We start from the raw sequence: 144,179 nt of genomic DNA, 5'->3' as shown, positions 1-144,179 counted from the left end.
CTCATTAGAAAGTACTGAAAATTATTTTTGTATGACTGTTGTCCGTCACTTCGATCACTTGGAGTCCAGTTTTGGGATTCTCCCAGATTTTTGACAGCTCAACGTTCTCATATCACCTACCTTTGATTCATAACAAAATTGTTTCACAAACTGAAAATATAGTTGAACAAAGTTTCGGTGAAGACGAAGAATATTTGTCGTTTTTCTTTCATCAGCAACAAATCTTTCATTTTGTTGCAATTTCGAACAATATTCCCATGTCTGCAGCTGATTTTTTGTGATCTTGTCAATATTATTTTCCAATATAAGAACTTCCATTGTCTGAATCCTATCAGATAAATCCTATCAGTTTAAAGCCCTTACATTCTAAAAGAAACATCATCTGTGAAGCCTGTTTTCAATTGTGCTAATATGGAATTTTTGATGCAATACCAAACACTGCAAATAGTTTCAAAAAATATTTGTCACAAAATTTTCAAAAAAGACACTATTTCGATCATGAAAAAGTCAACAATAAAATTTCACTAAACCAAAATTTCAAATTTCAGTACTGAACTTACAAACGAATGATACAATCGTGAAAATGATTTTGGAGCGAATGAAAAAGAAAAATAAATTCTCAAGGACATATTTTCCTCTACAAGAACATATTACTCCAACTAGGACTTCAAATCACATTTATGTCAAAGACAATTACATGCACACATACAGAAAGTATCTATCAAATATGCATATGAAAAATATGGAATTATATTTTTTATACGATTGTCGAGGGAGTATTTTAATATAACAAGGCTAGAAGGACACAGATTTGCAGGCATGCTGAAGTTTTCACAGCAAATACACCATCATCCCACCGATAAAAAAATTGAATCGAGGAGCTGTTTTTCAATAAAAGCAACATCAAATCAGCTCTGTTACGTCAGCGACGCAAAGTACAAAAATCGCATTTACAAAATTGGGTACCGAAGTTAAAAATTAGGTGCTCTGTAACTTACACTGCAACTTAATACTCAAAGTTGCGTTGCAAGCATTATGTGATGCTAGCAGCGTGATGATAATAATAATGAATGTTAAGGAAACACTATTAGGTGCTTATCAAGTGCTGAACGGTGAGGATCGTAAAATATTCCAATTGATAAACAAAAGCTTTCAATTTAGCTAAACAACAGATCTGAGAATCAGATCTCTCGAAAACGAGGACGAAAGCTCAGTCAGGTATAAACTAAGCGTGGCAATAAAGTGCTAATTAGGTGCTTGCAAGAAATTAACATGAAAACGACCGTAAATAAGCGGAAAAAATTCGGAATACCTGATTTGAGAAAAAAATTAACAATATTCAATAAAGTCTTTGAATGATCGTGAACTAATACAAAGACAATCAAAATGAAGTGCTAATTAAGTGCTCACTAGATATTTATATTAAACCTTGATTCCATAATGGCTATGAGTCTTAGGGAAGTTCCAAAAATTGTACAATTACATACAATGGCATCACCATTGCTCTTCAGAATAATAATATCATTCAATTCTCCACGACCTTCAAGAAGTCCAAATCAAGTAAATTCAACAAAATTAATAATAGTCTGGTTCACATGTACTCGATTCAGCTCTTTTTGGTGACATTTTTCAGCCCTGTCCAAAAATTACGACCAAGGTGTCATTCGATTCGTATTTTTGCCTAGAAAGTTTAAGGAAGGGTTCGAAAACGCGCCGATAAAAATTACAAAATTCATAAACAATTAAGTGAAAAAAAAATTGGGCTTTAGTTTTTTCTTAATGTCTCGGAAAATTTTCAAAATTTTGGAAATTTGAAAAAAGATTTGAAAAGATCAATGAATTTGCGTAAAAAAAGTCCCGACTCCCGAAACTGTATCTCGATTATTTATAATTTTTACAGAGCCTTGAAAATAGAGCCAAAAGCGGGTAGTCTGGCTTCCGCGCGACTTTCGTCACTGACATAAAAACAAAAAAAAATATTTAAACATATTAAATGTAAATATTGAGGAATGAAAAAATTTATGTAATGTTGGGATACATCAATAAACAATAATCCGCAGTCAAAAAATTTTTATCTCAATTTTAACGTTGATTATAAATTTGTTAATTAATAACTTTTTCTGAATTGAAAGTTAATATAAAAATCCCTATAATCAATTAACTAAAACCCTGGCATTTTTTTCCTTTGCTGAAGTTATCCTCAATAGGCAAAAAAATGGATCACCGTTGCCAAAATGAAAAAATTGTTATTTTTAATTTTTTTATTAACAATTGAAAATTATAATTTTATAAAAAATACATTACAATTTTTTTTCTATTTTTTATTGTATCAATGTCTCATGGCTAAAAACTAATTAATATATTTTTTTTAATTTTTCACAGCTATTGTTAATAAATTTATTATAAACAAATACATCGTTTATAATTATGATTATGAATCATCATTTTTAGAAAAAAAAATGGTTTCTTAAAAAAATTTCTTTGTTGCTAAAAAATGCGTTCGTTTTTTGCAACTAAATATTAAAATTAAGGAACCGTTTTTTTTAAATCATAAATTCTATTGTTCTTTAAGGTTTTGAAAAAACTAATTTTTTATTCTTTCTTTAATTGTTTATTTTAAAAAATTTTTGTTATAAATGAATATTTTTTTTTCAATACTTTGTTCTGTAATAAAAGTGACTATGTGTTTTTTTTTATTCATTCTATTTTCTATAAAACTTTTGATATTGTGATACCTTTTTACTTGTTTCTTTCATTCGCTCCTTCGCTTTTATAATTATAATAATTTTCAAACTATTGCAGTTATGCTTCAAGTCTTTTCTGTTCATTATGAATGTATTAACAATTTAACCCTTTTACTAAAGTTGTAGTCCTATTATTCATTTAATTATCGATCGTTATTTATTAAAAAAAGCTCTATTTTCAGGGCTCTGTAAAAATTATAAATAATAGAGATACAGTTTCGGGAGTCGGGTCTTTTCGAGATATTAAGAAAAAACTAAAGCCCCATTTTTTTTTCACTTAATTGTTTATAACTTTCGTAATTTTTATCAGCGCGTTTTCGGACCTTTCCTTAAACTTTCTAGGCAAAAATATGAATCGAATGACACCTTGTTCGTAATTTTTGGACAGGGCTGAAAAATGTTACAAAAAAAAGTACATGTGAACTAGAATAAGAATTTATTCAACTTACTGTTTCCGTAAAAACCAATTGACTGAATTCAATTAATGTGTAAAAAATCGTCCTAACAGTCATCAAATTATTCCGCAATTAATAGTGTATACTAAATAACTTCTCTTCACTAAATACAAATGTAATGTTGAGTAATAAAAATTGATAATTTGATTTAACATAAGAAGTGTGAGATATTATCTTAAACAGACTGAAGAGAAGATTTCGAATTTTTATTTTTTTACTATAATAATACTTAGAAAATATTTGTCCTCGCAGGTTTTCTGAGCTTCATAAATCTTCATCTGTCAAGTCGACAAAAAAGGATCACAGTTTCTTCAATGATAATTAAATTTCCGAGAAGAACAGAAGCTTCAAAATTTGATTCAAAATTATTTTCGTAGTTCTACTGAGAGAAAACCAGAAAAAATTATTTTCGTGTTATTTAGAAAGCAAATTATAAATTCAGTGACCTCCATAAAGCGTTGAGATATCGACCTGCATTTCTGAAAGAATTTTTGTAACATTCTAAAATTTTCTATAGGGCAAGCAAAATACTGCTTTTATTGGATCACTCTATTCAATATAGACGAACCAGTTGAAAGTCCTCTTGTAAAAATAATATGTTGTTGAAATAAGAAAGTTGTGACTTTCATTACAATTGTTTTTTGTGAAAATGAGGATCAGAACTTTATTTTATCTTTTTCTTGACATATAAATATCTAATGAGTACCTAATTAGCACTTTATTCTCATGCCCTTCAGTATTGATTAACGTACTGTAAGAACTCAGTCCATCAGTTATAGTGGTTTTCAGATCCATAAGCCCCATAGACATTATGAAATCTAGGTTTACTATAAATATCTAGTAAGCACCTAATTAGCACTTTATTCACTTGCCCTTATTTATTGAGAAACGTACTATAAAAACTCAGTATATCAGTCATGGTGGTTTTCAGGTCTATGAGCCCCAAAGGCATTATAGAATCTAGGTTTACTATTATTTATCTAGTGAGCACTCAATTAGCACCTCATTTTGATTATCTATGTATCAATTTACGAAAATTTGAAGACTTTGTTGAATAGTGTTCATTTTTTTCTCAAATCAGGTATCCCGAATTTTTTTTCCGCTTATTCACGGTCGTTTTCATCTTAATTTCTTGCAAGCACCTAATTAGCACTTTATTGCCACGCTCAGTTTATACCTGATTGAGCATTCGTCCTCGTTTTCGAGAAACCTGATTCTTAGATATGTTGTTTAGCGAAATTGGAAGCTTCTGTTTATCAATTAGGAAATTTTACGATCCTCACCGTTTAACACTTAATGAGCACCTAATAGTGTTTCCTTAATATTCATCATTCCATTATTTTTTTCATTTCGTTGCTAGCATTACATAATGCTAGCAACGCAACTTTGAGTATTGAGTTGCGGTGTAAGGTACAGAGCACCTAATTTTTGACTTCGGTACCTAAAAAGCACCTAAAAAACCCTAATTACCCTAATTTTGGCATTTTGTAAATGCGATTTCCCTACTTTGCATCGCTGGTGTAACAGAGCTCTTCAAATCATATGAAACAATTTCGATAAACAATTCCATTATTGAACTTATCTGCATATGAATATCATCCACAATTGAGATGTACGTACTGTATCAACTTTTTGAGTTGTTGAAAATAACAGTACATGGATATGAAATACAATCATCCAAGTAATGTTTTCTTTCAAAATACTATCAAGAAAATAATTTCTCATTGAAAATGTTTGTTATACTGAATTTTCCAATTAATATAATCATCAAATCGAAAACGATTTCATTTCAACGCAATTGAGATGAATAATATTTCATATAACATTTCACTTGACAGTGACGAAGTTTTTGAATAGGTTGTTACAATATTGCAACAAAGTGACTCTCCTTGATGAGAAAGATAGTAAAAATTTGTGATGTTCTACGAAACACAGAACACGAATCGTTTTTAAATAGATTTCACACAAATTTGGTGCAATTCTGTACGGCTCATGAGATGGAGAGCTTGTTTTACTTCAATTTTTCATTATCAAAAGATTCACGTTCATGAAAGCCAAACTCCTTCATTGAACTTTGTGCCACAAATGTTGAATTAATTTCTGGTCTGTTCAATAACTTGAAAACTAACATCTTGTGGTACTTCAACCATCAACAACCACCTATTTAATTATAAAACTTTTAGTGAAATAATGATGATGATAATGCCTTCCGTAGATTGGATCACCTATCGGGTGCGTCCCCGGGTGGCGGTAAGGGGAACATCCAGGGGACTGGGAGCTCTGCCCGAGAAGCCTAAGTGGCCTTACAGACGGGGTAGCCGGGCACCTGGTCAGTGGCAGAAGTAAGTAGGGCGAGGGAAAAACCAAACCTCCCCAAAAACCTTTGGGAAACATGCCTCCGTGGACCAGCCTACCCAAGCTAAGGTGTAAGGAATCGTGCCGACAGCTGAATGGCTGCAGGGTGATATGCGGTTACAAATGATCCCTTTGGGGAACCGGGCAAAACCTCATTGTAATCAGCCTTTCTCTAGTAATGCGGGACTCTGCCAGAGTGACCAACTTTTCCTCTGCTACTCGTGAGATCACACATGAATGAAACAAATACAAAAACAGACACAGAAAAAACAAAAACCAATTCCGAGGCTGGACAGAAATGCTCTCCTCAATCTACCGCTCAGAATGAAGCTGGACCTAGCAGATCACCTCGTGATATTATAATACAAAGGCCAAGGCGTGAGGGCATTTGCGGCGCCGAGGCAGGATTGGCAGCAACTATAAGTGCACCCTCATCCTTCCCCACTCTACCTGCAACAGCAAGAACACTTCCTGCGGCGAGCGCCAAGAGCTCCGCATTGAATAAAGGCAAGGAACCGGTTGTCCCTGCAGGAAAGTGCCCTTACTTGAGCACCTCCACGGAGGGAACCTCAAGAAGGTTGAAGAAGCCGTGCAACAACAGTAATGTCGCTGCACCTTCCAAAATCTCTACGAAGGCCGCCGTGAGACACTTCAAGGTTGCCAAAGAGAGTATGTGTTCGGCGAGTCTTGGTCTCAACCTGCCAATATAAGGGAGATGTCTCCTAGTGACCTGTCCACCTTCCTGGAAAAGAAAGAAGGGACGATGACCTAGGAGGACAACTCCTCGGGAGGATGTACAATGAGTCACATGTAGCCTAAGTGCTGTGGATCTACACTCACCCTCCCTACTCTACAGATATAGATAATAATGCATTTTTGTCTTAAAGGAACAAAAAAAGTTCGGTATTACCTACCAAAATATTTGGGAGATATGCCTTATACTGGAGAAAAGGAAATGAAAACAACTACTTTGTTAAAAATCTGCTGTCGTCATCAAATATGCTATCAATTTTATTCCTTTTTCAATCTTCTAGAAAAATCGATAAATAATCATATTGAACAATTACATTATAAAACAATCTTCGATATTCTCGCTATTCATCGAAAAGTAGAAGTTCTGTAGAAGTTTAACTTCTACAGTGTAACCCACTTGAAAGCGGAACATCTCTCTAAAATTTGCATCTTTTCTTCGATTTGGAAAAAAATCATTCAAGTGCACTCATATAAGTGCATTCATATAAGTGCACCCTCCTCCTCCTAAACTCCACCTCCAACAGCAAGGACACTTCCTTCGGCGGTTGCCAAGTGTGCAATGCGAACGAAATGAAGGATGGATTCCGAATTCTTTGAAATTATTTTGAAAAAAACATTAGAATTGCAATCTTGAGTATCATAATAACACGGAAGCTAATATTTTTGAGGAATGGTTTGAAATCACATTGATCTCAAATTTGGATGCGAATAGAGTAATAGTTCTTGACAACGCTTCCTATCATTCGCAACAGCTCATCTAAGTACCGAAAAAAATTCGAGGAAAGATGAAATACGAAGTTTTTCAATGGATAACAATTTGTATTTTGAAGATTACTATACCAAAAATCAAATTATTCGAAGTTTTACAGACGAAAACATTTGAAAAAGTGAATGCCCTTGATCGTATTGCTAAAAAGTATGGACGCATCATACTGAGACTTCTCCGTATTCTCGTGTTTTCAATCTCATCGACGTGATTTAGGGAAAATTGAAACAAAGCATAAGGCGTTGAAATGATTTTCCAAAATTTGATGAGAAGGTAATAGAGCTAACTAAAGAAGAAATATCTTATATTACCGAAGAAGACTGACAGAAAAGGTTTAATAAAGTAATTTCACTTGAGAAAACTATATGGTATAATTCAGAAGTATAATCAATTATCACCCTGTTATTTGAATCCCTACTTTCCCACTCACCTATTTCTTATATATATATATATAATATATATATATATATATATATATATATATATATATATATATATATATAATATATATATATATATATATATATATATATATATATATATATATATATATATATATATATATATATATATATATATATATATATATATAACGAAGGGAATGAATCGGGTATAGCAGTCAGAGGCAGAAAGATTGTATATATATATATATATATATATATATATATATATATATATATATATAGTTATTTTATTTTGAGTTATTTGGGATAGCAGCGAAGCGCAAGTGTACTCTTATAACATTATATTTCCAATATTTCGACAATGGTTATTGTCATCATCAGGGAGCTAAGATGATAGATTTTGAATTAATACAGAACTTAAGTTGACAAACGAATACTTACAATGTTAGTGAGATTGGTCGCAATTGAGTTGAGTTAAAATTAAAATATGAACGTTGTGATCATGATAAAAACACGTAACCACTGTCAAATTACAAGACATATGAATTAAGTGAAAGCTACAATATATATACGTTAAATGAGGAAAAATCATAAAAAAGTTTTTATTTGAGAATGAACGTTGTGATCTTAGGTTAGAAACACATCACTTGTCAATTTATTAAAATTTTGAAGAAGAAGTAGACTTGGCATTTGCCGCTGGTGCAATTAATCAAAGAGTTACAGTTGCCTCCAGAAGAAAGAGTTTTGTTGTACAATTTGTGTTAATAGGTTGATAAATGAATTTATCTATAATTTGTGTTAATAGGTTGATAAATGAATTTATCTATTAACACAAATTATACAACAAAACTCTTTCTTCTGGAGGCAATTGTAACTCTTTGATTAATTGCACCAGCGGCAAATGCCAAGTCTACTTCTTCTTCAAAATTTTAATAAATTGACAAGTGATGTGTTTCTAACCTAAGATCACCACGTTCATTCTCAAATAAAAACTTTTTTATGATTTTTCCTCATTTAACGTATATATATATATATATATATATATATATATATATATATATATATATATATATATATATATATATATATATATATATATATATATATATATTGTAGCTTTCACTAAATTCATATGTCTTGTAATTTTACAGTGGTTACATGTTTTTATCATGATTACAACGTTCAAATTTTGATTTTAACTCAACTCAATTGCGACCAATCTCACTAACATTGTAAGTATTCGTTTGTAAACTTAAGTTCTGTATTAATTCAAAATCTATCATCTTAGCTCCCTGATGATGACAATAATTGTTCGTAACTAGTCAGCAAAGACTACCTCTCTCTCTCTCTCTCTCTCTCTCTCTATATATATATATATATATATATATATATATATATATATATATATTTATATATATATATATATATATATATATATATATATATATATATATATATATATATACAGGGTCCTGCAACAGTGGCGCGGTGTTCCATATCTCTATATAGGAAGCAGATAGGAATCTAATTTTCTATAATATTACCTTATTGCTCGAGCTCGACAAAATAAAAATATTGGCGGTCACACAGGGTGTTCGATTTTTTCTGGGCGGATCCCAACTGTGTCTTTTTAAATGGCAACCTATATTTTTTATCGCTTTTTCGGTTTCTTCATAGAAAATAAAATAAACTTTATGTATATCTGCACTTCGAAAATATTGACGGTTTTCGAGATATCTAGCATGACAGGTTTTTTTTTCCAATATTCGTCACTCAGAATATTTGAAATTATAAAGTGGTGCCAAGTCCAGTTGAAATTTTTTTTTGGTCGAATATTCTACATTGGTAACTCTCTCAAACGATATATCTGAAATCGACCTGTGATATACAGGGTATGAAAAACCGCTTGCCAAATATTGTAAATGAAAATTTGCAAAATCTTCCTTATATTAAATGGAACACCCTGTATATTATTGATCCATAAGAAGCGCCAACGAAACCTCTACAAATTTCATTAAGTATTCCCTATGGCTAAGTTCAATAGTTTTTCTTAAATGAGCATTTCTTTCGAAAAATGGTCATTTTTTCAAAGCGAAATCCATTTGACGACTGATAAGAATATACAAAAAATACCCTTTCCTTAAAATATCGCCCATTCCTAAAATTACCTGTTGCTAGATAAACAAGTTGCGAATTACACCACAAAATGGACGTTCTTGAATAGTTACAATAATTTCAAAAATCTCGGAATTTGTGCCATATTCTTTCGGTCTAAAACAACCTTTCAGCGAATGAAATATTTATTGGAAATCAAGTAGTCTGGTAAATGACAGAACAAAATATTTGGCTGCAAATGAATATTGAAATTTTTAGTCAATCGTGAAGTTGAACTGTCGGTATAATTTCATCGGAATGTTGTTATCAAAAAGTGATTTGATTGATATGATTTTCATATTAGGTGAATCAGACAGGAATTGTTTATTGGCAAGTAGAATTTATTCTCAACGGTATCCAGATAGAAGGCATCCAGATGAAAGATCTTTCCGAAAGGTCTTGGGACGATTCGTTGAAACTGGATCTATTAATTATTCCAAACATGAGCGCATCAAGCCAGCTACTAATGAAGATAATGAATTGCAAGTTCTTCTTGCTGTTGAAGAAGATCCTAGTAGGAGTCAACGACAAATTGGGGAAATAGTGGATATAAGTGAGAGATCAGTGCAACGAGTATTGAAGAAACATCGCTTGCATCCATACCACGTTCAGTTACATCAAGAACTACTGTATGCTGATTTCGAGAAAAGAGTGAGATTTTGCAATTGGGCCATGAACAAAATTCGTCGAAACGAATATTTTTTCAATAATATTTTATGGTCGGATGAATCGACATTCCATAAAAATGGATTTGTAAATCGACATAATTACCATTATTATGCGACAGAAAATCCTCACTTATTGAGACAGGTGGATTATCAACATAGGTGGTCGATAAATGTCTGGGGAGGCATCATTGGAGAATATGTAATTGGTCCATACTTTTTTGAGGGACATATGAATGGTGCAATGTATCTCAATTTCTTACGAAATGATTTACCAGGTTTGTTAGATGATATTCCTCTTGACCTCCGCAATAGAATGTGGTTACAACATGATGGTGCACCTGCTCACTATTCGGCAGAAGTGAGAGATCATCTAAATGAAGTATTTCCCAATAAATGGATAGGACGGAATGAGCCTGTACGGTGGCCCGCTAGATCACCAGATTTGACGAAACTATATTTTTTCTTATGGGGATACATAAAAAATATGGTTTACGTTGAGCCACCAACTTCTCCCGAAAATATGCGACTTAGAATAACGAATGCTTTTCGCAGCATTACACCAGCTGTCTTGCGCAGGGTAGAACAGTCTTTCAAACATAGACTTCAGCTCTGCATTCAAGAAAATGGAAGACATGTTGAACATATTTTATAAAAGTTTCATTATCAACCTTAATTAAACTCTCCCTTTTGTAGATTTGTAATTTGCCAGTTGACAAATTTGAATATCTAGAACTCAAGCTCTGAATGAATATAATAACATGAAAAAAATAGTTATTTATAATGTTTCTTTCTTTTAACTTGTTTGGTTTGATATTGCACGATTTATGAGTGAAATTCTGCATCCAATGAAAAAATAATTTTCCATTTAGCAAAAAGTGATAGGTACATACATTTATTTCGTTAAAAAATATTTGTTTGGACACCTTCTAATGTACAAAATTGAAACAAGATATCTTTCGTATATTTTTATCAGTCGTCAAATGGATTTCGCTTTGAAAAAATGACCATTTTTCGAAAGAAATGCTCATTTAAGAAAAACTATTGAACTTAGCCATAGGGAATACTTAATGAAATTTGTAGAGGTTTCGTTGGCGCTTCTTATGGATCAATAATATACAGGGTGTTCCATTTAATATAAGGAAGATTTTGCAAATTTTCATTTACAATATTTGGCAAGCGGTTTTTCATACCCTGTATATCACAGGTCGATTTCAGATATATCGTTTGAGAGAGTTACCAATGTAGAATATTCGACCAAAAAAAAATTTCAACTGGACTTGGCACCACTTTATAATTTCAAATATTCTGAGTGACGAATATTGGGAAAAAAAACCTGTCATGCTAGATATCTCGAAAACCGTCAATATTTTCGAAGTGCAGATATACATAAAGTTTATTTTATTTTCTATGAAGAAACCGAAAAAGCGATAAAAAATATAGGTTGCCATTTAAAAAGACACAGTTGGGATCCGCCCAGAAAAAATCGAACACCCTGTGTGACCGCCAATATTTTTATTTTGTCGAGCTCGAGCAATAAGGTAATATTATAGAAAATTAGATTCCTATCTGCTTCCTATATAGAGATATGGAACACCGCGCCACTGTTGCAGGACCCTGTATATATATATATATATATATATATATATATATATATATATATATATATATATATATATTGTATATATATATATAAGCCAAAATTTTTATCAACTGTCATTATTTAATGTTTTTCTATCTGTTTTTGAACCGTTTTATATTTTATTCTCACGTTATTGTCCTGACGAAGGTGTGAAATATACCGAAAGCTTGACATATAACAAAGAGTTTTCTTTGTTATATTGTTGAAGGGAAGCTGCTAGAAGGTAGGTTGCACTATATCGTTTCCTTGAACTATACTTTCTGTGACAGCGCGTATGCCAAATTCATGAACAGTTAGTCAGTTATGTTCGCAACTTTGGCTGCTGGGGCGAAAGTTTTCGAAAAGAAAATGTGTATCCATGTAACAACGTATATGAAATGTTATTCTCCACGTAAACGTGGTTTACTACAAAAATTCATTCCGTGGGTCAAATTTTCAAAATCATTTTAATTTCGAGATATTCCATTGGAATTTTCTCATCATAAATTGTTTCATAGATTTCGAAAAGGTCTATTGAATTCGTTACGTTATGTGATTGCTCTTTTCACAACCAAACTTTTTATAGGCAATAATGTGAATTCATAAGAACCAAATGGATGCGAGACAGTAATAGTTATATCCACTGATAGATATAATTGAAAATATGAATTATCCAATCGGATGATGGGTATTTTATATAAGACACACTTGAATGGACACATACAAACAGTCAGAAACATATCTGGAAGTCGTGCTGTCGACTGTGATTGTCGCTCGGATTGCCACTTCCGTTCTTCATATAAACATCCAAAAAGAATATAACGAAAAAATAATTGAGGTCGATTCAGCAGGATTAGGTGCTTATTGACGTCCGGCAAAGAGCTGGTACTGGAAAATCAAAAAACTATTATGCAGGGGCTACTGAGGACGAGATTAAATTTGAGGGTATCCATACCTCATTTTTCAACAACAATGAACCCTGAAATGGAATTTGTTTGAATGTAGATGCATTTTTGATATATTGGATGAAACTATATGGGTTTCAAAGTTCATTGAGCTGCTTTACAATCTCCAATACAAAAGTCCACCTTATCATCAGTTAGGAAAGGTTATATTAGAAAATGCTATTAAAATTCTTGTCACTGACGATTTAAGAATTCAGATGATTTACTATTTAACTTTTTTCACACTTCAATACAATGTTCCAGTGCCAAATCAACGAAGAGCTTCTTCAGTACGAGTTGAGGCCAATTTTGGATTCATAAACAAATCACAACACAACAAAAAAATATTTTTTGAATGTTTCCTACACTAAATTAGTCAATTTCTACTAATTTTGGGGTGATAAAAACGAAAATAACAATGAAAAATTTTTATTAGCTCTGGTTTTTGAGATACACAGTACTTAATCTTAAAGAGTAGTTATACTATACGTGAAAAGTGAAAGTACATAAAACAATATTGTTATGTTTCTTTTAAAATATTTTAAGTACAAAATTAATAAATAAAAACATTATTCTTAGTGTTTTGACAAATAAAAGAAGTTTGTACCACCAAATTTCAATTAAGTCCATCCGATTCATTGTAAGATCGCTGTCGTTTAGCTTGTCTTTTATAAAACACTTCTGGAGCATCCCTAGACACAGACCAGCAGTAGTCTGCAAGCATTGCTTCATTCCAACGGCCCTGATATCTCTGTTCCATGTCTTGATGGAATCTTTCTCCATGTTCGTCACTCACAGCTCCACAGTTTTGTGGGAAGAAATTAAGATGAGAGTGAAGAAAATGAATTTTTAAGGACATGTTGCATCCAAGTTGGTGGTAAGCTTGAAGAAGCTCTTTAACCAATGCTGTGAAGTTATCATCTCTTTTGTTACCTAAAAACCCATGTACAACCCCGTTGAAGGCTTCCCAGGCTCTTTTTTCATTTCCTGTTAAAATCATGTCAAAAGCAGGATCATTTACGATTTCACGGATTTGAGGCCCAATAAAGATGCCTTCCTTGACTTTAGCATCACTCAACCTGGGAAACTTTGCTCTCAAGTACTTAAAAGCTCGTCCTTCCTAGTCCATGGCCTTCACAAAGTTTTTCATTAGTCCCAACTTAATATGTAATGGGGGAAGGAGAACATCCTTAGGATCTACAAGAGGCTCGTAAACTACATTTTTCTCATTAGGGTTTAGGTCTCGTGTAGGCCAGTTCATTTTTTTATAGTGAGATTTTCTATCCCGACTGTCCCACAGACACAAAAAACAACAGTACTTGGTGAACCCTAATTGCATTCCTAGGAGTATAGCAATGACTTTCAGATCACCACAGATGTGCCACTTATGTTGTTCATATTTGATTGATTGGAGAAGTGTTTTCATATTTATATACGTTTCCTTCATGTGAACTGCATGACCTATAGGAATAGAGGGTAGCTGATTTCCATTATGCAGAAGTACAGCTTTCAAGCTTAGTTTTGAAGAGTCTATAAACAGTCTCCATTCAGATGGAGTGTGATCCAAATTCAAGCAGTCCATCAAACCATTAACATCAGAACAAACTACGAGGTTTTCTTTTTTCTCAAAAAAAAGAAGCAAATCTTTTTGACGCTGTCTGTACTGAGATATTTTCACATCATGTTTTAGAAGATTCCACTGTTGTAGTCTTGACCCTAACAGCTCAGCTTTTCCTTAGACAAGCGAAGATCTCTTATAAGGTCACTCAACTCTGCTTGACTAATTCTGTGCGGATCACTAGACCTATCGCTTACCTCAAAATCAGGGTCATAGGATGTAGAAGGATGGGTTGCTCCTTCTAAACAGTCTTCATCACCTTCCTCTAAAATTTCATAGTTTTGGGTGGAGAAGGGACTGGCAAATTGTCTGAGTGTGGTACAGGCCGAAGAGCCGATGGGAGATTACGGTATTTAACCGTTCCTCTTTTCTTCATAGATAAACCTTGCTTAATGGGAGGAGTTAAGCAGAAATAACAGTCGTCTGTATGATTGGTAGGCTCACGCCAAATCATAGGTACTGCAAAAGCCATTGCCCGGTTTTTATTTTTCAGCCACTCTCGCAATATGACGGAACAAGAATTACAACATATATGAGGAGCCCATGATTTATCTTGGTCCCCAACTTTCACACCAAAATAATGTTCATAGGCTGTCTTAACGATAGGTGTCATTTTACGTTTCTGAGCCTTAAATGTTATTTCACCACATATATTGCAAAAGCTATCGACAGAATTCACACACTTTCGAGGCATTTCAGAACAGCACTTAAATTAATTTAAAAATCAACTTCACACGATAATTTCAATAGCAACCACGTGCGTACAATTGACAAACTCACATAGGTTATGTTTACTACTTAAGAACAGCTGATGAGAGGGGTGTTATGTAAACAAACATGTGTACCAACTGTTGGTGATGAAATATTTCATTTGTTGAAAACTCAATATACATATATATAATATAATGATACTATATCTTGAAAACAAGAGCTAATATATAATTTTTATGGTCACTTTCGGTTTTAACACGTGGAAATACATTAAAATCATCTAATTTCAACCCCGAAACAAAAACTTTGTTGTGTTGTATTGAAGGATGGAGTGGACTTTTGTATTGAAATTTCGAAATATGATCATTTCTTGATATGAACTTTCAAATGTGTATCAGATCCTGAAAATATATGGGAACAAATGAGTCTGAAAATCTTTGTAGTTCTTCACATGACATCTAAAACTGAGAAGGATACTTCCACGAGATGAAATGTGTATAATTTTATTCTGCCAAGTTTCAGAAATGCTGGCAATGTGAATTGATGAAAACTCTCTCGACTCTCTTCGGTAATGAGAGAGTAAGTGAAAATTCTTCATATACATGCTTCGAAAACATTTTATATGAAACATTGGTTCATGAAAATTGAATTTATATTTTTTTAAATGAAATACGAAACTTCAATTTGGTGCTACTTTTACCGAGTAATGAAACGGGAAAGTGAAACTTACTTTTCGTTTTTGGGAAGGCTTATGTTTTTATTTATTTATTCATTTACTCACAAGAAACTATAATGGTTTTTACATGGAGTTATTCATACAAAAAAATATTCATACATAAATATATGACTGCAAACGGAGCTATACTACTTGACAAGAAAGATAAACATTATATTGAGAATAAATTGATGGATGTAGCAGTTATTACGTGGAAATCATAATGAAGAAGAGAGAAATGAAACTTTCTATGTTTTTACCACTTTTATTTGTAACTAACGTTACTGCAGTTTCGTCCTATACAGACATTTTCAAACTTATACAATAAACTAACAATGGTTCATAACATAAGCCCTTATAAAGGTCTTTTCATGATGAGCGTTAATTAGCCGTTTCTGTCAAACTATTTAACGAATCAACCTGAAAATTTCACAGTATGCATAATTCAATATGACCTACACACCTAAAATAATTGAGACGAAACGGCGTTGTCGCTTCTACTATAAAGTAGCGGCTTCTATGATTTTTCAAATGGAACACCCCGTATATAATATCATATTATGATTCATTATCACTTTGTCAACAAATTCATATACTATTTCCCCATACCTATCTAATACCGTTTAGAAGATATAAATTAATTTCGATATTTTTTTTACCGAACATAAACTTTTATAAATGCTGATAATCTTGAACTCTCTTGCACTAAAACGATCAAATTTGAAATGGAGTGGATTGATACTATGAGGATCTTCACTCCGAGTCATATTTTCATTTTCCTCATACAGGGTCTTCAAAAAATGCAGATACTTTTATCTCATGAAAAAATGAGTGGAACTCAATTTTTTCAAATGGAACACCCTGTGTATTCCAACATTTTTGAGCTCTACATCCAATTTTAGATTCACTTTGTTCAGATAATACTATTTCTATTTTGAACCGTTTTCGAGATAAACTGTTTCAAACGAAAACTGACGTGGTTTTCATGCTCGTTTTTTTGAATTCATCACTTATTTTGGATATTCAACATTTTTTTATACTTAGTAATATTTCTTTATGATACAGTTTTTTAACTGTCTCAGATCAGTCAATTCGAAATTGGTATGTACCTACCTTAGAAAAAGTTACAATTTGTATACATTGAGGTATTGGTCTCTAACGTATAACACTACACAATAATATTTTTTAATAGTGTGCTTTGGAAAAATAAATAAACCAATTATTCAACGTCAGACTTTCGTTGGTGGTTTTGACTGATTGTGATAGCTACCAATTATAATAGAATAATGTCAAGATTAGGTTACAGTAATGAAGATTTCTTGAATTTATTAATAATTTATGGTGAGTGCAATAGAATTGCAAGTTAAACATGCCGAGTATTTCATGAAAGATATCCACAACTTCCAAAGCCGAATAATAATATGATAAATCGACTACTAAAAAACTGTAGGCTGAATGGAACCTTCCGTCCAAAAATCATTCGTAAGAAGACTAAAGTGGATGATGATGACAATGGTATAACAGTTTTGAAATACTTTCATGCATTTCCAAATGCTTCTCTGCACGAGGCTGAAAGGGAGATAGGTATACCCTACGGGACAATTTGTCGAATTCTTAATAAGCATAAATGGCATCCCTATAAGTTCTACTGTGTCCAACATTTGAAAGAGACTGATTCACCTCGTAAAGTGGAATTCTTTGAATGGTTCCTTGTCAAGACTCAAGAGGATGAACATTTCCTTGACAATATTATATGGACAGATGAGGCCAAGTTCACAAAAAATGGAGTCTTCAATAGACACAACAGTCATTATTGGGCGCCAGAAAATCCCCATGTTGTCCGCCAAAGGGGTTTTCAAGAAAGATGGCAATTCATTGCATTTTGTGCCATAAAGAATGAGTAAATTTTTTATATCGAGTTTCATGATGATAATTTGAATGCATCAAAATATGAAGATTTACTGAGGAATGGAATTCAAATGATTTCAAATAATAGACCAAGAAGAAAACGTGTATGGTACCAAATGGATGGCGCTCCACCCCATAATTCTCATTCAGTCAGCGAAGCTTTAACCCAAATCTCCGAAGACAGATGTATTGGTAATAATGGACCTTTTCGTTGGCCTCCTAGAACACCAGATGGCAATCCATTAGATTATTTCGTGTGCGGTTTCATTAAAAATATGGTTTACTCTACTCCAATAACAACAATGGAAGATATGAAATCAAGAGTTACAACTGCTTTCAATAGTTTGACTCCAGACTTGATCAGAAGCGCTACACATGACAATTTTTTGAAGAGATTACATGTTTGTTTGAGTAGAGGTGAAGATTTTGAACATATTCTGAAATACACTGACAATCAAATTAACTCATTAATTTATGGTTTTATTATTTTCAGTTCGTGTTTCAGCGTTGATGAAACTATTTTTTGAAGAGAAGTTCCATTCGATAGTTGAGGGGTATTTTAATAATTATCTTTTCATTGTATTAGCTGTGAATATTTGAGAAACATCAAACGAAATCTGTTTTACGAAAATGACTGATGAACAAGGAAACCATGTCAATTTCCGTTTGAAACAGTTTATCTCGAAAACGGTTCAAAGTAGAAATAGTATTATCTGAATAAAGTTAATCTAAAATTGGATGTAGAAATCAAAAATGTTGAAATAGACAAGGTGTTCCATTCGAAAAAATTGAGTTCCACTCCTTTGTTCATGAGATCAAAGTACCTGCATTTTTTGAAGACCCTGTATGAGGCAAATGAAAATATGACTAGGAGTGAAGATCCTCATAGTATCACTCCACTCCATTTCAAATTTGATCGTTTTAATGCAAGAGAGTTCAAGATTATCAGCATTTATAAAAGTTCATGTTTGGTAAAAAAATTTCGAAACTAATTTATATCTTCTAAACGGTGATAGATAGGTATAGGGAAATAGTATATGAATTTGTTGACAAAGTGATAATGAATCATAATATGATATTATATTTGGGGTGTTTCATTTGAAAAATCAAAGAAGCCGCACTTTATAGTAGAAACGACAACGCCGCTTCGTCTAAAATATTTTAGGCGTGTAGGTCATATTTTTCAGGTTGATCCGTTGAATAGTTTGCCAGAAACGGCTAATTAACGCTCATCATGAGAAGCCCTGTATACCACCTCTGTATGTACTAATTCAATCAAGCCAAGTACCTCTATTAGTACCTACAGGAATTATACAGGGTCCTGCAACAGTGGCGCAGTGTTTCATATCTCTATTTAGGAAACAGATAGAATCTAAATTTCTATAATATTACCTCATCACTCGAGCTCGACAAAATAAAAATATTGGTAGTCACACAGGGTGTTGAATTTTTTCTGGGCGGATACCAACTGTGTTTTTTTAAACGGCAACCTATATTATCTATCGTTTTTTCAGTTTCTACATAAAAAATAAAACACACTTTATGTATATCTTCACTTCGAAAATATTAACGGTTTTCGAGATATTTAGCATGACAGGTTTTTTTCCAATATTCGTCACTCAGAATATTTGAAATTATAACGTTGTGCCAAGTCCAATTGGATTTTTTTTTCTAGTCAGATATTCTACATTGGTAACTCTCTCAAACGATATATCTGAAATCTACGTGTGATATACAGGGTATGAAAAACCACTTGCCACATGTTGTAAATGATAATTTGCAGAATCTTCCTTATTTTGGATGGACCACCCTGTATATTATTGATTCATAAGGAGCGCCAACGAAACCTCTACAAATTTCATCGAGTATTCCCTATGCCTAGGTTCAATAGTTTTTAACGACTGAAGAATGTACGAAAGATATTTCGTTTCAATTTTGTACATGATAGTGTGTCCTATAGTTTTTCATATTTTTTTTTCTGAAAATGACAACTCTTTAAAGTATTCTCTAAATAGAACACCGTGCAATTTCTTCATTTGATGCCTAGTTTTTGTCCAACCCTTTCCTTAAAATATTGCCCTATGCCTAAAATTACCTGTTGCTAGATAAACAAGTTTTGAATCACACCGCAAAATGTACGTTTTTGAATAATTACAATAATTACAATAACCTCGAAATTTATGCCATATTTTTCCGGTCTAAAACAACCTCAGCGAATTAAATAAAATTAAACGATTTTTTGAAACCGAATGTATCAATTATTGTAAACATGAGCGCATCAAGCCAGCTACTAATGCAGATGATGAATTGCAAGTTCTTCTTGCTGTTGAAGAAGATCCTAGTAGGAGTCAACGACAAATTGGTGAAATAGTGGATATAAGTGAGAGATCAGTGCAACGAGTTTTGAAGAAACATCACTTTCATTCATCTCATACTACTGTATGCCGATTTTGAGAAAAGAGTGAGATTTTGCAATATTTTTTCAATAACATTTTATAGTCGGATGAATCGACATTCCATAAAAATGGATTTATGAATCGACATAATTACCATTTGTTTGAAGGTGATTGACAATGTTTCGTGATGAATTTCACTAGTTCGGACTTCCATTGTCTATTATATAAAATGATTTGAAATCCCTGAAACAAGTAAAAAAGAATAATTAAAAAAAGAATAGTTGAAAATAACAATTATATTAAGCAACAATAAACCTGAAATGAAATGATAGTAAAATAACCTACAAGTAAAAATATAATAATTGAATAAATAAAAATTAAAGGAATGCAAAAAGAAAATAATAAAAATAAAAAAGTGTAGAGATTCCAAGTCACGTTAGTTCACGACGTTTCGATTGTTGGTATCTACAATCGTCTTCGGGTGATGACTGGACTGATTCCTCTGAGAGATGACTATTATAGGTCGTTGAAATACTTTCACTTTCTCTACTTTCCATTTTCCGCTTCACTGATTCCGTGAGAGATGACCGATTTGGCGGGAGTTGGTCATTTCTCGTTTGATGATGGGTTTCCATATGTTTCGTATATCTACGCTGGCCTGGCTGAATACGTTGTTGGACAACATGTATGCGGCTTCCTTAAATTTTCTCCTGAACCAATGTTCCTCTCTGTGCAAGATCTCAGCTTGGGACCACTCGATGTTGTGTTGATGGGTCCAAACATGGTCTGCTATTCCTGATTTGCTGTGTGTGCTTCTTGTGCTCGGCAATGCGAATATTCAATGGCCTCTTAGTTTCACCAATATAGGATTTTCCGCACTCACAGGGTATCCGGTAAATGCAATTCTTGGAATCGCAGTCCGCGTTTGGGGGCCTGGTTTTCGTGAGGCTGCTACGGATAGTGTTACCGGATCTAAAACAGGTTCTAATGTTGTACTTGGAACCAATTCTTCTTATCCTCTCCGATAATCCTCTGATGTAGGGAAGTGAAAGCACTGGTTGTGACGGCTTCTCTTCCTTGCGAGGCTCCTGCTGTCTTTTGGCCAAAGTCTTTTCTACCATCGCTTTGGAGTATCCATTCCGCTGAAGATCACTTTTGATGTTCCTTCTCGAGACCTTCCTTTGTATTACAAAGCCCAAAAGCACGGTCTAATAGAGTCTTGATGATTCCTCTTTTTGTCGATTGATGGTGGTTGGATTCGTGGTTCAGATACTGTCCCGTATGAGTGGGTTTTCGGTATACAGATGTTTCCCACTTAGTGTCGGTCCTCTTCACCAAAACGTCTAAGAATGGCAATTCATTGTGGATTTCCTTCTCCATTGTGAAAGTGATGGAAGGTCTCACGCTGTTGATGTGTTTCAGAAAGGCGTCTAGTTCAGTATTCCCATGGTTCCATATTATGAAGGTGTCGTCAACATATCTCAACCAGACTCGAGGTTTCTTGTGGGCTTCTTCAATGGCCAGAGTTTCAAACCACTCCATATATATTCTTTTTTTAATTATTCTTTTTTACTTGTTTCAGGGATTTCAAATCATTTTATATAATAGACAATGGAAGTCCGAACTAGTGAAATAATTACCATTATTATTCAACAGAAAATCCCCACTCATTTAGACAGGTGGACTATCAATATAGGTGGTCGACAAATGTCTGAGGAGGCATCATTGGAAAATATGTAATTGGTCCATACTTTTTTCAGGAACATATGAATGGAACAATGTATGTGCACCTGCTCACTATTCGGCAGAAGTGAGAGATCATCTAAATGAAGTATTTCCCAATGAATGTATAGGACGGAATGGGCCTGTACGGTGGCCCGCTAGATCACCAGATTTAGCAAAACTGGATTTTTTCTTATGGGGATACATAAAAAATATAGTTTACGTCGAGCCACCGAGCCGCCAGCTTCTTCCGAACATATGTGAGTTAGAATAAAGAATGCTTTTGGCAGCGCAAATATCTAGAACTTAAGCCCTGAGTTCATGAATATACACCATAATATGAAAAAAAAATTGTAATATTCACAATGTTTTCTCATTCATTCTTGTTTGGTTTGATATTGCACGATTTATGGGAAAAATTCAGCATCCAATGAAAAAAATAATTTTCCATTTAGAAAAATGTGATAGGTACATACATTTATTTCGTAAAAAAATATTTGTTTGGACACGCTATAATGTACAAAATTCAAACAATATATCTTTCGTACATTCTTATCAGTCGTCAAATGGATTTCGCTTTGAAAAAAGTCTTTCATCGAGTTTATGGCATAGAAATAGGAAGAACGACCATTTTTCGAAAAAAATGCTTTTTTAAGAAAAACTATTGAACCTAGGCATAGGGGATACACGATGAAATTTGTAGAAGCTTCGTTGGCGATCCTTATGGATCAATAATATACAGGATGTTCCATTTAAAATAAGGAAGAATCTGCAAATTTTCATTTACAATATGTGGCAAGCGATTTTTCATACCCTGTATATCACAGGTCGACTTCAGATATATCGTTTGAAAGAGTTACTATGTACTGTAGAATATTCGACCAAAAAATAAATACAATTGGACTTGGCACAACTTTATAATTTCAAATATTCTGAGTGACGATAATTGGAAAAAAAACCTGTTATGCTAGATATCTCGAAAACCGTCAAAAACTCTAGTTTCTACCAAATTTTTTTGAGGATATGTAGGGCATTTTGAAAAATATGCCACAGTCATCGATAGTGTAATAATAATATAATAATAATAAATAGTTCATTCACAAATCTACAATATTGAATAGGTAACATATAATGATTGTCTAGTTTGCGGTTAAACTATCTGAAAACCGAAAGTACGCAGTACTTGTAGGTTTTTGAGTAATTACATGTCTATTGCTTGAATCCTACCCCTAAAAGGACCCAGTTCTTAATACATGAAGTGAAGAGATTAAACAGTTGGCAATGTAAGCATCAGAGAGTGAGTGAGTAATGCTAGGTCTTCAGCAAATATCTTTCATTGAATATAATGTTCCTAATGATGTGTGAATAACAAATATGCAGTATCTATATATAGGTAGATTATATTTATTTCCTGAGTACCTGGATGTGTATTGTTATAAAAGTTATAGTTTTACATATGCCAACACTGAATGGAGAACACACAAGGTTTGACTACGAGGATGATTTGTTCGGGAATTGATATTAATTTGATTGGCGCACGGAGCCATTTTATGACTTGAGTTTTAAATTTGTGAAATATTTGTATGTTTTTCGTTTCATATGGAAGAAGGTCGTGAACTTTCAGTGCAGTATAACAATGATTTCTAGAACCTATTGACTTTTTAATGGATTTCTTTATTGTTACTTTGGTTTTGTTTCTTGTCTCACAGCTACGTTCTCCATATCGAATATCGTTTTTATTTTCGAACTGGTGAATCAGTAGAGTTGGACAGTAAATTTGCCTAAGGTCTATCATGCCAGATTCCTAATATAGTTGTTCACTTGAGTAGGTTTTTGATTTATTAAATATAATTTTAACTAACCACTTCTGAAAAACTTCGAGGTTCTTCAGGTGAGTTCTATTGACACTTCCCCATCCTATTATACCGTAGCTAAGCTGTGATTGGATGAGTAAGTAATAAAGAATTTCAATTGAGGGTAAAAAATTGTTTGAGGAGTTTGAACTTCGGTAGTAGCATCCTTAGTTTGTTGAGGAATTGTACTTCACCCACCGTTTTTATGATGTCAGTGCAAACTTATTGAGAGTACTGTAAGTTTACTGCGTTTTCAATCTGAGAAAGCATACCTCTCAGTTCTTGACAAAACCTTCCTTCGCAAGTACGATGACAAAATATGTGGAATTTCGGAATCATTTATTCCCTGATACTGTAAATACTTTTCTTACAAGGCCGACAACACTATGAATTTTGTTCTCAACAGCCCCCGCTAGGTGAATGAAAAATGCAGGATATAGACGAAACAGATGATTGTCGTGAGTGTGGGAGAAGCAGGAGTGTGAAAATGTGAGTTGATTCATCATTATAAACGACGATCATACGTACGTACGTTCAGCTAAATGTAATATTCAAAGAGGGGCATTTCCTAACAGTGCTACTAGAAAACGTTCGGCCGTTGATCGGTTGGTGTGAAGAGGTTAGTCTTACCATGCCAGAGCCGAGCTGTTGGAGCAGCCCCGAGCCTTGAGAACCACCAAGAACTGCTGACGGACGACGTGATCTGATACTCTGCATGCTGCTGCTCAGAAGAAAAGGAACGCTGCTGCTCGTGTTTGGCATCGACCCTCCCTGCAAATAGCGGCAGAGCATTTAACTTTGGCAATTTCATGAGGAGAGAATCATTTTTCGTAGTTTCAACGACATATACTTCTAATTATGACAGCCAGAGCATGCGCCTATACTACGTGGATGTTTTTGGTTTTGAATTTGAACAAAACTGGTGAATGTAATAGAAATCTTCAACAAGAGTGATGCTCACCATTGAGATCTCGTTGGATATACATTGTGCAAAAGCCAAATGGAATAAATTCATTATTTCGGTTACGGTATACAGGGTGTTCCTTAAACACATGCTAATATTTAAGGAGGTAATTCTTAGACCCATTTTAAGAAAAAAACTACCTATGGACGTATGTCCTAAACGCCTTAACTTTTGTGATACAGGGTGGCGAAGTTTTCAAAAATAATCAGTTTTTTTAATAATAACTGAGATAATTTTGTAGACATCTTTGGCATATTTGGTACATATGTTCCATGCCTCAAAGCGCATTTTCTGATGTACAAATTTCCTAATTTTCTCTGCCAGTGGCGTACGTACGAGTTTTGAAATGTATATTTTTGGCGAAAAAAATACTACGCCACTGCTTTATCTTGAATTGAAAATTATTTTTGGAATCTCCATACATTTTTGAGCACATTTGATTTGCTGGGTTTTCTTTGTCCGACGCATGGTTTTCGCTCAAAACATTAAAAATCGCTTTACTCAAGAATAAATTCCTTAAAAATCTGATGCGATATCGTGCATCGACTGAAAGCAAACTAAGAGATCAGATTTGTTGCAAAATAATTGAGGATCTGAAAGGTATTTGTTTGTTGTCAGATGCACTGTTCTCAATTAAAATTACGTCATAACGCAGCACCGCTTATTAATTTTTGAAAACATAAATTTAGTTATCCTGGAATAAATGACGTGTAGCAGAATTTATTTACTGCACCTCTTGGAAATATGGAGTATGTGATTCCTCTTAAAGATTAAAAGCAGAAAAAACAGCGTACCCACCATAGCAATAAAAAACGAATTCTCTGTATGTACAAACGTCAGTAGCTAATATTGATGTTGGTTTGAAGTAAGGTGTTGGTGTTAAAAACTGTCACAGCGCGTTTAGATTGATTTTGAAGTGTTATTGAAGTTATTTCGGTAGTCCTCTGTTTTTCTGAATATCAGTAAATATGGTAAATTATACGAATGCGGAAATGGCGCAAATGCATTACGTATATGGCCTTGCCGATGGTAATGCAACAGAAGCCAGGCGCATTTATCAGGAAAGATATCCTAATCGTGCCTTACCAGATAGCCGAACCTTTTCAAATATTCATCCTTGACTTGGGGAAACTGGTAGTTTCAAGAAAGGGACTCCGGAAGGTAGATCTCGTGTAGTAAGAACTCCTGAAATTGAGGAAGCGGTGCTGCAAGAAATTGAGGAACATCCTGAGACGAGTACGATGAAGATCGCTAGAACTCTGGATATTTGTCATCAAATTGTTTGGCGTATTTTGGTTGATTTTTTGTTATACCCATACCATATTTCAAGAGTGCAGGCATTACTTCCCAGAGATTTTCCACAGCGTGTGAACTTCAGTCAGTGGTATCTACAAAGTATTGCACTGAATCCGCAGTTTGGGACACGAATTTTGTTCACAGACGAAGCAAATTTTTCTCGGAATGCTATTCAAAATTTCCATAACAATCATGTGTGGGCTGAAGAAAATCCCCATGCAATAACCGAAACCCATTTCCAACACCAATTTTCGGTTAATGTATGGGCAGGAATTATAGGTGATCATCTAATAGGCTCATTTTTTCTATCAGGACGCCTTGATGGTCGTTCTTATTTACACTTTCACGAAGAAGACTTACCTGGGTTATTGGAATATGTGCCACTTGCGTTAAGGAATCGAATATGGTACATGCACGATGGCGCCCCTGCTCATTTCAGTGTAATACAGTTTATTCTAATCGTTGGATAGGTCGCGGAGGACCTCAGCAGTGGCCAGCAAGATCCCCCGATCTCAACAGTTTAGATTTTTTTTATGGGGTCACCTTAAAACTCTTGTGTATAAAACTCCCGTTAAACTTAAGAAGATTTAAGAGCGCGAATAGTTGCCTCGTGTGAAACTATACGAAATACGCCGGGAATATTTTAACGGGTGCGTAATTCCATGCGTAGAAGGGCGGAAGTGCAGGTGACCACTTCCAACAATTTTTATAATAGTTTTGGTATTATTGCTAATCAACAAATTTGTGCCATTCGTTTAGACTTACAGTCACAAAATAAATTAAAACTCGTTTTTGTGAAAAATTTATTTTTTTGCAGATTATGTTTTCAAATATTATTAGGGAATTGGTAATGCGTTATGAAGCAATTTTCAGATTCTCATTCATTTCAGAATTGATCTAATTTCTTAATTTGCTTTCTGTCGATTTTTATTTTTTTGAGTGAAAATCATGCGTCGGACAAAGAAATACCAAGAGATCAAATTTTCTCAAAAATAAATGAGGATTTCAAAAATGATTTTATTTTGAAAAGAAAGCATTGGCGTAGTACTTTTTCTCCAAAAATATTCAATGCGAAACCCGTAGGGATGCCACTGTTTGAAAAAATACAAATTTGTGCACATCAGAAAATGCGCCTTGAGGCATGGAACATATGTACCAAATATGCCAAAGATGTCTACAAAATTATCTCAGTTATTATTAAAAACTTTTGAAAACTTTGCCACCCTGTATCTCAAAAGTTAAGGCGTTTAGGACATACATCCATAGGAAGTTTTTTTCTTAAAATGGGTCTAAGAATTACCTTCTCAAATATTAGCATGTGTTTAAGGAACACCCTGTATATTTCAACAAAATCCCGAAACACCTCAAACTTGAATTATAATTTGACATGCTTCAACGGAAAAATGCCACCCCTACCTCCTACCCCCGTCGAATGACAGGTATAACCCCTAATTTTTCAAATAGGAAGTATAGGCTTGTGTAACATCTTTATTCAAAAATGTTCCCGCTTACAACTATTAAGATAAAATAAATTAAAATAATGTGGTTATCAAATTTCGATAAAATACACAAACACTTATCACATGTTGATGTATTGATAAGAAGGAAGTGATCAAAAACCATAGCAATGTTCTTTTTAAATGGTATCTTCAAAAACACTGTGAATAGTTTCCATGGCAATGTTAGTTTGTAACGCCTCGTCAACTTGTTTTGTATGTTATATTAGTTGTCAGTATTTTAATTTAGGTTTAGAGTTCGTTAACTTCAACTCTGACGAATGGTTAGATTACCGGAAATGCATAAAATAATAGTTTTATAAATGTTTGGTTACGGAGAGAAAACCTGAACACAACAGGAAGGAGCTTGCCTAATTCATAAGGAATTTCATAATTTACCGCCCATATATCAAGAAATGATAAGAAAAATAGAGAAGCAGTTTCGCGAGCTTGGTCATATGAGGCAGATAAAAAAGCAGCCGCCTATGCAATGAGTAATGAACTCAAATTAGATGTGACGCTTGAGTTTTAGGAAAACCCATATACATCAAGTAGACAGGCATCCACTACATTCAATGTTAGCCATACATCGATAGTAAACATATTAAAAGAAAATAAAATGCATCCCTATAAAATGATACCTACTCAGGAGCTCATAAGAGACGATTGGCTAATAATACCATCCAATTAGGAAACGTTATGTTTTCTGATGAGTGTACTTTGTCTCTTAACTGTCTCTTAACTGCTAATCGGCAAAATTGCCGCTATTGTTCAACGGCAAATCCTCACTGGATGAGAGACGAACACACGCAATCAGTGTCACTGTTTTTCGAGTTTGGAAGCCGTGTATTTTTGGAATTTCTTCCTGACATTTCGCTGGCGCGAGTGGCTAGTTTCTTCAGAGGTTCAACCATCATGGCTTGCTGTCCGATGACAAAAATTTTCGCTTCGTAAAGGGTATTTGTGCCTTGTCATGTAATCAGTTGTATTTGTACCTGCATTTGTACCTGTACTTGTACTTGTACCTGTACTTGTACCTGTATTTGTACCTGTACTTGAACCTGAAACATTAACAATCTTGCCGCCTGTCGTCATTCCTAAATTCCTTAAAATGGGGTTCATCGCTTCTTCTTTCCTATTGAAATTCTTCGTGTGTTTATGGATCTCTATTGCCTTCCGTACCAGTCGGATATGGTATCCCTGGTTGGGGGCAATTAATTCTGTGTTTTCAAAAAAAATTATGTGGTCTCCTTCACTAAGTGCGTGTTCAGCTACAGCTGACTTGTGCGTTCGGCCTAGTTTGCAGTTCGTCTTATGCTCTTTCAGTCTCGTTCCCATGAATTGTTTGGTGGTTCCGATATATCCCACAAGTGGACAATATGCGATAGACCCCTGCTGCTGATAATGGGTATCTTTTGTCTTTAGCCAACCTGAGGCTTTGTTGTATCTTCTTCGTGGGTTTGAAGACTGTTTCGATGTCGTGTTCATCCAATAGTTTTCCAATTATGTTTGTGACCATAGGGATAAACGGTAGATATGTGCGTCCATCCATCTGATCCTTTTTGCTTTTTGAACCGTGGTCCTCTTCCGTTTCATGGCTTTTCTGATCTCGGAGGCACTGTATCCCTTCGATCTCAAGGTCCCTTCAAAGTATTTCAGTTCCCTCTCCAGATGTTCTGGTTCACATATTCTCCGAGCCCGTTCCGTTAGAGTGGAGATGACTCCTCTCTTTTGGCTAGGATGGTGGTTCGATAGTGCGTGCAGGTATATATCCGTGTGTGTGGGTTTCCGATACACTTTGTGGGTTAGTCTGGTACCACATCGTTCTGCTAGTACATCTAGGAATGCTATCCGTTGGTCCTGCTCAATCTCCATGGTGAATTTTATGCTTGGGTGTTGTGCGTTCAAGTGGTTCATGAAATGGTTCAGGATGTCTCTTCCATGTTTCCAGATGATGAAGGTGTCATCCATGTAACGTCGCCACAAGGTTGGCTTTTCTTTCGGCTTTTCCTTCGAACCGTTCCATGAAATAATTTGCTATCACTGGCTAAGTGGACTCCCCATCGCAACGCCATCTAGTTGCTCATAGAAGTTTCCCCTCCATTGAAAATGACTTCCTGTGAAACATACTCTAAAGAGTTCGACGACGTCATTCGGGAACACGTGGGCTAACCCCCTCAGAGAGTCTTTCAGTGGGACATTGGTAAACGAAGCTGACCAGAATGTCCGTCAGCTCCAGCGTTGAGCCCTTAATTTTACCAACTGAGTCTATCGAGTCTTTGACGTAGGAGTTGGTTTTTCCCACACGAGGTTATAGGAGCGAGGCCAGATGCTTTGCCAAGTGGTAGATTGGAGAGCCCGTGGTACTGACTATCGGTCTCAGTGGCATGTTAGTTTTGTTCCCTCAAAAGGTTAATGTTTGGGCAGGGATTGTAGGAAACCATATCATTGATTTCTTTTTCAGGGTAACTTGAATGGCATCAATTACCTGGCACTACTTCAAAATGATGACATTCTAAGTTCAGCAAATTTATACCCTGATTCAGGAAACCCCCAAGTTCCACTGAATATGATACGGTTTCAGCAGGATGGAGCACCACCACATTACCAAGTTAATATCCGGCAATACCTCGATACAACATTTCCCAATCGGTGGATAGGGAGGCGAGGATCGATTGAATGGCCAGCGCTATCACCTGATCTTTCATAATTTGATTTTTTTATGGGGATATGTGAAGAGCAATGTGTACAAAACAAAACCTTCAGATTTGAATGACTCAAAAGAACTAATAACCCTTGCGATTAGGTCGGTCACGCCTGCTATGTTGAATAATGTTAGAAGACAGTTTCATTTGAGATTAGAATGTTGCCCATGGAGAATGAGGAGACCTTTCAAACGATGTATCACAAACCTATACTTTCCATTTGAAAAATTGGGGGTTGTACCCTTCATTCGAAGGGGGTTGAAGGCAGTTGATTTCCATATCAGAATCAGTCCCCCTAGGAAGGGAAATTAACGTATTCTTTGTAATTTTCGACTACATGTTCGTTTCTGACTTGCAGGGGGGTCAAGTTTTCATTGAAACGCCCTGTATTTTTGATTGATAGAAAATCGTATTGAAATTTTCAGTAGCTGGGAATGATATTGACACCAACAAAATGATTCGACGTCTATCTATAGCAAAAAAATAAATTTCCGCTACTGACTCGTGAGTGTACGAAGTACCAGCCACACATTCATGGCAGGTTATCAGTAATATTTTGGTCTCGTATCACAGTCCACCTTACGTGAAAAAAAATTATTATTTTGATATAAGGAGACATCAAGGTATATTTTTCATATATGAATCTCACTGAATATTTCATGAATAACATGTATACAGTGTGTCCGCATTCGACATTTCCAAAACCAAAGGTCGTTTTACAAAAACCTGAAATACGTCGATTTTTAATTTTAATATTCTACATTTTACAACAAAATTTCATTATACAGGGTGATATATATTAATGTGATGACGTAATCGGTAATTTTTTCAAATGCAACACCCTGTATTTGGTGTAACTTTTAGATAATCCGTAACGAGCTGATTCCGAAAAGGTATGATATTTAGGGTCTAACGGACAGAATTTGAAAGAAGTGGGGTTGAAAAATAAATTTTATTAATATCTAATAAAAGTTTTTGGGAAAGAAAGTTTTTGGCTTTCTACTACTCCATCTTGATACAAAAAACAAGGATGAGAGAATCTTTCAAGGAAAGGAAGGAAGTAATCAATTTTAAAATAAGTAACTCTATACATGGATGTGTAGATCATGCAAAGAAGTAACTTTCAGACACAAACTGAAAGAAAGTCCTCCTGAATCAGCTACTTTCATATAAACATTGAATTACACTAAAGAAAAAAATTCTCTCGAAACAAATACTTCTATATGAACACTGAATTATACAGAAGATACTTTTCTCTACTCAGTTTGTATTTCAAACATTCGTTGTGGAATAAAAATCAGATATCATTCACATGAGTTCTACTTTAAATGAATGGTAATACATTGCACTTACATGGCACAATGTCACCCACTGGTATACAGCGATGTTTCGCCTTAAAACATTTGCCCCAAGGCTCTTCAGTACCAAATTGCATAACATAGAAAATATACACAAATCATTCATGAATTACTATTTTTCAATGTCACGGAATAAGCTTGATCTGCTTATGTCATCGATGTACATCCATGTACAGAGTTACTTATTTTCAAATTGATTACTTCCTTCCTTTCTTTGGAAGATTCCCTCATCCCTTTTTTCGTATCAAGATGGAGTAGTAGAAAGCCTAAAACTTTCTTTCCCAAAAATTAATCACTCCTGAAAATATAACCCCTTCAATTCTAATAAAAGTGGAAATTAATTAATTATTTTTTATTTTTTTATAATGATTAATTTACCAATAGAAAAGTAATACAGTAATGAATACATGACTTCATTTTAAATGTTTGAACTGTAGTCATTGCTGTATTTGACAGTAACTTGAACGTTGAATAAATTCTTGTTGAAGCTTGTTTCTGGTTTCTTGAGAAATATTGTTTATTTCTGTTTGTATTCTCTCTTTTAATTCTTGAATATTTACTGGTTTCCTTTCATGAACAACATTCTTCAGATGGCCCCGCATAAAGTAATCCAACAGATTCAAGTCTGGCGACCTCGCTGGCCATTCAATATTAGTCCAGTCATTATAGTAAGTTCACCTCGGAATTCGAGATACCCAGCTGTAAGTCTGTAAATACTTGTATATTGACATCCTAAAAGTTGTCTCAAAACCTACATATGGTAGGATGTAATCAACTATTAAATTTCAAGGTCAAAGGTCACAAAAATCGGTTTTTTGCGCTTTTTTTGGAAATATCTCATTTCCTATGGGTTTTTTGCTATTTGTATTTATTATCAATATTGTATAATACAACATTCTCTGCAAATTTTGTTTGAAAAAATGTTTTATACGGTGAACCGTTTTCGAGATAGAGGGCGGAGAGCCCGCGGTCACAGCATCACTTCAGGTCAACCGGTGCCTCCGGTCGAAAACACGCCATATATAGGTGATGAACTATCGATAAATCAATGATTATAAATATTTGTCAATTTTTATTAACTATTATATTATATTTTATCATTTTTTTCCTAACTTATCCACTTTTTATTCAGTATTAATTTATTTAACAAAACTTACCTGCCCATGTAATTGCAGAATTGTTAATGAAAATATAGGAATTATATTTGAATTTTAACCTAATTAATATTTATAACTTCTTACATGATGAAAAAAAAACAAATAAATTATGAATTAATCTTTTTATTAAAAAATATCGTTGAATACATTTATTTTTATTGAGAGTGAAGAAATGGAATAAAGGGTACAAAAACTACAATTTATAATTTTAATCATCTTCTTCCTCTTCATCGTCGTCTTCTGCTGCTGATAAATTTCAAACTGGTCTTCATTATAGTCTTCAACGACATTTGTCTCAAGTTCTTCCATGATTTCGGGGTCAAAGGTTCCATCTTCGTCGATGTCGCTCTGATATGGTAGAGCATTGAGACAAGCTTGCCCATTACATTGGCCACAAGCTGGAGAGCATTGCAAGCCCGCTTTCCTGCATCCGCATCGCGAACCACAACCACTTTTGCAGTTGCAGAAAATTGTATTTAGCAAATCTTCTGGAGCAGGTGGTAAAATTGTCATGATAGGCTCCAGAAAATCGTTTCGCATTGCCCAACCCCATACCTGGGGTTCCAAATCATGTCCTAACCAAGTTTGAACTTGATAATATACACGGTTGAAATGTTGATGAGCAGCTGCACTTGTTGGTGGAATATTTGAAAGCTGCACAGGTTCATTAAGTTTTGTAGACTTGACGTAATGCATATAACGAAAATGATCGAGACTTTTCACAGATTTCGGAGCATTATAGACTGCCAATAAGGTTTGAGTTCCACTCTCTAATAATCTCTGGGCCGAACAATTTTCTTCCTCAAATGCTGCAGCTAGTTCATCCAAATTTGTCAGTTTCTCAAAAACTTTCAAAAATGATTTTTTTCCCTTTTTAAAAAGCGCAGAAGTTGTGTCACAGCCACTTAATGCGTGCAGAAATAAATTATGTTTTTTAGAATGAGGATAATTATCCTCATTCTAGTATATCTCCGTTTTTACATTACCTTTCCCAACTTTTTTAAAGAAAATTTCTTGTTCGTAAGACAGTGTATGCCCAATTGAAATGACAAGTAAATCAATATCTTGTTCTATTATAACTGCAGTTTTTTAGACTTTGATTCTTCAATTGCAGTTTCAACAATAATAACATCCGCATCATCTCTGGTTTGTTTAGTAGTAATATTCGCAGCTTGTAATTTTTCAATTAACATATTAATGAACTTATCTTTGTTATTTCGATTTGATAAGAATTTTTCTTGAGTAACTGGTACAACCATTGTTTCATCGAAACAAACTTCATACGTTTTTGAAAGTGCAGCAGGTCTTCTCTGCTGCTCCATAGCTTTTACGTTCTTACTGTAGTCTGAATATCCGTCAAATACAACAATTATTTTGGAACTGTAATGTCTTTGTAAATAATTCATGTATTTATCAAAAATAATAGAAAAAGTATCTTCTCTGCTCCATACAACATGATGAAGAAGAAATCCGCCATCAATAATGAACGTCACATAATTTTAGTAAACGGTTATCAGTATTATTGAATAGATATAGATTTAATGCTTGAAGAAAATGATAAAATATAATATAATAGTTAATAAAAATTGACAAATATTTATAATCATTGATTTATCGATAGTTCATCAACTATATATGGCGCGTTTTCGACCGGAGGCACCGGTTGACCTGAAGTGATGCTGTGACCGCGTGCTCTCCGCACTCTATCTCGAAAACGGTTCACCGTATAAAAAATTTTTTTTCACAAAATTTGTAGAGAATTTTGTATTCTACAATATTGATAATATATACAAATAGCAAAAAACCCATAGGAAATGAGATATTTCAAAAAAAAGCGCAAAAAACCGATTTTTGTGAACTTTGACCTTGAAATTTAATAGTTGCTTACACCCTACCATATGTAAGTTCTGAGACAACTTTAAGGGTGTCAATATACAAGTATTTACAGACATACAGCTGGGTATCTCGAATTCCGAGATTCTTACCTAATTTAAGCTTAAATGACTGGATTATGTCCACGCCTACCAATCCATTGGTTCGTTAACATTTGGTCGAGATACCTTCGAACATCTGCAGCACAATGTGGAGGCGCACCATCCTGTTGAAACCATAAACTTTTATCAAAACTTCCAGGATTAATTAATTCTACTGGGAAATAAATCAATTAAAGTAGGTAAAAGATATCCCCTTGAAATTTAAAGGTTATTGGCCCGTCTAAAGTACCGTCGAAAAAGTAGGGTCCGATGATCCTGTTTCTTACAATGCCAGCCCATACATTTACCTTTTGCGGGTATTCTGTATGATGCTTACGCATCCAGTGGGGGGTTTCTTTGGCCCAGTACCTACAATTTTGACGATTGACCCCATCATTTAATGGGAAAGTGGCTTCATCAGAAAAAATTATATTTTTTACAAGGAGACGGTCTTGGTGACAGTTATCCATCATGGCTTCACAAAAGTCTATTCTTCTATCTTCATTATCATCCTCATTTAATTCCTGTAGAAGTTCGATTTTAAAGGGATGCCATTTTTTCAATTTTAATACTTTGTATAGAGTTATTTTACTGACATCAAAATCACGACTAACCTTACGAACAGAAGTGTGCACATCTTCTTCAAAAGCAAGTAGAACCTCTAGTTTTGTACCATCATTTACAGAAGGACGATCTGATTTGCGTGCATTTTCAACTGTACCAGTTTCTAGAAATTTCGTTTCGAACTTAGTTACTGGTGACTGCGTTATGCGTCTTTCTGGAAACTTTTCATCAAATAAGTTACACACTTCTATCTGAGTTCGCGATCTGTCTGCATAGCCATCATAAGTATTTGAATTCTTTGCTTCACATTTAAATTCATTACTACTTCAAATTAATTCGAGGCAGTACTACAGAAAATTCACGAATTAATACAACAACTACTGTCCTATTTAACAGTTAGTGGACGTTAATCGAAATAATGACATTTCACAATAACAAAAAAAACTAGCCGCCTAGTTTTTTGAAATTAATAAGAAATACTTGTTAGCACGGTTACTGTCAACTACAGCAAGGACTACAGTTCGAGCATTTGAAATAAAGTCATGTATTTATTAGAGTACTTTCCCATTGCTAAATTGATCATTAGAAAAAAATATTGAATAAATGATTGATTTCTACTTTTATTAGATATCAATAAAATTTATTTTCTAAGTACACATCTTCCAAATTCTGTCCGTTAGACCTCAAGTATCATACCTTTTCGGAATCAGCTAGTTACGGATTATCTAAAACTGACACCAACTACAGGGTGTTGCATTTCAATAAATTAACAATGACGTCATCACATTAATATGGATCAGAATATTGGACTAGAATATTGAAATTGAAAATTGACGTGCTTCAGGTTTTTGTGAAACGACCTTTGGTTTTGGAAATATCGAATTTATTCCATACTTTGCGGACACACTGTATAACTAGTATTAATTATTTGTTTCAATCATGTTGCAGAATTGACTGTTTCATTCGTGGTAAATGTCGCCACCATTTCGTTTCTCAGTCCATCACCTGAGTCTTGAAATACCTCAGTTGGGCTAAAATCACTACAGAATAACATTTCTACATTCAGATAAGCTAATGATGTATCAGTAGAAATACATATACTCACTATCATGCTCCGTGCAAGCTGAACAAAGACAGAGCACAAAATAAACTGCATGGCACATAATGATCTAAGCAAATGGTCGGACGATACAGATGGCGATGAAACCGATGGAACAAATATGATTAACGAAGTGATAACACTGTGAATGTGTGGATGATGTGAGTGGAAACGTCTAACAAGTACATAGCTCGGAAAAAATATGAAACATTTCAGAAGAGATTTGGAAATTCAATTGTTGAAATGAAAGATATCAGAGTAAAATAACATACGAATTCATGTATGTTGTGAAATGATGTAACGTGAAATATTCAACCTGATTATTTTCATTATCGTCTACTTCACGGTATCTTTTTCAAAGATAGCAAATTATTCCAAATCGCTTCGGAATTGTCATCATATTGGCACTGGTCAAAGTCCCTTGGGTGCTTGATCCCTCAGTCGACATATTTCAGTATTGGTCAATCAAATTTTATAGTCGATATAGTTTCTATCAATTCACTACTATTTGAGATCACAGATTTTTGTGAAACTATATCGATCTTTCAACGATTCATAACACTCTGAATTAAATTTTCCAGTATCGACAGTTTCTATACTTCACTGGAGATAGATGTTTTATGATTTTATTTAGCTGTACAACCATTATTTCCACCGTTAGAACTGAAGTATAGGTGGTCATATAACCTTTTGTCATAGGAAAGTTAAAAAAATCCTCAGAGGTGAAGCAAAACCTAAGTCAATATGGGTGAAAATTTGCTAACACCTGAAAACTATTGCTTCCGAAACAAACTAAACAGTTTGAAGGTTATACCGCTTAAAATTTTTTTCAAGGCTTGAGAGCAATTTTTCTGACAAAAAACGGTCTGACCATTGTGATACTAAACTTGCAGATTGAACAAAGAAAGACAACAAATTCTGAGTTGAAATTACTTATGTGGATTATTTTTCAGTTAGAAGTGATAATACTTATCAATCACAAGAAACAAGAATGTTCATAACAGGAAAGACATTTAGATGAAGAATGCAGCACATATAGATAAATAATTGAATCATGATAACGATTATGAACAAAAATGTAATTTGAGATCAGAATTCCAATTAGAGGAAAAAGGACATTTTTTCCGATTTATCCGTTTTACTTTTAATGTAGTATTCAAATTTGTTTGTATTTCATCAGTTCGGACTTCCATTGTCTAATTTAATATGAATTGATTTGAAATCCCTGGAAAAAAATTAAAAAGATCAACCAAAAATAACAATTTTATTAAACAAAAAAAAATGAAATCACAAAGAAATAACATACAAGCAACACCAAAGAAAATAAAAAATTGAAATGATAATAAAAGCTGAAAATTAAAAAATCACAACACAACAAAAAAATATTTTTTGAATGTTTTCTACACTAAATTAGTCAATTTCTCCTAATTTTGGGGTGATAAAAACGAAAATAACAATGAAAAATTTTTATTAGCTCTGGTTTTTGAGATACACAGTACTTAATCTTAAAGAGTAGTTATACTATACGTGAAAAGTGAAAGTACATAAAACAATATTGTTATGTTTCTTTTAGAATATTTTAAGTACAAAATTAATAAAAAAAAAAAACATTATTCTTAGTGTTTTGACAAATAAAAGAAGTTTGTACCACCAAATTTCAATTAAGTCCATCCGATTCATTGTAAGATCGCTGTCGTTTAGCTTGTCTTTTATGAAACACTTCTGGAGCATCCCTACACACAGACCAGCAGTAGTCTGCAAGCATTGCTTCATTCCAAAGGCCCTGATATCTCTGTTCCATTAAGGCAATGTCTTGATGGAATCTTTCTCCATGTTCGTCACTCACAGCTCCACAGTTTTGTGGGAAGAAATTAAGATGAGAGTGAAGAAAATGAATTTTTAAGGACATGTTGCATCCAAGTTGGTGGTAAGCTTGAAGAAGCTCTTTAACCAATGCTGTGAAGTTATCATCTCTTTTGTTACCTAAAAACCCATGTACAACCCCCTTAAAGGCTTCCCAGGCTCTTTTTTCATTTCCTGTTAAAATCATGTCAAAAGCAGGATCATTTACGATTTCACGGATTTGAGGCCCAATAAAGATGCCTTCCTTGACTTTAGCATCACTCAACCTGGGAAACTTTGCTCTCAAGTACTTGAAAGCTTGTCCTTCCTGGTCCATGGCCTTCAAAAAGTTTTTCATTAGTCCCAACTTAATATGTAATGGGGGAAGGAGAACATCCTTAGGATCTACAAGAGCCTCGTAAACTACATTTTTCTCATTAGAGTTTAGGTCTCGTGTAGGCCAGTTCATTTTTTTATAGTGAGATTTTCTATACCGACTGTCCCACAGACACAAAAAACAACAGTACTTGGTGAACCCTAATTGCATTCCTAGGAGTATAGCAATGACTTTCAGATCACCACAAATGTGCCACTTGTGTTGTTCATATTTGATTGATTGGAGAAGTGTTTTCATATTTATATACGTTTCCTTCATGTGAACTGCATGAACTATAGGAATAGAGGGTAGCTGATTTCCATTATGCAGAAGTACAGCTTTTAAGCTTAGTTTTGAAGAGTCTATAAACAGTCTCCATTCAGATGGAGTGTGATCCAAATTCAAGCAGTCCATCAAACCATTAACATCAGAACAAACTACGAGGTTTTCTTTTTTCTCAAAAAAAGGAAGCAAATCTTTTTGACGCTGTCTGTACTGAGATATTTTCACATCATGTTTTAGAAGATTCCACTGTTGTAGTCTTGACCCTAACAGCTCAGCCTTTTCCTTAGACAAGCGAAGATCTCTTATAAGGTCACTCAACTCTGCTTGACTAATTCTGTGTGGATCACTAGACCTATCGCTTACCTCAAAATCAGGGTCATAGGATGTAGAAGGATGGGTTGCTCCTTCTAAACAGTCTTCATCACCTTCCTCTGAAATTTCATAGTTTTGGGGTGGAGAAGGGACTGGCAAATTGTCTGAGTGTGGTACAGGCCGAAGAGCAGATGGGAGATTAGGGTATTTAACCGTTCCTCCTTTCTTCATAGATAAACCTTGCTTAATGGGAGGAGTTAAGCAGAAATAACAGTCGTCTGTATGATTGGTAGGCTCACGCCAAACCATAGGTACTGCAAAAGCCATTGCCCGGTTTTTGTTTTTCAGCCACTCTCGCAATATGACGGAACAAGAATTACAACATATATGAGGAGCCCATGATTTATCTTGGTCCCCAACTTTCACACCAAAATAATGTTCATAGGCTGTCTTAACGATAGGTGTCATTTTACGTTTCTGAGCCTTAAATGTTATTTCACCACATATATAGCAAAAGCTATCGACAGAATTCACACACTTTCGAGGCATTTCAGATCAGCACTTAAATTAATTTAAAAATCAACTTCACACGATAATTTCAATAGCAACCACGTGCGTACAATTGACAAACTCACATAGGTTATGTTTACTACTTAAGAACAGCTGATGAGAGGGGTGTTATGTAAACAAACATGTGTACCAACTGTTGATGATGAAATATTTCATTTGTTGAAAACTCAATATACATATATATAATATAATGATACTATATCTTGAAAACAAGAGCTAATATATAATTTTTATGGTCACTTTCGGTTTTAACACGTGGAAATACATTAAAATCATCTAATTTCAACCCCGAAACAAAAACTTTGTTGTGTTGTGATATCATTAACAGAAAATGAAAAATACAAATTAAAAGATTCCAAACCAAGTTGCGTCACGACGTTTCGATTGTTAGTATCCACAAGCGTCTTCGGGTGATAACTGGACGTATTCTTTCGAGATCCGACTATTTATAGGTCATTCGAGTGCTTTCAGCTATCCCCTATTTCTTCTCTCCGCTTCATAGGTTTTAGCGAGAGATGACCATTTGGCGGGAGTTGGTCGTTTTTTCGCTTGATTAGAAGTTTCTATATGTTACGTATGTCTACGCTAGCTTGACTAAATGCGTTGTTAGACAACATATAGGCGGCTTCCTTGAATTTTTTCCTAAACCAATGTTCCTCTCTGTGCAAGATCTCAGCTTGGGACCTCTCAATGTTGTGTTGATGTGTCCAAACATGGTCTGCTATTCCTGATTTGCTGGTTTCCCCTCGCTGTGTGTGTTTCTTGTGCTCGGCAATGCGAACATTCAATGGCCTCTTGGTTTCACCAATATAGAATCTTCCGCACTCACAGGGTATCCGGTAAATGCAATTCTGGCTGCTACGGGTAGTGTTCCCAGATCTGAAGCAGGACCTGATGTTATGCTTGGACCCAATCCTTCTCATCCTTTCCGATAATCCTCTGATGTAGGGAAGTACAAGCACTCGTTATGGCGGCCTCTCTTTCTTGTGGAGCTCTGAGTCGATTGATGGTGGTTGGATTTCTGGTTGATACTATCCTGTGTGAGTGGGTTTTCGATATACAGATATTTCCCATTTAGTGTCGGTCCTCATTGCCTTTCTTAGACGTATTGCTGAAGAGGACCGAAGACGATTGTGTATATTAACAATCGAAACGTCGTGACATAACTTGGTTTGGAATTTATTTGATTTTCACTTTTCATTTTCTATTAATAGTATTTTTTAATTTTCAGCTTTTATTAATATTTCAATTTTTGGTCAATCTTTTTGATTTCAAATCAATTTATATTATACTAGACAATGGAAATCCGAACTGATGGCATAGTATTCAAATTGTTTGTAGTTTTATTATTTTTTTGGGATATTTCGATATTATTTTATTGTGAAAAAGTTTTATGATATTTGAATATGAATTTTCAAAATGAGATATGGATTTATAGAAAAAAATTATAGGTGAATTATCACTGAAAATTAATTTATTGAAAATTTTTCTGAGATGTGACATTTTCAATTGATATATGTCTGAGAATATTACTGGAGTGTTTTGTTACCATCGCCAAACCGTTATTTTAACAACTCGACACGTGTTTCGGTCACCGAGTGATCTTCCTCTTGAAGATGACCACTAGAAGATCGAAACACGTGTCGAGGTGTTAAAATAACGGTTTGGCGATGAGAACAAAACACTCCAGTAATACTTCAAAGGTTCCAAACAGTGCATCACAAGTATGTGTCTAAGAAATCTGAGATTTTTTTGCTTGAGAAAAGGGTGTATTGATTTTTCTATTCTTTTTTTACAACAAGGTATTGAACTGATTTTCATTGATTTTTTTATGATAAGAATATAAGTTGATGAAGCTTCCTGAATTAGTAAGTTTGATATCAGTAATTGAAAAAATCTTGTATTAAGAAAAGGAAGGGTGTATTATATTATATTATATTATATTATATTATATTATATTATATTATATTATATTATATTATATTATATTATATTATATTATATTATATTATATTATATTATATTATATTATATTATATTATATTATATTATATTATATTATATTATATTATATTATATTATATTATATTATATTATATTATATTATATTATATTATATTATATTATATTATATTATATTATATTATATTATATTATATTATATTATATTATGTTATATTTTATTATATAATATAATATATTATATATTATATTATACATTCGACTTTCTGATTGTTTTGTTCCTCTGTTCGCGTTGGATTTTTTTCCTACTATAAACATGCTTGTTCTTTGGCGAAACAAATCATGATCATTATTTTTTTTATATTCCACATTGATTAGAAACTTGTTCAAAAAAGTATATTGTGGTAATCTCTTCATCATTTTATCAGTGAATTGATTATTTTCATCAGTTTTCCATGATTTGTGATGAGATATATCGAATTGTTACTCAATAAACATAAATAATTGGAAATACAATGTAGAACTTACATAGGAATTTGGCATAGACTGGCTTGAAGCCTGTCGGCTCACAGATCTGTAACCTATTGAACCCTATGCAAAGACAGTTTCATTTAGTTAGATATTTTCCTTTCCATAACATATACATTGATGAATTTCATTTTGGTTGAAAAGGATTCGATTTCCAATTGGAATCCAGTAGATTCGCTAACAAAATAAGCGAAAAATGGCAACTTCTTTGTGAACATTATATTTGCTAGAAAATCGAGGCACTACAACATTTTTCCTAGTTCCAACAAGAGTATAATAACTCAATTTTTTTTACATCGTGAATCTGAATGTTGAATATCAGTTGAAATAAGTAAATTTCTGATGAATAGTCACTAACATATCTTTGATTGAAAGCTAAGCTATTTCGGAACACTAAAGGGTTTCAGTAATTTGCAATCAGATTGACTTTAATGAGTTTCAGTGATCCCTTGGATCTTGTATCCCAGATTCAGAACAGAATATTTGTTTTTATTTACCAAGGATGATTAATATTATTGAAAATCGATTCCTTTTACTGAAAGCACAGTTCTAGTAGTAAATTTTGAAAGACCAAATACTGTATAAACGAACACTTTACGACATTTAGGGGACTTACATATGAAGATGGCACCGATAGACTCGAGCCTTCTCGGGATACTGAGCTGTACCCTATTGCACCCTGTGCGAACAATCGCACGTATTAAGTATATATTGTACAGTGTTTCATGTTATCGTATAATTTTGATTTACATATGAACAGAATGCTAACCAAAAGTTGACAACTCAATTTTTGTTCTCGCCATCAAAAACAGGAAGAAATATTCGAAATAAATCACAATGAAGTGTATCATTCTCAGATAACATCATGTGAGGCTAATTCTAGAACATGTTCGTCAGTCTGAATATCTGCAAAAATCCCCAGGTAATCTCGAAATATGAACGGTTAGTATTGATAGTATACAGGGTGTCAGTAAATATGTGAGAGAAACTTTGGGAAGTGATTCTGTCGAAAAAAAATTAAGATAGTTCACTTTGGATTTTCGATCGCAAATTCTTCTTTTTTTGAGATATGGAGTGTTGAAGTTTGTCTCAAAAACTGCGTTTGTAAATTATTGAAACACTCAAATTCTATATCAAATTCTCAATATATCTAGTGATAATTATGAGTTTGAGAACATTTGCTCGGACAATAAAGTGTACGTTGTCAATAACTTCGTCCCAACCAGTTGATATTCTGGAAGTTGATTTGCTTTGATAACAGACCTTGAATTTCCTCATGTCAATATTTTTTTTTCAACTTTAAAATTTTTCATTTGCGTATCAAAAAAGCCTCTACACTGTTGAAAATAATTGTGGAAAACATGGATATATACTGTAATTTTCACAATATTTATAGGGTAACTTCAATTTTACTCAATAAAAAACGTGATAATGGAATTCAAAGAATATCATATGTGAACCAAAGACTTGAGTAAAAATACGTTGTGAAATTAAATAAATCACATAAGATTTGATGTGAAGTTCAATTTACGTGATATTTTGTGTGAAATCCCCTTCAAGAAACGTGGTACATCAGTGACCTTCCATTTTCAGAACGCCGCGCTGACTTGAATCCCTTTGAAACGAAGTAAGTATCTTAATCAGTTGAAAACTTTGGTCAAAGCGTGCGTTGTAAAAAGTGTGGTGCTTGGGAATACAGGTAAACAAAGTTAAGTATCTATATAGTTATACAGATGTATTTAATGTCTGGTGTGTTCTTTCAAGTGCATATCGATTAGGAAATATGATTTACATCAATATTTTCACAGAAAATGTAATGGGGTAACATTTGTATGTTTTCATTCTAACTGTGGAATTTCGATTTGAGCAGTTACTCTCATCAGCATTGAGATGGAAATTTAAAATAATCTATGTATTTTTTTCAACTTCTGAGGGACTGTCAATTCACTATGTGCTATTTGAAAAGAAAAATATTGAAAACGGATATAAAAGCTTTCTAGAAGCTTCCAAAGTAATTTTCTCTTTGTTCTTCATTATGAAAGTACCCAAAGGCCTTAGAAACTTCATTGGATTTTCTTCAGAGAATGTTTTTGAAGATACATCCAGATATAGGATCGAAGTCAAAAAAAATGTCCTATATGAAAAAAAAGTATTCAACTTCATGAATAAATAAATGTCACAATAAGATGAGAATATGTTTTCATTAAATCTAATAAACGTTTCTATGCTACATAATACATATCTCATGTGTAACTTTATTCATTTCATTTTAGATCGTTTCTTCGTACTTCGAAATACAAAGAAGATTGTGAAAATTACGGTACTTGTATGGTAAAATCACATGACTCAATATGTAAATTCCCAAGGAGTTTTCACCAAATTCATTTGGTAATATGACGGTCACAGAAATTCTTGTGATATCACATTATTTTACGTTGGTTACAAAAAAGCCAACGTAATATTATGTGATTTCACAAGATTAATTTTTGCAGTGTAGATTTATTTTTCATGAATGAAGGAAACTATCGACAGAATATACCTTTCATTCAACTGATGAAATGCATTGAGCTCAAATATTGTGATGAGGTGTATTTGACAGTTATGCCATCCAAAAAAATGTTTCATTCATTCGTTAATCATCGCTTCGTCGTACTATTGGTAGTTCCAGTGATACTGAGAAAATAGTTTCTTAGACAAGTAAGAGAAAATGACCAAGAGTTCTTGAAAACAATTAGACTTTTCAAGATTTGTCTTCACGAAAAATTGAAGTTCTAGTTAAAATTCAGCAGTTTGTAATCTGTTCCTTAGACAAGCCTCTCAGAGTATCAACCTGATCGACATGGTAATTTTATCAACATATCTCAGTTTCAAATGAGCTAGTGTCATCGAAATGATAAACACAAAAACAATCATATAAAGTGAAACAAAACGAATTCAATATCTTGAAAATCGATATAACCACGAGCGCTGGGGTAATTCTGTAAAATGCGAATCTAGAAGAAAAGTAATAGTCATTTATTCATTTTTTGTGATTGAGATTACTATAGAACGGGCGTTCGTTTCATGAAATATTTACGAATAATATTATCAACATAGAGTTGGCGTAATGGATATATTTTTCATACTATTTTTCAGGCTTCAAAAAATTTAGATTGTGGACGAATACAGTCAACCATTTCGTTGGGGTTGATTTTCTCTATAAGTGAACTATCAGTTTATTGAAAATATTTATATGATGGAGTAAACTTACCTTTCGTAAAATGAAAGAATTGCAAATTTGTACTCTCGTTCTCGTGTATTGTCAATCAATCTCTATTTTCATATTATACTATAATTTATATGTTATCAAAAGGAGAAGATCAATTCCAATTATCACCGTATTGAGAATATTCAAAAATTCAGTGTATGTTTTTTCACATCTTTTTATTTGATTCACTAGAATGGATAGAGTTTTTTTAAACAAACACAAAAGGAAATGTATAAAATGTCTAAGAATACATGTCTCCCAGAATTTCAGTACTTTATTTTGAAAAAAATTCTGCAACAGAGTCACAGGTGAAGTAAATGTTACCATCAACATTTTTCTGAAAGGTTTAGATATTAGACAGTGAGTATGCGGCAAATCAATGTGATCGTTGTATGCAATGTTGAAAAAGTGTAGAATCACTTACAAGAGGCATTACACTTCGTACTGTAGAAAACAGTACACAATCAAAGGCATGAATACGACGACTAAGGTATTTCACAATAATCCCTCTAAGTGAGTGGAGAAATGTATTCATTTCCATGAAGAGGGGAGTTCTGAAGCACACATTTGTGTAAACCCAGAAATAACGCTGAAAATGAGGCGTTATAGTATATATGAGTTTGTTGATATTTCCCAATCTTTTTACTTTTTCTTTCAATTTTATGTGAAATACTGTGATTCTTGGTGAATATTTTGAATATTCCTAATAATTAAAAAGTTGAATCTGTAACGACATATCATTCACATAAGTATACTTGTGAATATGTATAAAACAATTTTTTTTCAGTGTTATATAATAAAGAAAAGTGGTTCAACTACTTGTTTTGCACCTTAGTTATGACTATAATCAGCGGAATACAGTCATATCTCACACTGAAAATGACAATTTTCCGATTTTCTCAAGACCTAACAACTCCTAAACTCTCCTGTTAGTTCCCTTTCATTCGAACCATTCAATAATGAACGAAGCATCAACATATTGAAGAAAAATACGAGATCTGTTCAGAAAATAGCAATTTTTCAATATTCTTTATGCTGGTTAATTCGTGTAGAACATATGTTCAATGTTACAGCTGCTCAGCCTGATTTGTTTGTTGGTGAGAAACATAAAAAAAGAAGTGAATTTCATTAGTTTTGACTTCCATTGTCTGATATTATATAAAATGATTTGATATCCCTGAATAACTGAACAGAAGGATTAAAAAAGGAATAGCTGAAAATAATAATTGATAAATTGATGTAACCGTACAATAAACTTGTATTGTATAAGTTTGAGAATGTCCATATAGGACGTTAGTAACGTTAGTTACGAATAAAAGTGGTAAGAAACATAAAAATTTTTATTTCTCTTTTCACAATTATATCGAGCAAAAAAACTTGAAATGATATAACAGTGAAATAAAATACAAGGTAAAGTAAAGAATTTGAACAAAAAATAAAAATGAGAAAAATTAAGAGATTCCAAGCGGAGTTACTTCACGACGTTTCGATTATTGGTATCCACAATCGTCTTCAGGTGGTGACTGCACTAATTCCTTCGAGATATGACTATTTATGGGTCATTCGAGTACTTTCACTTGTCTCCGCTTTCCTTTTTTCTTCACTGGTTTAGTGGGAGATGACCGTTTGGCGGCAGTTGGCCATTTTTCGCTTGATTATGGGTTCACATATGTTGCGAATCTCAACGCTAGCTTGGCTGTATACATTGTTGGACAACATACATGCGGCTTCTTTGAATTTCTTACTAAACTAATGTTCCTTCTTGTTTTCTTTGCTCCATATCCCAAGGTGGATGCAAATCAATCCCAATATTCTTTTTCTCTCCCCCAATTGCCAATAAAATATGATGAGTAATTCGTTGCATTACCTGCGGTTGATTTCTCTGTTATATAACCCTATTTTGTTCGTATGCCATTTGAATAGAGAGTATTTAGTACCTAAAAGGGACTACCAATGGGATCACCACTTTCACCAGTTATAGCTAACATGTTTATGGAGTGGTTTGAAACTCTGGACACTGAAGAAGCCCACAAGAAACCTCGACGCCTTCCGGAAACACATCTACAGCATGAGACCTTCCATCACTTTCACAATGGAGAAGGAAATCCACAACGAATTGCCATTCTCAGACGTTTTGGTGAAGAGGACACTGAGTTGGAAACATCTGTATACCGAAAACTAACTCACACGGGACAGTATCTGAACCATGAATCCAACCACCATCAATCAACTAGAAGAGGAATCATCAAGACTCTATTAGACCGTGCTTTCGGGCTCTGTAATACGAAGGAAGGTCTCGAGAAGAAACTAGACATCATCGAAAATTATCTTCAACGTAATGACTACTCCAAAGCGATGGTAGAAAAGACTTTGTCTAAAAGACAGCAGGGGCCTCGCAAGGAAGAGATGCCGTCACAACCAATGCTTGCACAGAGGATTATCGGAGAGAATAAGAAGAATTGTTTCCAAGTACAACATCAGAACCTGCTACAGCCGTGATAACACTATTCCTAGCAGCCTCACGAAAACCAGGCCACCAAACGCGGACTGCGATTCCAAGAATTGCATTTACCGAATACCCTTTGAGTGCGGAAAATCCTATATTTGTGAAACCATTGAATGTTCGCATTGCCGAGCACAAGAAACACACACAGCGAGGGGAAACCAGCAAATCAGTAATAGCAGACCATGTTTGGACCAATCAACACAACATCGAGTGGTCCCAAGCGGAGATCATACACAGAGAGGAACATTGGTTTAGGAGAAAATTCAAGGAAGCCGCATACATGCGTAGAGATACGCAACATATGGAAACCCATCATCAAGCGAAAAATGGCCAACTTCCGCCAAACGGTCATCTCCCACGGAACCAGTGAAGCGGAAAATGGAAAGCGGGAATAAGTAAAAGTACTCGAACGACCCATAAATAGTCATCTCTCGGAGGTATCAGTCCAGTCATCACCAGAAGACGATTGTAGATAGTAACCATCGAAACGACGTGAACTAATGTGGCTTGGAATCTCTTAACTGTTTATTTCTTCATTTTTTCTATTCATACTTATATTTTATTTCACTATTATTTCATCTCAGATTATTTTTGCTTGATATAATTGTTTTTTATTCAGCCATTCACTTTTTTGATTTCGTCGTTTTCAGTTGTTTCGGGGATTTCAAATCATTTTATATATTAGGCAATGGAAGTCCGAACCAGTGAAATTAATCATGAAACATTGTCAATCACCTTCAAACAAATGTCCTAAATATCGTTTCGAAAATATAAAATAATTTTGAACGAGAGTACAATTGAACGAAAAAGTGGTTAATTCAGTTATTAAAAAAAGACAGTCAGTAATTGCTATTCCTACAGTTGCACCACTGTGATCATACCAGGTGAGAATGAATGATGATTTTCAAAATAAATAACACCCAATTCTAACTAAGCTCGACCTACGAAGCGTTTCTCAAATAAATAACTATTACAACTTCTAATTTTGCTAATACAGATAAAATGAACGTTCCTAGCAGAAGATTTGAAATACTTTTTCCGAAACAAGTTTTTCTGTGAAATTTTATCATTCGTCTGACATTGATTTAAATCACTTCGTTTTTTACGACGATATCGTGTTTTGAACAGATAGGAACGTTCTTGTGACACTAAGAAGTTTGATGTTGTTTAATAGATATTATTGAATTCAGTTCTACAAGGTGATTGAACGTAGTAAATAATAAATACTTATGAGACAATTTGACTGGAAAGACTATAATCAAATCTATTCAACAACTACAAGTTAAAATAATTGTCAAGTAATATGAGCTTCTTCAATTTGATTCAACTACTGTATTTTTTTCATCAAAATGTAACTGAGCTCTACTCATCTTAATCAGTCTCAGGCGAATGAGTTAAACATATGCATATCCAAGTAGTACAACAAATAAAATGAGCTTGAATGAAAATCTTATTGAATTATTACTTTCCTGGCACACAAGCAAAATATTCTAATGAGATCATTGATAGGTGAAGGATTGAATGCTGAAGTTCATCTATGCAATAGTGTTCAAATATAAATGACTTGGAAAGTCATCTGAAAACAAGGAGTTGTGCACTTTTTAGACCTTCATCAAACTAGTCAAGCAATTCACTTCAACAGATATAGCTAAATGAGCCATATTATTTTTTATGAGGACGTTGTGATTGATGAAACATTAACATGAGCCTGACTGAATGAATCATGTTTCTCTGAACATTTTTGACTTTGCATTGAATGCAAATTCAAAAATATAGACACCGCTTCACATGATGAATTCATCCAGTTACGATCCTTCCGACTAAAAACACTAATTGAGTATGTAACCTCACTAATTTTGGGGCCAAACTCAAAGTAAAGCTCGATTTCGCAAGTTGAGAACATATTTTTCCATTAATCAACATCGCAACCCTACTGTAACCCTATAGTCTAAATAAATACGCTAAAAATTGCCTGCTTACAGTTGGTGGAGATAGATTCACCGTAGATCCTCTCCTTTCTTGTGGTCCTATGCTGGAATGCCTCCTGATTGGAAGACCGCCACCAGGAGTCCCACCTGGTGAAGATGCACAAGAAGGTGCTACACGTATCTTTGGCGTCATCAGGGTATTGTCCGACAGTCTTCTATTAGGAAATGAGTTCACTACCCTGAGGAAGTTGCTGTCAGGTGAAGATGGAGAACCACCAAACCACCAACTGCCTAACACACCTCCTAATAATCGAAATAATAGAATGAATTATTGATATTACTTTCTTGGACGATCATTGAATATTAGGTCAATATGGAAAACTATATTTGGAAAAAATATTTTCCGCACTGTTCCAACATAATAATAATAGTAATTTATTTCCTTAACCCGACAGGACTCGCACTGTTGGATAAAATCTAACATTTTCAGTTGCACTACAGACTTTTTTTTATCTCTCGTCAAATTGATTTCATATTTTAGGAATGCCTTCTGTAGAATTCCTTTACCAGTTCATGCTTGTTGGGGCGTGAGTGGGGGGTTGTGGTGGCTACAAAAAAATTAAAGTTAGTAATAATCTAACGCGCGAGCGATCAAGTCGGTGGCTTGTGTTAGGAAGAATCTAACGACGCGAGTGATTACATATGTGCTTTTCTCCAAATTGTTGGTAATTTTTCATTTCATCAAATTAGCAGGTACCTTTCTTAGTTTTTTTTTGCTTTTTCCTTTATTTATTTGAGCTTTTCTACAGATAAAAATGGATTCTAAATTTGAACAGCAGTTGTTAAAATGGTTTGAAGAAATTTCATATCATGAATGTGAAGGAGCTATTGATTCAGATTCTGACATTGAAGATGCCCCTTCTGAGCATAGTGTTCATGCAACTGACACTGAGCAATCTGACATTGAAGAGGCCTCTTCTGAGAATAGCGTTCATGCAACTAACATTGAGCAATCTGACGATGATGAAGAAACGGCATTATCCCCCAGAGATAAGCAAGTGATAATTTCACCTCAGTGGATAGGGAAAGATGGCACTACATGGCTAAACCATAAACCAGAGATTCCTCCCACAAAAATACGTGCACAAAACATCATATCTAAACTTCCCGGTGTGAAGGCTGCAGGAAAAAACGCTCAAGAACTTGTGGATTGTTGGAAACTATTTTTCCCCGATGGCCTTATTGCAGAAATTGTAATCCATACCAACAAAAAATTAGATAAAATACGATCATCTTATAAACGGCCAAAGGATTGTTAATCAACAGATTGTGAAGAAATATCTGCGTTTATTGGATTGTTGTACATGGCCGGCATAAAAAAGGCTCAGCACTTGAACACAGATGAGCTATGGTCCAAAGATGGAACAGCACCGGATTTCTTTGCCGCTGTAATGTCCAAAAGACGTTTTCATTTGTTGGTGCAAGCTGTAAGATTCGATAATATTGATACAAGTTATGAAAGATCAAAGACAGATAATCTGGCACCAATAAGATCAGTGTTTGACCAATTTGTTCAACGTTTTTCTTCCTATTACACGGTAGGGGAGAATGTCACCATTGACGAAATGCTAGAGGCTTTTAAGGGACGTTGCTGTTTCCGACAGCATATATATATATGCCAACAAGCCCGCAAAATATGGGATCAAAATATACGCCCTTGTCGACTCCAGGACTTTCTATGTCAATAACATGGAAATTTATGCTGGGAAACAACCAGTCGGTGCTTACCAAGTACCTAATGATGCTGCAAGTGTAGTCAAACGTCTCATCAAAACCATTGACAAATCGGGACGAAACGTTACAGCAGATAACTATTTCACATCTGTTCAACTTGCTAATGATCCGTATTATGCCCACAAGTTAACACTTGTGGGCACAATACGGAAAAACAAGAGACAAATTCCACCCCGGCTTATTGAAGTAAAAGATCGTCCTATACAGAGTAGTATGTTTGCTTTTGGAGTTTCTCCCAACCGTTGTATGCTAGCTTCATTTATTCCGAAGAAAAACAAAAATGTGCTAATGATTTCTACTCTACATTATGATGACTCAATTGACGCCAAATCCCCGGAAAATAAACCAGAAGTAATTACATTTTACAACCTGATGAAAGGGCGAGTTGACGTCGTTGACAGAATGAAAGCCGAATATTCTGTAACCCGAGTTAGCAATCGTTGGCCATTGACCCTATTCTGCAGCTTGTTGAATATTGCCACTATCAATTCACAAATTATTTACAAAAGTAACACTGGTGTCATATCAACACGAAGACAATTCATCAACTTATTATCAAAGCAACTTACACGACCTCTTCTTGTTCGGCGAGCTTCAATTACAACTTTACCATTCAATCTTCGCCAAAGAATTAAATCTATTGCAAATATAGAACCACATAATAACCCAAAACCTTCAACATCTCAACATTCTGAAAGTAAACCAAGATGTGGTTTCTGCGCAGTTAGGAAGAATAGATTTACCCAACATAAATGCCACCAATGCCAAACTCCAATCTGTAAAGAACACACCACCAGTACAACTTTCACCTTGTTATAAATGTGAAGATAATTGCAACGACAGTGACGATTGAAATCGAATAATTATACATTTTTCTTTGTTGTTTTTAGAATTTAGAATAAATCAACTAGAATCAATATTAAATAGTTTTTATCATGAAAAATCAGTGTTAGAAGATATCTATACGCGCGAGCTCGCGTTAGAAAAAATCTATAAGCGCGAGCTAGCGTGAGAAAGAATATATAGGCGCGAGTTCTCCCGGGTTAAGACAGTTACAAACCATATGGAAAAAGTCACTTGTTTCCATTTAAAATACAATAATACTTATACTAATAATGAAAAATTGATTTCACCGCAAATTGCCACGAGAAATATTCATCCAGTTTATAAAAACACTGTTCTGTCAAAAAGAATTTTAAATGATATTTGAATTATTGTTTTGTTATGCAGTTTCTCACATTTGAAGGAAGAGAATTGTATATTTTAGGAGCCATATGACTGGGAGATTGGTGAGTTATTTTGAATTTTCCGAATGGATTTTTTTTTTATTTAATCGCCATTTTGGTTATTACCGAACAGTATTTTACTAGCATATTTATAATTTGTTTTTGATATGAATAGCTTCTATGCCAGGATATGTTTAACAGTGAGTTGTTCATTGCAGGTTTCACATATCGGTTGGTTGGTGTTTTTGAAAAGATAATCATGGGTTAATCGTGTATGACCAAGACGTAGACGTTTGATGATTATTTGATCTCTACGTTTTTTCGGTAAATTTGTCCACGGTTTTATTGATGATTTCACTTCCCGAAGTTTCGAAATTGATTCACTCCACCGATTTTGCCATGCCGTTTCCACCTTCTTTTTAATGGCATACTGTAAGTCACTCAGTGCTACTTGATGAACTATTTCGGCGTTATTACTATTTATAGCCTCTTTTGCATTTCTATCAGCTTCTTCATTACCTATTATTCCTATATGTGATGGGATCCATATAAATTCAACAACTGTTTCTCTTTGTTGTGCTACATGAAGTTGTAGTTTCACATCAGCTACTAATGAATTAGGGGGATATAATTTTTGTATACTTTGCAGTGAGCTCAGCGAATCTGTCAGTGTATACCGTGCTAGTGGAAGGTAGTTTGAATTGGAGAAAGAAATGTGGTCCTACAACTGCTGCTCCTGTTCCCACAGTTGTTTTGGAGGCGTCGGTGTATATTTATGTAAAGCCTTGGTGATTCTCCAATATAGCTCGTAGGTTGTTTTTGAATAATGTAGAGTTAGTTTCATATTTTGGGAGATAACTAAGCTCTGTGAGGCATGTTGGTTCAGGTAAGGTCCATGGGGGGTCCATGGAATTGAAAAATAATTCTTTTGTCTTGTATTGAAACTATGATTTTGTTTGTTCCTCACATAAATTTCATCATTATTGTCGACTACTAGCTTACCCAACTCTGATATGGCTAGACACGGTGATGTTAATATTTTCAGTCCCTGGAATATATCTTTGCATGAATCAGTCTGTGAAAGCCCCGTCATTGATCTTAAAACTCGTTTTTGTGCGACGAAGATATCTTTTGCTAGGGTAGATAAACCCTAAAATATCACACCGTATCGGCTACTTTCAACTTGTGCGTAGTAGAGCTGTATCAATTGATTAATATTGAGTACATGCCGCAAATTTCTAAATTGAAAGGCGATCGAATTCAGTTTCGAGATTAGGTAATGGGAGGAAGCCTTCCAATTGAGATTTTCATCTATTTGTAATCCTAAGAAAATTGTTTCATCCGACTCGATTCGTTCGATTGGAATGACAACTCATTACATTTTTTTTGGATATGGTGAAACCTCAGTGCTTGCGTTTTCGAAGTATCCAAAAACAAGTAATTTGCTGAAAACCATTCATTCAAAGAAGTCAACACTCCATTGCATTTATCACGCAAGGAGGGATCCATTTTTTCAGATATAATTAACGACGTATCATCAGCGTACATTGTGAAGGATGCAGGTATAGAAAGTTCATCCAAATCATTATTATAGAAAAGGAACAGAATTGGCCCCAATCTGGACCCCTGAGGGACACCAAGGTCTGTTTCAGTTTGTTGTGAGAAATGAGTGTTGATGTCTACATATTGTGTACGTTTGGGTATAAATGATTTTATCCAATCTAGAAGACAGCCTCTAATACCATACTTATACAGCTTTTCCAGTAGTATGTCGTGATTGATACAGTCAAATGCCCTTCTTAGGTCACAAAAGAGTCCAACAGGACATTCTTCTGCCTCAATATATTCTATTATTTTTTGATGATAAGGAAACACCGCAGTCTTCGTAGATTTTTTGTTCAAATATCCATGCTGGTTTCTCGAAATTATATCACATTCATGACAAAATGACATTGATCTATCTAAAAAACAATACTCGAATACTTTAGAAAAAGTTAAAGGTACTGTGACTGGTCTGTAATTTTCAAGGCTCTGACGACAGTTTTTTTATACACAGGTGTTATTTTACTACATTTCAGCAATTCTGGAAAACCGCCAGAAGGAAATGAGATATTTACCATGAAAGTAAGTGGTACAATAAGTTCTGATAGGCACTTTTCCAATAGAATTGTGGGTACCTCATCCGATCCCGAAGAAAATTGATTTTTTAATTTTGATTTAAGTAACTGAAATAGTTCTAGCTCCTGATATGGCTTGAGAAAAAAAGAATTTGGAAGTGACGTAACGTTACGCAGGAAATAATTGAAGTCCTTGTCATAGGAGACTATATTGCTCAATATCTTTTTAGGCGCATCTGTATAGAATTTATTGAAAAGTTCAGCAACGTCTTTCGGATCGTCAGCAATGGTGTTACTATCGTTTATAGTTATGTCTGATTTAACAGCCTTCAATTTATTAGATAGCTCTGACACTAGTTGCCATGCAGATCTTGAAGAATTGTCTGAATTCTTTATTTTGTTTTGAAAATATTCCTTTTCTGTTTGAGTTATCAAATTATCGTGACTATTTTTTCTGAATTTATAAATGTTTTTCAGTTCGAGACAAAATTTTTGTAGTTTAAAAAGTTCTTTTGAATTTTGACTAGATTGTTTGTATTTCATGTGTGATCCATTTCTTTTTATTTTGATTTTTTCAACGAGTAGGTAATTTCGGAAAATTTTTCACGTATAGTCAGTGGGCATACTTGAAGACTGGCTATAAATCAAATCATCTAAAGGAACAATTCGTTCAGGCCAGTCTCAACACCCTACACAGTAGGTTAATGGACTGACACCTATCAGAAAACAACTACTCCCCTGGCTAATACCACGAAGGGCGTTGGATTATATCCGACAGGTGTCAGTGCAGGATTCTTCACAGAAGTTATTCCTGCATATGCTGTTGGCAATACAACTGCCGCAATAGATTTTCAATTATTGGAACACACTTGCAGACCGGTTTCGGGCTGTTTGGCCACTCGTCAGTGCAAGGTAGTGTATATCATCAACATAAAGTCGATGATTTCCGATAATTGAAAATCGAATTCCGTCAGAGTATCATTCCTCGAACTAAGCTGAACACTACAACAAACAACAGGTTTGTCGTCGCTCCATCTGCCTGTGAACGAGGTAACCAACTGCATATCCAAATTAAAAAATTACGAGGAATTGGGCAAATTTGGATATGCAGTTGGTTACCTCGTTCACAGGCAGATGGAGCGACGACAAACCTGTTGTTTGTTGTAGTCTTCAGCTTAGTTCGAGGAATGATACTCTGACGGAATTCGATTTTCAATTATCGGAAATCATCGACTTTATGTTGATGATATACACTACCTTGCACTGACGAGTGGCCAAACAGCCCGAAACCGGTCTGCAAGTGTGTTCCAATAATTGAAAATCTATTGCGGCAGTTGTATTGCCAACAGCATATGCAGGAATAACTTCTGTGAAGAATCCTGCACTGACACCTGTCGGATATAATCCAACGCCCTTCGTGGTATTAGCCAGGGGAGTAGTTGTTTTCTGATAGGTGTCAGTCCATTAACCTACTGTGTAGGGTGTTGAGACTGGCCTGAACGAATTGTTCCTTTAGATGATTCGGAAAATTTGTCTCAAAATAATACGAAAACGTTGACAAAAATGCCTGAAAAGCAAGATTAATATCAGTTTTATTCAAAACTTCAACCCAATTTTCATTCAGCTTCGAAGTAGCCTCAAATAAAAATTTCAACGGAGTAAGGTCTGGGGATCGAGCTGGCTGGGCAATTGATACATTGCCTATAAAAATGTCGAATGAGCTCAAACTCACCTGGGTCAATATACGGCTAGAAAATAACTCACCTGTGGAATTTTTTCTGGCCATGTCTTCGGCACTAGAGGTTTTTCTCTGTTCTATCCTTAAATTTGGTATATTGAAAGGAGGCACATGCATATTATCTGAACTGTATTGATGCCTCAGAGGTCGGTGACGATCCGGACTTGGCAGAGAAAGATTGTCCAGTTTGAGTTTGTTCCTTTGATTCCTATCAATTTGATCCAGCATATCTTGCAAAACTTCTATCAGAATAGTGAACTGCTCAAGGTTGAGGGAAGGATTGACGGTTTGTGGCAGCAGTGATGGCATCACTTTTGTCGCCATCAAATTAATAGAGAGACCGTATCTTTTGTCGCTCAACATCAGTCGGTAGATATCTGTGAAGTTCAATTTGGTTAATGGATAACAAACGTTATGAAAAAAAACTCACGACAAAATATGCACTCCAAGAAGTTTTTGTTGGCTTTTTCGGATATTTCAAGTTATGTATTCTTTACAATGATTCGGGAGTTTTAGAAAAATTGGAAAGGTTTCTATTGATTTCAACATTATTTGGAGAAATCAAATTAAAAGAAGTGTCAAAATCACTGAATACATTTATGTGAATGAGATACATCCTGAATCTATACATCTATTGCATTGCATTGCATCCCAATTTTCTAATGAGATGATGCGTTTTTCATTTTTGTTTTCATTATTTTCGAAGAAATGACAAATTTTTCATCGCTATTACCAGAAATATTTAGAATACTGATTTGTTTGACAAATTTTTATTACGGTTATTAATTTTTTTCTGATTAGTCATTCAAAATCAAAAATTAAAATAGTCATTGTGACAATTATCATGAGTTTGAACAATAATTCAAGGTTTTTTCGAAAATTTCAAATGAAATGCATTTCATACGAGATTGCGAAAATTCAATACACAAATTTAGACATTCTTCATTGCTATAGAGAATTCTGTCATTTGGGTTCAAATCCAGAAAAAATTTGTTAAAATTCCAAGGATACAGAGTCAGATCCATTCGCAAGTTAACACTTCTCAATTTACAATGTAGAATAGAAATGTATTTATACTGAACAAAAAACAGAATGGTTTCCACTCACATGATGTACAGTTTTTTCAAAAGTTCGTTACATACAGAGTGGTCCAACGAAAAGTATGCACCTTGCTTTTCCCCGTTTTTTGTAACTTAACACAAAGTTAACAAAGTTAAAAACATTTTATATGTATTTTTCTACCTGTGCCTTCAACCCCCTAGCGAAGGTGAGTAACAACCCTAAAATTTCAACCCATTAGTGCTCATTGGCAACATGGGTTGCCACTGTTTTCAAATCAACGGCATGTCAAATTTTATTAGGTTATGTCTGAAATTTCATCGTGAACGTGTTGTACAAGTCTTACTCCGACATTTTGTGAAGAAAAGTATTGTATATTCCATCTGAGATTTTCTAAAGTTTACTTTGATTTTTGTGAAGTTCAGAGCTCACGAACATTCCTATAAAAATGTAAGTACAATTTGTTGTTCTCACTAAAATATTCTTATGCATCTGTTAGGATCAGTTACTAAGATATATATTACTGAGGTTTTGTGGCAAGTAGATGAATTTTGTTCTCGGTATTGTTGTACCAAGTATGTAAATTCATATGGCAACTATAGTTGCCACCGATAATACAGTCATTTAGGCTTAAATTAGGTAGGAATCTCGGAATTCGAGATACCCAGCTGTTAGTCTGTAAATACTTGTATATTAACATCCTAAAAGTTGTCTCAAAACCTACATATGGTAGGATGTAAGCAACTATTAAATTTCAAGGTCAAAGGTCACAAAAATCGGTTTTTTGCGCTTTTTTTGGAAATATGTCATTTCCTATGGGTTTTTTGCTATTTGTATTCATTATCAATATTGTAGAATACAAAATTCTCTACAAATTTTGTTTGAAAAAATTTTGTATACGGTGAACCGTTTTCGAGATAGAGGGCGGAGAGCGCGCGGTCACACCATCACTTCAGGTCAACCGGTCCCTCCGGTCGAAAACGCGCCATACCTATATAGTTGATGAACTATCGATAAATCAATGATTATAAATATTTGTCAATTTTTATTAACAATTATATTATATTTTATCATTTTCTTCATGCATTAAATCTATATCTATTCAATAATACTGATTACTAAAACGTTCATTATTGATGGCGGATTTCTTCTTCATCATGTTGTATGGAGCAGAGAAGATACTTTTTCTATTATTTTTGGTAAATACATGAATTATTTACAAAGGCATTACAGTTCCAAAATAATTGTTGTATTTGACGGATATTCAGACTACAGTAAGAACGTAAAAGCTGTGGAGCAGCAGAGAAGACCTGCTGCACTTTCAAAAACGTATGAAGTTTGTTTCGATGAAACAATGGTTGTACCAGTTACTCAAGAAAAATTCTTATCAAATCGAAATAACAAAGATAAGTTCATTAATATGTTAATTGAAAAACTACAAGCTGCAAATATTACTACTAAACAAGCCAGAGATGATGCGGATGTTCTTATTGTTGAAACTGCAATTGAAGAATCAAAGTCTAAAAAAACTGTAGTTATAATAGGACAAGATATTGATTTACTTGTCATTTTAATTGGGCGTACACTGTCTCACGAACAAGAAATTTTCTTTAAAAAAGTTGGGAGAGGTAATGTAAAAACGGAGATATACTCGACTAAAAGTTTTGATAATTATCCTCATTCTAAAAAACATATTTTATTTCAGCACGCATTAAGTGGCTGTGACACAACTTCTGCGCTTTTTAAAAAGAGAAAAAAATCATTTTTAAAAGTTTTTGAGAAACTGACAAATTTGGATGAACTAGCTGCAGCATTTGAGGAAGAAAATTGTTCGGCCCAGAGATTATTAGAGAGTGGAACTCAAACCTTATTGGCAGTCTATAATGCTCCGAAATCTGTGGAAAGTCTCGATCATCTCCGTTATATGCATTACGTCAAGTCTACAAAACTTAATAAACCTGTGCAGCTTTCAAATATTCCACCAACAAGTGCAGCTCCTCATCAACATTTCAACCGTGTATATTATCAAGTTCAAACTTGGTTAGGACATGATTTGGAACCCCAGGTATGGGGTTGGCCAATGCGAAACGATTTTCTGGAACCTATCATGACAATTTTACCACCTGCTCCAAAAGATTTGCTAAATACAATTTTCTGCAACTGCAAGAGTGGTTGTGGTTCGCGATGCGGATGCAGGAAAGCGGGCTTGCAATGCTCTTTAGTTTGTTGCCAATGTAAGGGGCAAGCTTGTCTCAATGCTCTACCATATCAGAGTGACATTAACAAAGATGGAACCTTTAACCCCGAAATCATGAAAGAACTTGAGACAAATGTCGTTGAAGACGATAATGAAGACCAGTTTTTTAATTTACCAGCAGCCAGAAGACGACGATGAAGAGGAAGAAGATGATTAAAATTATAAATTGTAGTTTTTGTACCCTTTATTCCATTTCTTTACTTTCAATAAAAATAAATGTATCCAATGATATTTTTTAATAAAAAGATTAATTCATAATTTACTTGTTTTTTTTTCATCATGTAAGGAGTTATAAATATCAATTAGGTTAAAATTCAAATATAATTCCTATATTTTCATTAACAATTCTGCAATTACATGGGCAGGTAAGTGTTGTTAAATAAATTAATACTGAATAAAAAGTGGATAAGTTAGGAAAAAAATTATAAAATATAATATAATAGTTAATAAAAATTGACAAATATTTATAATCATTGATTTATCGATAGTTCATCAACTATATATGGCGCGTTTTCGACCGGAGGCACCGGTTGACCTGAAGTGATGCTGTGACCGCGTGCTCTCCGCCCTCTATCTCGAAAACGGTTCACGGTATAAAAAATTTTTTTGAACAAAATTTGTAGAGAATTTTGTATTCTACAATATTGATAATGAATACAAATAGCAAAAAACCCATAGGAAATGACATATTTCCAAAAAAAGCGCAAAAAACCGATTTTTGTGACCTTTGACCTTGAAATTTAATAGTTGCTTACACCATACCATATGTAGGTTTTGAGACAACTTTTAGGGTGTCAATATACAAGTATTTACAGACTTATAGCTGGGTATCTCGAATTCCGAGGTGAACTTACTATAATGACTGGACTACGAGCTGTTGGGTAGCCATGTAAAGATAAAATAATTTTATTTCTTAGGTCGGAACGCGAAGATGGCACGTTCACAGTTGATGAAATGCTGAATGCCTACGAAGAATATTACGGTGAACGAATTCCTTGTATCAAATCTATCAGTATCATTCCTCCGCATGAGCTTCCGAATTCTGATACAGATGAAGACTCTGATTTGCCTGATGATGAAGTGGAAGGAAAGCCAGCACATTTGCCTGGCCGTATACTTCGAAGTAAGGCTGTGGTTACTTTTGAAGAATGACAGGAAGAGCAGAATGAATATACTCAATCTGAGCAAAATCTATATACTCAAATGGAAGATATTGTGAATTTTCAACCTGAGCAGAATGATGACATTCATATGGAAGAAAATGAGGATCTCGAACCTTCTACTTCAAAGCGCGTTCGTCTGCAGAAGAAAAAAGTCCTGCCATCAAAATCAACTTGGTCTTCAAACAAACAACATGTCTGGAAACTGCAATCTATAGAGAAACCTTGCGAACCACTCACTATAGACTTTTCGGAGAACACTGTTGCTTCACCTTTAGATGCCTTCAAGTGTTTTTTCACTGATCAATTGGTGAACCATCTGTAGAGTAGGGAGGGTGAGTGTAAGCCCACGCACTTAGGCCACATGTGACCCATTGTACATCCTCCCGAGGAGTTGTCCTCCTAGGTCGTCGTCCATCCTGTCCTTTCCAGGAAGGTGGACAGGTCGCTGGGAGACATCTCCTTCATATCGGCAGGTGTAGGCCAAGACTCGCCGAACACACACTGTCTTATTGACGATAACTCCGGGCACTCGCACAGGACATGCCTGACAGTATCATCTTCATGTTCACACATCCTGCATAAAGGTGTGTCCACTAGCCCCATATTATGTAGGTGTTTCCTTAGCTGACAGTGGCCAGTCAGAAATCCTACTGTAAGGCGTAGATTTTTCCTGGTCATCGCCAGATATTTCTTCGGCGCCAGCTTCCCAGGGTCGCCCAAGGTGATCCTGGCAAGATTACATCCTTTGATTTCATCCCATCTCTTTAAAGATTGAGCATGGGTGTAACATTTGACTAGTTCCGCAATTGTCGAAGTCATCAGGCCATGGGTGCCACTTGGTCCTAAAATTCTTAGTCCAGCCGCTTCCTTGGCTAAAGAGTCGGCAATGCGATCACCTTTACTCCTGTCGTGCCCTTTAACCCACCTCAGGATAATGTTATTATCTACCGAGGCTTTGGCTAAATCTTGGTGGCACTCTAGTGCTAGCCCTGAAGTAACACGGTGTCTGTTCAAGGCTAATAGGGCTTGTCTGCTGTTAGTGCAGATTGTTATGTTTTTGCCAGAAATTCTTTTCTTGGTTATTTCTTTTGTGGCGATTGAGATACCAGCCAGTTCTGTTTGGACCACGCTGGTATTTCTTCCCATTCCCCACTTAATCCTTAGGCTTAGTGATCTGGAGTACACTCCACATCCTGAGCCTTCTTTGGTTTTTGAGCCATCTGTATAAATCCGTATTGCATTTGTAGCATCTGACTCTGTGTTCTGCTTAATTTGTATTTTGTAGGGTTTATTAAACACAAACCTGGGTTAAATTGCATCACTTGTTGCCTGCAGCAGAGGTTGCGCAGTAAGCGCTTCCCGCCATAGGCCCAACCTCAATCGACCCATTCCTACTTCTAGGTTTACACCAGCTGTGTGCAATCATACCATGGCCATTAACGCAACCTCCTTAACGTACAGGTCCAGAGGGGTCAGACCCGTGATTAATTCCATTGCCGCGGTTAGTGTTGTTCTCATGGCTCCTGTGATGTTTAAATAAGCCAGTGGCTGTATTTGATATAATTTTTGGATGGCCGTTGCTTGTAGAACTTTCGGTCCCCATGCAATGGCTCCATACGTTAACATAGGTCTTATTATTGCAGTGTAGATCCAGGTGGCCACACGGGGTGAAAGACCCTATGCGCGTCCCACTGTCCTCCGACATTGCTCATAAGCCACGTATGCTCTTTTTGCTCTACTCTGTAGATGAGAGTTCCATGTTAGCTTCTTGTCGAGGTATTTCACCAAGGTATTTCACCTCTTCAGAGAAGTTTAGTTGGTTTTTGAAGATTTCGGGAGGTTTTAAGCCCGTTAAACTTCTTTTCCTGGTGAAAAGGACCATCTCAGTCTTCTTGGGATTGATCGACAGTGAGTGTTCCTTACACCATGTTTCTATCAATTTGAGCCCATCCTGCGCTCTATCGCACAGTGTGTTTACAAATTTGCCGGTCTGCAAGATAACTATGTCATCTGCGTATGCAATTGTGTAGAATCCATTTTTGTTAAGGTGATTAATTAGGGTATCCAGAACTATGTTCCAGAGAAGGGGTGATAAGACCCCTGCCTGTGGACATCCCCTCATGACCAGTCCTTTTACTGTGATGTCTTCTACATTAATACTTATTGCTCTGCTAGAGAGCATCTGGAGTATCCATTCTCCTACTACCAGGGGTACATTCCTGGAGTGTAGTTGCTGGGTAATTGTTGGAAAGGTTGTTTTATCAAACGCTCCCTCAATATCTATGAATATACCTAGGGTGGATTCTTTGTTATCCAATGATCTCTCGATTCTGCCAACCACATGGTGAAGGGCCGAATCAGTAGACCTTCCCGGGGTATATACATGCTGATTTGGATGAAGTGGGTTGTTAACAAGTACTTTATCTCTTATATACCGCTCATATAGCCTCCCCATGGTTTTTAAGAAAAACGATGTGGGACTAATTGGTCGAAATGCTTTTGGTAGGGTGTAGTCCATCCTACCTGGTTTGGGTATAAATACTACTCTTACTTCTCTCCACTTACTGGGAATATACCTCAGAGCTAGAGAGGCTCTGAATATTCCAACCAGGTGTGGCATAAGAGTGTCCAGTCCCCACTGAAGTAGGGCTGGTATTGGTGAACCATATCGTTACACAAAGTAATCTTCATGCCGGCCAAAAAGGAGAGCATCACGTGAATATCTCCTCTGAAGAGATTTATACAGTGTTGGGCATTATGTTATTGAGTGGATATCATAAGTTACCTAACAAGCGTATGTACTGGCAAGAAGATCCGGACTGCAACGTGACCATCGTTTCGGAGGCAATGCGCAGACACAGGTTCGAAGAAATCTTACGATATATTCACCTGAATGATAACGCAAATATTGACACGGATAGTTTTTATAGAGTAAGACCTCTTCTTGATTTTTTGAATGAGTCATTCAAGCAAGTTCCATGTGAAGGTTCTCTTTCAATTGACGAAAGTATCATACCATATTATGGCCGTCATCACGCGAAACAGTTTATTCGCGGAAAACCTATAAGGTTTGGGTTCAAGATGTGGGTGATAGCTAAGCCGAATGGATATATAATGCATGTAGAACCTTACTGTGGATCAAACACCAAATTGTCTGATACTGGTCGTGTTCAGGGAGGTGATGTGGTAATTGGTTTGGAGGATCACTACAATGTTCCCAAAGGAACAGAACTATATTTTGACACTTTGTTCACTTCAGTTTCTCTTCTGGAAGAGTTATGTAAAAGGGAATTGGGAGGAACCAGTACTCTACGAGACAACAGAATAGGCAAAGCTATGAATTTACCACCCAAGAAAGAATTCAAGAAGATTGAAAGAGGAAAATTTGTAACTGTTGGAAATGGAAAACTGATCGCAGTTTCCTGGAATGACAATTCTGTGGTTACCGTTCTGTCAAACTGTGATGAAGTAAATCCACTCAGGAGTATTCAGAGATATAGTCGTACTGAAAAAAAAAGACAACTGTGAAAATACCTAACCCAATATCTCAATACAATTCAAATATGGGAGGGGTTGATCTCAATGATCAATTCACAAGTACCTACAGGACAAGAATAAGAATCAAAAAATGGTGGTGGCCTATGTTTGCTTGGAGTGTGGATGAATGTTGCGTACAGGGATGGCTCCTCTATAGACAGCTAGGACACGATATGCCACTTTTGCAGTTCAGAAGACAGGTTGTTCTGCAATTATTAAATTAATATGGTACTCCTGCTATCAGACATGGACCATCATCATCTTATTCAAGATCTGTTTCCCTTCATGACATAAGAAGAAATGGAAGGAATCACCTGATTGTGAAAAGAGAGTCAAAGTACAGGCGGTGTAAGATGTGTTACAACCGTACTGTTGGTATACCTCTGCTCAAAATGCAAAGTGCCACTTCATTCCGAATGTTTTGAACCATTCCATAATATGTAATATGTTAGAGTGTAGTTTCGTATAATAAATAAAATGAATGATCAAACTTTTTGTTTATATGAATCTTCAAATAATATTCTTTATAATATCATCACCTGTTGACATACTTTAAATGCCCTAAAGGCTCAGTGGCAACTCAGGTTGCCAAGCGTTTCTGGAGTCCTTGAAAAGGAAATATTTTTGTATATATTTTTTAATTGCTCGAGTGATTATACACGGTGTTCCTTAAACACATGCTAATATTTAAGGAGGTAATTCTTAGACCCATTTTAAGGAAAAAACGTCCTATGGACGTATGTCCTAAACGCCTTAACTTTTGAGATACAGGATGGCAAAGTTTTCAAAAATAATCAGTTTTTTAATAATAACTGAGATAATTTTGTAGACATCTTTGGCATATTTGGTAGATATGTTCCATGCCTCAAGGCGTATTTTCTGATGTACACAAATTTGTATTTTTTCAAACAGTGGCATCCCTACGGGTTTCGCATTGAATATTTTTGGGGAAAAAGTACTACGCCAATGCTTTCTTTTCAAAATAAAATCTTTTTTAAAATCCTCATTCATTTTTGAGAAAATTTGATCTCTTGGTATTTCTTTGTCTGACGCATGATTTTCACTCAAAAAAAATAAAAATCGACAGAAAGCAAATTAAGAAATTAGATCAATTCTAAAATGAATGAGAATCTGAAAATTGCTTCATAACGCATTACCAATTCCCTAATAATATTTGAAAACATAATCTGCAAAAAAATAAATTTTTCACAAAAACGAGTTTTATTTTATTTTGTGACAGTAAGTCTAAACGAATAGCACAAATTTGTTAATTAGTAATAATACCAAAACTGATTATGAAAATTGTTGGAAGTGGCCACCTGCAATTAGTATGCATGCTTCCGCCCTTCTACGCATGGAATTACGCACCCGTTCAAATATTCCCGGCGTATTTCGTATAGTTTCACACGAGACAACTATCCGCTCTCTTAAATCTTCTAAAGTATTAATGGGAGTTTTATATACAAGAGTTTTAAGGTGACCCCATAAAATAAAATCTAAACTGTTGAGATCGGGGGATCTTGCTGGCCATTGCTGAGGTCCTCCGCGACCTATCCAACGATTAGGATAAACTGTATTTAAATGGTTTCGGACAATTACACTGAGATGAGCAGGGGCGCCATCGTGCATGTACCATATTCGATTCCTTAACGCAAGTGGCACATCTTCCAATAACCCAGGTAAGTCTTCTTCGAGAAAATGTAAATAAGAACGACCATCAAGGCGTCCTGGTAAAAAAATGGGCCTATTAGATGATCACCTATAATTCCTGCCCATACATTAACCGAAAATTGGTGTTGGAAATGGGTTTCGGTTATTGCATGGGGATTTTCTTCAGCCCACACATGATTGTTATGGAAATTTTGAATGGCATTTCGAGAAAAATTTGCTTCGTCTGTGAACAAAATTTGTGTCTCAAACTGCGGATTTAGTGCAATACTTTGTAGATACCACTGACTGAAGTTCACACGCTGTGGAAAATCTCTGGGAAGTAATGCCTGCACTCTTGAAATATGGTATGGGTATAACAAAAAATCAACCAAAATACGCCAAACAATTTGATGACAAATATCCAGAGTTCTAGCGATCTTCCTCGTACTCGTCTCAGGATGTTCCTCAATTTCTTGCAGCACCGCTTCCTCAATTTCAGGAGTTCTTACTACACGAGGTCTTCCTTCCGGAGTCCCCCTTTCTTGAAACTACCAGTTTCCCCAAGTCGACAATGAATATTTGAAAAGGTTCGGCTATCTGGTAAGGCACGATTAGGATATCTTTCCTGATAAATGCGCCTGGCTTCTGTTGCATTACCATCGGCGAGGCCATATGTATACGTAATGCATTTGCGCCATTTCCGCATTCGTATAATTTACCATATTTACTGATATTCAGAAAAACAGCGGACTACCAAAATAACTTCAATTACACTTCAAAATCAATCAAAACGCGCTGTGACAGTTTTTAACACCAACACCTTACTTTAAACCAACATCAATATTAGCTACTGACGTTTGTACATACAGAGAATTCGTTTTTTATTGCTATGGTGAATACGCTATTTTTTCTGCTTTTAATCTTTTAATGAAATCACATATCGACCAACTCCATATTTCCAAGAGGTGCAGTAAATAAATTCTGCTACACGTCATTTATTCCAGAATAACTAAATTTATGTTTTCAAAAATTATAAACGGTGCTGCGTTATGACGTAATTTTAATTGAGAACAGTGCATCTGACAACAAACAAATACCTTTTAGACCCAGCAAATCAAATGTGCTCAAAAATCTATGGAGATTTTAAAAATAATTGTTAGTTCAAGATAAAGCAGTGGCGTAGTATTTTTTTCGCCAAAAATATACATTTCAAAACTCGTACGTACGCCACTGGCAGAGAAAATTAAGAAAATTGTACATCAGAAAATGCGCCTCGAGGCATGGAACATATGTACCAAATATGCCAAAGATGTCTACAAAATTATCTCAGTTATTATTAAAAAACTTATTATTTTTGAAAACTTTGCCACCCTGTATCTCAAAAGTTAAGGCGTTTAGGACATACATTCATAGGACGTTTTTTCCTTAAAATGGGTCTAAGAATTACTTCCTTAAATATTAGCATGTGTTTAAGGAACACCCTGTATAGTAGCAGAAAAGATATTGCAAAATCAATAAATTCGACATTTTAAGTTCTGAGCAGTAATGGGTTAATAGTGGCAAGGGCACACTATTCAAAGTTTATAATTTGTACCATTATTTTACTTATTCAGCTACGGCGACTTTGTCCAAGCATTCTTTCATCTATACTGAATGGAAATTCACGTACTTTGGCCTTTGAACATTCATCAATGAAAATGAATAACGTATTAAGGAAAAAATTAACATTGAAAAAATCATGAAATAAAATATGCAATATTTTTCCCCGACAGTGCATAACAATGAAGTCATTGATTTTTTTTTTCTTCTCACGATCTTTCAAAGTGGAGGTGAACCTAAAATATTGAAACTAGCCAATATTCCATATCTTACCGTCAGTAAGAATTGAATAATCGCATCCTCGTATATGTACATTAAAATAGGATTACTTGTCCATTCTTGAAGAATTCAGTATTTCATAAAACTTCAAGTATTCCATTGAACAGAAATGGAGACGCTCCGTACCATTTGCCTGGTGACACAACGAACGTACACAGCAATCAACTTGTCACTTACTTACAACCCTTAATGTTATCTGTGGGTCGGAGAGTCGTATATCGGACAGCAGAGGCAACACTTCATCTATTATTTGTGATTTATCCAGCCTCTCGAGAGTCCTTTCGACACAGGAGAGCACATTTGACACTAGTTTAATGTCCGCTTGGTTCTTCTCGTATATCAATTTCGTTTTCGGCAGTATCATCCTCCTGATCGAGTTGTCATCTAGATATTCCGATACTTTTGTAACGGCCACCAACGCAGCGCTCTGTAGAATAAAGACAACGTGATAAAAAATATGCTATGCTACTCGAAAAGTATATACCATTGAAGTATTCCAGTTTCAAAGAGAATGAAGATAACCAGACAACTATTTTATAGTAATGAGGCCACACGAACAAATTCAAACACTGGTGCTTTAGATAATAAATCTCTCATCGATGGAATAGAAATTTCAAATGTCGAACTACTTTAAAAATTTATAAATAGTTAATATTACTCCAATTATTGTATACCATTGTTGTTCCTCAAGTCAGATATTTTTATCAGATTGAACAATTATTGAAAAAACATGTTTGAAGCCAAGCTTTTTATGAGAATCACTGAATTGAAAAAATAATTTCTCCATATCAAATATATAATGGAAAATGATTTAATAAACCGAAATCAGCCATAATAAATGAAAACCTCAGTGTAAATAAGACAACAGTTATTTTCTGTATTCTATATCGTTTGATCTAGATCAGGGGTCTCCAAACTACGGCCTGCGGGCCAAATCCGGCCCGCCAGTATCATCAATCCGGGCCGCGACAGCCAATGATTTACTGTCATCAATCTGGCCCGCGACAGCCAATGATTACCTAATTGTTGTTACTATTGCTGTGATAAGTTGAAGAAGAAAACACAAAATGATAATTACTTAACGACAGAAATGATGACAAAGAAAACTTAACTTAAGTATCTAAGTTTGAGCATATTAATAACTAACAAATAATTGAAATGAATCACAAAACAAACACACTAATGAGATTTATGTAATTGTGATTTTCCACCGACAATACTTTGTAGTTGTGGATCAATTTTACTTGTACCAATTATCAAAAGAGATTTAAGATACTCATCGGTTAATTGAGATCTGTAAATGTTCTTTGTGTACTTCATCTTGGAAAACGTTTTCTCACACAAGTAAGTAGTACCAAAAACAGAAAACAACCCACGAGCAAATTTATGCAAATTATCAAATTGTTCCAGTGGAAGACTCTTATAGAATTCCAACAAAGATGAATTTTGATGTTTGTTCTTAAGCATATCACTGCACCGTAAATCAATAGTTTTCATTTGGACTTCCGGAGCCAGGGTTTCAATGTCAGAATCAAAAAGATTCTGAAAAAGCTCAATTTCATTCGCAATGACATCAAAACTCAATCACAAAATACTGAAAGTTCCATTTTTCTTGGAACGTTCTGCATTCACTGTCGATTTTTTTGCTTCTTTTCCATACTACCAAATCACACATGAAAACATTAAGTCAAATCAAAATATTTTTATTGACGGGTGTTACTTTATTTCACAATAGACAGTTTCGCTTCCTTCGCCTTTCCTACGCGGACTAACTCGCAGACCTGCATTGTCTTTGTTAAGTCAGGTATCCGAACCAAAGGCCCCCTACCCTTTCAACTAATTGTTCTTTAGTCTGTTTTATGTTTTCTTATGTTAGGGTGATAGGAACAAGTCTCTATCACCTTCTTGTAGCTTGTAGCCAACTGTCAGAAGTCGCAGCGTCTTCTGTTGTCCATTTTTTGTCGTTAAGACATGTTCTTTTTTATTTATTTCCGGCGAGCATAGCTTGTAAAACCGGAAACTTCGTGAGAATTTCCTGCAGCTGCCCTAAGGCCGTTGGGAGACCTTCGTGAGAGTTGCAGGAATTTTCTCTAGTTGTTACGGCTCTCGCGTATGAGGTTCCGCTTCTGACTCTGTTTTGGTTGACTGTCCTCGGGTTTGGGGGCTGTCTTTCATCTGTAGGCCCATCTGGGGCCTTTTTCTTATTTTCGGGGCGTTCCGGGCACCCGTGGAAACTAGCTGGATGTTCCCCCTTACAGTTGAAGCTCCGCATCGGGGAGTTTTTGGGTCGTTTGCACTCGTTTGTCAAGTGCCGTCCGGCGCACTTTACACAGGCCGGGACTGCTTTACAGTTCCGCTGTGTGTGCCCGAACTTTTGGTACCTGTAGCATTGTCCTGCTCTATTTCGTGGCATTTGTGTTTCTGCGGTAACGCGGACTTTTTGGATTTCCTTAATATCGTATATATTAGCCTGGTTTCTGGGGACCAGGACTAATACGAAGGGGATGGGCTTTTTGTTTGTTTTACTCATACGAGCGATGGAAATGATTTCAAATCCTTTCCCTTGCAATTCTTTTTTGATCTCATCTATTTCCAGGGCTTCTGGGACTCCCCGGAAAACGACTCTCAACGGTTTCTCGGCTTGTACCGAATATGTGTGGTAAGGTATCTTTTCTTTATCGAGGGATTTTGTTACCTTCCTGTAATCCTCTATGGATTTAAAGTGAACCTTTATCCCGTCATTTGTGTTCACCGCCCGAGATATGTCGATATTCTGCGCGGCGGTTATCGTATTGAAATTTTTCCATTTGTCCTTCGCTCGTATGGTAATTGGCGGAGGTTTTTCATTCTTTGTTTTTGTTTCCCCCTGGTTTGTTACCGGGGCTTCATCGACCTTTTGTTCTACATCCAAATCCATCTGTTCGGATGTGTTTTCAATGTTTGTTGGGGGATTATCCTTTTGGCTACCTGTATTGTCTTCGGATTAGGCACTTCCGGCTTATCCTGTACCTGTGACGTACTGGTCGTGACGTCATCGGAATTTCCAGGATTTGTTCGTTCGCTTTTTGTCTTTTTCTTCTTCGGCTGCTGAGTTTGTACTTTTTCAGTAGCCGGGATTTTTGTTTTTTTAACGCAGGGCTCAGGTTTGGCCGCTCGTTTTTGTGGCATGTTTTCACCTTGGATTTCTTCTTCTTCCGAAGGGAGGTCGTCGAAATCTGGATCGTATCTTTCCTTTACGTAGCTTGGCAGAGCTTCGAAGAACCGGTAATATTTAGGTTTGCGGTTTAGTATATTTTGTTCCATTATCTTTTGAAAATATTTGTACGACTTTGCCAGCTCTATGCTGGAAACGTCGTATCGATCTAATATTGCCGCCATCATCGCGAGAACCGCGTCTCTGGAATAGTTCCTACGGAAGTGGTGAATTCTATTCAATAGTTCTTCCATAATTGCTTATCGTCCTAAAATACTTTTTAGGCGATAGCGTATCTAAATGCTGAAATTATCACTGTTCTATAACTTTGATTTTTACTCATCAACTTCTCACTCGCAACTGTCACTAACTCGCAGTTGCCCCGCTAGCCTTTTTATATGCATCTGCCATCTCGAGGTGATCGGAATACACCAGCTAGAACCAGAGCTTTCTCGAACCAACGCGGTAATTCCAAATATTTAATTACGCCTAATGCCACTTAGCGGGTAGCTGAAAAAGATAGTACATAGTACAACTACTCGCCACTAGATGTCGTTAAGTGTCACAATACACAATAATAATTGAAATGCAAAAAAGCGTAAGTTTGCTTAGGTCCTGCACTTTGCGACTATCTTAGTCTAGAAATATAGTTAAGGGCAGAAATTGGCCCTTGGAGCAAACTGAAAAAATCATTATGGCCCGAAGGCTTCAAAGTTTGGAGACCCCTGATCTAGATTGTTATTTGCCGGCAAGCCTCTTACTCACTTACTTACTCAACTTTCGTATGTAATGAAAATTCTCTTTACGTAATTTGCATGGGTTTAAGGAACAATACCTGCCAAATTTCGCTGAAGATATTTTTTTTCACCGTCACAGACAGAAAGTAGGTACATAAAAGAAGAGAGAAAAGCAAGAGTTATCAGAAAGGTGGCATTTAAACCCTAACGCTCAGTGGTGTCCCATTTTTTCTGATTGCAAAAACTCATAGAAAAAAAAATGGTCATTCATGTCAGTTTCAGCATAATCATTATGTTTTAATTCACCTAAGAGGAAACCTGATCATTTCAGCTACAACGAGTAACTAGTTCTTAACCTTCAACTTCATTCAAAAGTTTTCTAAACATATTGAAATATTTTACCTGCACTTGTATCGTTGTACTCTCAAATGCATTGTAGAGCATTGGCAGAACTTCTGTTCGTATGTCTTCTCGTGGGGTTTTCTCCAGAATTATGTGCAAATTTTCTAAGAGTGTAACAGACGCCTGTACAGTTTTTGGTGCCGAATACACATACCTGTAGAACAAAAAAAATATTCATTGAATTGCTGACTTGAATAATTGCATGGAAATCTGTAATCGATATTCAATATTTCTCTTTTTAAATAAATTGAATCAGCTGAAACTCGTCAATGAATTGACATTTTGATTTTAGTTATACTGAGAATCAAAGAATGTAAACTTTCAGCGCCGAGATAACTTTGTGAAAGCTATTTATTTTTTTTACTTTTCTATTGAAATTGTCCTTGGGTTTTTGAAATTCTATTTCCTCTCTATATGCTCGATAAAACTCAAAATTACTATCCGAAAGTATATAGAGAGGCCATAGAACGTCGAACGAATATTTGCTGAATAGAATACGAAAAAAGGAAAGGTTAAATATGATCTTCATGGAATAAGAAAGTTACTTTGTATGAAATAAGTAAATTTCACGACAAGATCTATATGTCATAACAATTATATATAGTTATGAATTCATGATTTCAGAAAAACTTGTTTTCAAAAATGGTTTTCTACTATTGAACAGAAGTCATTTTCAGTGGGAGACACATTTTGGCCTCCGTCAAAATGAATATCTATGCAAATCTTCATTCTTTCTCTATTGATGATAATATTTGATATTCTATAATCAATTCAAGAAATAACAATTTTCATTCCAAAAACTAATTAAAGGGTCCTGAACATTGTCCATAAGCTGTTTTATCAAAAAAATATCGGATGATTTAAATAATTCTGACTCACCTAAAGGACGGAAGAATAATGGACTCATATTCCTCTAATGTAGATTCCTGTATCAAATATAAAATAGGCTGTAAAACTGCCGCTAATACCTCTTGAGTTCTCATCTCTTGTTGTAAAGAAGGCCATACGTGTTGATACCACAGTTTCTGTGAGAAAATTAAAGTATTGAGTTTTTATATCGCTGCATTGACTTTGTCTGTAGAAAGAAGGTTAATTTTAAATATAGGATAAAGAAAATAACTATTGCCTGATTTTTACTAAAACTACCAGAAAAATTATTGTGTTTATTTTATATTCAATATGAATTTCGACAAAATAAATAGGTCATCAATCGAACAAGGTTAATATTACCAACCATCCAACGATAATGAATAAACGGTGAGACACGGATGATATATTGAAATGCACAGATTTCAGGGATATACAGTGTCACCATTAAAGTGCGCACCATATGGGAAACTTCTTTTTCGAAAAGTTTCAATGAAGTTTAACTTCGGCACTTGTTTGTGCTTTAAATTCAACTTAAAATGATGCGGCCAACTGCGACCCACTGACGTTCAGTGTTTGTCAAACTCAATTTTTTTTTGGAAAAAATTGAAAAGTGCATTTCTAGATTGAATTTAACAAAAAGTCACTTCAAAAAGTTGTGTCTCCGGCAATTTTATATCCATATGCCAAATTTTATGCAACTAGGATGAAGTTAATGTTTTGCTTATTTTTGACAGATATCCCCTTTATTTTAAAAAACAAGTTCGGTTAGTTGTCACGCATTCATGTATGCATAACAAACTCATCATGGAGTTTAACTTTTCTGATACATTTCTACTTATACGGACATTTTTAGAGAGAAATTAAAAATTTGCTATAAAAATTTTAACATGACTGGTGCAAAATTTCAATCACGTGGCTATTTTCTTAGCAAACCTTTGATTTCGAAAAAGCAGAGGCAACTGAAAAAAAATGCAAATGATTTCGATAGAACTATTATTATTATAAATTTTAAACAACAATAATATTATAGAAAATACAAATGGGTACAAAAAATTACTTATTGATCTGAATGAGGTTGTCAAACGCTTATAGCCTACATTTCAGTATGTCGTCCTCCACGTTCAATACAAATTATGGTGCTTCTACTGACATCTGTAACTGCATTTTTGATAAATCGGGGATTTATATTTGCACAGCACTCGCGAATGGTATTTTCCGGATGTTGTATGTCAGTAAATGGTCTACTTCGCTACACTTTTTGTTTCAGGTAACCCCACAAGAAAAAGTCTCAAGGCGTCAAGTCGGGTGATCTAGGTGGCCAGTCATGTTCCCAGTTACGTCCAATAACTTTGCCTCTGAATATTTGTTGGAGGCGACTGTTTTACAGCAACCGTGTGATGTTTTGGTGCGCCATCAAGCTGATACCATAGGTCGTATTTAATATTTGAAGGCATATTATCTAATTAAATTAATTAAAGAGGCCATTAAATGTTCGCATTGCCGAACACAAGAAGCACACACAGCGAAGGGAAACCAGCAAATCGGGAATAGCAGACCATGTTTGGACCCATCAACACAACTTCGAGTGGTCCCAAGCTGAGATCTTGCACAGAGAGGCAGATTGGTTTAGGAGGAAATTCAGGGAAGCCGCATACATGTTGTCCAACAACGTATTCAGCCAAGCCAGCGTAGGAATACGCAACATATGGAAACTCATCATCAAGCGAAAAATTGCCAACTCCCGCCAAAACGGTCATATCCCACGGAACCAATGAAGCGAAAAATGGAAAGCGGGGATAAGTGAAAGTACTCGAACGACCTATAAATAGTCATCTCTCAGAGGAATCAGTCCAGTCATCACCCGAAGACGATTGTAGATAATAACAATCGAAACGTCTTGAACTAACGTGACTTGAAATCTTTCCACTTTTTATTTTTTTTTTCTTTTTTTTTAATTGAACACTTTTTCTGAATTGAAAGTTAATATAAAAATCCCTATAATTATTGAACTAAAACCCTGGCATTTTTTCCTTTGGTGAAGTTATCCTTAATAGGCGAGAAAATAGATTACCGTTGCCAAAATAAAAAAATTGTTATTTTTATTTTTTTTATTGACAATTGAAAATTATAGTTTTATAAAAAATACATTACAAAATGTTTTCTTTTAATTTTTTATTGTTTCAATGTCTCATGGCTAAAAACTAATTAATAATTTTTTTTTTTACTTTTTTACAGCTATTGTTAATGAATTCATTATAAAAAAATACATTGTTTATAAGCAATTCGAAATTTTTTTTTGCATTATGTTAATGGAAAAAAATCATGATTTTTAGAAAAAAATGGTTTCTTAAAAAATTTCTTTGTTGCTAAAAAATGCGTTTGTTGATTAACAATCGTTTTTTGCAACTAAATATCAAAATTAAGGATTTTTTTTTAAATCATAAATTCTATTCTTCAAGGTTTTGGAAACACTTTTTTTATTCTTTTTTTGATTGTTTATTTAAAAAAAATGTTATAAACAATTTTTATAAACAATTGATGTAAACATTTTTTTTTCAATACTCTGTTCTATAATAAAAGTAACCATGTGTTTTTTTTTTTAATTTATTCTAATTTTTATAAAACTTTTAATATTGTGATACCCGGATACTTGTCTTTTTCATTCGCTTCTTCGCTTTTATAATTATAATAGCTTTCAAACTATTGCAGTTATGATAAATATGCTTCGAGTATTTTTTGAAAAAAATTTGTAATGTATTTTTCATAAAATTATAATTTTCAATTATTGATAAAATAATAGAAAATAACAATTTTTTTATTTTGGCAACGGTAATCTATTTTTTTGCCAATTAAGGATAACTTCACCAAAGGAAAAAAATGCCAGGGTTTTAGTTTAATAATTATAGGAATCTTTATATTAACTTTCAATTCAGAAAAAGTTATTAATTAACAAATTCATAATTGATGTTAAAATTGGGATAAACATTTTTTGACTGCGGATTATTGTTTATTGATGTATTTCAACATCACATGAATTTTTTCATTCCTTAATATTTACATTTAATATGTTTGTATATTTTTTTTTTGTTTTTATGTCAGAGTGACGAAAGGCGCGCGGAAGCCAGACTACCCGGTTTTGGTTCTATTTTCAGGGCTCTGTGAAAATTATAAATAATCGAGATACAGTTTCGGGAGTCGGGACTTTTTTTACGCAAATTCATTGATCTTTTCAAATCTTTTTTCAAATTTCCAAAATTTTGAAAATTTTCCGAGATATTAAGAAAAAACTAAAGCCCCATTTTTTTTCACTTAATTGTTTATAACTTTTGTAATTTTTATCGGCGCGTTTTCGGACCTCTCCTTAAACTTTCTAGGCAAAAATACGAATCGAATTACACCTTGGTCGTAATTTTTGGACAGGGCTGAAAAATGTCACCAAAAAGAGCTAAATCGAGTACATGTGAACCAGACTATTATCTTTTTTCTCTTCAAGGGCTTTGACATCAATCTGCATCAATTTTCCTAACTCCACTTAGCTTCATTTTTATCTAATCGTTCTTTTTTCTTCTTTCGGTACTCTCCTCCAGCAATTTGGCATCGTTTCTGTTTTTTTCACACTTTTCTGCTCTTTGACTCTCTTCTTTCCTCTTTTCATTGCTCTTCTTTCTCTTATTGTTTCATTTCCATCGACACTTATGGGTATATGTTTTTAATACTACTAGTTTGCAGACTTAATTTTCTTAGATTAACTCACCTTAGGTATAAATGGTAACGACTCTTTCAGAGTATTTCTGTAGAAATGCGACTTTTGTGTAGGATCCTTCATATTAATGACATCAAGGAATTGAAGAGCGTGCACTGCATGATCGCTGTAACAGTAAAAACGATATCAATTGAGAAACTAACCATTGTATTTCATCAGTTCAGACTTCCATTGTCTAATATTAATATAAATTGATTTGAAAACCCTGAGAAAATTTAAAATGATCAACCGAAAATAACAATTTCATCAAACAAAAAACCGAAATTACAAAGAAATAATATACAAGCAACAACCATAAAAAAATAAAAGATTGAAATATTAATGAAAGTTGAAAATTGAAAAATTAGAAAATATTTTTGGGAATGAAAGTTTTTGGATTTATACTACTCCATCTTGATACAAAAAAAGGATGAGGGAATCTTCCAAAGAAAGGAGAGAAGTAATCAATTCAAAAATAAGTAACTCTATACATGGATGTGTAGATCATGCAAAGAAGTAACTTTCAGACACAAGCTGAAAGAAAGTTCTCCTTAGACAGCTACTTCCATATAAACATTGAATTACACGAAAGAAAAAAATTCTTTCGAAAAAAATACTTCAATATGAACACTGAATTATACAGAAGATACTTTTCTCTACTCAGTTTGTATTTCAAACATTCGTTGTGGAATAAAATAAGATATCATTCACAGGGGTTCTACTTCAAATGAATGGCAAGCAATTGCAATTACATTTAACACTGTCATCCTCACTGGTATACATCGATGTTTCGCCGTAAGACACTTGTTTGAAATACAAACTGAGTAAAGAAAAGTATCTTCTGTATAATTCAGTGTTCATATAAAAGTATCCGTTTCGAAAGAATTTTTTTCTTTCGTGTAATTCAATGTTTATATGAAAGTAGCTGTTTCAGGAGGACTTTCTTTCATTTTGTGTCTGAAAGTCACTTCTTTGTATGATCTACACATCCATGTATAGAGTTACTTATTTTCAAATTAATTACTTCCTTTCTTTGGAAGATTCCCTCATCCTTTTTTTTTGTATCAAGATGGAGTAGTAGAAAGCCAAAAACTTTCTTTCCCAAAAATTAATCACTCCTAAAAATATAACCCCTTCAATATAAATTCAGTTGTTACCTGAAATATTTGATGAGGGTCAGGAGCTGTGCAGTGGGTCGTTGTCTAGTATCCTTACTCAAAAGTCGAACTGTCGCTTCTTGTAGCGGAATTGGGATTTTAGACATTATATTGTGAACCTGATCCTCTAACTGGAAAAAAATATAATATCGGAAATAAACTCATTCCAAAATAATCATCGGGAAAATGTTTCCTTCATTCTAGATTCATAGATAAACTCAGTCATTTTGTATTTCGAAGGTTAATTGCTCGTAGAGGCCAAATGTCAACAATATATTCAGATAATGGCACATTCTCTGTTGGATACAAAAATCTCCTAAATATACCTATTGCTGACATTCTCCCTCTGCGAGCAATAAACCTTCGAAATGAATAGCTTCGTGGATATTGACGTGACCAGTTCGAAGTGAACCGCTCTGTATACAGCAAAAAGTGAGACCAGGAAAAGCATGGCTGGTCTTATATACAGTGTGACCCATTTTTAATGGAAACACCCCCCTAAAATTTGAAGTTGTAAAATGATTTTAATAATTTTTTTTGAAATGTCAAGTACTAAAAGGTCTACCTTGGGACAAAATTTGAAATGTTTATTAAAGTTTCAGGGCATACTACGATATGTCGAAAATCGGGATTTTTTATTAGCGATTTTTTATTGAAAAAATCGCTACGCCTCTGGATTTAGAGTGCCTCTGAATAGGTGTGACCAAAATTTCATGAAAAAATATTCATTATCAACAAAGTTATGACAACTCAAAAATTCGAAAACTCACACAGCTAACAGTCACAAAAAACACCCTATATCAACAGATATAGCCATGAGAATATTTTTTTATGATTTCAACAATGAAGTGGCGCCAGATGAAAGAAAAAACAAATAGCATAAATATTTTTAATGAAAATAACGGAATTACATTCAAGTTTTCACGCAAATTAACTAAAACTAAGACCTAATATTTCAATTTAAATCTTAGTTGCCATGGAAATGATATTATAGTTTGACACTTGTGAAAGATTTAAGTGTACTATTGTCAACAATGTTCACCTTACAGTTCTTCGAATTATTTTGTGTCACGGCTGCAAGATCGAGCGTAAGAGAGAAAATTGAAATTGTACGCCTTTCGGGGGATGACGTTAGAAGTGCTAGAGAGATTTGTAAGTATTTAATGAGAGACATCCAGATTGTCCTCGTATTAGCTGCGGTACGGTAAATAAAATAAATAAAATATTCAATGAAACTGGTGCAGTATCAAAAATTATGTTAAAAAGTAATCCTGTACAAAGACGAAACAGGAATGACAGGAATGTTCAAATCATTTTAGATTATTTCGGAAATAATCCTAATTCCACGAGAAACTATTCGGAGATGTCTCAAGGCGAAGAATATTAAACCTTTCAAGCCAAAATTTTTACACACACTTCAAGAAGGCGACGAAGCAAGACGCCTGGAATATTGTTTATGGGCCCAAGGGCCCATCAACAATATTGACATTTAATCAATAGAAATTTCCTAAAAAATATTTTATATACCGACGAAGCCACTTTCACTACAAATGGAGTAGTGTCATCACAGAATTGTCGCTATTGGGCATCGGATAATCCTAACTGGGTAATAAACAGTGAAAGCCAGTATTCCCAAAAAATCAACGTCTGGTGTGGGATATTGAACGAACGAATTATTGGTCCTTTCTTTTTTGAGGAAAACATTAATGCGCAGAGGTTTCTACAATTTTTAAACTCAGAGTTTTGAGATGCTATTCACGAGCTGCCACTCAATGAACGATCAAATTTAATTGTCCAGTTAGATGGGTGTTCAGTTCATCATGCCAGAACTGTGAGGCAATGGCTTAACGAACATTTTCCAAACCGATGGATAGGCCGTGGTACTCCGTTTATAGAGTGGCCACCCAGATCTCCACACCTCACAGTTTTGGATTTTTTTCTTTGGGGAATTCTCACAAAAAAGGTTTACAAAAACCTCTCAAGAGATCGAAATGAACTTTGTGCAAGAATTCGCCAGGTATGTGCAGATATTAGCCCTCAAGAACTAAGGAACGTACTTTTTGGGTTTAGCTTTAGAATTACAAAAGTTTTGCAATTGAAAAATCAGTTGAAACTACACAGAGTGAACAAAGCTGTTTTCCAATAGTAATCAGAAACATTCGTAAGCGCTACGACACATGTATCGAAATACGTGGTGAATTAGTAGAGGCTACTAGAATATGAGTTAGAATCAATTGTTGCACTGAATCGAAACATTTCAATAATAAATTATTAGTTACGTTTATTAAAATTTTTTGCTTCATTGTTAGTTGAATTGTGTGAATGTAATTCCGTTATTTTCATTAAAACTATTTACGCTATTTGTTTTTTTTTCATCTGGCGGCGCTTTATTGTTGAAATCATTAAAAAAATGATATATTGTGACTGTTAGCTGTGTGAGTTTTCGAATTTTTGAGTTGTCATAACTTTGTTAATAATGAATATTTTTTCATGAAATTTTGGTCACACCTGTTTAGAGGCACTCTGAATCCAGTGGCGTAGTAATTTTTTCAATAAAAAAATCGCTAATAAAAAATCCAGATTTTCGACTAAGAAAAAATATCATAGTATGCCCTGAAACTTCAATAAACATTTCAAATTTTGTCCCAAGGTAGACCTTTCAGTACTTGACATTTAAAAAAAATTATTAAAATCGATTCACAACTTCAAATTTTAGGGGGGTGTTTCTATTAAACAGAGCAGTTCGCTTCGAACTGCAGCAGCAATGCATATCATTTCAAAAATTCCAAACTGAAATTGACAATAATGAAAAATGTTGCCTTCCGGCTAAAGATTTGTGTGAAGTATTTGATACTGTACATTATGAGATATTGATCTCAGAACTGGAGAGTTTTTGCATTAGAGGGCATATCCTTGATTGGAAAGTTATGTGAGTGATAGAAAGACAATATGCCTGCATAGAAAATCGAAAAGTTCCATAAGAAAATGCATTTTGGGACACCTCAAGAATCTATTCTTGGTCCACTCCTTTTTTTTAATATCATCAATACAATAAAAAGTTCACCTCTGAGGAGATTAGTTTAATTATTTGCTGATGATCCAGCAATTATATACTCTCCTGGTAACTTAGACAAAATGCATGATGATATATAAACAGACCTAAAAACAATTTCAGGTCAGCTTCAAGAGAATAAATCAACTCTAATTTTCAATCCCATAATTATTGATAACAATTCAATAAGGTATACCAATTCTTTTTAAGTTCCTAGGACTATATATTGATAAAAATGTATCGCAGATAGAACATTTTGAAACTATTTGATTTAAAGTAGCACCCCTCATTGATATTCTATTGAAAAACAGGAACTATATTCCTCTTGAATTTTGTTAAATTCATTTCAGTCTTATATGTATACTCACAACTGCATTATTTCATTTCTATTCGAAGATCAGCCAATAAATTTACAATGATATATGTAAAATGTTCACAAAATAAAAACTATTGATGATTCTACATATAAATTATCGTACTCATAAACTACAGTAGATTTGTATAAAGCAAAAAATTTATTAGATTGAATACACTATACAAAAAAAAATTGTTGTTTCATTCACTCAATAACAAGTTATTCAAAAATTTCAAACATGAATTCCATAAAAATCAATAATATCCATAGTTTAACACTAGACAAACAAAATCATTGTCAGTTAGTAATATCAAATTCAATTCTGGACAGAAATCAATTCATCATTATGGAATTATAATATGTAATGCAATTTTATGAAGTATTTGTTAACGTACGAAAGTCAAGAAAAGAAAAATTCGTGAATAATAAATACAAAAATATTGACAAATTCAAGCTGACCTCATTTGAAAAAGGGTATAATGTAGATTAAAAGGAGGGCCATTGAGTATATGATTCAATCAGAATAACAATTATTCTCCCCATTGGTAGATTCCTGTAACTAGTATTTTTGAGAGACTGAAAATAACTGATGAAATTCAGTAAGTGTCATTTCAAAATACCATCTCGTACATTTCTACTCCATGTGTACGAATAATACAAATTTCAGAAAAACGGTTTGATGTGTATAAGAAATCTAACCAATCGGGAATGTTATCTGAATTTGATATTTCAGCAAAAATATTTTTTGATACAACTTTTGCGCACTGTATGAGTCTATTGATATATCAAATTGAGAATAACAAAAAAGTGCACAATTGGTTGATAAGATATTTCATACAAAAAAATCAATGTAGGTTTGAGATATGATCATTTCAGAAACAGGTGCGTTTGTTATTCATTACTTACGTTCTCTATTTTTTTTTTTGATGTCTTATACTAACCAGCTCTAGTTGTTTGAGATATGTTGAAGTTGAGTTGCCAGCCTGAATCAAAGGTTTCCCGTGATTGAATATTGCACATATCACCATTCCAAGCGAGTACATATCACTCAATATGCTACAAACCGATTGTGTTTGTGTTTCCGGAGCTGAAAAACAAGGTGAATCCATTGAAAAAAAATAGATTATAATAGAACTAGGTGAAGACATAATTTGTCTATTCTTTACACCAGTGGTCGCCAACCTGTCCATCGCGAGCTACCGGTAGCTCGCGGAGGCAATTCTGGTAGCTCTCACAACGATTTTAATTTAAAAAATACAAACTGCAAAAATCAGAGAAGCTTCCGAAAATTCCACAAAAAAATCTAATTGTCATAATATTAAACATAAAGAGCGGCAACGTTGCGGTGAGCGATCTGCCGCTGACGCCATCAAGCTAGAATCGGCTAGAACCGACCAGCCGGACCAGCGCGTTAGTGTTCGAGAACGATCTGGATTGCTTTGAACGGGATAAATACGCACGGCGCGGCGACATTGCGCTTAGTTTAAAACTGAACGCGTAACCAACGTCCAGCGGTTGGGTTAGTAGAGAACAACAAAAATAATATAATGGCAAGCAGTTGTAAGAAGGTAAAGACACACCACTTTCATTCGGAATGGGAAGAACAATACTTTTTTACAGAAGTTAAAGATAAAAATGTGTGTTTGTTATGTAATACTTCGGTCTCCGTTGCTAAAAAAGGAAATATTGAGAGACATCATAACACTGTACATTCTAATTTTGAAACATCATTCCCACTACAGTTTGCCGCCAGAAAGGAGAAAATGAAGCAGTTAAAAAAGCAGTTAATTGGAAAACAATCAATATTTTTAAGAACAGTCGACAAAAATAAGGCTGCAACTGAAGCATCGTACCGTGTGTCCCATATAATTGCACAAAAAAAAACCTTATGAAGACGGGGAAATGATGAAACAGGCGTTTTTAGAAGCTGCTGATTCGTTATTTGCCAACTTTAGAAATAAAAACGAGATTGTTTCAGCTATCTGTATATGCAACTTTCTGCTAATACAGTGATGAGACGTGTAGAAGTAATGAGCAATGATATTTTTTTACAGTTAAGAACTGACTCAGATAACTGTGTTTATTTTTCACTTCAACTGGATGAATCAACAGATGTCGTTGACACTGCCCAATGGCCGTGTTCGTCAGGATGGTTTTTAGTGATTTTACGATTAAAGAAGATCTTTTGAAGTTCATTCCACTGAAAGGACACACTACTGGACATGAGTTGTTTTCTCATTTAAAAAATATTATTTCTTCCGAGAAAATTCCAATATCGAAAATGGTAGGCTTGACAACCGATGGCGCTCCAGCTATGGTGGGTTGTGATAAGGGTCTGGTGGCGTTATGTCGTAAAGATGAAATTTTTCCGCAATTTCTCTGTTACCACTGCATTATCCATCAGCAAGCATTATGTGGAAATTTCCTGAAACTAAACAACGTTAGGAAACTGGTGGTAAAAATGTGAACAAGATTAGAGCTCAAGCGATACAAAGAAGATTATTCAGAACCTTGGCCGATGAAGTTGACTGTCAATACGGGGACCTACTCCTTCACTCTGAAATCCGATGGTTAAGTAGAGGACGGGTGCTGAAACGTTTTGATAATGTCCTATCTGGCATAGTTCAATTTTTCAAACAACGCGATGAACCGACTCCGGAACTAGAAAATTCAATCTGGCTTAGAGATTTTGGTTTTCTCATGGACATTACAGAGAAATTAAACGAACTTGATTTGCAGCTTCAGGGGAGAGACAAAGAACTAGCGGAAATGATACATGTGTTTATAAAAGCATACAATAGAAAACATTGGCGATTATCATAGATATAAGGAAAGGTTTGTCCGGAGTTGCTTCGTTTCTGAGGAACAGGGCTTTGACGTTTGAAAAACGGTATTTAAATATCATAAATATCCTTACATCGATTTGGTTGGAATTTACTACAGTTATTTGAAGTAATAAGGCGTTCATGTTCATTTTATCATAACTAGATTCAAATTATTAGATCCAGTGAAGTCTCAGTGGCCACCACAGGCCACTGAGACTTCATTGAGAAAAAAAGAACGCCACCGGTTTTTTTTTGACTTTGATTTCTTTTAGATTGAGTAACTGAAAATACAACTTTTTCATCGCTTGTATTTTCCGCATATGAAGCTTCGTTCTCCAGAAACCAATCTTGACTTCAAAGTAGATGAGCAAAATGTTCACCTTCTGAGGAAATTCATGACTGCAGTGGATTTATTATTGATTGACTGACACGTTCAAAAATACCTATAGTATTTCTTGTAACATTGCAATTTTCAATTATTGAATTCCTCAAGTTATTCACATCTAGTAGGAGAGTTTCATAAACTAGAGCCTTTAGATGACCCCATGGATAGAAATCTAGACGATTCATATCTGGACTGCGATCTGGCCAATTTTGAGGTCCTGCACGTCTGATACAGCGTAGGTGTAGGTGATGCCGAGTTACTGATGAATAAGAAAACGAAAATGAGCTGGAGCCAACCATATGTTGCCTCTTACAAGTAGTGGCACTCTCCTAACGAAATAGGCAGATGATATCGCAAAAAGGCCGTGTAGGATTCACCTGTTGACCTTGTTTATAGGAAAAATGGGCCAATTAGGTAGTCACCAATCATTCCCACCCAAACATTCAGCGAAAATTGATGCTGAAAATTACTTTCTCTCATAACGTGATTATTTTCGTCGGCCCAAAAATGGTGATTATGAAAGTTCATAATAGCATCTCGTGAAAAATTTGCTTCGAAACAAATATTTGAAGAAAATTATTATTGTATCCCAACTAGCAATTTCGTATTTTATAATAGTTGCGGAAACGTTTCGGAGAAACAAATTATAAAACTACATTTCTCCCAGAAATGGTTTCAATGTGTTTATAAAACTGCTATAAAACGAAAATTGGCACCGTTTTATGAAACAAAATAGTTATTATCAATATTTTGTAAGGCCTTTTACAAACACTACAAAACAGTTTCATAAACATTTCGGCAGTTACTATAAAATTTGTCTAACACTCTTCAAAAGTAGTTTTGTTAAGACTTCCCTTACTGCACTTTTGCAACATATTTAAGCGATACCTATAAAAAAATCAGAAGACAGTTTTATAAGAGCTTTTCAGTAGTTCCAAGTAGGCGTTATAAAATATAATACAGCCGAAAACGATAACAATAAAATAAAAAAGTGATAAAAATGTTTTCTTAAAGACGCAAGAAGTAATTTTGTATTGGACACTAGGAAAATATAATTGATATGTCACCAACTGAAAACTAAGAAATTGAAAGGTTGAAGCCATTTTAAAATTTCACTTCTGCACTCATAAAACTTTCAAAGACATTGCTTGTGTTTCGAAGGAGATGGAGAAGTGGGTAGCCGAAACCTTTCTTTCCCAGAAATCAATCTCTCTAGAAACATACCCCTTTCAATTTGAAAAAAAATGTCCTCTCGAAACCTAATGATTCATTGAGAAGTACTTGTCTTAGAATAATTTTTATATATATTTTCATAAAGCTATACCATTGACATTGAATATGCATTTTCAACATCAGCATAAATTCTGTGTTGAGATTTTTAACCCTTTGGAATCTGATTTATTTTTCTTATACTTGTGATATATCTGAGGTCAAATTTTATATAAATGTGGATACTCTATCAAGAAATGTTAGTTTTATGAATGCAGGTTACGCCCTTTTTACGCTTAAGGCCGGGACATATGTGTCCCATTAGACATTTTAGGTGAGATATATTAAAACCAGTAGTGTCGAAAAAAAATTTATTTCCATTCAAATTATATTGGACAACATATAGAACATTATTGTAGATGGTAAGGAGTGTAGCAATTTTTGCTCAGAGGTTTATTGCACATTTGACACAATGTTTTTGTTCTCACTTCTTTTTGCATCTGTGCGCATCTGCAGCAGCGACGTCTTGTGGGGCCCTCAATAGGTAAATGATCGCCCACATTTCGATGTTTTCGTTTTTTCGAACTAGGTCGCCCTAAAGATGTTGCTGATTTTCTCTTCACACTTGCCCCACTTCATCCCAACGCAGTCAAATCTTCTGCTATTGTAATTAGGAATGGCAGGAATGAAGTTTTTGTGCGTCTTACATCATCGTAGAGAATATGAGCATTCTTGCAGCTATCATAAGGAGTTTGAAAAACATTTTTTCCACCACTTATTTGATCTTCTGTCGAAGTCGTATAAGCCCGCATATTGATCGATTAGATCTATTCAGCAATCTGCATGAGTAGGCTTCTAGGAAAAATCTTCAAGAAAATTTCAACTTCCTTCATTTGTCTCGGCAGGCAAGAAGTAGCTGCTGCTTCGTCAGGTATACAGAATCTGGAAGAAAATTGTTGACTGCTGCTACTCCAAAATACTACTCCATCTGGTGCCACTACGTTTTCACTTCCGATTGTCTCATTACCTTCTTGACTAATTTCATCATCATCATCATCATAATTTCATCTTCGTTATTGTCGCTTTCTGAGGAACAATAATTTTCATCATCTTCGCTATTATCGCTCTCTGAGGGACAATAATTTTCATCTGATGAGTCTTCACAATGAAATGGGTCATAATCGTCATCACTCAAGCCATCTTCTATAATTCTATTAGCTCCTTCTTCAAGTTCTCTTTGTGTCAATATTCTTTTACTCATTGTTGTACAGAACCACCGGGACAAATGTGTACCGTTCAAAATGCCTGGTGGGACCCAGGTGTCCCACAGTCTAAAGTAATGAAATTCAACAGGTTTTATTAGTACACGATCATTGAAAACTAGTGCATTGCTTATTACTAACCTTATAGAGCAGACACAATACAGTTAAGGCAATAATACACTTGCAAATTTTTCAGAATATAGTGGAACGCAAAGCACGTGTTGGCTGGACGGACTTCACCGGCAAACTGTGAGGTTATGTGACCACTTGTAAACAAATACTTGTATAGTGTGTGTTTAGAGACTGATATATTTATGTATAATGGAAAAAAGGGATCTATTTGTACCACTAGGCGCACGAAATACATGGATGGGGCACGTATGTCCCGAGAGACTCCAAAGAGTTAAGATTTGTGAAGGATTGCGTTTCAATGAAATCAAAGATGTACATACCAGTATAATCTAAATTCGGTTGAGCCATTTTGGAGAGTCTCGAAGTCCAAGGTTGGCAGGGAACTGGTTCTACCCCATCAACGTCGTTTACTCGTTCTGTGAAAATAATTTTTCATTGAGTAATGCATTACATCTTAACTTCAATACTTTGGAATGCGAACAAATAAAACTGTAGTATAAGGCACAACAAGTGAGAAAAACGACATATTTCTCACGAGCGCTAATCAAACGAGTGAGAAATCATTTTCTCGCGCATTGTACACTGTACTTTTTCTACGGTTGCGTTGTTTTCATTTATTGAAAATTAAAATAACTATATAATAATACTTGTATGTCTTTAACTCATTTTTATATATTTTTTCAAATAGTAATTGACAGTTATATTTGAACAATTTTGTAAAGTAATTCCTGGTAGGTCGTTTTGTTTCAACATGTTTTCGGTAATTGAAATATTAGCTGCGGTCGAAGTTGAAGTTGATGGGGAAACGTACTGAGCTTCCACAGCATTGTTGTGTTTAGGTTCTAATGGCGCTGTAGGCTGAATGGATTCTACTTTACTTTTTAAGATTTTCATTTGGTCAGCTATGGAGTTGTCGATATAAGATTCAGCAACATTGCTGGATTTCCAACCCCCATGACGAACATTACTGGAGTTTTTTCCCAACACCAAATCGTTATTTTTACACCTCGACACGTGTTTCGATCACCAAGTGATCATCTTCAAGAGGAAGATAAAACTAGAAACTACTCAAAACTGAAGCTAGATATGCTATTCAGGTACATCATACAGGTAGATAATCAGTAATACTACCCATACAAGTGTACCACCCTAAATTAATTTCACAATTGGCCTTTCTATTATTTTACAATATGTCCTTATGTATGTTTGAATGTTACAGCTATATATAGAACAATTTTCAGCTATATAAATTAGTTTCACAATATTGCCTATCTAAATATATTTACAATGTGTCTTTTTGTAGTAATCAGTAAACCCAACAATATTATTTCAACAAGCTGTATAGTATGCTATTTGGAATTGGTCCGTTATCGTTATTCATAATATTATTATGTTTACTTATTTCTACACTCTCATAGGCATCTAGTTGCCTGTTGTTGTTAACTTGTCTAACTAATCTTATAGATCTGAAGTCAATGGACTGGTTTTGTTGCAAAATATGATGGGCGACTGCTGATTTTTCAGGTCTTCCATATTTTAAGTGTGCTATGTGTTCCTTATATCTCACTTTAATAGATCTTTTCGTCTGTCCATAATATTTTGCATCGCAGTCCTTATATTCAATTTCGTAAATTCCAGACTTTTCCGAATTCTCGACTTTTGGACTTCCCAAAAGGCTCTGCAGTGTATGACTTATTTTAAATACTACCTTCATACCTAGTTCCTTGAAAATCTTTCCAAAGTTCTTCGTATATTGGTGGTATGAAACTGAGATGTATTTATCTTGGTTTTTGTCCTTTCTGAAAGTCGAGATTTCGTTCATTCTTAACCTAAACTTCTTTTTCCTAATTATGTCATCTACAATACCCCTCGGGAAACCGTCAGTGGCTGCATTTTCATGTATTGTACGTTTTTCTTTTGTGAACCTATCATGTGTTAAAGGGAAAGTGAAAAGACGATGCACCAAAAAAAAATTCAACCCAGCACGTTTGTGCTGTCCACAGTGATGTGAACTGTCAGAAATATACCTGTACGTGCTTGTTTCTTTTCTAAATATGTCGTATTCTAACCCTCCATCTTTGCTCCTCATTACCAGAACGTCAAGAAATGGTAGTTGTCCCTTATTTTCTAATTCATACGTGAATTTTATTGATGGACATCTATTATTTAAAAAGGAAACAAAGTCCTCGATATTCGATTTTTTGGTATCGTATGGTATGGTATGGTATTTTCGCGGTATTCGATACCAGTAATTTATTTGGTTAACCAATGGTTGTAAGGGGTGGAAAAGAATACCCCTAAAATTTATTTCCAATGTAACTTTTTGTCTTATTATTTGTTTACCATTTGAGAATTTATTTTCGATTGCCTGTTTCACTCTAAACAAAAAATATCTCTCGGGTTGTTTGCCCAAAATAAACCAGTTTGCAGCAAAAAATTATTTTACGAACAACTACAGAGATACATCGTCATAAATGCGAACTGGATTCATTATTATTCTGTAGTTAGTACCTACATTAAACGATTGAAGGGTAATAAACAAAACTAATTTATTAATAACAAAACACAAAACATGTAGAAATCATAGTAAATGTTCGAAATGTCTACCTTCAGACATTACGCATGCGTCTAGACGTCGGCGCATTTAGCCACGTATTTGCTCAAATATTCCTGGAGTCTCTCTGATTACCCTGCATGCATCGATGATGCGGTTTCTTAAGTCCTCTACATCGCGATTAGGAGTTCGATAAACCAAATGCTGTAAATGGCCCCAAATAGAGGAGAAATCGAAAGGATTGAGATCCGGGGATCGAGCGGGCCAGTTCTGTGGTCCTCCTCGACCTATACACTGATTTGCATATGTTTCAGTTAAATGCTGACGTGCTATTTGACTAAAATGGGCGGGAGCACCATCATGCATGAAAAGCATATCCCTTCTGACGCCCAAAGAAACTTCCTCCAGCAGTACTGGATGCACTTCTCTTAAAAATTGAACGTATGCCTCACCATTTAATCGGGGATGTGGAAAATGAGGCCCAATTAAATCATCCCCAATAACTCCGAGCCACACGTTGAGAGAAAACTGTTCTTGATGGTTAGTTTCGACAATAGCGTGAGGGTTTTCATCAGCCCATAAGTGTTAGTCATGAAAATTTATAATCTTGTCCCGAGAAAACCTACATTCGTCTGTGAATTCTATCGTTTTCAGAAAGTCAAAACTTTTTATCATTTCCAACATCCAATTGCAAAATTCAAAGTCTCGCGGTAATAGTGCCTGCAGATGGTAAGGGTATAAGAGTTGTTCTTTTAAAATTCGAAATACCGTCATATGACCAACATTTAGCTGGAAAGCAATCTTTCTAGTACTGGTAGTAGGTTGTTCTTCAATCAAATCAAGTACTGCTTCCTCAAGCTGTGGTGTTCGTACTTCTCGATGGCGACCACAATCTGCGTTCTTTTGTCGAATGAACCATATTCTCGTAATCGTTGATGAAGTCGAGCAAATATTCTATGTGAAGGATGCTGCCGTTGAGGATACATTTCAGCATATCTTTTACATGCTTCTAACCCATTCCCCTGCGACAGACCGTAAACGTAATGCATATCAGCCATTTCCTCATTTGTGTATGCCATTTTGATAACAAGTGAATTATTAAAGTAACAAATTAAGAACAGAACAACAACACACAGTTAGTATTATTTCAATTTCGAAAATTCACAAACTGACACCGTCATACCAATTCAATTGTCACTATCGCTAATAGCGACCTACTAGATAGATTAGTTCCGTATTTTCGCATTTATGACGATGTATCTCTGTAGTTGTTCGTGAAATAATTTTTTGCTGTGAACTGGTTTATTTTGGGCAAAAAACCCGAGAGACATTTTTTTGTTTAGAATGAAACAGGCTATCGAAAATGAATTTTCAAATGGTAAACAAATAATAAGACAAAAAGTTACATTAGAAATAAATTTTAATGGTTGCGTTTTCCATCCCTTTCAACCATGGGGTAAATTAAATGAATTTCTGGCCAAGTGTCTCTTTGGTGGTACAAAACTTCAGGTTAATTTCGATATTGTAACTTTTTTAGTGCTTGGGAAAAAATCTGTTAAACAAATTTTATGTACCCCGTTCAAGGGGCTGTATCTTAACGAAGGATGCTCCAATGGAATTTCTTTATATGAAAGATTATCATTTTTTTGATGAGAAATCACCTTCTTGAATGTTTTACACTTATTCAGTTACACCTTGTATACCATGGCATATATTGAAAAAAGTGTAATGAGAATAATCAATTAGAAACATTATAAGGACTCTTGTCGAACAGTTTTTAAGAATAATAACATCATGAGCGTATATGCTCTGTATATTTTTGAATGTTTGATATATTTGTTTAAAAATAGAGAACTTTTTGATCTAAACGTTACAGAACACGAATATAACACTAGGACGCATCAACTCATTTATCCATATCATACATTGAGACTTACTAAAAAATCTCCCTATTATATGGCAATGGAATTCTACACAACAAGTTACCATCAGAAAGATATTTATAGATCTTGGTGATCGAAACACGTGTCGAGGTGTTGAAAATAATGATTGGTGTTGGGAAAAAACTCCAGTAATATTCATTACTACAGTGCATACAAACAGTGCATCATAAATTATTTGGATAAGTAAAACTCAGCTACTAGAAAAAAATTCAGATACTTCAAATTGAAAATATATATATATATACTGAAAGTAATTGCTAAAAGCCCGCTAAGTACCCGCATCCTACAAACAAAAACCCAAAAAATGATTGGCCACTTTGAGCAATGGTGCAGCAAGTGGCGAATCGAAATAAATCTCGTCAAAACCCAAACAATCTTATTTAGACACCCGTCCTAAACTCAACACTAACGACTTGAACCTCAGACTGTTGGGAGAGAACCTCCAAAACTCGGTGTCCTACTTCGGGGTTACCTTCACAAGTACCGTCAACTGGGAGACCGACCTGTGAGAAACTCTGGACAGAGTCCGGAAAAGAGCAGACCTCCTAAAAGCTCTGAGAGGCAAGGTCGGTAGATGCAGCAGTAAGACTCTCTTACACACAAACAAAACCAAAGACAAGTCCACCGAATAGTAAGAACCGAGAGAACAATCCAAAAAGAAACATTCATAACCTCCCTTACAGATACCCCTCACACAATTTATATAACCAAATAGACATCACCCTGATCAATTTGAGATTTCAGGAACTCCAAGGCAGATACGCTACGAGAACTGTGAGAAGCCAAAACACCGCGGCCCATTAACACCCTGACCACGCCTTGGAGGCCCCGCGGAAGCAACAAAAGGATACCACAAGAAAAGCTACCGTTCCCCCCAGCCAGACTCCTGGGGTTGATGGAAGACCCCACGGAACAGATCCAGGATATCCTTGAGGAATATCCATTAGCCATCAGATAGCGGAAAATCACAACCTGGAACGCCCTGAGAACCCAAATAAAACCAACAACACCTCAGACTCAACATAAATCCACACTCCCTTGAACACCAACCGCAGCCAAGAACCAGGACAACCGAATCTACTATTTATACTTATTATTCATAAACCACAATTTATAATTCATCTAATATTTAAGATAATACATAGCAATACATACTAACAATGATAGGATAAAATTGTAAACCCTGAAGAGGCATAAGCCTATAGCAGGGTCCCAACAAATATTCAAAAAACATTGTAAATTACTAACTCTAATAATGAATGAAATTTATCAAACAAGCTAAGAGCAGTGTTAAAAAAGTGATTGTTATAAGCAGTATTGAAGAATAACCTCTAAAATCCCCAGTTATCAGCGTACTGAACATCGAGAAAATGTGGAAAGTTAACGGGAGATCGCTAGCATATTGGAATATCGTTGAGCCGCCCCTGGAAGACGAGGCTACCCGAAGAAGTGAGCCAGAACTTTAACGGAGCAGGGTCGTGGTGAAAACCAGAAACTCATCTTGCAACACATGCGATGAGGATTTGGAGATGTTGCGAAGCCATCACATTACAACAGGAATTCACGGGAGTATTAGGGTCAATTCAACCAACCTTCATACCCTGAAAATTCCTCTAGTAAAGCGAGCCGTGCCCAAGATCGTTATGCTAGATAAGAGTCTACAACAAAAACTTCGGCAATCACATGATGAACAAATTCCCTCACATGCCAAAAACGTATCTGACCTACTTGTACAACAAATGGTACTTTGAAATATATAATATAAAGTAAAGACGTCCTTGACCGATGATATCAGCGGTACGATTTGGAAAGTTTGGAATAGACCTGTCGGTACGGACAGCAATGTAACGAGAACATCCAGCAGCAGCAACGGAAATGGGCCGGAGAAGAGAAAAAGCAAGAGGAATAAGTGGAAGTCGATGGACAATGACTGCCTAAAGAAGTTCATTGAGAGCGGAACAGTTATAGGTCGCGACCATTATTCGCAGAAAAACTTCCAACTTGGAGCACCTCCCGCGGTGGATGATATCCCCGTGCTTTCTTATCCGCCTCCGGATGGAAAGGACAAAATCAAAATGTTCAATAAAGGCGATAACTTGGTGTCTCAGCTAAAAAGTCACTTTGGATACCCAGACCTATCTTACCCCAAAGATCTCCATCCTGTCGTGCAAATTCCCCACACGTTGACCAGGCAGCTATTCACGTTTTACGCGGAAAGCGTACACGAGCAAATTGAATCACAAAAAAGAAACATGGACGTGAGAGAGGACGAAGACTTCGACAGGATGTTATGGGAACAAGATCAAAATCACGGAGAAGCAGAGGCGATACCAAACTTAAGGAAAGTGATCAGCAAGCTTCATCATAAGCTTACTGGAGAGGGTCGGAGGAGTAGAGGATTCTGAAACCAGACAGTCTGGCCACTGAAAAAATGCGGAGAGCGTGCACGAGCAAACTGAAATCCAAAAAAGAAACGGGGACGTGAGAGAGGACGAAGACTTCGACAGGATGTTATGGGAACAAGATCAAAATCACGGAGAAGCAGAGGCGATACCAAACTTAAGGAAAGTGATCAGCAAGCTTCATCATAAGCTTACTGGAGAGGGTCGGAGGAGTAGAGGATTCTGAAACCAGACAGTCTGGCCACTGAAAAAATGCGGAGAGCGTGCACGAGCAAACTGAAATCCAAAAAAGAAACGGGGACGTGAGAGAGGACGAAGACTTCGACAGGATGTTATGGGAACAAGATCAAAATCACGGAGAAGCAGAGGCGATACCAAACTTAAGGAAAGTGATCAGCAAACTTCATCATAAGCTTACTGGAGAGGGTCGGAGGAGTGGAGGATTCTGAAACCAGACAGTTTGGCCACTGAAAAAATGCGGAGAGCGTGCACGAGCAAACTGAAATCCAAAAAAGAAACGGGGACGTGAGAGAGGACGAAGACTTCGACAGGATGTTATGGGAACAAAATTAAAATCACGGAAAAGTGGAGGCGGTACCAAACTTGAGGAAAGTGATCAGCAAGTTCCATCATAAGGTTACTGGAGAGGGTCGGAAGAGTGGAGGATTCTGAAACCAGACAATTTGGCCACTAAAAAATATAAAATAAGATTCAGAAAGATGGAATTACAGAATCTATGATTTCTTGTTCTATTATTTGTAACCGTTATTGAGAGCGAATTATTTGATGAAACTCAGTTCTCCCTGAAAGTTTTCTTTCGACAGTAGAATGTTCAGTAGTCTATGGATAGAATGACGATTATGATGAGGTATATCACGAGTTGCCATCACTATGACCATCTATTACAACAAACTGAAATTCCACCTCTCATACCCTTTTCCACAAACATAACCATATCGATATCTTTTGAGATTTATAATCTACACTCCGTATATTTCAATACAAAAAACCGCATGTACCCTGGCATAGTATTATGTATATATATATATATATATATATATATATATATATATATATATATATATATATATATATATATATATATATATATATATATATATATGCTGCAGCAGCAGCAACGGAAATGGGCCGACGAAGAGGAAAAACAAGAGGAATAAGTGGAAGTCGATGGACAATGACCGCCTGAAGAAGCTCATTGAGAGCAGAATAGTTATAGGTCGCGACCATTACTCGCAGAAAAACTTCAAGCTTGGAGCACCTCCCGCGGTGGATGATATCCCCGTGCTTTCTCATTCGCCTCCGGACAGAAAGGACAAAATCAAAATGTTCAATAAAGGCGATAACTTGGTGTCTCAGCTAAAGAGTAACTTCAGAGACCCAGACCTGTCTTATTCCAAGGATCTCCAGCCTGTCGTGCAAATTCCCCACACTTCGACCAGTCAGCTATACACGTTTTACGCGGAAAGCGAACACGAGCAAATTGAATCACAAAAAAGAAACATGGACGTGAGAGAGGACAAAGAGTTCGACAGGGTGTTATGGGAACAAGATCAAAATCACAGAAAAGCGGAGGCGGTACCAAACTTGAGGAGTGTGATCATACCACGGAAAAAGCTACCGTTCCCCCCCGGCCAGACTCCTGGGGTTAATGGAAAACCCTACGAAGCAGATCTAGAATATCCTTGAGGAATATCCATTGATCAGATAGCGGAAAATCACAGCCTGGAACGATCTGAGAACCCAAATGAAACCAACAACACTGCAGGTTCAACACAAATCCACACTCCCATGAGTGTGTTTCTTGGCTGTGGCCGGTGAACCAGGACAACCGAATCTACTATTTATACTTATTATCCATTAACCACAATTAATAATTCATCTAATATTTAATACTAACACATACTAACACTGATAGGATGAAATTGTAAACCCTGAAGAGGCATAAGCCTACAGCAAGGTCCCAACAAATATTCAAAAATATTGTAGATTACTAACCCCAAAAATGAGTAAACGTTATCAAGCAAGCTAAGAGCAGTGTTAAAGAAGTGATTGTTATAAGCAGTATTGAAGAATAACCTCTAAAATCCCCAGTTATCAGCATACTGGACATCGAGAAAATGTGGAAAGTTAACGGAAGATCGCTAGCATATTGGAATATCGTTGAGCCGCCCCTGAAAGCCGAGGCTACCCGAAGAAGTGAGCCAGAACTTTCACGGGTCAGGGTCGTGGTGAAAACCAGAAACTCATCTGATGTTGCGAAGCCATCACATTACAACAGGAATTCACGTGAGTATTAGGGTCCTGACAACAATTCAACCAACCTTCATACACTGAAAATTCCTCTAGTGAAGCGAGCCGTGCCCAAGTTCGTTATGCTAGATAGGAGTCTACAACAAAAACTTTGGCAATCACATATCGCTCCTGATGAACAAGTTTTCTCACATGCCAAAAACGTATCTGACCTACAAGTACAACAAATGGTACTTTGGAATATATAATATAAAGTAAAGACGTCCCTGACCGATAATATCAGCGGTACGATTTGGAATGTTTGAAATAGACCTGTCGGTACGGACAGCAATGTGACGAGAACATCCAGCAGCAGCAACGGAGATGGACCGAAGAAGAGGAAATGCAAGAGGAATAAGTGGAAGTCGATGGACAATGACCGCCTGAAGAAGCTCATTGAGAGCGGAACAGTTATAGGTCGCGACCATTACTCGCAGAAAAACTTCAAGCTTGGAGCACCTCCCGCGGTGAATGATATCCCCGTACTTTCTTATCCGCCTCAGGATAGAAAGGACAAAATCAAAATGTTCAATATAGGCGATAACTTGGTGTCTCAGCTGGAGAGCCACTTTGGCGATCCAGACCTGTCTTACCCCAAGGATCTCCAGCCTGTCGTGCAAATTCCCCACACTTTGAACAGGCAGCTATACACGTTTTACGCGGAGAGCGTACACGACAAAATTGAATCACAAAAAAAACATGGACGTGAGAGAGGACAAAGAGTTCGTCAGAGTGTTATGGGAATAAGATCAAAATCACAAAAAAGCGGAGGGGTACCAAACTTGGGAATAGTAATAGGGATCAGCAAGCTTCATCATAAGCTTACTGGAGAGGGTCGGAGGAGTGGAGGATTCTGAAACCAGACAGTTTGGCCACTGAAAAAATGCGGAGAGCGTGCACGAGCAAATTGAAATTCAAAAGAGTAACGGGGACTTGAGAGAGGACGAAGACTTCGACAGGGTGTTATGGGAACCAGATCAAAATCACAGAAAAGCGGAGGCGGTACCAAACTTGAGGAAAGTGATCAGCAAGCTTCATCATAAGCTTACTGAAGAGGGTCGGAGTAGTGTAGTATTCTGAAACCAGACAGTTTGGCCACTAGAAAAATATAGAATAAAATTTAGAAAGATGGAATTACAGAATCAGATATATAAGTGGGTAATCAAATTTGAATTTTCTGACTCAAACTAACTAACTGTGAAATGTAGACATGTTATTAAAATAATAATGTATTCTCAAAAGTATTCTGAGTTTTATCAGGTTGTTTTAGAGCTTTTTTATTAGCTTTACTCATTCTTATACTGGTTTCGTTGTTCTTTCTATGGTTCAGCCTCCAAATTTGTATTATATGTTGGAGTAGTTGCTGATGTAAGCAGTATTTTTGAGAATCTTTCAGAAGTGAGTAATGTCACAGTGAGAGATCGTTGTCGCCTAAAGACAAGTCCACCGAATAGTGAGAACCTAGAGAACAATTCAAAAAGAAACATTCGTAACCTCCCCTACCACAATTTATACAACCAAATAGATATCACCTCGATCAATTTGAGATTTCAGGAACTCCAAGGCAGATACGCTACGAAAACTATGAGAAGCCAAAACACCGCAGCCATTAACATCCTTACCACCCCATGGAGGCCCCGTGGAGGCGCCAAAAGGATACCACGGAAAAAGCTTCCGTTCCCCCCGGCCAGACTCTTGGGGTTGATGGGAGACCCTACGGAGCAGATCCAGAATATTCTTGAGGAATATTCATTAGCCATCAGATAGCGGAAAATCACAGGCTGGAACGATCTGAGAACCCAAATGGAACCAAAAACACCGCAGGTTCAACACAAATCCACACTCCCATGAGTGTGGTTCTTGGCCGTGGCCGATGAACCAGGACAACCGAATCTACTATTTATACTTATTATTCATAAACCACAATCACATATCGCTCCTGATGAACAAGTTCCCTCACATGCCAAAAACGTATCTGACCTACTTGTACAACAAATGGTACTTTGGAATATATAATATGAAGTGAAGACGTCCCTGACCGATGATATCAGCGGTACGATTTGGAAAGTTTGGAATAGACCTGTCGGTACGGACAGCAATGTAACGAGAACATCCAGCAGCATCAGCAACGGAGATGGACCGAAGAAGAGGAAAATCAAGAGGAATAAGTGGAAGTCGATGGACAATGACCGCTCTCAATGAGCTCATTGAGAGCGGAATAGTTATAGGTCGCGACCATTACTCGCAGAAAAAATTCAAGCTTGGACCTCCCGCGGTGGATGATATTCCCGTGCTTTCTTATCCGCCTCCGGATGGAAAGGACAAAATCAAAATGTTCAATAAAGGCGATAACTTGGTGTCTCAGCTGAAGAGTCACTTTGGAGACCCAGACCTGCTTTATTCTAAGGATCTCCTGCCTGTCGTGCTAATTTCCCACACTTTGACCAGTCAGCTATACACGTTTTACGCGGAAAGCGAACACGAGCAAATTGAATCACAAAAAAGAAACATGGACGTGAGAGTGGACGAAGAGTTCGACAGGGTGTTATGGGAACAAGATCAAAATCACAGAAAAGCGGAGGCGGTACCAAACTTGAGGAGTGTGATCATACCACGGAAAAAGCTATCGTTTCCCCCGGCCAGACTCCTAGGGTTAATGGAAGACCCTACGGAGCAGATTCAGAATATCCTTGAGGAATATCCATCAGTCATCAGATAGCGAAAAATCACAGCCTGAAACGCCCTGAGAACCCAAATGAAACCAAAAACACCGCAGGTTCAAGACAAATCCACACTCCCATGAGTGTGGTTCTTGGCTGTGGCCGGTGAACCAGGACAACCGAATCTACTATTTATACTTATTATCCATAAACCACAATTTATAATTCATATAATATTTAATATAATACATAGTAACACATACTAACACTGATAGAATGAAATTGTAAACCATGAAGAAGCATAAGCCTACAGCGGGGTCCCAACAATATTCAAAAAACATTGTAGATTACTAACCCCAAAAATGAATAAACGTTATCAAGCAAGCTAAGAGCAGTGTTAAAGAAGTGATTGTTATAAGCAGTATTGAAAAATAACCTCTAAAATCCCCAGTTATCAGCATACTGAACATCGATAAAATGTGGAAAGTTAACGGAAGATCGCTAGCATATTGGAATATCGTTGAGCCGCCCCTGGAAGACGAGGCTACCCGAAGAAGTGAGCCAGAACTTTCACGGGTCAGGTTCGTGGTGAAAACCAGAAACTCATCTTGCAACACATGCGATGAGGACTTCGAGATGTTGCGAAGCCATCACATTACAACAGGAATTCACGGGAGTATTAGGGTTCTGACAACAATTCAACCAACCTTCATATACTGAAAATTCCTCTAGTGGAGCGAGCCGTGCCCAAGATCGTTATGCTAGATAAGAGTCTACAACAAAAACTTTGGCAATCACATATCGCTCCTGATGCCAAAAACGTATCTGACCTACTTGTACAGCAAATGGTACTTTGGAATATATAATATAAAGTAAAGACGTCCCTGACCGATAATATCAGCGGTACGATTTGGAATGTTTGAAATAGACCTGTCGGTACGGAAAGCAATGTGACGAGAACATCCAGCAGCAGCAGCATCAGAGATGGACCGAAGAAGAGGAATAAGTGGAAGTCGATGGACAATGACCGCCTGAAGAAGCTCATTGAGAGCGGAACAAATATAGGTCGCGACCATTACTCGCAGAAAAACTTCAAGCTTGGAGCATCTCCCGCGGAGGATGATATCCCCGTGCTTTCTTATCCGCCTCAGGATAGAAAGGACAAAATCAAAATGTTCAATATAGGCGATAACTTGGTGTCTCAGCTGGAGAGCCACTTTGGCGATCCAGACCTGTCTTACCCCAAGGATCTCCAGCCTGTCGTGCAAATTTCACACACTTTGACCAGGCAGCTATACACGTTTTACGCGGAAAGCGTACACGAGCAAATTGAATCACAAAAAATAAACATGGACGTGAGAGAGGACAGAGAGTTCGACAGGGTGTTATGGGAACAAGATCAAAATCACAGAAAAGCGGAGGGGTACCAAACTTGGGGATAGTAATAGGGATCAGCAAGCTTCATCATAAGCTTACAGACAGTTTGGCCACTAAAAAAATGCGGAAAGCGTGCACGAGCAAATTGAAATTCAAAAAAGAAACGGGGACGTGAGAGAGGACGAAGACTTCGACAGGATGTTATGGGAACAAAATTAAAATCACGGAAAAGTGGAGGCCGTACCAAACTTGAGGAAAGTGATCAGCAAGTTCCATCATAAGGTTACTGGAGAGGGTCGTAAAAGTGGAGGATTCTGAAACCAGACAGTTTGGCCACTAAAAAATATAAAATAAGATTCAGAAATATGGAATTACAGAATCTATGATTTCTTGTTCTATTATTTGTAACCGTTATTGAAAGCGAATTATTTGATGAATCTCCGTTCTCTCTGAAAGTTTTTTTTCGACAGTAGAATGTTCAGTAGTCTGTGGATAGAATGACGATTATGATGAGGTATGTCATGAGTTGCCATCACTGTCAACACAATCGATAGGAAAATATTTCAGAGAAAAGTATGTAGTACCTAGCAATAGTCACCCATATCGTACAAATATGTAATGGAAGACTGGACTAGAAAACATTCAATCGATGAAATATACGGACAGTTTATCAGGAGTCCTCTTTAAAATGAATCCTCGGTAGAAAGTACATTGACTTCGATAATAATACACCTGAAGGACTCTTTTCCAAAAGAAATTCGTGACTATATAATTTGATCTTTGTCGATGAAGCTGAATACTATAATAAAGAGGATCGAGCCTTTTGTAAACGTCTTTTAGAGGTAACACAAGCCCGCCTGAATACCAGAGAATCCGTGAAGGGAACTCAAAAACGGAAATGGTCCAATATGTTTAGACCCATGTCCGTACTCAAACACTTGCTAAGGATTACGATAATCTAGTGAGCAATGATGAAGTTGGTTCCAGCATTCTACAGACTAAGCCATCGACACTCATCGTTGGATATACAGGTCGTTTTCTTTAGCTGATACCACTATTGCTATCTCGGAAACGGTAGGTCGTACAAGGACGGTTAAAGGGAACAAAAGTTACCTTTTCAGGGATGCTACACAGCTGTATTTTCAGATCCACAGAATCATCAACGGTTTGTGAGATATTTGCAAAAAACTGAAAATGACAGATTTAATTTTTTTGCTCTACCGCCTCCATTTTCAATAATATCAAAAATGGCAAAGAAACTTTTTGCTTTATTTCATGTGCTCCATAATCTGTGTGATAATGTCGTTCATTGAGATTATAAATATTTGTATTCACTGAAATCCAACTAGATTTCTGTCAGGGTCGTCTTGAAAAAAAGAGACCAATAATAATCTTAGTATAATTTCCAAATTTCTTTTGAAAATTTGTAGCTACCCAAAAATTTCTCACAGAAAATGAGGATATCAACAAGAATTAACTAATAGAAATACTGTATTAAAAAAGTCATAGATGATTTTAACGAGAAATATGATAAGCGATAATTTCTTGTTTTGAAGTAAGCCATGAAATACATGAATATGAATGTCAAGTTAATTGTCAAATACAAAATGAAAGTTATTCAAATCGTTGAGCGATTTCGAGGGAGAAACATGAATTTTTCCGATGACGAAAAAGTGGATATGCTTTTTTTATATTCGAGATGTTTGAGGAATGCTACCAAATCTCCGGCAATGTACCAGGAATTGTATCCTGAACGACGACAACCTAATCATACATATTTTCAACGAATCAAACGACTACTTTACGGAATTATGAATCTTTTGACAAACCCTCCGAAAGAAAATGATCGGTTACTGAATGTGGTGGCGATAATGCAATCGGCGTTTTAGGTGACTTCAAAGAAGATTCACAATAATGATAAAGTGACATCAATTTGATTTAGGTTTATGGAAATTTAAAAAATGAGAACAAGGAAGTATATCTGAGGGAGATTGCTCATAATTCGGCCATATCCACTATGTCTGTACGGAAAATTTTGAAGAAAAATAATTTCAAGCCTTATCGAGTCAGAAAAGTTCATCATTTGCGTTTAACGGGCTTCAACATGAGAAAAGTTTTTTGTTGATGGCTCATTAGAAAATTTCGCCAAGATGATGAAATTTGTAGGAAAGAATTGTGGTGTGATGAAAGTACATTTACCAATAACGGATGGTTCAACAGGAATATACATTATCATTGGCGACAAGAAAATGAATATTTAGAGTCACCAATTTTCAGTAAAGATTTGGTGTTAACGTATGGCTTGGTATTCTTGATCTTCCACCCGTCCCATAATTAAGAAAAAAAGAAAAAAATAAGCATACGTTAAGACTACAAGTAACAGTTATAATAGACACAAATATAATATAAAAAAAACTATTATGGAGATAATATAATAGATTACAATCATTTTTGAACCGCTAAGAAATGAATTTTCAACGTTTTTTTTTTAATTTAAAAGGAAAAACACCGCATCAACCACTAGGGTTATCAGCGGTTACAGTAGGTACATAAAATTTTGTTAGAGATGCCAACATTTTCCAAAAAACTATAAAGGGAAGTAAAGTTCGTAACATCCAATGCATTGGTGAGGTCGCTTGGTAATCCGAAAAATTGTCTTTTTTCATTGAAAGCTGGGCAATCAGAGATGAAATGTTCAACACTCATCGTCACACTGCAGGTATCAAAATGCGAGGCTCTTCATGCTTTAGGAGACGTAGATGGGTAAATTTCGTATGTCCAATTCTCAGGCGTGTAAGTAAAACTTGCTGTCTGCGGGTGAGAGCTCGGTAATTTTGAGTGACTAGATTCGGATTAATGGCTCTGAGTTTATTATTATATAGGGATTGCCACCTTTGCCTCCATCTGTCGCATATGAGCTCTTCGATTTAGAGATAAACGTCTTGATAGGGCACTCGTTGGATCTCTCGACAGTTGGGGTTTGAAATGGCCTCTCGAGCTTCTGAATCGGCCCTTTCATTGTTATTCCCATATGAGAAGGAATCCAAACTATCTCAATGTGTTTACCATCCTGTAATAACTTTCCCAGTTCAGTCTTGATGAGAAGAAGAAGAGCATTTTTCGGGTAGAGTTGTTGGATGCCCAAGACAGCACTGAGAGAATCAGTGAAAATGACATGATCACCAACGGATCTACGACAGTATTGTAGTGCGCTGAGTATAGCAAATACTTCTTCTGAGTAGATACTGGAGAAAGACGGCAGTCGACAAGTGTAAGTGGTGGTATCTGTTATCACAGCGGCTCCTAACTCCTTCGACTGTTTTGGAAGAATCGGTATATATATGCTTGAAGTGCTGATATTTGGAGACCAGTTCGGCGAAGGATTTCTTTATGAAATTTGAAGGGGTATCGTATTTGGGAAAGTTGAGGAGATAGGTATTAAAGGGAGTAATTGGTAATGTCCAGGGAGGGGGAATTTTCAAGTCAAGAGGAAGAATATTGGGAAAGTCCATATGATTATCAGAAACTTTGGCAATTTTCACATAAAAAGGTAAGGGGTAATTTTGTTTCTGTTCAAAGATATGTTGGAAATGATCTGAGAATGTATATCGATAGGAAGGATGGTTTTTCGAAGCGGCTACTCTTGCGGCATAACTTAAGGAAAGATAGTCTCTGCGAACATCAAGGGGTTGCTCTCTGGCCTCAGCCAGTAGGCTCTTCACTGGGCTAGTACAAAAAGCTCCCAGGGCAATACTCATGGTCGAATATTGGATCACGTTAAGGGACTTCAGGAGAGTTGCTTTCGCTGAACCATAAACGATAGAACCATAATCTAGCTTGGATCGAATGAGAGCACGATATATACGCAAGAGAGTAATACTGTCAGCTCCCCATGTATGATTCGAGAGTATTTTCATCAGATTCAAACCCCTCTGATAGCTTTCCTTCAGATTACTTACATGGGATTTCCATTTCAGTTGTCTATCAAATGTCAGCCCCAGAAATCTCATTTCGCCCACAAACTCCAATTGCTGATCATTCAACTTCAGAAAAGGTTTGATCTGTAGGGACTTTTCAGAAAATAGAACGCATTTAGTTTTAGAAGGGGAGAATTGGAAACCCGTATCACGAGACCACGATTGCCTGCTGAAGATGAGAACAAATAGAATTCACATTTTTTCCACTGGCGTATAGGACCAAATCATCCGCATATATATTTCCTCTTACAGGCTTCCTGATATCTTCCATGATATCATTTATGGCGATGAGAAATAGATTCCCACTCAGGCGTGATCCTTGCGGAGTACCATTTTCTTGAGACTCACTTTCAGAGAGCACACCATTGACTCTAACGGAGAAGGATCTGTTACTCAGAATGAATGCTAATAGATTTCCTTGAACTTGCCAGCGCTTGAGTTTTTCAAGAACATTTCGTCGCCAAACAGAGTCGAATGCTCTGGTAATGTCGAAGAATATTGCAATAACTTGATGTTGGTTAGCAAATGCTTCGTGTATGTCGGACTGTAGGCTAATGAGGTTATTTGTAGTGGAGCGTTGTTTACGAAAACCACTTTGATAGGGTGTAATCAAATTATTTTGATCAAGAAGAAAGGATAGTCTGGCGTTGAGGATTTTTCAAGAAGTTTACACATAGTACAAGTCAGAGAAATGGGTCTATAAGACTGAGGATCACATCGTTGTTTGTTTTCTTTGAGCAGAGGAAGTACAATCGCTTCTGACCAGTTAGTAGGAAATTGACGAGTGAGAAAAAGTATATTGAATATTTCAAGCATACGTTGTTTTACCATCAGGGGAAGTTTCTTCAGAAAAACATATGGGATATCGTCAGGTCCAGGACTGGAGTTTTTGACTTTGGAGAGTGCGTCTTCCATTTCATTCATTGTTATTCGAATGTTCAGATAATTCGCTGTCATCATCGATATGCAGGGGTACTGCTTCGACCAATTCTTTCATAGGTAAAAAGTGCTCACCAAAGTTTTTATCGCTGGAGAGTTGCTGAAAACTATCGGCCAATAAATTAGCGATTTCAATGTTTTCAGAGATAGAAGAGCAGTTTGTTTCCAAGGACGAAATTCGAAAGTTTGTAGTTATTCCTTTTATGTTTGTTTTTGATTTCTTTTGAATTAAGTTAACTATTGGTATACGAAAATATTAGTTTTTGTTTTGTTGTGTAATTTGATACAATTGACTTGATACACTTCATTCACCAGTTTCAAGTGCATAGAATTTGCTTGATTTCTTTGGAAAAATAAATGAGTTGTTGATATCTGTCAAGCTGTCAGACCTTTATGCAATTGGTCACATATTAAAGATGTATTTAAATGACTAATATGACATTTACTTATGTGAAATCAAATAAAAATCCTCTTTTGGCAAAAAAATGTATAGTCGAAGTAAACGATATGGTGCACACTTGAAGTTTGCGACACTCTCGAAGGTCAAGAATCCAATACATGAAATTGAACCAGCTGCGAACTAGTCCACGTGGACTGTATAATTGGCGGTTCGTATTGGATAATTTTTACTAACCGAGTTTTGTGATTGGCTGAAGAGTCATAAAATTAAATTTGAAGTCATGTAACAGTGACGAATAGAAATCGGAAAATGCGGGGATGATTATCGCCGTCGTGTTCAGTTCAGGAACTGGATCGCGATGTTTTCGAATTGATATATAAACAAATGAATATACGGTAATAAATTATTTAGATACTTCGGTCCAAAGTATGAAAAGCATCCCTCAAATTTGGTGGTAACATGATATGGAATGGTAAATGTATCTTTTCTCAAGTTGATAGAATGATTATCACATCGCTTACTAATTAATCTGAACTGATAATTAGAAGTGTTGCTTTCCAATAGTTTATATAAAAATACAGATATGAGATAACGAATTCCAAACTCAATATTCAGCTGATCTAATTTCAATAAATATGGAGTTACATGATCACGGTAGTTTATGCAACACACAAATCCCATACAAGCATTTTGTATGCGTTGATGTTTGTGTTTATTATAGTCTGGCAAGAAGTTGAAATACACTGAGCAGCAATACTTAATATGGGGATAAATCAATGATTGAATTTTAGTTTTGTTAATTTCAGTTTTGTTTCTTGAGAAAGCTGAAAGTTGAACTTGTATAAGGATTTCAGTTTATAAAAGCAAGTTTTGTAAATGTGTTTAACGTGCTCGTTGAACGAGAGAGTGTTATCGATATATACACCTAAATGTTTTGCTGAATGCACCCAGTCAATCGGTTCATTGTCAAGAAAAAGATGGAAATTTGTTTCAACTTCATTTCTTTGTAGGTCAGATCCCAAACATAGGGCTTCTGTTTTGTTTGGATTTATTCGAAGGCCATGATTTTTGGAAAATAGAAGTGTATTTTCTAAATCTAAGTTCATCCTGGTGATAGCATGGTAAATATTATTAGATTGACTTGACAGATATAATTGAAAATCATCAGCATATAAATGAACGTCGCACTGGAATAACGTGGCAGGAAAATCAAAAATGAAAAGAGAGAACATTAATGGACCTGGAATGCTACCTTGTGTTACACCAGAAGAAGTTTCCTGAAGAGATGAGCATAATTGATCATTATCCAGTATAACCTGTTGAGCCCTTCCTGTGAGATAACTTCTCACCCAATCTAAAGAACTGCATTCAAACCCAATGTATTTTAGTTTACTCAGCAATAGTTTGAAGTTAACCAGATCGAATAATATTGAATAAAGAGTCTACAACAGAAACTTCAGCAATCACCTATCGCTCCTGATGAACAAATTCCCTCACATGCCAAAAACGTATCTGACCTACTTGTACAACAAATGGTTCTTTGGAATATATAATATAAAGTGAAGACGTCCCTGACCGATGGTATCAGCGGTACGATTTAGAAAGTTTGGAATAAACCTGTCGGTACGGACAGCAATGTGACGACGAGAACATCCAGCAGCAGCAGCAACGGAAATGGACCGAAGAAGAGGAAATGCAAGAAGAATAAGTGGAAGTCGATGGACAATGACCGCCTGAAGAAGCTCATTGAGAGCGGAACAATTATAGGTCGCGACCATTACTCGCAGAAAAACTTCAAGCTTGGAGCACCTCCCGCGGTGGATGATATTCCAGTGCTTTCTTATTCGCCTCCGGATAGAAAGGACAACATTAAAATGTTCAATAAAGGCGATAACTTGGTGTCTCAGCTAAAGAGTCACTTTGGAGACCCAGACCTGTCTTATTCCAAGGATCTCCAGCCTGTCGTGCAAATTTCCCACACTTTGACCAGGCAGCTAAACACGTTCTACGCGGAGAGCGTACACGAGCAAATTGAAACACAAAAAATAAACATGGACGTGAGAGAGGACAAAGAGTTCGTCAGAGTGTTATGGGAATAAGATCAAAATCACAAAAAAGCAGAGGGGTACCAAACTTGGGGATAGTAATAGGGATCAGCAAGCTTCATCATAAGCTTACTGGAGAGGGTCAGAGGAGTGGAGGATTCTGAAACCAGACAGTTTGGCCACTAAAAAAATGCGGAGAGCGTGCACGAGCAAATTGAAATTCAAAAAAGAAACGGGGACGTGAGAGAGGACGAAGACTTCGACAGGATGTTATGGGAACAAAATTGAAATCACGGAAAAGTGGAGGCGGTACCAAACTTGAGGAAAGTGATCAGCAAGTTTCATCATAAGGTTACTGGAGAGGGTCGGAAGAGTGGAGGATTCGGAAACCAAACAGTTTGGCCACTAAAAAATATAAAATAAAATTTAGAAAGATGGAATTACAGGATCAGATATATAAGTGGGTAATCAAATTTGAATTTTCTGACTCAAATTAACCAACTGTGAAATGTAGACATGTTATCAAAATAATAATGTATTCTCAACAGTATTCTGAGTTTTATCAGGTTGTTTTAGAGCTTTTTTATTAGCCTTACTCATTCTTATACTGGTTTGGTTGTTCTTTCTATGGTTCAGCCTCCAAATTTGTATTATATGTTGGAGTAGTTTCTGATGTAAGCGGTATTTTTGACAGTATTTCAGAAGTGAGTAATGTCACAGTGAGAGATCGTTGTCGCCTAGAGACAAGTCCACCGAATAGTAAGAACCGAGAGAACAATCCAAAAAGAAACATTCATAACCTCCCTTACAGATACCCCTCACACAATTTATACAACCAAATAAATATCACCCCGAACAATTTGAGATTTCAGGAACTCCAAGGCAGATACGCTTCGAGAACTATGAGAAGCCAAAACACCGCGGTCATCAACACCCTGACCACGCTATGGAGGCCCTGCGGAGGCACCAAAAGGATAACACAGGAAAAGCTACCGTTCCCCCAGCCAGACTCCTGGGGTTGATGGAAGACCCTACGGAGCAGATCCAGAGTATCCTTTAGGAATATCTATTTGCTATCAGATAGCGGAAAATCACAGCCTGCAACGCCCTGAGAACCCATATGAAACCAACAAAACCTCAGACTCAACATAAATCCACACTCCCTTGAACACCAACCGCAGCCAAGAACCAGGACAACCGAATCTACTATTTATACTTATTATTCATAAACCACAATTTATAATTCATCTAATATTCAAAATAATACTTAGTAACACATACTAACACTGATAGGATAAAATTGTGAACCCTGAAGAGGCATAAGCCTATAGCAGGTACTTTGGAATATATAATATAGAGTGAAGACGTCCCTGACCGATGATATCAGCGGTACGATTTGGAAAGTTTGGAATAGACCTGTCGGTACGAACAGCAATGTGACGAGAACATCCAGCAACAGCAACAACGGAAATGGGCAGAAGAAGAGGAAAAGCAAGAAGAATAAGTGGAAGTCGATGGACAATGACCACCTAAAGAAGTTCATTGAGAGCGGAATAGTTATAGGTCGCGATCATTACTCGCAGAAAAACTTCAAGCTTGGAGCACCTCCCGCGGTGTATGATATTCCCGTGCTTTCTTATCCGCCTCAGGATGGAAAGGATAAAATCAAAATGTTCAATATAGGCGATAACTTGGTGTCTCAGCTAAAGAGTCACTTTGGAGACCCAGACCTGCCTTATTCCAAGGATCTCCTGCCTGTCGTGCAAATTTCCCACACTTTGACCAGTCAGCTATACACGTTTCACGCGGAAAGCGTACACGAGCAAATTGAATCACAAAAAAGATACATGGACGTGAGAGAGGACGAAGAGTTCGACAGGGTGTTATAGGAACAAGATCAAAATCACAGAAAAGCGGAGGCGGTACCAAACTTGAGGAGTGTGATCATACCACGGAAAAAGCTATCGTTTCCCCCGGCCAGACTTCTAGGGTTAATGGAAGACCCTACGGAGCAGATTCAGAATATCCTTGAGGAATATCCATCAGTCATCAGATAGCGAAAAATCACAGCCTGAAACGCCCTGAGAACCCAAATGAAACCAAAAACACCGCAGGTTCAACACAAATCCACACTCCCATGAGTGTGGTTCTTGGCTGTGGCCGGTGAACCAGGACAACCGAATCTACTATTTATACTTATTATCCATAAACCACAATTTATAATTCATATAATATTTAATATAATACATAGTAACACATACTAACACTGATAGGATGAAATTGTAAACCATGAAGAAGCATAAGCCTACAGCGGGGTCCCAACAAATATTCAAAAAACATTGTAGATTACTAACCCCAAAAATGAATAAACGTTATCAAGCAAGATAAGAGCAGTGTTAAAGAAGTGATTGTTATAAGCAGTATTGAAAAATAACCTCTAAAATCCCCAGTTATCAGCATACTGAACATCGATAAAATGTGGAAAGTTAACGGAAGATCGCTAGCATATTGGAATATCGTTGAGCCGCCCCTGGAAAACGAGGCTACCCAAAGAAGTGAGCCAGAACTTCCACGGGTCAGGGTCGTGGTGAAAACCAGAAACTCATCTTGCAACACATGCGATGAGGACTTCGAGATGTTGCGAAGCCATCACATTACAACAGGAATTCACGAGAGTATTAGGGTTCTGACAACAATTCAACCAACTTCATATACTGAAAATTCCTCTAGTGGAGCGAGCCGTGCCCAAGATCGTTATGCTAGATAAGAGTCTACAACAAAAACTTCGGCAATCACATATCGCTCCTGATGAACAAGTTCCCTCACATGCCAAAAACATATCTGACCTACTTGTACAACAAATGATGCTTTGGAATATATAATATAAGATGAAGATGTCTCTGACCGATGATATCAGCGGTACGATTTGGAAAGTTTGGAATAGACCTGTCGGTATGGTCAGCAATGTAACGAGAACATCCAGCAGCAGCAGCAACGGAAATGGGCCGAAGAAGAGGAAAAGCAAGAGGAATAAGCGGAAGTCGATGGACAATGACCGCCTGAAGAAGCTCACTGAGAGCGGAACAATTATAGGTCGCGACCATTACTCGCAGAAAAACTTCAAGCTTGGAGCACCTCCCGCGGTGGATGATATCCCCGTGCTTTTCATCCGCCTCCGGATGTAAAGGACAAAATCAAAATGTTCAATATAGGCGATAACTTGATGTCTCAGCTAAAGAGCCATTTTGGAGATCCAGACCTCTCTTACCCCAAGGATTTCCATCCTGTCGTGCAAATTCCCCACACTTTGACCAGGCAGGTATACACGTTTTACGCGGAGAGCATATACGAGCAAATTGAATCACAAAAAAGAAACATGGACGTGAGAGAGGACAAAGAGTTCGACAGGGTGTTATGGGAACAAGATCAAAATCACAGAAAAGCGGAGGCGGTACCAAACTTGAGGAAAGTGATCAGCAAGCTCCATCATAGCTTACTGGAGAGGGTCGGAGTAGTGGAGGATTCTGAAACCAGACAGTTTGGCCACTAGAAAAATATAAAATAAAATTCAGAAAGATTTAATTACAGAATCAGATATATAAGTGGGTAATCAAATTTGAATTTTCTGACTCAAACTAACTGTGAAATATGGACATGTTATTCTAATGATAATGTATTCTCAAAGCATACACGAGCAAATTGAATCACAAAAAAGAAACATGGACGTGAGAGAGAACAAAGAGTTCGACAGGGTGTTATGGGAACAAGATCAAAAACACAAGAAAGCGGAGGGGTACCAAACTTGGGGATAGTGATAGGGATCAGCAAGCTTCATCATAAGCTTACTGGAGAGGGTCGGAGGAGTGGAGGATTCTGAAACCACAAAGTTCGGCCTCTAAAAAAATGCGGAGAGTGTGCACGAGCAAATTGAAATTCAAAAAAGAAACGGGGACGTGAGAGAGGACGAAGACTTCGACAGGATATTATGGGAACATGATCAAAATCACGGAAAAGCGGAGGCGGTACCAAACTTGAAGAAAGTGATCAGCAAGTTTCATCATAAGGTTACTGGAGAGGGTCGGAAGAGTAGAGGATTCTGAAACCAGACAGTTTGGCCACTAAAAAATATAAAATAAAATTTAGAAAGATGGAATTACAGGATCAGATATACCTATGAGTGGGTAATCAAATTTGAATTTTCTGACTCAAACTAACTAACTGTGAAATGTAGACATGTTATTTAAATAATAATGTTTTAGAGCTTTTTCATGAGCCTTACTCATTTTTATACTGGTTTGGTTGTTCTTTATATGGTTCAGCCTCCAAATTTATATTATATGTTGGAGTAGTTGCTGATGTAAATGATATTTTTGAGAAGCTTTCAAAAGTGAGTACTGTCACAGAGAGAGATAGTTGTTGCCTGACAAAGTGGAAAAGGTATGGGGCTGTATATTGATTCATACTGAATTTTAAGTTCCTGAGTTTTACGTACACACTTGATGCTGAAACTGTGTTTGAGGATAACCTAAATAACATCAACATGAGGAAAGAGATTCGCTGGTATTTTGTCTTTGTTGTTTTCTATGATTTCTTGTTCTATTATTTGTAACCGTTATTGAAAGCGAATCGTTTGATGAATCTCAGTTCTCTCTGAAAGTTGCCTTTCGACAGTAGAATGTTCAGTAGTCTTTGGATAGAATGACGATTATTATGAGGTATTTCAGGAGTCGCCATCACTGTCAACACAATCGATAGGAAATATTTCAGAGAAGAGTATGTAGTACCTAGCAATAGTCGCCTATATCGCACAAATATGTAATGGAACACTGGGCTAGAAAACATTCAATCGATGAAATATACGGACAGTTCATCAGGAGTCTTCTTCAAAATGGATCCTCGGTAGAAAGTACATTGACTTCGATAAACGTGAAAATAATACACTTGAAGAACTCTTTTCCAAAAGAACTCCGTGACTATATAATTTGATCTTTGTCGATGAAGCCGAAGACTATAATAAAGAGGATTGAGCCTTTTGTAAACGTCTTTTAGAGGTAACACAAGCCCGCCTGAATACCAGAGGATCTGTGAAGGGAACTTAAAAACGGAAATGGTCTAATATGTTTAGACCCATGTCCGTACTCAAACACTTGGTAAGGGTTAAGATAATCTAGTGAGCAATGATGTAGTTGGTTCCAGCATTCTACAAACTAAGCCATCGACACTCATCGTTGGATATACAGGCTGTTTTCTTTAGCTGATACTACTATTGCTATCTCGGAAACGGTAGGTCGTACAAGGACGGTTAAATGGAACAAAAGTTACCTTCATAGGGATGAAACACAATTGTATTTTCAGATCCACAGAATCATCAACGGTTTGTAAGATATTTGCAAAAAACTGAAAATGACAGATTTAATTTTTTTGCTTTACCGCCTCCATTTTCAATAATATCAAAAATGGCAAAGAAACTTTTTGCTTTATTTCATGTGCTGCATAATCTGGGTGATAATGTCGTTCATTGAGATTATAAATATTTGTATTCACTTAAATCCAACTGAATTTCTGTCAGGGTCGTCTTGAAAAAGAGAGACCAATAATAATCTTTGTATAATTTCCAAATGTCTTTTGAAAATTTTAGCTACCCAAAAATTTCTGTTCAGAAAATGAGGATATTAACAAGAATCAAAAATACTGTATTGAAAAAGTCATAGATGAGTTTCACAAGAAATATGATGAGCGATAATTTATTGTTTTGAAGTAAGCTTTGAAATACATGAATGTGAATGTCAAGTTAATTGTCACACACAAAATGGAAGTTATTCAAATCGTTGAACGATTTTAAGGGAGAAACATGAATTTTTCCAATGACGAAAAAGTGGATATGCTTTTTGTACATTCGAGATGTTTGAGAAATGTACCATAGTATAATATATATAATAAAACTTAATCTTCCTCTTTGAAGATGATCACTTGGTGATCGAAACACGTGTCGAGGTGTAAAAAATAACGATTTGGTGTTGGGAAAAAACTCCAATAATAATTAATAAAGAGTCTACAACAAAAACTTCAGCAATCCTGATGAACAAGTTCCCTCACATGTCAAAATCTTATCTGACCTACTTGTACAACGAATGGTACTTTGGAATATATAATATAAAGTAAAGACGTCCCTGACCGATGATATCAGCGGTACGATTTGGAAAGTTTGGAATAGACCTGTCGGTACGGACAGCAATGTGACGAGAACATCCAGCAGCAACGGAAATGGGCCGAAAAAGTGAAAAGCAAGAGGAATAAGTGGAAGTCGATGGACAATGACCGCCTAAAGAAGCTCACTGAGAGCAGAATAGTTATAGGTCGCGACCATTACTCGCAGAAAAACTTCAAGCTTGGAGCACCTCCCGCGGAGGATGATATCCCATGCTTTCTTATCCGCCTCAGGATGGAAAGGACAAAATCAAAATGTTCAATATAGGCGATAACTTGATGTCTCAGCTAAAGAGCCACTTTGGAGATCCAGACCTGTCTTACCCCAAGGATCTCCAGCCTGTCGTGCAAATTCCCCACACTTTGACCAGGCAGCTGTACACGTTTCACGCGGAAAGCGTACACGAGCAAATTGAATCACAAAAAAGAAACATGGACGTGAGAGAGGACAAAGAGTTCGACAGGGTGTTATGGGAACACAAACATGATTTTTCAATTTATCACAAACCGTCCTATACGGATATTACGATTCTACCCATCCGTATCAACACAAAGTAGCAGCTTATAATAGTATGATTCACAGATTAGTCAATGTTCCTCTTTCGATAGATAATTTTGATAAAGAACTCGATATCATCAAGCAAATTGCGGTAAACAATGGGTTTAAAGCCGAATTGATGAACAAAATACTTGCCAAGAAAGTCTACACAAAAGCGATTCGAGACGTTTTTCCCATTGATATGGTAGATAATCAAAATTATAGAGCTTTAACCTATTTTGGACAACCAACGGATGAAGTGGCTTCATTTTTGAGAAATCGAGATATTAAAATTGCAAATAGAACAAGTAATACGTTGGGAAAGCTAGTTAAAAATAATAAGGATAAAACATCCAAATTCGAGAAATCAGGAGTATATAAATTAAAGTGTGGAACGTGCCCTAAGGTATATATTGGTCAAACTGGCAGGACATTTAGGAATAGATTTCAGGAACATCAAAAGAGCTATGTAAATAAGAAAACAAATACAACATTTTCAAATCATCTTCTAGAAGAAAATCACATCTTTAATGAAGAGTTCGTAATTTTGCACATTGAAAATCAAGGTTTGAAACTGAATCATTTGGAAGCAATGGAAAGTGATAAACTTAAAAACTCAAACATTCTAAGAATGACCAACTAGATTTGAATAGATCACCATTATTGAACTTATTTTCTTAAAAACCGAGAAAGATTTATTATTGCTGTAGATTTGAGGCAATATGCTTTAGGTAATCATGATTGAGCAGGTACGAGATCTAGAGGTTCAGGTAATTTCAGGTAGTCTCAATTATGGTTACCTGTAGTATATAAATATGAATGTAAGGATGATTTGACGTATTAATCACTTGAAAAAGCTAATGTTTAGCAAAACATGTTGTGATATATTTTCAATAAAGTTTGTGGAGATCAAATCGTTTAGGTGTAGTTTGTGAAACTATTTTTTCATATTCACAGTTTTACAAAGAACGCAACACGTGTTTCGCAATACAAAAGCTTCTTCAGGCGTGACAAGATACGCCTGAAGAAGCTATTGCAGAGCGAAATACATGTTGTGTTTCCTGAAACTATTAAGTAAAAGACTGTTCATGATGCAATTGAAATGATAATGATGATGTTGCGTAAACAGACTATTTATTACTAAAATCAACATTTCATTTTCATAATTTTTCAAATAATAAATGAAACTATAAATACTTCTCATTTTGAAATTACTATGTAATAACAATTTTCAACTTTTGAAAAAAAAATTATTTTTTCTTGGGCAGGTTGACCTTCCAGTTTTGATTATTGCTGTTTGAATTTCAAATTTCCATTCATTATCCAAACGAGAAGGGTGGTAAACGCAAATAATTACCTGTGAATTCCAATCCTGCAAGTTTCCACGTGCCTTTCTTGGTGATTAGAATGCTGGCAGGACATACATTTCTATGTAGAACGTGGCCAGAATAATGGAGAAAAGATAAAGCTTCTGTTATCTGAAAACAGATAGATGAATATTTAATCAGATAATATATTTTTCTCTGATTGTCATGATTGAAATATAAGTAGAAAAAATGTTTCGTGTTGAACGGTTTTATTGGAGAAAAAAGATGATAATGATGTAGTTAATGTATAAAAGGATAATTTGGAAACCCGAGTAAATATGTAAATATTACGTTGAACGTATTATAAATGTCTGCGAAGTATGCCAAAAAGCCAAGATTACAGTATTGTCCAGACCCGTTTTAGAGGCGGCATTTTCGGAAAAGCCAAATGACCTCATTTCGATCGATATTTTCGGTCCCCTCCCAAAATCCAGAGGTGGTGTGGCTTCCGTCTTTGTTATTGTAGACGTATAGAAGCTGGTGACTCTTCATAGCTTGAAACTGGCTACAATGGCTAGCATGTTGAATCGGCTAACCGTCTCGAATTTTGAGTGACCAACGCTAGTTGAAGTTCCAAAAAATCACATACGTTTTTGCTACCTCTTGAACATTTACTACAAAGTAAACAAGTGAGGATTTTTCCAGCAAAACATTTACAAACACAAGACGAGATGGACTGTACGGAATCAGTCAATCCAGAGCGGTCAGAAGTATTGATTCTGCAATTTTTTTGCTCACGAAGAGTATTCAACAAGAATCTCAAGAATTTGAAACAATCCTCTTGTTGTCCTAACGAGTATGTAGTGGACTTAAAAGTTATTTAATATTTGAATGAAAAATGCTTCTCTTCAAAGGAAAACAATTAATTTCTCATGTGGATACATTTAAATAATGTTCCAAGTAAACATGTCGTTCTTTCAAAACCCAAAACAGTTTTGCTTCGAGATTACTTTTGCTCAGACTAAAGAATGCATACTTACTTCTCTTGAGCTAATGTGATTATTTCTATTGAAATGTATGCACAATCTTGGTGGAATATTTTTGTTCTACTCGAAAGAAGCATTTATTTAGTCCATTTGAAGTAATGATTCAACTTCAACTTAAGAGAATATATTTCTCAGTTTATAAAAATATTTCTTAATAAATATAGGAGAGCAAGATTTCTTTAAATCGACATAATATTCTTCACTTTGAGATTTTTATTTTCTTTGTGTTTTCATATTTCATCGATAACAGTATATTTGAAATCTGTATCAATTTCCAGTTTCATGTGAATGATGTCAAGTCCCACGCTCCGTCAATTTCTACTTGATAATAATAAATCTCTCCAGGAACATTCATCATTACGCCCTCTATCTACCCACCTGCAATATGCCGTACTTGTACTCAATATCCAGGAAGTTGTATTCCCTCGGAAACGTCGGTCTGGGCGTGGGTTGCTGCCCGGCAGTCGAAGCGACCCCCCCTTGATTGGAACTTCCTTCCTGGAAAGCCAGAATGTTGGCAAGACTGGCGTAAACACGTTCTGATGCGAATGCGAGGGTGTCGGCGCACTCTTCGATGGGATGGATGACGTGAAGAATTTTCGGATGACGAAATCGTTCCAGTTGCCGCACTGAACTACGGAGGATTTCAGTCACAGTTTCTTTTCTTTTGGGTTTGTGGAGTTTTTCAGCACAGCGTTTTTCGAATAGAAATACTGAACATTCCTGGAACAAAGAAATATGGAAGTATTTTTCTGACCACTTCTAAATTGCCTTTCAAAGTTGAAAAAAATAATGCAATCATATGAGTTTCAGTGAATCTATCCAACTCATTGCCACTTTTTTCTTTGAAATCAGATAACCTATAGTATAACAATTTTCAATTGGAGGTAACACATATACAAATTGAACTGAGAGCTAACGGCAACAATGTTAAATGTAAGAACTAAATTCTTACCGGGGTCATTTTTATTGTCTATGCATCGCCATTGTAAATAATTGAAAAGTAAGATAGCTTCTGCATATCGATAGGATGTACGAGCGAATAAGTGAACCAGTTCGTTAAATACTTTGAAACATCGGTAAACTGACCAACACTTCGCAGGTCTATTATATTTGCGTCCTTAAACTGCCATAACTAGTCATTCGATTTCTTCATTATCAAGCGTCCCTATCTGCATAGGCGTAGTATGTTCTGTTTCTTGTGAAAGGGACTCTGTTTTGTATTTATTAAATATATTTTATTATATTTATTGTTGAGTTGGCCGATACTTGTTTTTCAAAATACATTATCATAGATTTTCAACACATTCATACTTTATTGTGAGATAATTAGTTGACCTAGTCATTAAACTCATGTATAAATGTTCGTTAAACTCAGGTATCACTGTCATTAATTAGTTCCTAGAATATTATTAGTTTCTAGGTAGATAGTAATATTTCAAAAAGTATATATAAATCACAATGTATGTAGAATTCAGTTTGTTAGTGAACACGCTTGAAAAAGCTACTGTGGAGAGAAACACGTGTTGCGGATCTGTTAATCTGTTCTAGTGAAAATCTCACAATAAAGTGTTTTTCAAAATACATCAACTTTAAAATAGTTTTTGAGGTAAATAAACAACTGACAAATAGCTGAATAATATGGTTGAATTTTATTATTTTTGTAGTATTAAGATGGATGCCGTAGCAGGTCCAAAGAAAGCGGAAGTTTATGTCGTTAGAAGAAGAACAGATTGTCTATAGAGTGTACCAAAATTCAAAAAATACACTCCGTACAGTGGAAGCTGTAGCCCAGTGTTCATTTTTAACGGGAATATCCGTGTCGACAATTGAATGCATTGTGCGTGAAAAAAAGGTGACTGGGATTGTGCAAGCTCCAAAAGTACATTGTCGTGGTAGAAAAAAAAATTAATTGGACGAGTACCACAAAAATTTTGTACGCTATACCATTCATTGTTTCTTTTTTGAGAATAAAGCGCCAACCCTCGAATCCATTAGGACAAAGGTAATGGATAATGATCTCATTCCAAAAATGAGAAAAGAAAGTAATAAAAGAATATTTTAAATTTATATATGCCAAACGATCCCGTAAATATGTCTTTATAGAAAGAGAAGATGTGGTCTCATGGCGACGAAGATATCTTCGTTCTATTAGAGAAATGAGTTCTGCTTAAAAAAATATTTATTATCTGGACGAAACGTGGGTAAATGCTGATCACACAGTATCTAAGATCTGGCAACCCAACTAGCAATTTCGTATTTTATAATAGTTGCGGAAACGTTTCGGAGAAACAAATTATAAAACTGCATTTCTCCCAGAAAAGTTTTCGAAGTGTTTATAAAACTGCTATAAATAGGAAATTGGCACCGTTTTATAAAACATTATAGTCATTATCAATATTTTTTAAGGTCTTTTACAAACACTACAAAACAGTTTTATGAACATTTTGGCAGTAACTATAAAATTTGTCTAACACTCTTAAAAAGTAGTTTTGTAAAGACTTCCCTTACTTCCCTCACTTTTGCAACATATTTGAGCGATACTTATAAAATCATCAGAAGACAATTATATAAGAGTTTTTTAGTAGTTCCAAGTAGGCCTTATAAAATATAATACAGCCGAAAACTATAACAATAAAATAAAAAAGTATTAAAAATGTTTTCTTGAAAACGCAAGAAGTAATTTTATATTGAACATTAGGAAAATATAATATAGATGTCAACAACTGAAAACTTACAAATAGAAAGGTTGAAGCCATTTTGAAATTCCACTTCTGCACTCATTAAACTGTTAAAGAAATAAGTTTCATGAGTTAGTTGTAAAAACGTTTCTGTGATAATTTCCTGACTATTTTATGATGGTTTTTTGATTTTATTTCATAAACGTTTCTATGACACATTTATAAAACACTTTTATTGCCTACAACTGTATTGTGTTCACCGATCATCTAATACAATCAATTAGCATTTTGGAAGTAATTATAAAATATTAATAAAATAAAATTGTTGCAACACCATGGAATTATAAAACAACTTTGCTGGTTGGGAATATACTACTACTATTGTGATGTTCATGTTCATGTCCACTAAGAGTAGTTTTTACTAAAGTTGTTGTACCTTAAGACAGCAGGATCTTCTTGTATATACTTGACGAGTAAGTAATTCTACAATATTGAAATAATTTGAAGTTCAATCTAAAATTAAAATAAATATCAGTGAATATTACTTACTTGCAGATATTGCACTGATGATGGCGTAACAGCCGAAAGCGCTTTGCAATTTACAAATGAAAATTTTTAACAAATCTCACCTTAGATACTACTGTAACTAGTTATCGTCAAGAATTTGTGGACGGTTTATCAACAGGGTTACGCGGACCAACGGGTAAAGGGCAACGACTAATTGTCGCCCATATAGGTAGCGAGAGTGTTTTTTTAGACGATAGTGCACTAATTTTTTTATCCAAAAAAAAAACGGGTATTATCACGAAGACATGGACGCCCAACGCTTTGAAGGATGGTTTGAATCCCTCCTTTCACGAGTCGAGCCAAATTCGGTAATAGTAATGGATAACGCTTCCTATCACAGCCAGTAGAACAGCTGCCAACTATGACCACCAGAAAAGCAGACATGCAGAGTTAGTTAGAATAGAAAGGAATTCCATTTTCCGAGGACATGGTTAAGGCCGAGCTTATGAGTATCATTAAACAGCATCATGACAGATATCGCCAGCTCGTGCTGGAGGCATCACCATTTTGAGACTCCCTCCTCACCATTGCGAGTTAACACCGATAGAATTAATCTGGGCTCAAATTAAGGGATACGTAGCTCGTGAAAACGTAACATTTCTGATGTCCACCGTTTATTAGAACTCGCAATGGAACGGATACGGAAAGAAAATTGGGCTAATGCTGTAGCCCATGTGATCAAAAATAGAAAATGTGGAGATTCGACGGGATGGTAGACCAAATAATAATAGATCTAAATGTGACTGGGGATTCCTCTTCGGATGAGTCAATGCATTCTGAAATTACATAAGCATAACATAGGTGATTATTTATTTGCTTTGTAGTTCTCTTTCTATATGAAAGGAACATTATTTTGTAAATTTTCTTGTTTTTTTCTGATACTATAACAATTTTTACGTAATTACCTACGTATTTAAAAAAATGAAAATATTATTTTGGTACCCCTCTGCAGAGTTGGTAAGAGCATTACCCGTTGGTCACTTCAAGTGCGACGTTGCTAATGATTCACCTTCAATTGAAAATTGTTATAGTATAGCATGTGGTCTGAATGCCACTTCCATATTATTTTTATTTTTCAATACCACAGATAAGGTGGACAAGTTGAAGAAATCTGTAGTTCATAAGCTTAAGTGTCCGGAGTGTAATAATGTTCATGTGGAACAATGTGGTCGAAATTTCCAAAAACGTTGAACATGAGAGGTCCTCCAGACTAGGTAAAAATGATTCGACGTTTTCAAACCATTCCTTGGCATTCAACCACACAAGTTCCCGAATCTGAACGATACGGAAATTTTGCACTATGCAAAGAAGTGCTACAAACTCAATTATTTAAAATCCTTGGAAATTCACAAGCATAAACATTGCGGGTGCAACCTGTTAGATCAGTGGTCGCCAACCTTTTCAATGTGTTGAGCTACTTTGTTAATTTTGGAATAAACAGCGAGCTACCCACACGGAAGCCACGTAACGCAACGTAAATGAAATAATACACAGTTAATTTATCATTATATGTATTTATTTCACTATTTAACTGGTAATACATAATACATAGGTACTAATAATAAACTAATAACAAAATAACTAATATTACTAGTACGTACTTGTTCATAGATACATTCCTACCTATCAAAGGAAGGTGTTTGAAAAACAAACACAAACTTTTATCCAGCCACAACGGCATGTCACGTATGATTTAAAAATAGTTAATAATAACAACAGAAAAGTAACGCACTATCATGAACATAAACATTGAAAAATAAAAAAGCACGTTCAATGAGAAGGCTGACACACAGACTCATCGATAATTTTTTTAATGGTTGCAGTATAATTTGATGCAGGCATTCAAATACAATTATTCAAATGTTCATCTGTAAGTCGATTGCGATATTTGTTCTTAATAAACTTCATATTGGAAAAAGAAGATTCACACAAATATGTTGAACTGAATAATGCTTTCACTTTCAAGGCAACACGGCATAGAACTGAATATTTGTCTTTACTTACAATAGGCCAGATACATTCAGTACTTGAGACTAACGATTTCAAGGCTGAATCATTTTGAAACTCAATGACTTCCATTTCTGTTGCAGCGATGTCTTCACCAAAGTTCTGCATAACACATGTTGCAAACTGTTGGATATCAATTTCCATAAAGGGTGAAACAATAAACTGCGCTACTGAAGTCATTTCATTGAAATCCTTAAAACGATTTTTGAAGTTATGTTTCAGGGTAGAAATTATTTCTACATGATATCTGTTGTCATAGGGTTCTAATAGATTTTGAGATATTTTTTCTGAAAGAATAGGAAAATGCTTGGTATCGTTCCCAAAACTCCAGCTTTTTGATAAATGCTTTTATATCAGAAATCATTTCCGCTAGTTCTTTGTCTCTCCCCTGAAGCTGCAAATTAAGTTCGTTCAATTTCTCTGTAATGTCCACGAGAAAACCAAAATCTCTAAGCCAGATTGAATTTTCTAGTTCCGGAGTCGGTTCATCGCGTTGTTTGAAGAATTGAACTATGCCAGATAGGACATCATTAAAACGTTTCAGCACCCGTCCTCTACTTAACCATCGGGCTTCAGAGTGAAGGAGTAGGTCCCCGTATTGACAGTCAACTTCATCGGCCAAGGTTCTGAATAATCTTTTTTGTAACGCTTGAGCTGTAATTTTGTTAACAATTTTTACCACCATTTTCATAACGTTGTTTAGTTTCAGGAAATGTTCACATAATGCTTGCTGATGGATAATGCAGTGGTAACAGAGAAATTGCGGAAAAGTTTCATCTTTACGACATAACGCCACCAGACCCTTATCACAACCCACCATAGCTGGAGCGCCATCGGTTGTCAAGCCTACCATTTTCGATATTGGAATTTTCTCGAAAGAAATAATATTTTTTAAATGAGAAAACAACTCATGTCCAGTAGTGTGTCCTTTCAGTGGGATGAACTTCAAAAGACCTTCTTTAATCGTAAAATCACTAAAAACCATCCTGACGAACACGGCCATCTGGGCAGTGTCAACGACATTTGTTGATACATCCAGTTGAAGTGAAGAATAAACACAGTTATCTAAGTCAGTTCTTAACTGTGAAAAAATATTATTGCTCATTACTTCTACACGTCTCATCACTGTATTAGCAGAAAGTTGCATAGATTTTATAGCTGAAACTATCTCGTCTTCATTTCTAAAGTTGGCAATCAGCAGCTTCTAAAAACGCCTGTTTTATCATTTCCCCGTCTTCATAAGGTTTCTTTTTTTGTGCAATTATCTGGGACATACGGTACGATGCTTTAGTTGCAGCCTCATTTTTGTCGACTGTTCTTAAAAATATTGATTTTTGTCCAATTAACTGCTTTTTAAACTGTTTCAGAATGTAGTGGGAATGATTTTTCAAAATTAGGATGTACAGTTTTATGATGTCTCTCAATATTTCCTTTTTTAGCAACGGAGACCGAAGTATTACATAACAAACACACATTTTTATCTTCAACTTCTGTGAAAAAGTATTGTTCTTCCAATTCCGAATGAAAGTGGTATGTCTTCACCTTCTTACAACTGCTTGCCATAATATTATTTTTGTTGTTCTCTACTAACCCAACCGCTGGACGTTGGTTACGCGTTCAGTTTCAAAGTAAGCGCAATGTCGCCGCGCCGTGCGTATTTATCCCGATCAAAGCAATCCAGATCGTTCTCGAACACTAACGCGCTGGTCCGGTTGGTCGGTTCTAGCCGATTCTAGCTTGATGGCGTCAACGGCAGATCGCTCACCGCAACGTTGCCGCTGTTTATGTTTAATATTATGATGATTAGATATTCTTGTGGAATTTTCGGAAGCTTCTCTGATTTTTGCAGTTTGTATTTTTTAAATTAAAATCGTTGTGAGAGCTACAAGAATTGCCTCCGCGAGCTAGCGATTTAGCTTACTGACCGGTTTTCATATTAGCATATCCGCATTGTAAATTGTAAATTCAGGTACTCAATCAACCACTGTTAGTTTAATGTGTAAGTTTGAAAATGTCCTTATAGTTACAAATAAAAGTGGTAAGAACATAAAAAGTTTCAATTCACTTTTCTACATTATGATTTCCTACTACGTAGTAACGGCTATATCCATCAATTTATCTAGGCATGAAGTTAGTTTTTTTAAATTGATCACTTTCTTCCTTTTTTTTTGAAGATTCGCACATTTTTCTATATCAAGATATAGTAGTAGAAAGCCAAAAACTATTTTTCACAATAATTAGCCACACCTAAAAATATAACCCTTTCAATTTATATAATTATTATTATCAACGAAATGTAATTGAAATCATTTCATGAACTTTCATACCATTTTTATGACACAACGATATAATTTTGGGAATAATACCCTGCTTACTTCCCACAGAGTCCTAAATAACCTGAGTGTCACCAAAATTATATCCGCGGAGTCAATCTCAATTAGGTTCACACGAAAACCGTGGTGGAGAATTGTTTCCAGCATACAGTTTCTGGTGACTTGTAATCATCTTCGTGATAACGCGAAACACCTGCTTTGTGCTTGCAAACAGAAAGGAAATTGACGCACACATTGTTCCTTCAAACAAAGCTGACTGACAAACATCGTAGCCTTGTATGGTTGCATGATATTATCAACTCCTGTTGGGTTTGATTGTTTTCCATTTTCAGGAGACAAACAAAAGTGAGCAGTCTAGACGGTACGAGAGTTGGTTGTGAATAGGGCTGCCACAACTCACTTGTCTGGAACCTAAAAGACAGTTGGAGGCACACGTGATGTATTTGCATGTCATATTCAGCTGAAAAATATTGAGTGGGGTGTCAGAAGGGTGTGAATATCATATCAGAAATAGCTAGATTGCACGATTTCATTGGATGAAGAGATGTTATTTCAACTCAGTTGGAAATAGAGATCGACCATATACAGGTGATTCAGATGAAAAATCTTTTCAAAAATGTAACATACATTCTATACACAAACAAATATATTTAAAAAATACAGGGCTATTCAAATTCGTTTCTGTACATGGGGATCTCGTAAACGATAAGAGATAGAGTGTCGGTTAAATCGTGGCAAAGTTGTGTATTTTAGAGACCTATTTGGTGATGTAAAGAAATCGAATATAGCTCTTTTGGTTCTGGAAATATACAGAAAAAACCAAAAAATCCCAAACTATTTTTTTGCCTATATCTTCTTTATTCGCAGACATATTGAAAATCTGTATACATTTTGCTATTGGAACTTGATGTGGGCTATCAGAATATGTCTATGAATCTTTTATACAGGGTGTTATCTGACTTGGACCACCCCTATCTTTGAGTTTTTAAATACGGACCTGCATTTTTGTTGTAGTTTTTGTATCGTCGACGTTCACTTCATACTTAGAAATTAAATTCAATTGTATATTTTGGGATGTTTCGGTAATATTTGATTATAATTGTGGGAATTATTCCCTTTGAAATTACGACCCTGGAAATTGGTTGACTGAGTTGAATAAGAACACAATAGCAACTTTCACGTCTTCCTGTGTACCGTAGAGTTTTTCGAGATTTTTTTTTTTCATTTTTAGGTACCTATTCATATTTTTTCCATTGCTCTGAGCATTTTCTACAATGAACTTCGAATAAGAAAACCTTTTATGATTATCTGAAACATATCTACATCAAATATATATTATACAGTACGATGCAAATGTATGGAATAAATTCGATATTTACAAAATGAGCGTCTTTCGGAAGAAATCCAAAAACAGGTCAACTTCAATTTTTGACGGCCCATCTCATGATATTCATATGAAAGACGTTTCGTCACCAGTGTTGGCGTGATGACGTAATCGACAATTTTTTTAAATGCAAACAGAGGTCATGTGGCACCCCATTCAAAAGGTCTACTAGTCGTCTATTCAACGGTATAATGGTTTCAATATGTATTAATACAGGGTCAACCGAAATTATGTATTCAGAAGACTGGAATTACAAATAATAGTAATTCGTTGAACCAAATAATGCTATGCACCGCCACTGAGAATAAAGTATCGTACTGTCTTCTATTGTTTTTGTTGATTAGAAAAAAGAAATGGTGATAAAAGTCCTACACTCTACTTGAGATTAGTCAATGTCATTGAAGTGAAGTATCATTGAAGCGGTTGACATTATTTCTAGAAAAATATTTGAATCACTTATAATCTGGCAATGAAAGTAACAGAAACCCAAAGAATCGAAATTTTAATTATGATTGGCTGTGGAGATAAAGTAAGGACTCAGACAGAAGTTCGTGATTTATTCAATGCGAAATACCCCAACCGAGAACCTGTTTCTCAATCAACAATAAGTAAAATTGAGAAAAAGTTTCGAGAAACGGGCCATGTTGAAGATCTCCCTAAAAGTGGTAGAAAATCAATTTCAGAAGTCCAAAAACTTGATGTGGTACTTGCGTTCCAAGAAAACCCCCATACCAGCACGAGGCAAGTCGCACTGGATAATAATTTACACCAATCGACTGTTATTAGAGTGTTGAAAAAAGAAAAGTGGCATCCGTATAAAGTTCAGCTGGTCGAAGAACTGTTAGAAGATGACTTTGACAGAAGAGTCGAATTTTGCGAAATCTTGATGGAGCGCTCGCACAGAGATCGGAGTTTCATACAAAATATAATATTTTCAGATGAAGCTACTTTTATGCTCAACGGTCACGTAAACCGTCAGACTTATCGATACTGGGCAAGAGAAAATCCACATTGGATGGAGGAGCATAGCACACAATATCCACAAAAAGTGAATGTTTGGGCCGGAATTTTGAACAACCAGATAATAGGACCATACTTTTTTGAGGAAAGCTTAACTGGTGCTCGGTATCTACACTTTCTTCAAGATTATCTGATGCCACAACTGAATCAGCTATTTCCAAATAGAAATGATTTGTGGTTCCAGCAGGATGGGGCGCCCCCACACTACGCCGTTGATGTACGAACCTACCTGGATACTGTTTTCCGAGGAAAGTGGATAGGAAGAAGAGGGCCGATCGAATGGCCACCAAGGTTTCCGGATTTGACCCCGTTAGACTTTTTTTATGGGTATACTTGAAGAGTAAAGTTTACCAAAATCGACCAAATGATTTAGAAAAGTTGAAGGAACGCATCACAGCGCAGATTGCACAAATAACCCCCGAAGTTCTCGGAAACGTTAGAAATGAATTCAGTGCCCGGCTTTCACATTGCATCATAGCTGAAGGTCATCAATTTGAACATTTATTATAATTTTATTGTACTTCCATAAATAACATGTTTTGGTTCATCTTGTATAAATGAATATTGGCATGGTTATACCGTTGAATAGATGATTAGTAGACCTTTTGAATGAGGTGCCACATGACCCCTGTTTGCATTTAAAAAAATTGTCGATTACGTCATCACACCAACACCGGTGACGAAACGTCTTTCATATGAATATCATGAGATGGGTCGTCAAAAATTAAAGTTGATCTGTTTTTGGATTTCTTCCGAAAGACGCTCATTTTGTAAATATCGAATTTATTCCATACATTTGCATCGTACTGTATGTGTTTCAATGAGCAGAAAAGAAATTATAGTAATAATTACATCCGAAACAAACACTATATGATTGTAATGAAAATTGAAATGAAGTAATTTATGTACAGAAAAAAATAATGGCGCGATAAATGTTCGAATTGGAGTCCTTCCATTTCGAGACATTTTTGAACTCGGTTTTTCATATTATCCATTGCCCTTAATAAACTTATTTGCTGCATTGTTGCGAAATCATTCAAAATCGTCAATCTCGAATCTTCAACATTCTCTATCTCTCTGCCAGCATAAATCCTATTTTTCAATGTCCCCCATAGAAAATAGTTCAAAACAGTAAAATCTGGTGATCTTGCAGACCATCCTATTGTCCCATTATTTGTCTCGAAATGGAAGGACTCCAATTCAAACATTTATTGTGCCAATAATTTTTTTGTGTATATAAATTACTTCATTTCAATTTTCATTACAATAACAGTGTTCGTTTTGGATATTGTTATTGCTATCATTTCTCTTTCTGCTCATCAAACACATATAATATACTTTTGTTGTAGATAGGTTTCAGATAATCATAAAAGGTTTTTTTATTCGGAGTTCATTGTAGAAAACGCTCGGAGCACTGGAAATATGATAAAATATGAGTAAGTACCTAAAAATGAAAAAAAAATCTCGAAAAACTCTACGGTACACATGCAGGGAGTTATTTTCAAAAAGCGAACAAAAAAATTCAATTTCAACACCCCATATCTCCGAAACGAAGCATTTTCGGACACAAGTTCATATTGACCTTTTTCCTTAAAATTGTCTCTGAAATACGTCACTTGAATATTTTAGCGTACTTATGTTACACCCTATATGCTGCGTTTATGGACCACTTAGCGATACACAATATATGGCACTATTCTTTCCACTTGCAAACACCATTGACTTTCTGCAAATCAATCATCCCAGTGTCGGAATTTCCATATTCGGTGACTTCAATGTCCACAATATCGAAGACTCAAATCAAATTTTCTAATATCAACGACGAACAAGGTCGGTAAGCTGAGGATTTTGCGATAAGCAGCGGACTTACTCAGTTTATAGATGAGCCAACCAGGATTCCTGACCGTGATGGAGAATATGCTAGTCTTCTGGATCTTCACCTAAAAACCAATCCAGAAATTTACACATTCACCGTAAGGTCACCATTGCGATCTTCTGATCACAAACTCATTTCAGTGTTGACTGAATTACCGAAGAATGTTGGGGAACAATCTAAGCCGCGCAAAGTTTGGCATTACATATCTGCTGAGTGGGAGGATGTTCAAGACCATTTCCGAAATTTCCTCTGTCTAGATGTTTGTTTCAGCTCTGAAGATTCATCAACTTGTGCTTCTGAAGTCACGGAAATTATTATATCATCGATTGATGCATATCCTTTTTCGATGAAACGACCTTTTAACGGCAAAACTTGGTTCATGAAAAATTGGATTAATGAAAGCAAAGAACTTCAGAATCAGAGAAATAGGGATAACCTGTGATCACCAAGTGATTATTTTCAAGAGGAGGAATAAACTGTTTAATCTCTTGTCATTCAATATCTCAAAAAATAGCATCATCACCCTCAAGTGCTCCACACTAGATATCTACCTGGGTACTCAAATAATAGAAAACAAAATATCAGCAAAATTTATGGGTTCACAAATTGATAAAAATTTGGATTTTGAAGGTCACATAAATCACCTATGCAAAAAAATTTCATCAGGATGCTTTGCAGTCAGAGTATCAGCAAATGAATTGGGCACTAATATGGCTAAAAATTTGTACTTTGCTCTCATCGAATGAACCAATCTTGGAATATTCTGCTAGAAGTCCATAACTCTTCTTGCCATCCAGGTGTTCAGTGTTTGTTTGGCAAAGCCCAAAGCGATGCCAATGACAGGTTCTGGTCCAATGTAGCCGCTTGCAGCACCCTCCTTTGCAAGAGGGTCAGCAGCTTCATTGCTTTCCAGGCCAGTATGGCCAGGAATCCAGACCAGAAACAGTCTATTTAGTCTTCCTATCGAGGAGAGTCTTTTTTGGCAGTTTGCTATCAATTTAGACGTTGCTCGGTAGAAGCCAAGAGCTTCCAATGCCGCTTAACTGTCCCAAAATATTTTTATTGACTTGACACAATTTAATAGCGTAAATTTCCGCTTCAAATACAGTCGCATAAGTTCCTAGGCAGGTAAATAACTCTGTCCTGGGTCTGCGACTGAAAATACCTTCACCAGAATCGGTAGGTGCTTGAATCCATCTGTGAACCAACAACTATCTGTTCTCAATATTTCCTTCTCCCGCAGGATCCAGTGTATCTCGAGCAGAACCGAGAAAATGAATAATGAAGGCAAAGGCAATATGCGTAATTGTGCAAAAAGGGGCTGGCAGTGATCACGAAAACTCACATTGGCAAGTATCCTGATTGCTTTTTTTTGAAGTCGGAAAATATCTACAGCACTAGAGGCGTTCCCCCAGAGTACAGTCCCATAAGTAATGACAGAGTGAAATAATGAAAAATATACATTTTTGAGTGTTGGAAAACTTGTAATTGGCTTCAGTTGATGGAGCAAAAAAATTGAGCTGGCCAATTTACCTCGTAGGTCATCCGTATGATTTTGCCAAGATAATTTAATATCTATGTTTATGCCTAACAATTTCACACTGTTATCACTCGACATAGTGCTAGACAAACAAAAGGTGAGATTCAGTTTTAGTTTATTTAATGAAAACCACGTTTCAGCACTTGAGAGTGAAATTTTTACGGACTGTTGCAAATCCGGCAAGGTGTCACCTGAAAAGATGAGCGTAGTATCGTCAGCAAATAAAACTGACTTATAGGGATGTAAAAAATTAGGTAGATCATTGATGTAAATGATGAACAATAGATGGCCGAGGACTGAGCCCTGGGGCACTCTATGTTTGATAGGTTTATAATTAGATGTACAGCTGTTATATGTGACAGCTTGTAAACGATTTGTTAAATATGAGGCAATGAGCGATAAAGCTACACCTCTTATTCCATAGAACTGCAGCTTATCCAGAAGAATAGAGTGTGAGATGCAATCAAACGCCTTAGATAGGTCGCAGAGTGTGATGGCGGTTATCTTGCGGTTATCCATGAACCAACTCGATCTTATTACTAGTTTTCGAGATACAGGGTGTCAAAGTTGGTAGGTGACCATTTCTTCAGAATAATTTTGCTTTCAGGAAAACATCACAAATAAGGCTGTTTTGCGCAACAAATATTGTTTGCACATAAAGCGATACTTTCAGACTGGTTTTTAATGAAAAATATTGTTTTTACAGGGTGAATGCAGCATTATTCAAAATGAAATTCTCAATCAACCCTATGAAGTGAAGATATTTCCAAACCAAATATCACACTGATATGCTAATCGTTTATATATCTCAAAATTGATTATTTCAACATTTCCTCAGGGTGAGTCAAGAAGTAACAGTTTTTCTGGTGACATTTTTCAATTCTTTTTATACTTTGAGCTTAAGGAAAGCCTAATCACGAATCAGTCAACACGCTTCCTGAACGAAATTGATTTACTGTATGAGACAAACACTAGGTGATCACAAAAATTGTAATTGTGAAACTGAGATTTTTTTATAACTCATCCTGTAATTGATTCGTTGAATTTTTGATATGATGAAGTTCAAATCAAGCTGATCAAAAGTATACATGGGCCCAACCTTGAAGAATGGACAATTTTTCTCTATAAGGTGTTGAAAATTTACGGATAATTTTCAATGATCAATGTTGAAATAATGACGAAAACCAGACACCATTATTGAACCATATGAACTTTCAAACATTACCAATTGAAAAATGTGGTATCAGAGAGAATGTTTTGTTAAAGGATATTAAAGAACGTGATATATTTTAATTTTATGCGGATATTTCAATTAAAAACTATTCCGAAGAGTATTGAAAAAAAATTGAAAATACTAGCATAAAATATACGTATGAAACCATTTTAATACCAAAGAAAATATCACCACGAATATTTGAAAGAAAACTAGAGTGGATAACACTGAAAACACAAAACGAATGAAATAAGCAGAGTAGACCTGACAAGGAGATCTATTGTTGGATCTAAACTGTTAAAATATGACAGAAAACTATAGTCCGTTCATAATTTGTTGATAGCTCACTGCAAGTTTGACCCTCATTAGAGAACTGAAATACAGAGAGGACAGCTAATATGATATAATAACAAAAACCAAACTAAAACTGGCAGTTTAAGATGTTTTCGACTAACCCACCTTGTATCTGAAGAAATACAATACAGCTATAAAACTTTTAATCCGATTATGTAGGTATTTTGAGTGGAAATGAGTGACCAGTGTCGTAGAGTATATGATTAAAACATTAGTTACTTTAAATAAATAAATATATTAATATTCTTAAACTGTAGGTACTGTAAACTGTATTTTTATTTTTAAAAAATTTCTTTATTTTATTCAAAAATAATAAGTTACTTGCAATTTGTAAAAGATACATTTATTTAATTAATACCTATTTTTAAATGATATAAACTACGATTACTTACAAAACTATTCAAATTCAAAATGAACAGGATCATCTTCGGAATCCGAGTCGTCTTGCAGGTTAATCATTAGCGGTTGTGTCTCTACAGTCGCATCAATTATATTGTCAAGATCCCACATTTTTTGTTCTTCTTCTATTGCATGTCTTACTGCATCTCGCCAATTTTGTTCTGTAATATGTTGTAAAGACTCATATAACAATTCACGTACAGCTTGTATTTTATATGATGTATTTTTTCTAGCCACATAGCTTTTCATTTGTGCCCAAATGAGTTCAATTGGATTTAATTCGCAGTGGTAGGGTGGAAGGCTAAGGACTGTGATGTTTCGTCTTTCCGCCATTTTGTCAGCTACGTATTTCTTGAACTAAGATTTGTGTTGTTGGGCAATTTTTAAAAGTTCTGCTTTAACCATTCCATCTTCGTAAGGCAGGGACTTATTCCGCAGCCAGTCAATGATATCCTGTTTCTTCCACGCAGTCGTTGAAAGTCTTCCAACTAGTCGTGAATGATAAGGTGCATTTTCTAAATACTATAATTGAGTTTGGTGGTATATGTTCAATCATCTGCTCAAAATACTCTTCGAAAACATCAGCTGTCATCTCCTCGTGATAGTCTTTTGTGCTTTTGGATTCAAATTCCAACAAACCATGCTTAGCAAATCCTTTTTCACTGCCAATGTGAGAAACTATTAATCTACTGCCTTCACCAGAGGGTGGGGAAATACCAGTAGACCAACCTTCCATAAAGGCTTGCCTGGAGCTTGATATATTTTTATCTGTCCAAATTTTTGTGAGAGTATGACCTGCGTTTACCCACGTTTCGTCCTGATAGTAAATTGGCCTTCCTTCAGCCCGAAATTCTCGTATAGATCTTAGATACTTTCTTCTCCAACATATTATCTCTTCCCGGTCAATCAAAAGTGATTTTCGGTCTGATTTCTCCCTCCGGAAATTTAATTCTTTTAAAACTTGCCACAATTTGGTTCGTCCGACATGAGGCAAATCCGGGTCGTCTCTAACTTCTTGTAAAATTTTGTTTAAGTTGGGTATTTCTTTTTTGTAAAAAACTTCGTGAATTTTCCTTCGAATACCATTTTTGGCAAATTCATCAATTTCAATAGGTTTTCTCTTTAAGTATTCGTTTGTATTTGGGTTAGCTATACCTTTTTTTTTCTTTATATATATAACCTATATATTGTTAACTCCCCTACGCCCGTCATGTTGGCACAACTCTTGATTATGTTCTGAACAGTGTTTGTGGGATTCTGACAAACCAGAGCATCGTGAACGTTCAAAACAATAGTCTTCTCTCTTGGTGAATAGACAGACTTACTGACTGTACGCAACAGTACCGGTGTAAAACTTGATGATGTTGATGATGATGACGAAGCCATCGCAAGCAATCAAACAAAACAAGCAGGAACGAAAGGTACGTATATGTTTGTAGGAATATGAAAAAAAGTTACTCACGCACTGCACAAAATTCGCAAAATAAATATTAGAGACGTTAATTACTGCCGTAGACGCCGAAACACCAACGAGCCGTAAAAAATGTACTAAACCAAAAATTATTTTCGTTCTTAACAACTTCACCCTTTCAAGGCAAGTTTCGAATATAAACTGAAGCTTTATATTTAATGAATAAACACCTCAGGAACCTCCGCCTGTGATTTTACGAGTTTTACGACCGTTTTATGACTTGGGCCCTCATTTTGTGCTATCGACAAATTATGAACGGACTATAGATATTAATGAGCTCCGGCAAGTTGTAATGACGAACCTACTAGAATCACACGTACGTCCTCTACAATTATCGACTATATTTGTTCAAATTTTGCTGAATATAAATCCACATCAGTTATTCCTGCGGGCTTATCTGATCTTGAAGCAATTCATTTCGAATTCTCACTAGATAGAGAGAAAAACAATATGAAATTTAGAGAAGGTAAAATCTTTATCGAACATAATTATCACAAATTCAGACTAAAATGTGAACAAACTGATTGGAATCATATAACAACTGCTTCAGATCCTATTACCATTTTTCAAGAAATCTTAGCAAACAATTTCAACGAATGCTTTCCATTACGAAAACTGAAAATAAAGAATAAAAAGCCTTGGATCTCAACGGGTTTAAAAATTTCTGCTAATAATCTGAGATGCTTGCGTACAATAAAAAAATTTACATCGAATTTAGGTTTTATGCAGTATTTCAATAGATATAGAAAAATCTACCGAAGCTTGATCAAAATATCAAGAAATTATTACCACTCAAAAAGAATTGAATCATCACAAAATAAACCTAGAGAGAAATGAGCAATCATTAACGGATTGCGGTGTAACGGAAGACTATATTCAACAGCAGTTATCAACATTGATCCGAATTCTTTGAAAATATTTACTGCTCTATTATCGAACAAATAACAACGATAGAAGCTCTATTTGTACCATCTGAGGTAATTAAAAAATCTTTTGTGAGGTAATTAACAAATCTTTTGTCACAGGAGTATTTCCCTGAGGGTTGAAGATATCAGTTGTTTTACCTCTCTATATAAGGACAGTAAATATTCAAACACCGACCATTCAAGCGGCAAAAGCTATCGTAGATTTTCTACCTATATTTTCAGGAGATACTTGTCAATTAAAAAGCTTCATTAGAACATTTGTAACTGCGGTTACACAAATGACAATAATTTGAATGATTATACATTTAATGCAATTTGCTGAAAATCAAGAGATGACGTTTTTAATTTCCTAATGTGTAGACCTGACCTGACGGAGAACTAGAATTGATATACAAACACTAACTCGTAATTTTCTCCATCTAACGATTAACAGAAATAAAAATATATTAGACTTCCATGAAAGGATAAAACAAATGAGAACGCGACTTGAAATTAAAATTACTTCAGATTTATCAGTTCCCGAACTTCGTGAAGCTTTGTTGATTAAACAAGCAGAAGGGAATAATCTTGATGTCTCAATAGCGAATTCAGACGACAAACTTAGACTTTCACTCGATATTAGAAACCCTCAAAACTCAGCACAAGCTAGTGGAGTTGTTTGTAGGTACTTTCATAACGAACAAAGAATAAATTCGTTACAAAGTGAAAATATAAACAGATCACGAACAAATAATCACACAAACAGAGACACATTCATGAATAAAAATAACAATTTCAGCCAATCTTATCAACATTTTCATAAAGGACCAAACAATATACATAATGTAGATCAACAACACCTAAGACATACACGAAATTCTTATGAACCTTGAAATATTAGACAAACTTTCCCTAGTGAACCAATAAATATTCAATTGCGACAAATCCCAAATCCTACGTTGATACCATACCAATGCCCAAGTTTTCGGTAATGCTAGAAACGTATTTGACCCTAAAAATTCTCCTAAACCTACAAATAAATCTACACATATGTCAAGTACCTCTCGTATACCCACTACACATAATCCTCGACAAAATAACTATTTCCAACTAAGAGAAAAACCAAATTTCATATCAGAAGAATAATATAATACTGAATCACTTCCTAGACAAAACACATTCGACAGAGACATACAAAATGATGATATAAGCTTTGATGACCACTCACAATATACTTTTGAAGAAATTCAGTATTTTCACATAAGCGAAGACCCATCAATAACATTATAGATCTGAACAATCTCATTCCTGATTCTTTGCCATTTATTCAAATAAAAAAACCCCTAATGAAACTTGTAATTGATACGGGTTGCCAGCCCTCTCTTTTGAGACCCTATGTCGCAGAATAATATTTTCCTGAAATCATCACTCAACATAATAATATACACCTATTGTTTCTTTTGCAGGCACACGTAAATCACAATTTAAAGCAAAAATACAAAGTTTCCCCGATTTTTTTCCGATTAAATTCCCTTACAATTTGTACTATTTGATTTTCATCTTTATTTTAATGGAATTATAGGTTTAAGAGATTTACGACAAATTAAATTAAACCTCAACTTACACAATAAAATTATTTTTAACAATCAAATAAAAATTCCTCTACATTACAGAGAAGATTTCAACACGCAGACATTAGAAATACCGCCTTGTTCCTCTATTATGAAAAGAATGAAAACAAATCTTCCTGACATGGAACTAATTATTCCAAAACTAATAAAAAATAATGGATCTCTAATTATCCGAGAAAGCTAATTCAAGTAAGAGACGGTTTAACCACAATAGAAATCATAAACACGGAATGAATTCACTTTGAACGATTTGAAAACGGATCACTTAAATTAGGAAGAGAAGCGATCATTAGAAAAAGTAATCAAATGTTATAAAAATATATTTCATAAATCTGATAATAAATTATCTTTCATCAAGAAAGTACAACATGAAATTAAGACAAACGACGAAATCCCAGTTCACACGAAATCGTATAGGTATCTCTACATCCATAAACTTGAAGTAGAAAAGCAGATTAATAAAATGTTAGAAGATAGAATTATCAGACCATCTCAATCGCCGTGGAGCTCACCGATTCGGATCATGCCAAAGAAAATCGACGCAAGCGGAAAACAGCAATGGAGGGTGGTAGTAGATTACAGAAAAGTCAACAAAAAAAACTATTGAAGACAGATACCCCATCCCAAATATAACAGGCATCCTCGACAAGCTTGGCAGGAGCCAATACTTCACCACATTGGATTTGGCATCTGGATTTCACCAAATCGAAATACACCCAGATTCCATCCCGAAAACAGCATTCAATGAAGAATGCCTTTTGGTCTGAAGAACGCTCCAGCTACATTCCAACGTGCTATGGACAATATACTGAGATTTACTACAAAATAAAAATTGCCTTGTCTACATGGACGACATAATAATTTTCTCCACTTCATTACAAAAACAAATTAGTAACTTACACTTAGTATCTCAACGATTACAAGAACCTGGACTACAATTAGATAAATCGGTATTTTTATGCCAAACCCTAGAGTTTTTAGATCGCGTAATTACTCCGGAAGGAATTAAAACAAATCGAAAGGAAATATCTGCTATTCAAAAATTTTCACTTCCTAAAACAGCGAAAGAGATAAAATCATTTCTAGGACTCATCTGAGAACCGAAAGTTCATTAATAACTTCGCAAAAATAACAAAACGCCTAACTCAACGTTTGAAGAAGGGCAAACAAATTAAACAAACTTCAGAATTCATAGAAAGCTTCGAAAGTTGTAGACGGATTTTAATGAATGACCCGATTTTGCAACACCCAGACTTTTTTTTTTTTTATTCATCAATTCGCATCAACCGCTAGGGTTATTAGCGACGGATCAGTACATATTGAGAAATGTTGGTAATGTTTGGTACAAAAATATTGTTTTAAATACGTTGCAATAGATTAATATTGTTCATAAATGAAAACAGTTTCCTGAAGTTGCAATTTTCACCCAAAATATCTTCTATTGTCTCTGAAAACTGATGATTCACCCTCTCTTGATGGTACAGTGGGCACTCACACAATATGTGTTTCACGGTTAGAGTCGTATCACATAGGTAGCACACAGGTTCGTTGGAGCGAGTGATGAGATAGTCGTGAGTGATTCTAGTATGGCCTAATCTCAGTCGTGTAAGCACAACTTGATGTTTTCTGTTGTTCGGGATGGATTTGTAAGGGCAAATACTCTTCTTCACTTCATGTAGTTTGGAGTTGGAGGTGTCCCATTCAAATTGCCTTGATTTGTTTTGAAGGTGTTTTAAGAAGACCTTCATGTCTGACGGTATTATAGCTGGAAGAGCTGTGATTTCGCCTTCAGTAATCGCTCTCTTAGCTAACAAGTCAGCTCTCTCATTACCTATAATTCCACAATGTGAAGGGACCCATAAAAGTCTCAAGTTGATTCCGTTATTAGAGATTCTTCGGAGTTCATGTTTTATCGATATGAGGATCGGATGGCTGGGATAGAGTTCAGAAAGAGCGAATAAAGAGCTGAGGGAATCCGTGATAATAAGACATCGTTCAATATTTTCTTCATTTGCAAACTGCATAGCTCTCCATACCGCATAGAGTTCTCCCGTAAAGACTGTGGCTGTTTCTGGAAGTTTGAATAAAACTTGATGGTTGTCTGTGGTAAAAGCAGCTCCTGTCCCTTCTTCTGTTTTCGAAGCATCTGTATAAATGCAGGTGTATCCAGCATATGTCAAGAGATGGCGATGAAAAGTTTTCGATATTGTTTGGGTGTTTGTCTCAGATTTTTTCAGGAAAGTTAAGCTAGTGTCACACTCTGGAGGAGAAATGAGCCAGGGAGGAGAAGGGGGGTTTATTAGGTTCGTATTCGCTGGAATAGATATACCACTATCGGATAGATATCTGTTCACTCTTTCGTAGAGGGGTAAATCTGTTCTGGGGTTTCTCTGGAAAGTGTTTTTGAAACGGTTGGCTATAGTGTTGAAGTGAACAGGATTTGTTGGATTCGAGGCTACTGAGAAGGCATATTGAAGTGTAAGGTACTGTCTTCTGGAAGTTAAAGATGGTTCTCCAGCTAAGCACTGTAGACTGGTTATCGGGCTGGTACAAAAAGCTCCCAAAGCTATCCTTAGTGCATTGTTCTGTATCACGTCTAGATTTCTGAGCACTGTATTTTTAGCTGAGTTATAAACGATGGCACCGTAATCCAACCTGGACCGAATGAGGGTTTTGTAAATATTAAGTAATATTGTGGTGTCCGCTCCCCAATCTTTGGATGCAATTGTCTTCATGAGGTCGAGGCTTCTCTGACAGGATTTCTTCAGGTACATGATGTGAGATTTCCAGTTGAGTTTATTGTCGAATATCATGCCTAAAAACTTCATGTTGTCAACATATTCGATAGGGCTGTTGTGGAGAATAAAATCTTTTGGATTGTCCTGTTTTGTTTTTGAGAAAATCATGCATTTAGTTTTGCTGTGAGAGAGTTGTAGACCGGTTTCGAGTGACCATTGCTCCAAATTCCTCAAAGCTGTCTGAAGACCTGTGTTCATGGTTGTTTGGATTCGGCCTTTCGTATATATGACTAGGTCATCTGCGTATAGTCTTGCCTTGATTGGAGATTTGCATCTATCGAGTATGTTGTTGATTGCCACCAAAAATAAAGTGACGCTCAATGGGGACCCTTGTGGTATACCGTTTTCCTGGATTTTTGAGCTCGATAGGTGTCCATTGGCTCTCACCTGAAAGCTCCGTTCGTGAAGAAAGTTGGATACGAAACTCAAGATATTTCCTCTTATGGACCAGCTCCACAGGGTTTTAATGATATAATATCGCCAAACAGTATCGTAAGCCTTGGTTATATCGAAGAATATTGCGATGCACATCTGTTTATTGGCGAAAGCTTCATGAATGTAGGATTCCAAGTCCACAAGGTTGTCTACAGTAGATCTTTTTTTTTCTGAAACCGCTCTGTTCTGGTCTGATTAGTTGTTTCTGTTCTAAGGTCCACATTAATCTCGTATTCACTATTTTTTCCAGCAACTTACACATAGCACATGTGAGTGCAATAGGTCGGTAGGAGTCTGGCAGATTTTTTGGATTGCCACCTTTATGAATAGGGATAACTATACACTTACGCCATTTTGCTGGAAAAACCTTGGTGGTCCATATTTTATTATAGATATTCAATAGGAGCTCTTTGGCGTTGTTTGGGAGATTTTTCACGAACATTATTGGGATGTTATCAGGGCCTGGTGAGGAATTTTTGGTGTTGTTGAGGGACTCGTCTAGTTCATGCATGGATATTGGAGCATTTAATGGGGTATCTTGGTCCTCGTCAAGTGGAACGGGTTCCGCTTCACAAGTGAGTTTTCTTCGTATGAATTCTGGTGCATAGTTACTGTTCTGGGAATGATGTTGGTAAGATGTTGCCAATGTTTCAACTATGTCTGCAGAAGATATCATGGATTTATTGTTATACACCAAGTTGTTTATTGTGTTGCAGCAATACTTTCCTGATATTCTCTTTACTTTATTCCAAATAACGCTAACTGGTGTCGATGTGTTGATGCTTGATACGTATTTCATCCAAGATTCCCGTTTGCTTTTTTTAATAATGTATCGTGTTCTTGCTCTCAGCCTTTTATATTCAATCAGGTTTTCGTTATTTTTATCTCTTTTAAGCTTATTGAATGCTCGCTTTGACTCTTTGAGAGCTTTCTCGCAATCCTGGGACCACCAAGGTACAGGTTTATGCTTCCGTATATGTTCTGATTTCCTTATGAATAACTCAGCGGATTGTGTTATTAGATCTGTGAACTCATCCACCAAGGCATCGATGGACAGGCTTTGGAGAATGAATGGGTCTAGTTCTGTAGTTTTTGATTCAATAAAAGATGTGAAAGCAGTCCAGTCGGCGTTTTCTAATTGCCACTTGGCAGTAGGGTTACTATCCGGAGATGGGGTGCCATCTTTTATGATTATGGGTAAATGATCACTACCAAAAGGGTATGGGAGCACTTCCCAGTTGAGAGATAATGATAAGGTAGGGTCACATAAAGATAAGTCAATAGCTGAAGATTCTCCATTATGTGCGTTGAAACGTGTGTTCTGTCCGTCATTCAGTAGATTGAGGTTTGAGTCATTGAGTATTTTTTCTATTTTTTGACCCATCGGTGTAAGTTTATTTGAACCCCAGATAGGGTTATGGGCATTAAAATCTCCTACTATAATCCTCGGTGTTGGTATTTGGTTGATTAGATCATTCAAATCATCACTACTAGGCTGTTGATCTGGTGGTATATATATGTTGCATATATGAATTTTTTGGGGTCCGTGGGTACTTACTGCTACTGCCTCCAGATCCGTTCTTAATGATAAAGGTTGTGCATCAAGTTTATCAGAGATATAAAGAGCGACTCCTCCACTTGCGCGTTGTTGATTTATTCGGTTTTTAAAAAAACTAGTGTATTTGGGAAGTTGATGTACTCTATGGTCTCGAAAATGAGTTTCCTGGAGGCAGATTATGGAGGGAGAGTGTTCTGATATGAGTAATTTCAGCATTTCCAAATGGGTGTAATACCCATTCAGATTCCACTGCATAATCGATCCGAAAATAATGGTGGTCTAGTAGGTTACTTGGGATGCGTCGGTTTCTTGAGATGCGTCGGTATCTGAAAGGGTTTCTAGAAGAAGCTGTTTTTTTATTCTGTTCTGAATTTTGGAACATCTGGCTTTGATCTTTCTATCAGTGAAAAAGGGATAAATTTTTGTCAGTATATCTAAGAGTTCGCTAACGTTGGATGTGTATGTCTTTGCTACACTCAGCGGATCTGAAGAACCATAAACATTCTCTAGAAAATGGCTGACTTCCTGATAGTTAAGAGAAAAATTTGACGCTTTATCTTCAAATACTGCTTTGGTGGGTTTCATAAGTTCTTCTATTGTAGGGGATTGTGCAATGGGTGGATTTGTTTTGACTTTTTTCTGTTTCTTCTGTTCGAAATTGGGTTTATTGAAAATTGGTTGTGGTGATGGAGTGGAGATTTCTGATAAAGTGCGTTTTGAAGGTGTCGGTGTTGGTGTAGTTAATGTCATGGATATAGATGTTTCCGGTTGACTGCTAGTTGGGGGTGTCTCAATTGAAGGAGTGACTATTGGTGAAACAATTGTTGACTTGGTAAAGATTTCGTTCGGTTGGATTGATGGAATATATATGTCTCCAATCGTGTCTCCCAAAAAATTTTCATGGATGGTTGTTTGGGGAGTTTCGTTAATGTGGTTTTCTGCATCCTCATTTGGATTTTGGTTCGTCGGACAATTTTGTGCTTGGTGTCCTATCTGTTTGCATGTGAAACATGTCTGTTGATCCAACGATAAGAAAATACGATAGGAAGTTAACTCATGAGTGACTAGGATGGATTCTGGGACTCTTGCTTGGTCTGGGGGGGAAATATATGTTTGTCTGCGGAAACTGAGGATGTGCTTAAAGTCAGGATTGGTAGTACCGATTCGAAGGAAAGTAATTGGTGACACTAGTTTAATTCCCAAATTCTTGAGTTCTGTTTCTAATATATCGTGAGGGATGGAAGGACTCACGTTTGATAAAATCAGTCTCTCGTTTGGAGTAATCAGTCTTCGAGCCTGGATAATCTGATGGTCTATTTTAATCGTTCCATGGTTGCTGTTCATGAAGTTTTCTAGAATTTGTTCGCTCGCTAGATATATACAAATTCTGTTGTTAGATATTCTGGATGAGAAAATGATGTTATTTGGTTGTACGACTGCGCCGAGTGCCACAAGATAATCTTCCAGTTTAACATTTTCTAGTGCGGTGAAAATAATTGCTTGTTTCTTGGAAGGAAAAATTGATGTTGTCTGGTTGAGTACTGATGAATATGTTTTGGTGGGTTGTTGTCGTTTGTAGGTTTGTTCATTTTGAGAAATCCTGTAGTCAGAGTTTCCCTGCTGAAGGTTTGAGTCCATGTTTACAATGGGTAGGTTAGATTAGATTTTTGAATACGGTCCTGTTAGACAGTACCATATGTGACCTCGGAGCGCTGATAAGGCGCTGTCGGTCAGCCTTCGGATGAAGTATTTCGATACCGATTTTACTAATCAATGTAAAATATCTAACTCAAATAGACTTACACTTTTGGTGCTGGTTAGGTGATGTTTTAATGATGGTGTCGCACAATTTGATGAACTCAAAAACAGTTAATTAGCTATTTTCTGGCAGACTGATAAAGGCACGTACTGAAGTACTCAATATCAGGACCCAGACTTTTCTAAACCTTTCAATGTCACAATTGGCTATTGGCGCCGTATTATCTCAAGGACCCGTCGGTAATGACTTACCAATTGCATATGCCTCAAGGACACTGAATCCAGCAGAATGTAATTATAGTACGATAGAAAAAATACCTTGCTGTAGTATGAGCTACTAAATATTTTAGACTCTATCTATTCGGAACAAAATTAAATATAATTAGTGATCACAAACCACTTCAATGGTTTGTGAACCCAAAAACCCAATTCGAAACTAGTAAGATGGCGTTTAAAAATAGAAGAATATGATTATAACATAATTTATAAAAAAAAGCAAACATAATACAAATGCAGACCCATTATTTCGCGTAGAAATTCATCCCTTTGATATATTAGATGATGTAGATAACCTCTCTATAATAAATAACATCGATGAAATTCCTAAAATATCTCCAGAGGAAAATGATAGAATTATTGACTCCGAATTTTCACAAATCAATGAACCATCCACTTCAAAACTAATTATCCCTGAAGAAAGTCAAGAAAGCAGTAACGAGAACGTAAATGACAAAATAAAAGTATTATCAGATGTGATAATAAAACCCGCGAAAGTCATGAGCGATAACGAAACCATACATACTAGTCATGAAAAACCCACATTAACAATACCTTACACCGAAAAAACTCTCA

At 35.6% G+C, this 144,179-nt stretch overlaps 1 protein-coding gene across 1 annotated transcript; it reads right to left on the bottom strand.

Moving 5' to 3' along the window:
* Positions 1-24,140: 24,140 nt before the first annotated feature.
* bma (SCY1-like protein bma) lies at positions 24,141-139,774 on the bottom strand. The gene is made up of 13 exons (XM_074186595.1): positions 138,245-139,774; positions 117,776-118,159; positions 116,402-116,522; positions 88,013-88,108; positions 82,821-82,966; positions 78,473-78,603; positions 77,328-77,442; positions 73,583-73,728; positions 72,704-72,857; positions 68,549-68,798; positions 56,854-57,204; positions 50,005-50,255; positions 24,141-24,555 (listed from the first exon to the last, which is right to left on the bottom strand). The coding sequence occupies exons 1-13, from the start codon at positions 139,772-139,774 to the stop codon at positions 24,319-24,321; spliced, it is 3,912 nt and encodes a 1,303-aa protein (XP_074042696.1). The 3' UTR covers positions 24,141-24,318.
* Positions 139,775-144,179: the final 4,405 nt, after the last annotated feature.

This window comes from Leptinotarsa decemlineata, unplaced genomic scaffold (assembly GCF_025532065.1).
Source record: "Leptinotarsa decemlineata unplaced genomic scaffold, Ldec_3_MD MMD2_P_RNA_scaffold_4, whole genome shotgun sequence".
Taxonomy (NCBI): domain Eukaryota; kingdom Metazoa; phylum Arthropoda; class Insecta; order Coleoptera; family Chrysomelidae; genus Leptinotarsa; species Leptinotarsa decemlineata.
The sequence above is the reverse complement of the archived record's forward strand: the minus strand, read 5'-3'. Positions and strand labels throughout refer to the sequence as shown.

Coding starts and splice junctions, on each gene's coding strand:
- bma (XM_074186595.1), bottom strand. CDS start 139,774: ATGAACACAGGTCTTCAGACAGCTTTGAGGAATTTGGAGCAATGGTCA. Junction 73,729..77,327: donor CGTTACCATTTATACCTAAG/GTGAGTTAATCT, acceptor ATTTTCTCACAG/AAACTGTGGTATCAACACGT. Junction 57,205..68,548: donor GATAACATTAAGGGTTGTAA/GTAAGTGACAAG, acceptor TGAACTTCACAG/ATATCTACCGACTGATGTTG.